General features: G+C 42.8%; 1 protein-coding gene across 1 annotated transcript; it reads right to left on the bottom strand.

The window, feature by feature from the left end:
* Positions 1 to 44,105: 44,105 nt before the first annotated feature.
* Positions 44,106 to 134,481, bottom strand: CHUK (component of inhibitor of nuclear factor kappa B kinase complex). Its single transcript, XM_073596755.1, has 21 exons — positions 134,287 to 134,481; positions 126,966 to 127,060; positions 125,190 to 125,304; positions 121,936 to 122,005; positions 106,627 to 106,715; positions 105,238 to 105,327; positions 100,574 to 100,698; positions 97,266 to 97,373; positions 90,332 to 90,467; positions 90,013 to 90,207; positions 76,285 to 76,387; positions 75,183 to 75,306; positions 74,694 to 74,845; positions 72,605 to 72,666; positions 71,188 to 71,297; positions 68,741 to 68,790; positions 68,548 to 68,644; positions 64,262 to 64,409; positions 48,456 to 48,586; positions 48,130 to 48,229; positions 44,106 to 46,713 (listed from the first exon to the last, which is right to left on the bottom strand). Exons 1-21 carry the CDS (start codon positions 134,389 to 134,391, stop codon positions 46,684 to 46,686), a joined length of 2,235 nt encoding a protein of 744 aa, XP_073452856.1. The 5' UTR covers positions 134,392 to 134,481; the 3' UTR covers positions 44,106 to 46,683.
* Between the last annotated feature and the right edge of the window lie 9,698 nt (positions 134,482 to 144,179).

The following is a 144,179-nucleotide window of genomic DNA, read 5'->3' as shown; positions in this document are numbered from 1 at the left end:
ATATTCTATTAGATCTTTTCATGTGACAACACTGAGGAAATGACACTTTGCTACAATGTAAAGTAGTGAGTGTACAGCTTGTGTAACAGTGTAAATTTACTGTCCCCTCAAAATAATTCAACACACAGCCATTAATGTCTAAACCGCTGGCAACAAAAGTGAGTACACCCCTAAGTGAAAATGTCAAAATTGGGCCCAAAGTGTCAATATTTTGTGTGGCCACCAGTAGCGTTGCTAGGGGGTGGCTTTTGGGGCTATAGCCCCGAATCTGGGGCCCATAGCCCCGAGTCTATGCAGGAGTCCCCAAGGGGAGGAGAGACTCTCTGGGGACCCTGATGTAAGTGGGGGGCTCTCTGGGGACCCTGATGCTAAGGGGGAGGCTCTCTGGGGACATTGATTTTAAGGGGGGGGCTCTCTGAGGACCCTGATGTAAGGGGAAGGCTCTCTGGGGACCCTGATGTAAGGGGGGCTCTCTGGGGACCCTGATGTAAGGGGGGGGTCTTTAGGGACCCTAATGTAAGGGGGCCTCTCTGGGGACCCTGATGTAAGGGGTGCTCTCTGAGGTAAGGGGGGGCTCTCAGGGAACCCTGATGTAAGGGGATCTCTCGGGACCCTGATGTAAAGTGGGTCTCTCTGGGGACCCTGATGTAAAGGGGGGGCTCTCTGGGGACCCTGATGTAAAGGGGGAGCTCTCAGGGGACCCTGATATAAGTGGGGGGCTCTCTGGGGTCCCTGATGTAAGTGGGGGGATCTCTGTGGACCCTGATGTAAGTGGGGGGCTCTCTGTGGATATATACACACACACACACACGTATATTGCTGTATATACATGTGTATGCCCACCCAAGTGTATGACTTTCTTTACTACACTGCCATAGGCTCTAGCCCCAGTTCTTTTTTAGACCTAGCAACGCCCCTGGTGGCCACCATTATTTTCCAACACTGCCTTAACCCTCCTGGGCATGGAGTTCACCAGAGCTTCACAGGTTGCCACTGGAGTCCTCCTCCACTTCTTCTTGACGACATTACGGAGCTGGTGAATGTTAGAGACCTTGCGCTCCTACACCTTCTGTTTGAGGATGCCCCACAGATGCTCAATAGGGTTTAGGCCTGGAGACATGCTGTATGGTCTTGGCCACTGTGCTGCAGCTTAGTTTCAGGGTGTTGGCAATCTTCTTATAGCCTAGGCCATCTTTATGTAGAGCAACAATTCTTTTTTTCAGTTCCTCAGAGAGTGCTTTGCCATAAGGTGCCATGTTGAACTTCCAGTGACCAGTATGCGATAGTGAGAGCGATAACACCAAATTTAACACACCTGCTCCCCATTCACACCTGAGACCTTGTAACACTAATGAGTCACATGACACCGGCGAGGGAAAGTGGCTAAGTGGGCCCAATTTGGACATTTTCACTTAGGGGTGTACTCACTTTTGTTGCCAGCGGTTTAGGCATTAATAGCTGTGTGCTGAGTTATTTTGAGGGGACATCAAATTTACACTTTTATACAAGCTGTACACTCACTACTTTACATTGTAGCAAAGTGTCATTTCTTCAGTGTTGTCACATGAAAAGAGATAATAAAATATTTACAAAAATGTGAGGGGTGTACTTACTTTTGTGAGATACTGTATATATATATATATATATATATATATATATATATATATATATATTGTATCTTTTATTTTTCCTTGCACACAAATGGGCATTCTTTTCTAAATGAATATTCTCCACGTTCACTCAGCTAAGAGAAAATTTTCTTGCAAAGTGCAAATTCTGTTGTAAAGTGAACAGCCTAATAAGGCGTACACATGGTCGGACTTTATTCGGACATTCCGACAACAAAATCCTAGGATTTTTTCCAACGGATGTTGGCTCAAACTTGTCTTGCATACACACGGTCACACAAAGTTGTCGGAAAATCCGATCGTTCTAAACGCGGTGACGTAAAACACATATGTCTGGACTATAAACGGGGCAGTGGCCAATAGCTTTCATCTCTTTATTTATTCTGAGCATGCGTGGCACTTTGTCCATCGGATTTGTGTACACACGATCGGAATTTCCGACAACGGATTTTGTTGTCGGAAAATTTTATCTCCTGCTCTCCAACTTTGTGTGTCGGAAAATCCGAGGGAAAATGTCCAATAGAGCCCACACACGGTCGGAATTTCCGACAACACGCTCCGATTGGACATTTTCCATCGGAAAATCCGACCATGTGTACGGGGCATATTAGCCTTTGATAAATTTACCCCATAGTGTGTCTCTTTTGCGATAAAAACTATCTTTCTGTTCACAAAATTGACATTTCGCCGCAAGTTTCACTTTAGAGTGGTTGTAAAACTCAGACATGAAATATGAATCAAGCATATCTCTCTATAGTGTGTACTTGTCTCAATTAAGAGCACCAAGTGTCATTTCTGTCTGCTGCTTCATTCCTCTGTTATCAGTATGAATCACTTCTGACAAGTTTTCCTGACACCAAGAGAAAAAAAGGTGACAGGAGAGGGATCTCCAGCAGATTGACAGCCTCAGCTCTGTTCCTGTGCTGGGTGGAGGGAGGTGTGTCTCTTCCCTCCAATAAGCTCTCAGAGCTCTCCTCACGGAGCTCTGCAGAGTGTAATTTCAGCTCTCCACTAATTTTTTTTTTTTTTCTGAACTCTCAGACAAGCTTATAAATTCAGCACTTTGAATGGATGTAGATAAAGAGATAAGCAACTACAACTTATGTAGGAGGATTTGTTTCATCTCTGTGTATCACCTGCGAGTAGTCCCTTCACTGGGTATATGTAAAGGTTTAAAACTACTTTAAGTACATTTATACATAAGAACTGACCTCATACATTAGTTGTCTAATTATTAGTATTTTCATATGGTTTATTTGTGCAAATGGTGAATGTAATATTCAAGCTGTGACACTTGCAGGTTGCAATTGCAATTTATGTGCTGGTAAATTACCTTATGTACAAATGCACCCCATAAGGATGGCTCAATTGTTGCTATTTGCTTTGCCAGGCTTCACAACACTACCCTCAACCACAACAATGCTTCTTTTCAGATGCGTCCCCTCTGAGAGACCTTTCCCCCACTGGTAGACTGGAGGCTCTTTAGAGGGTTATATACATGAGCAAATGTCATGTACTTCTGGGTGCATTAGCTTGTATTTTGGTTCCATTTGGGATATTTTTTCTGACTTCCTTCACAGTTACTATTGACTTGCATTAGATATAAATTTGACTTGACTGCTTCTAACTGTTTTTGCATTCCCATTGACTTGTATGGGAAGAAAAGCTGTTCTGAAACAAACATAAAAGAACCCAAAGGGCCAGTCCATGCAAACTGATATTTGCATTTTTGCCAGATGCTGGCAGGGTAAATCTCCCCCCATGCTTATTTTTTTTCTAGTAAGCTATAAATCATGGCTTACACTGGGTTATTGCTGCCCTGCAGTGCCAGGACAAGGTCATCCATCCCAGGGCAAAAATGCTAAACTGCGCCCCCCCAATTCATGATGTGCAAGTTTAGGGGATCCTACGCCCAGTAGTCACTTGCTTGTCAAAATCACTACTCCTGTCTGCCTTGCAACAGAAGGAAGGCGCCCCCATACCTGCAGTAAACTCTCCCGCCCACCCCTTGCCCCGGCCCTGCTTCCCTGTATGATGGCACTGATTGACCCAGTGGTATCAGAATGAGTCACATGAGCGTGTGACGTCCGCACGAGGGAGGAGCCCAGCGTCAGCTCTGGCGGAGGTGCAGAGACAGAGCGCCCGGAGGTCTCGCCGTGTGAGAGACCGCTGAGCACGGACCGGGCTAGGTGTAGCGGCCGCTTCCTGGGCTAGTTCGCCTGGCCTCCCATCCCCCCCTCCCCCCGCTCCCCCACCGCTGAGGAGACGGAGGGAGACGGCATCCGCGGACCCCCTCCCCCTGGTATGGAGGAACATAATCTGAGCTCCACACATCCAAGCAGCATTTCTAGCAGATGGTTTCCTCAGAGACTGACACCGTGAAGGATTCAGAAGCAGGGAATCCTAAACCAGGCTGAGGTAGGGAAACAATGCATCTGCTTAAACTCTGAACCGCATGTATTACAACTGAAAAACTGTGGATATAAGAAACAAAGTTCTGAAAGGATGTATAATTAACAACATAACCCCGGTTACTAAAACCCAGCATTCACAGCTTGTTTACTGACAATCGCCTGACTTATGAACTGTGTTTTCTCTCATGGACACAAGTGCAGAGTATCTGCAGGAAATAGAGGAAAACTAGAGGATATTTGATTCTTCCAACATGACTGTGTACTGAAAACTTCCTCCCATGGGCGGTAAAAAGTAGGCCAAAAGCTTGCTCTCTATTTTATTTTTACTTTTTCACATTGACTTTGTGTTGTGAATAAAACCCTATAGGTCTTCCCTTTCTCCCTTTTTGGAGGAGGGGAGGCGTGGAGGGGGTGGGGATAAGAGGGGAGGAGGGAGGTAGCAAAGAAGAGGAAAGGGAAAGGTAAAAAACGCTCAGCAGCCATAGCAGAGGAGTAAATGAACCTTCCTTAAATACAACATCCCCTGTGAATCCCGCCAAAGCCGGCTGTGAGGGAGACCATCTTTTTATGGACTATATACTGGCTGGACGTTTTGTGCCTTGAGCTTTGCAGACGGCACTGGTGGCGAGGTGCATTTCCCCCCCACCTCCACTCTTTTCTCCCCCCTCTTGACCATCACACCTGGACTGTTCCATCACTCATTCATACAGTGAGGGTACACTACAGTACAACCTTAGCCCCTTGAGGGGATAATAGGCCCAGGGTAAATAGGCTTGAGCAAGGGGTAGCAGTAAACGGCAGCAAGAGGTGAAATTATGAGAGGCCGCTCAACGCGAATAACTGAACCCCAGAATACCAGAGATAGCCTCAATACCAGCTCCATCCAAAGATATTTAAAAGAAGCAAGTACCAAAAGTCCAGGTATGGAGACAAAACAACTAGGGTCAAAAGATAAAAAGAAAGAGCAACAGAAGCAAAAAGGGGCTCAGGGAGACAAAGTCCGTGAAGAATTGGATTTGGAGGGGGCATCGGTCTGGAGCTCGGCAGAAGAACAAAGGATAATGGCGCTTGTACCAAGTAAAATAGATCTTATAGAAATGTTCACTAAGTTAGAAAATGTGATAAAAACTGAAATATCCAATGTCCGGGCAGACATGGGTCACCTCCTGCGTCGAGTGGAGGAGGTGGAGGAGGTTTCAGGGCGTCACGCCAAACAAATCTCCGAATTAAAAGAGCGACTCAACAAACTGCGGATCGAAAACCGTAATATGGTATTTCGATTGGAAGAACAGGAGAATCAAAGTCGGCGACAAAACCTACGCATTAGGTCAATCCCAGAGCAACAAGGTGAGGACCTAGGGGAAAAGATGAGGAAAATCTTTAATCCTATAATGGGAAAGCGAAAAGAAGAGCCTATCTTGATAGACCGGGTACACAGAGTAAGAAGGCCTCCTCATGCAAAACAAGACTCTCCTAGAGACGTGATCGTTAAATTCCACCAATACGAAGATAAGGAGAAAATATGGAAGAATTTGAAGGGCGCCCCCCCCATAATGTTCGAAGACAAAGAGCTACAAATATTTTCCGATCTTTCTGCAGGAACTCTCGCTCGTAGAAGACAGATGAGACCAATCTTGGAGCAGCTAAGGAAAGCAAATCTTAAATACAGTTGGGGGTTCCCAACTTCCCTGATCGTCCTAAAAAACGGTAGACCAAGCAGGATGAGATATTTGGAAGAGGCACGGGACTTCTGTGACAGCCTGGGCATTCCCATCCCAGATATGTCTCAGGTCAAAATAGATTGAGAGACTCAGAGGACTAAAATACTAAAATGTCTTGATCTGTTGTTGGTGTGGTGGAGGGGGGGGGGGGGCGAGATAGTGGAGAGGAATTTTTTTTTTTTTCTCTTCTCCCGGTCGGCCTCCCCCCTCCCCCCCCCCCCCCTCCCCTGGCCTTTTCCCCCTCTCCCTTCTGGATTGGCGCGGGAGGGGGGGGAGGGCCTTGAGCTTTAAACTAAAATATGGGCTGTGGTGGTGCCGGGGGGTGTTGTAGCTTGCTGTCCTTGGGGGGATGTGGGGGGGGTGGGGGGGGTGGAGGTTCAGGGGCGGTCCCACCGTATTAAGGAGCCAAGATACCTCTCATACATTCTCTTCCTTCGGGAGGGAGTGTAGACGCTAGAGCTCTCGCTGGAGCTTCACCCTGAGGAGGGAGTTCTGAAGATTGGAACGGGCGAAGCTCCAATCTGGGGGACTCAGGGTGATAATTTCACCATGGGTGGGAGGTGGGGGGGTGTTGGTGGGGTGGGAGGGGTGAGGGTACCGCAGGACGTGCTAGGAATAAGGGAGGATTCTATAGATGAGCCAACCTCCAGATATGCTAGAAATTAAATTTATTTCATACAACGTGAAAGACCTAAACTCACCCTGTAAAAGACATAAAATTTTAAAAGAGCTGGAACGACTAAGGGGGGATGTAATCTTTCTACAAGAGACTCATCTGACCCTTGACACTAGAGTTAGGCTTTTCTCAGCCAGGTTCCCGCAGTGGTTCTATGGGGACTCCCCCGATAGGGGGTCGAGGGGAGTCGCCATCGGGCTTTCAAAGGACATAAACTTCTCCCTAAGAGAAAGATTGGCAGACCCTGATGGCCGCTTTATTTTTTTAAAAGGCAAACTTGGTCCTAAACTGGTCACCCTAGTAAACGTCTATTGCCCCAACAGGAAACCTACGGTCTTTCTGGGCCAGATTTTGAAAAAACTGTCTGAGTTCGGAGAGGGCGAGGTGATCTTGGGAGGGGATTTAAACTTTTGTTTGGACCCGGAACTGGATGGTACGTCCCGTGCTCAGGGGACAGGGAAGGTGTCACTCAGGGCCATTAGGCGTAAGCTACATCAAAGTCAGTTAATGGATGTCTGGAGGCTCCAGCATCCCAATGAGAGGGACTACACGTTCTTCTCCCCTGTGCACGGGACCTACTCTAGGCTAGATTATTTTCTTATAGATCATAACCTGCTAGATTGAATAAAAGAAACAAAAATAGAAGTAACGACCCTATCAGACCACTCCCCGATTGTGTTGCAGATTAGAATCCCAGATGGGCAAGGGCGTCCTTACTCATGGAAACTGAACGAGGATCTATTGAGAGATCCCGAGATTGTGGAGAGACTTCAAGAAGAAGTAGACTTTTTCTTTAAAGCAAACGACACGGGGGATGTATCACCAGCTTTATTATGGGACACACATAAAGCTTATATAAGGGGTATCCTAATCTCAATAGGTGCAGGTCTGAAAAAAAAGAATAGAGAAGCTAGAGGAAAATTGATAGAGGAAATCTTTTCCTTGGAACAAGCACATAAAAAAGCTAAGGGCCGTGATCTAGATAGTTACCATGCACTGGTCGCCAAGAGGGAGGAGTTAAGAGACACGATGGACCTAGAGGCCAAGAGAGCTATAAACGCCATAACTAGGAACAACTACTTCTGGGCCAACAAGCCCAGTAAACACCTGGCCAGGATAATCAGGAAAAAAAAAAGCAGGAACTTCGTGGAGAAAATACTTAGCAAAGAAGGGGCAGTAAGAGTGACGAATAGTGCCATAGCAGACGAATTTCAAAAGTATTACAGGGATTTATATTCGATAGGGCATCGGGGAGTAGAAGATTCATCCCGCTCAGACAGGAGTAAGGAATTCCTGAAGGAGGCAGGACTAAGGGGTCTGTCAGCAGAAGACAGGGAACTATTGGATAAACCTTTGGTAGAAGAAGAAATCTTGGCAGCATTAAGGGAGTCTCCGAAGGGGAAAAGTCCAGGCCCGGACGGTTTCACCACTCTCTACCTAGAGAAAATGAAACATATCCTGGTCCCGAGGCTTTGCCACTTTTGGAATGGCCTTGGAACAGGAGGTGATCTGACAATAGAGGCCTTGACTGCTACAATTACACTTATTCAGAAGGAAGGGAAGGACGTCAGATTGTGTTCTAGTTATAGACCAATCTCCCTTCTGAACGCAGACATCAAACTCTATGCAAAAGTCTTAGCAAATAGGCTTAAAGAGAAAATGACAAATCTTGTGCACCCGGACCAGGCAGGCTTTGTTAAAGGGAGACAGTGTAGGGACAATGGGGTTAGGGCTGTGCTCCTATCAGAAGTATGTAAACAAGGTGGACCCCCAGCTCTATTCCTGTCAATCGATGCTGAAAAAGCTTTTGACAGGGTAGACTGGGGGTTCATGATGAACACTTTAGAGGCCCTAGGGCTTGGTCAGAGGTTTGTCTCTTGGGTCAGGGCCCTATATAGTAACCCGGCAGGGATGGTGAGAGTAAATGGGACTACTTCTAAGCCCTTCAGGATGCTCAATGGAACAAGACAGGGTTGTCCCCTGTCCCCTCTCTTGTTCGTCCTGACCCTTGAACCGCTACTGTCTACCATCCGCAAAAGTGTGGACTGTGGAGGAGTAAGGGTCGGAACGGAGGAGCACAAACTAGCGGCTTTCGCTGACGATATCGTGTTCTTTGTTACCAACCCTAGAATAACCCTTCCCAATTTACTTCACATTATTGGAAAATACGGAGAAGTTTCGAATTTCAAAGTTAATTCCAGCAAATCAGAATGTTTAAACATAAATATAAACAAGCAAGAAGAATGTCACTTAGCTGCAGTTTTTCCCTTCCCTTGGAAAGAGGAGATGGATTATCTAGGGATTAAATTGGCCAACTCCTTCAACAGAATATTCGTAAAAATTTTTTTACCTATGCTAGATGATACCAGACGAGAAGCGAGACGACTCCAGACCAGACCTCTTTCGTGGTTTGGGCGAGTCAACGCGATAAAAATGAGTCTACCACCCAAGATCCTGTTCAAATTTCAAATGCTGCCCATCCCTTTACCCGGGTATTTTTTTAAGGCCCTTAGGAGGCTAATAAGTGGGGCAGTATGGGGGGGTAAAAAACCACGCATCGCCTATACAGTTCTTAGCAGGGGGAAGAAAAAAGGGGGAATAGCTCTACCTGACTTTAGCAGATATTATAGCGCTGTAGTGCTATCTAGGATCACGGAATGGAACAAAAAAGACACAGATAAACGTTGGGTTCACATAGAACACTTTTTGAGTGACACAAATTTAGGACAGGCACTTTGGAATCCCCCAAAATTTAGACCACTGAGCACTCACACATCACAATTAACGCAAAACACATTTAAACATTGGGATAGGATACACTGTAAGAACAAATGGTCATATAATTCACCACTGATACACATGAAAGATAATATTTTTTTTTGAGCCAGGGAGGAGGGAGGTGGGAGGGAGCTGGTTGAAGGGTGATATGGTACAATTGAAACACTTCCTACACAAGGGGCAAATCCGCACATTTTCAGAACTAAGTACAGAATCTAATCTCTGGGTAATGAACAGATGGAGGTTTCTTCAGCTCTCCCATTTCATAGAGAGACTTCCTAAACCACTTAGGAGTATGGAAGAACTTAGACCATTTGAGCAGCTCTGCATAAAGGAACAGACAGGAAGGGCAATAACGCAAATTTACAGGATCTTGGGAATTGAGGAGGAACTGGAGATACCCCCCTATATCAAAAAGTGGGAACAGGAATTGGGGTCTCAATGTAGCGAAGCTGGGATAGAAAAGATCTTGAAGATGGCCCATTATGTAGCAATAGACACCAGAAGAACAGAAAGCCATTTTAAATGCCTTGCGAGATGGTACGCCACACCAGATAGGGTTAGTAAAATGGATGGGACTAAACCAAACACCTGCTGGAGAGGATGCCAAGTTTTAGGAACAATGGCCCATATCTGGTGGGGGTGCCCCGTTATAAAAACCTTCTGGGAAAAAGTACTAAGGTTAATAAAAGTCATTACTGGAATAGCATTAGATGAGGACCCATGGGTCTGTCTTTTCCACAAAACTTCGGACTCGGTAAAAAACTATAAGTCCTCCCTAGTCCCTATTATGCTGGATGAAGCCAAGAGACAGATATCCTTGAACTGGACGAATGTCTCGAGGCCCAGCACGCGAGACTGGCTGATCAGTCTCAACGAAATATATAACATCGAAAAACTAGACAGGGGAGGAGTCGAACCTAAAGAAGAAGAGCAACCAGGGAAATGGGCCGCCTGGACCAAGTTCAAAGGGACTTGGGATTATCTGAAGGAGATTGTTGATTTACCATAATTAAATGTATATGGACTCATGTTCCACTAGACTAGCACGGTCCTGAGGGGGGGGGGGGGGATGGGGGAGGGAGGGACGGGGGGTAGGAGGGGACACAGGGTTTTGTGTTATAAATTTTATAGAGGTTATGTTTGAAGACATCTCCCTGCAAGGAAATGTATTGTTATTTATACAAAACGATAAATAAAGAATTAAAAAAAAAAAAAAAAAAAAAAAGAATGAGTCACATGCTCCTTAAAATTTGTAAGAACTAAATATTCCGTTCAGTTTGTGGCACTGAATATAGAGGCGTGAGCGTGAAGGAAAAATAGGTACAGTATACCCTGGGATGGGGTTGGGAAATTACAGCAAACCTTCTTGTTTGGCAAATCTTTGTTGAGTTGTCCAAAAAAATCTTCTGGTGTATAATCAGAATATTTCAAACATTGGTGATTACCCCATCAAAGAATGAACTTTATATTCTTTATACATTGCAGCTCTAAAATAGTGTCAACCAATAAAAAATATAAAAAATATAAGAGAGGAACAAACCTCAATCATATCATCCCACCACTATGCGTGATTTCAAACAATGAATTTTATGAATAAATGATTTTACACATACCCTGAAACACTTGTAAAGTGCTAAACAAGTACACACAAATGGTGAGACAGTGATAAAAACAAGTGTACACAATAAAATAATAAGAAATTGAAAAAGAAAGATAGGATGTCCATATGGTAAAGAAGTCAACAATCTTCACAAAAACAGTTCTTCTCTGTGTACTGAACTTTATATGCATAATTAGTTCACTAAAGGTATAGGCTAGTTGTTCATACCTGTCAGAAACCATGAATCAGACTGAGACAGAAGTATAGTTAAATCACACTTGTTTAATAATAATAAAAAAAAGGTAAACGTAGTGAAAACATAGCCAGAGTTCAGGAACCGGAACGGATAGTCATACAAGTCAAAACATCAGGGAGCCAGAGAACAGCGTAGTAGAACAGCAAGCAGGATCTGGAGCCTGAAGAAATGTCAGCCAAGCAAGTCTTTAACAGGAACACAGGAGAGCGTCTCTAGAGATGTGACCAAGGCAAGGCAGAGATCATCTGGACTGGACGGCTTAAGTAGGCAGGACTGACGAGCAGGATATCATCAATAGGTGAGTCACTGTGGAGAGATAGGAGCTGGCAATTAGCCGACAGCTGAGCAGCCAGCTCAGAGAAGGAAGGGCTGAGCCCAGCCCTGACAATACCACCCAGAAATCTCTTTTCCTAATACTTTCTCAGGATGTTAAAATGGTACTTTAGGTAATTATTATGCATTTAGATGATTATCATTAATCATGTTTTAATTACTACTTATTTAAAAGAGAAGTATTGGATTTTTTTTTAAAGAATCATACTTACCTAGGTGGATGCAGCATCGGACCAATGCTGCATCTGTCCCCTGCCAGCTCTAAGACTGAGAACCGAGTGATCAAACACCTTTGATCGTTCGGTTCTCACAGGCTATATTAGAAAAAAAGCTGATGACTGCCAGTCAGTACAAAATCCAGAGCATGTACACCGCACAAATACACCATAAACTTACATCTTGCAGGTAGTATAATAATCTCAAGAAAATAAAAAGGTTTGTCCACTAAAATGCACAGATGTATGTCTTGTTTATATTGTAATTTTTTTACACACATTGCCGCATTGTTCAGTGTAGATCATTTTAAACTGGTCAAGTTCATACCAGCAATCTGCATTGAGTGGCTTTGTGGGAAGAAAAAAAATTCTATAATTTTGGTGAGCTGCCCCACATTTTCCCATTCAAGAAAGTCAAATAGGTTCTATTAAAGTGCTACTACACCCAGAAGCCTGCATTCACTATAACTGGTCTCCCACAGTACACTGAACATGCAAATGCAATTATTTTAGTAAATATAAACTGCTAACTACCCTTTCTCATCACCAGTATATAGTTGTGACTTCTATCAGTGTCTGGTTAAAGCTTGAAGGAGGAGCTTTCATTCTCCTCTGACTGTCCTATGAGGCTGCAGGATCCCTGACCCTCTGTCTGGACAGTGCTGATTGGCCCTATGCTGATCACATGCACCTTCCCAAAAAAAAAAAAAAACTCTCTAGCAATACACACCAAACTGAGCATGTACAGAGTGCTCCTAAAGCACATATTGGAGACTGTTGAAAGGGGGGAGGATCAGAGAAGTCAGGATCAAACAGCCTTTTTACACAACGCAGAGGATTAACCCCTTAGATTCCACAGTGAGTATAACAAGCATGCTTTACTGTATATACAGACTGATATTAATGTTGTGGGTTTAGTAACACTTTAAGATCTGTGTAAAAACATGTCTAAAATATAGATTGTGGGCTCCATTGTGCAACAGGAACTGATGCATAGCGCTCAGTGATCTCTTTGTAATACTGCATAGTCTCAGAATTTCATAAATGTGTACAATTAATTTTAAAAATGTATGCATCAGATATGACCACAAGAAATCGGTTACATTTCACTTCTGCTTTATACAGCATTCACAGGTACTTGGCTGTCTCCCCTTATTTTTAAATGTTTCATCTTTTGTCATCAGTTTTTTTTATGCAAAGCTACAAGTATTGTAAATGTACTATCTCTCTCTCTCTCTCTCTCTCTCTCTCTCTCTCTCTATAGATATATATGTATATAGATCAATTTTTTTTTTTTTTTTTATATTAGCAAACAAAAATAGAAAAAATAGCCATGTATCCAGATCTCCAGCTTGAAGATGAATGCAAAGTTTGAAAAGTGAAGTAGTTGATCACATATGTGGCCCTTTCTGTGCACAGCACCTTACAAGCAGTTCTTTTAGTTGTAGAATGGAGTTTGGAGTGGAGGATCTTAGTCATATATCACATAGTCGTAGACAGCTCCCACTACTATTCTTGTAGGCTTCCCTGCAACCCTGCATTGCAGTTTACAAAAGACTGGGGAGGGATCTCAGAGACTGGAATTCAAACACAAACCACAAGAGATTAGAAAGTTACAGCCAACTTCCTAATATGGGAGAAGACATTCCTGTGGCAGGGAGGAAGTGGAGTTTGGCAATCAGCAAAGTCAAAGTCTTCCAACTATAGTGATGTACAACTTTTTTTTTCTTTAGTTATTTGTTATGTTAAAATGTTACATTCAGTACCCATTCGATTTTAATACCCTTTAGAAATATCCAATGCAATTATTTTAAAAAATGATGGAGCTGAGCACCCCATTCCTTCATTTATATCAATCAATAAAAGGGCACTAATGTGATAACTTTCAATGAAAAAAAAAATCATTAGTGTGTGTGTTACTATGTCAGCCACTGATGCAATATTGTTTATTATAAAGACTGACTAAGGCTCCGTTAACACTTGTGCGACTTGTCATGCAACTTTGCATGACAAGTAGTTCCCCATGTTTTCCAATGATAACCATTTATTCATGTGTGACTTAAAGTCGCAGCGACTTCAGAGTAGTTCATGCACTACTTTGGTCTGACTTTCATGCAACTAGAGGGCCATAGACTTCAATGTTAATCCCCAAAAGTTGCATGAAAGTCGTACCTGAACGTTATACAATGCAACAGTTGTCCATTATCACTGGTTAAAGCCAAAGTCATATTCAAGGTGCACCCATCAAAAGTTGCATCAAAGTTGCACCCCGGCGCAGCTTTGGAGTCACACAAGTGTAAATGGAGCCTTAAGGCAGAAGAAGATATTTTCCTGTAATAAAACACTTTATCATAGCTCCCAACTGTCCCTGCTTTCCAGGGACTGTCCCTGATTTGGAGCAATGTCCCTCTGTCCCTCTTTCCTCCTCATTTGTCCCTCATTTTGGTCTGATCTATAAAGTTGTATATAAAATACACTTTTTATCTATCAAAAAGTGTTTTCCAGCGCTAAACCTTTCATCTGATTTATAAATTGCTGCATTTGTAAATTCCAAAAGCCAATATAAAGGAATAGTAGTGGTAAAAAAAAAGCACCTATGGGTTTAACCAATCTTGTTTTTTTGTACAATTCTCCTTTGAGGGGGCGTGGCAAGGGGTGTGTCCTATACCTGCATACTTTTGCTGATAGGTGTCCCTCATTCCCATATCATAAAGTTGGGAGGTATGCTTTCTTCTCACTTTTTGTCATGGAGACAACAGGAAATAGAAAGGGATCTATCTTAAGCATGGTTAAACCTCGTTTGGCTGTAATTCACTTATAGATCACAGAAGTGCAGTTCATTCTGCACTCCTGTGACCTGTTTTTAGCTGATAGCGGGCTTTAGCCACTCAGCCGGGCTGTGGAAAGACCCCGACTTTACAGTCAGGATCCATCCAGATGCTTGGACCGGCAGCTGGCTCAGCATTTGAAGCTGCATTTAAAGCTGTGCCTCTGGGGGACAGAGCCAGCTGCTCCCATCCCCTCCACAGCCCAGCAGTCCAGTGAGCACTGGAGGGGCAGAGCAGAGAGGCGGTAACTAACAGTCACCGCTCTCTGCTCAGAGTGGGAGGGGGGGAACTGAGTGATCAGCTCACCGCAGCAACTTCTTCCCTACACTCCAGAGGTATTAACTTCATCAAGACTAATGCAGGGTCCATAGTCTTGCACTGGAAGTGATCAGGGGGAGCTGGAGGAGCGAAGGATCAGATAAAAAGACTAAAGAGTAACTCCACTTTTGTTGAGAAAAAAGCATTCCCCTCTGAGTGATCTATGTACATTGCAAGAATTTTAACAAACTTTGTTGCAGATTTCTATCTTATGTTATTCTGGAGACATAGCTGTTTGTCTGTATCCATGTGCAAAGTGAATCTGTATGGGAGTGGTTTTGTAATTATCAATCAGATGCTGCACCTGCAGGGCTCTAATGAGAAAATGGCAAGGTCTGCATCTCTTAAGCTGTGGTTTATTTTGAGAGTATCTCACCAAAATTTAGATTTTTGTTTCAGGGGATGCACAAAATGTATTTTGTATATTAGTGCAGACTTCTGGGAAAATCAGTAAGCTAATCACACGAGCAGGAAATTACATACCTGGGGGGTGCTCTGTGCACCATCTGTGTACCGAATGCCACCAGGTAGCCATATTGCTTTGCATTTTAAAGAGAATAACAGAGGCTGCAGGAAAGGTAATTTTTAACCACTTGCCGACCACCCGCTGCAGATGTACTGCGGCAAGGTGGTTCGGCTGCGCAAACCGCTGTACCGGTATGGGGATTTGTGAACTAGCTTTCGTGGGCGCGCGCGCTCAGATTGCCCAACGGGGAGCCAATCAGCCAGTCTGGCAGACTTGATGTCCGTCGGCCGCCCGCGTTCCTTCCCTGCAGAGACAGAACTGCCGAAGTAAACAAGGCAGATCTCCGTTCTGTCAGGGAATGACACTGAGATCTATCTTTCTGCTAAGCAGGAAGACGGATCTGTGTATTTTCCCAGTCACACAGTCCCCTATACAGTTAGAAAACACAAACAGGGAACACATTTAACCCCCTGATCGCCCCTGATGTTAATCCCTTTCCTGCCAGTGTCATTAGTACAATGTCAGTGCATATTTTTAGCACTGATCACTGTAATAATGTCACTGGTTCCCAAAAAAGTGTCAAAAATGTCAGTTAGGTGTCTGATCTGTCTGCCTCAATGTCGCAGCCCCGCTAAAAATCACCGATCGCCACCATTACTAGTTAAAAAAAATAAAACAAAATAAAAATGCCATAAAACTATCCCCTACTTTGTAGACGCTATAACTTTTGCTCAAACTAATCAATATACGCTTATTGGGATTTTATTACCAAAAATATGTAGAAGAATACATATTGGCCTGAACTGATGAATACATTTTTTTTGGATATGTATTATAGCAGAAAGTAAAAAATATAGTTTTTTTTTTAAATTGGCGGTATTTTTGTTTATAGCACAAAAAATAAAAACCGCAGAGGTGATTAAATACCACCGAATTAAATCTCTATTTGTGGGAAAAAAAGGATGTAAATTTTGTTTGAGCACAGTGTCGCACGACCGCGCAATTGTCAGTTTAAGTAACCCAGTGCTGTATCGCAAAAAATGGCCTGGTCATTAAGGGGATAAATCCTTCTGGGGCTGAAGTGGTTAATAACATTCAATTACAATATGTCTTGTGTCGCAATTCTGTATGATATATATTTTTTTTTTTTTTGCATATTTTTTTCCCATGAAAGTGGAGTTACCCTTCAAGTACTTCTCCTCTTCCCTAGACTAAACAAGAAGTCATCCGCTGCAGTGCAGGTATAGCCCAACTGCAAAGAATCATTTTCAAATTTCCGAGGGTTGGGTATTAGGCCTCATGCCCACGGATGTTTTTACAGCCGCTTTTATGAGCGTTTTTTGCAGCTTAAAAATGCCTCTCCATGTTAGCCTATGGCCTCATGCCCACCATGGCGTTTTTGAGCTGTAAATGGCATAGGCCAGGACCAGGGCGTTCTGAGGCACAGCGCTAGAGCTGTAAAAACGCCAAACGCAAAATAAACATGCTGCATTGCCGTTTTTGCGCATTTTTGAACTCCGGCGTGTTTTTTATATTTCTGTAGCGTTGTGGGTAATTTGGGAATGTAATATCGCCAAGAGATGTATTTTTTCTTAAAAAAAAACGATACTTAACGCTAACGCGCATAAACGCTAATGCAAAACGTGGTAAAAATTGCATTTTTAACACCACTTTTTCCAGGCGTTGGTACTAGCTTTACAGCTCGTTTTTAAAAACGTCCGTGGGCATGAGGCCTTAAAGTGTATTTGGGCTTTTGCAGCCAAATTCGGATAACACCTACTTTATAATTGTTACATGTTCTCATTCACAAAGCATAACTTAAACAAAAAAAAAGTAAAAATTGCTGCTTTGCTTTTTACCCATTATTACATTTTACCCCTAAACTGAATTTTCCTGTGGAATGCAAAGACTGTCTGTACTGTGCTGGCAAATCTTCATTATCAGTTGCGAACTAGATTTAAACACTCTCTTAACAAAGAGTTAAATGTTTAGAAGATGGGCTTCTCTATTGTATAATGAGGAGTATCTCAGTGTGTCCCTAGTCTGTGTGGGGACAGAGACACTGTGGGACTGTTCAGAACTGGTTGCAGTTACCTGTGAGACGTTTACCCACAGGAACATCTAAAAAAAAAAAAAGGAATATTGAAAAAATAGGGATGCTTTGTGAATGGGAACATATAACAAACATATAGTGGGGTTTCCTCAAATTTGACTGCAAAAGTAGAAGTATACTACTATTGACAGCTGGCACCTTAACAGGTGTCTCCATTGGAATCCCCTCTACTAATCCCTCTATCCCCTCTACTCCTGTTCTGGTGAGAGCTGTCAAATGGAAGATTTCCTTTCACTTTCTGTCTCAATGACAGTGGTCATCACCCCACAAAGTGAGGATATATATACTACAGAGACACAACAACAACAAAAAAAAGAAAAAAATGTTAGAGCTTCTTAACCTTCCCTAATCTATTCAAAACTAAATTCTGGCTGGAGTTCCACTTTAGGAGCCCAAAGCTTACAGCACTCGCGGTAGTATATTTCTCATTTTTTTAAAAGAAGATCATTGTGTGCTATATTATCTAGATGCTAAAATATCAAAACCCCTGCCCAGTCATCAATGTAACAGGTGTAATATGCTTTATATGAAACCCATGCTGCCAACATCAGAGTTTGTGGCAACTGCTCCAGTATGTTAGCTGGGTCAGCACATTATTCTGATAACTGCAGAAGAGTCTTACTATAATGTCACTCACAATAGTGCCAGGATATTTATTATCTTCCTGCTGGCAGTTTCTGACTGATCATTACTAGCTGACATTCAAACATAGACTGAGTTATTGTAGCTATTGTCATTGAAGCTGGTATATCATTCCTATGGAAGAGCTCATTCTTGCTGTGTCGTATTTGCGTTATGTTTTATGTACAAAGATGTAAATTCTTCCTCTAATTCCGTTTTTTTAAAGTGGTTGTAAACCCTTTTGTCTTACTTTTATCTATAGGTAAGCCTAGAATAAGGCTTACCTATAGATAGTGGAAATATTTCCTAAACGTGTGCCGTTTAGGAGATATTTCACTTGTAGTGTGCTGATGTCATCATCGGCCCATGCGCTGTGAAGAAACGGGCCACCGTGCCATTTCTTCCCCCGGCGTATGCCGTGACTGACAGCTCCCGCGCGCATGCGCGGGAGTGACGTCACGTGGCTCCGGCCAGTCACAGAGCCGGAGTCCGCGACCCTGGAAGGAAGAGGGGCGAAGATGGACGCGGCCTGCTCAGGGGACAGCGCGGGCTTCGTTTGCAGGTAAGTGTCATATAATGGGCTAGTATGCGATGCATACTAGCCCATTATGCTTTTAATTTGCAGGCCTTGCGGGGAGCAAAAGAGGAAGTAAAACCCATCAAGTTACTTCCGCTTTAATAAATGACTGGAAAAACAGTGCCTGTTCATTGAATGGTGGATTTAAACTATGATACCTGATCATCACCGCAATATGAACTTGTTAGACATCTCACTATTATATCATGGGCATTAAAGTATTACAAAACACAGGACCCTGCTTTCACTACATCTGTACACAGAACATGGAAATTATATTAGTAAATATAAACTGCTAAATACCTTTTCCCATCATCGGTACACAGCAGTCTTCTGACTTCTTCCAGTGTCTGGCCGTGGCCAAGTACTGGTTAAAGCTCGTAGGAGGGGTTTCCATTCACCTCTGACTGTTCTATGAAGCTGCAGGACCCCTGACCCTCTGTCTCGACAGTGCCGATTGGCCCTGTACTGATCACATGCACTCCCAAGAAAAAAAAAAAAATCTCTAGCAATACACACCAAACTGAGCAAGTGCAGCTTGTCCCCTAGACTCTGTTCTATCAGGAGATAGATTGGGGATGTTGGAAGAAGGTGAGGATCAGAGAAGGCAGGATCAAACAGCCTATTTACACAATGCAGAGGATTAACCCCTTATGTTCTACAGTGAGTATAACAAGCATGCTTTACTGCATATACAGACTGATTTTTACTGTTGTGGGTTCAGTAAAACTTTAATAATACATTGCTCTATCTCCCCTTTGAAGTTATTATTATACAGGTTTCATATAGCGCCAACAGTTTGTGCAACGCTTAACAAAATAAATTATAACAGTTTCCACTTTTCTGGGTAGGCTTCCCATAAGATTTTGGAGTGTGTCTGTAGGAATTTATGCCAAAAGAGCATTTGTATGTCAGGTACTGATGTTGGACAAGCATACCTGACTTGCAATGGGAATTGGATTGGTTCAATAGCTCTGTGCAGGTATTTCAGTTCCTCCACACTAAACTCATCAATGTCTTTATGGATCTGGCTTTGTGCGCCTGAATATGTCAAAGCATACTGTTTTTTTTTTTTAAATGTATAACTCATATCTCTATATTTCTGCTGGTGAAGGCAAGAAAATACAAAAGAAAAAAAGCTATGATGTTTTTTGCTACATGTTTTGTTCATTACACATGGTTTCCATGTTATTGTGTACAGTGCATGTTGTATTGCGTCTGTTCAGTTTTAGGTCTGGGCTGTGTTTGCCGTAACAGAGGAAAAGAATGTCTGGTCTCTTGCTGAAGAACATAAATTGTTTATCAGATAATAGCCATGATGTGCTTTATATAGTGTGCTGTAAGAACAGTTCTTGCATGATGTACAGCATCATACGTCTGTGAACTGTGATGGCTAAAGGCATGTAGCATTCAACTACACCACAGGCCCATAACCTGAAATTCTGTATATAGCCTTACAGAACAGACAGTGCACAGTCCACATGGGCTTTGTTGTTGCACAAAATACAGTTCTGTATTCCCCCACTCAGCAACTACTCCTTATATTAAGCAATACAATAGACTTTGTGGGACTTTACATGTACCTTCTAGGGTTAAACAAATACTAGACCAACTGATTAAAAATTGAACAAAGCTTCATTTAAGGTTACACATAAATTCTTAAAGGACACAATTTGTTTAAAAACAATGTTACAAACTGGTTGTCCAGGGTATTGATATACTGGCTAAAAAGGTCCAGTTAGAGTGGCCACTCTGACCAGACCTTTTTAGTCAGGATATCAATGCGCTGGAAACCAGTGTTATAACATTGTTTTTAAACAAATTGTGTCCTTTAAGAATTTGTGTGTAACCTTAAAGCGGGGGTTCACTCACACCGCCAAAAAAAAAAAATATTAAAAGCCAGCAGCTACAAATACTGCAGCTGCTGACTTTTAATACATGGCCACTTACCTGTCCCAGGGTCCAGCGATGTCGGCAGGGGAAGCCGAGAACCCGCTCGGTTCTCGGCAGCTGCCGCCGCCATCCTAGGTGAGGGAATCAGGAAGTGAAGCGTTGCGGCTTCACTTCCCGGTTCCCTACTGCGCATGTGCGAGTCGCGCTGCGCATCCCTAGTGGTCCCCGCTCTCTCCTGGGAGCTGTGTGTTCCCAGCAGACAGCGCGGTCGGGACGGGAAGAGGCATAGACTCCCATGGGAGTCTATGCCGGAAGTAGGTGCAAATACCTGTCTTAGACAGGTATCTGCACCCCCCTCCCCCCTGAAAGGTGCCAAATGTGACACCGGAGGGGGGGAGGATTCCGAAAAGCGGAAGTTCCATTTTTGTGTGGAACTCCGCTTTAAATAAAGCTTTGTTCAATTTTTAATCAGTTGGTCTAGTATTTGGTTTCTCATGAGTTAGAAGTCTTTGCATCTCATCCCATGAATCTGGCTTTGGTTTTAATGCTACATGAGCAACATAGGACATATGTTTGGCTGGGATGGCTTTATTGCTTCTGGTGGATTTCCTGATTGAAACCTCTTGTGGCCTGGCTTCTTTTTCTTCTTCTTTTTTTTTTTTTTTGTAAATTATTCTTATTGAATTTAAAAATTAAGGTATACAAAACAAAGCCTATTGGGCATACCCAGGCTTAAAGCGGAGTTCCGCCTGAAAAAATAAAATAAAAGGGTGCCAGAGCACTTCCAAATGCACTTGTAGTGCAAAGTGGATTTGCCTTTAGTAAATAACTCCCATAGTGTAGTATACCTGGAGTAATGATTTATGAAAGTGAGAAAATATCTCTTCTTTCTGGAGCCAATTTTTGCATTACATTGCAAGGATCTGAATGAATTAAGTCCAGAGGTTTCTTAGCTCTGCTGTTACTCTGCTTTGGAAAGGAATTTTCCTTTTTTTCTATTTTTTTCCACTTGCATAGTTATTCTCAGGTAATTTCTATATTATGTCAGGACTTCTGTGCCTAAGTCATCTGTGCCATGTGTGAATGCAGATTAAATGTTTTTCCTCCTTGGCAGTATTAACCACCTCATAATACATTTCATCTGTAATTGTAGCCTTTGCAAGTTAGATATCCCCTTTTGTGATGGCACAACTGTCATCTTGAAAGGTCACTACATTGCCTTGTTTTGTGAGCTTCTTCACTGACAAAAAATTATTTTTAAGAGCAGGGACATAGAAGACATTTTTCACAGGTATCTTTCTAGTGACACTCTGGGAAATAGGACAGTAAAGAAAACTGTAACAAAATGTCGCACACTCCACTTGAGTGCTTTCATCATACACCGCTTCCTCCCAGTCTGAATCTAGATATCAGATATTCCAACCGCTCACATGCACAAAACAAGACGACACTTGTTTAGTTGCTAAACATGGACTCCTATATTAGAACCAAAATTACAAGTCTTTATATACAGTAAAAGAGGAGGTCCCCCCTCCTGCTCATATTACTCTAACAATACAACTGTAACCAGACACCTAATTAACATAAGCTAGTTTACTAAATCATTTACCCAGACTAGGTGACTCAGAGACAAGACCTTTAGGACAGACTTGTGGTCACCGAGCTTCACACAGTAGTATAAACACAGGACACCTTCTCACAATAGCAGGAGCTAATTACAATTAACAATACAAACACTGATCTCCCCCCCTCCTCAGCCTAGTAGGCAACAAACTATAGTAGAAGTAGACTGTCTGGCTCCTACCCAGTTCTAGAGGCCAATGTGATCAGCTCTCTCAACTAACATGCTGAGTTCAGAATCAAACAAACCAAGAATAGTCTTTACATATATCCTAGGAGATATTGTGGATAAATATGACTGTGCCCTGCTCAGCGTGTGTAAAGCAATCCCCTCCCAGTCATCATTTCCAATATGGCATACACAGGGTTCCCAAAGTCTGTGTGTCCTGGGGGGACCCGAATCCAAAGTAACACCACCTCAAGGGTTCCCAGGCATACAGCTCACAAAGCTCACCATTCCCCTAAATGCCAGGGCCCATAATCGGTAGGCAAGAGGCTGGGATTCAGTCCTCTCCAAAAGCCTCTGTCCCGGGTGAGTCTGTCACATTTCTCCCCCATGAAAAGTTGACTAACAAGGTCCCAGACCTCCACCTGGTCTGGACATGCATTAGTCAGGCAGAGTGAACTCACATAGTCTGTCCGCATGAACTCCTTTCTTGGCTGCAAGGAATAGTTGGGAATAGTTGACCTCAGTAGGTGTGGGGCAGAGGTCATTGACTCTCTGTCCGGCTGTCACGCTTCAGCTGGGTGGTGTTTACCATTCCATGGCTTGGCCTGTTGCTGGGCAGAGCGGCCCACTGCCCCAGTTCCCTGAAGCTGAGAAGAAACTGAGGTTACTAGGCAGAGGCCAGCGGCGCTCTGCCCTGTTGCCAGCGATTCAGCTGGGAGTAGCAGCTTTACTACATCAGCTTGTCACTGGAGAGAGGGGCCGACTGCCCGGGTTCCCTGGATCTTCACAGTTGTTGCCGGTGCTGGGCAGAGGTTGGTAGCACTCTGCACTTCAGCTGGGGACTCCACATCCTCTGCTCCAGCTAACCGTTGGGGCAGTAGGCTGGATACCTCCACTCCCAAACAGTGTAGCTGCCATTGGGGAGGTGAGTTGGCTGCTTCCTGTTCCATTCCCTCATCTGGCTGTTGAGATGACATGTTTCTGGTACTGTCTCCCAGGTGCACGGATCTTTGCTGGTGAGGAAAGACAGCTTCCTCCACTCTGGCCAACTGTTGGGGAGGGACAACAAACACCTCCTCTCCCTTCTCCCCCTGTATCTGCTGCTGGGAAGTGATTGCCACCTTCTCAGCCCGAGCCTCCGAAACTGCCACAGGTGTGGGGCAGAGGTCTTGGACCCTCTGTCCGGTGACCAGCACTTCAGCTGGGGAAGTTCCTTGTAACTCCACAGATACTGCTGTTGGTGCTGGGCAGAGCACAGTGAACTTTGGCCCTAATACCAGCTCTTCTGCTGGAGGCTCATTAGGTTGTTTTTCCTCAGTAGAAAAGTCTATCAAATCCCCTGTCTCTGCAACTGGTGTCTGGGGATAGAGCTTCACCATCTCCTGTCCGTGGAACCCAGAAGATGCTATCAGTGCTGGGCAGAGGTTAGCAGAGCTCTGCCCTGTTGTCAGCACTTCAGCTTTGGTGATGGCAATCTCCAGATTTTCCACTGCCGATTCTCTGGCATGCTGCTGGACAGGCACATTCCTCCATCCAACCTTGTCTTGTGCAGAAACAGGTTCGTCAAGGTCAGTCAGCACTTGCTGCATCCGCCATAAGACCACCATGTCCATAGCTGCGGGGGCAGGTGGGCAAAGCACACTGTTACTATGCCACCTTGCCAACTCTTCAGCCAGGATTTCCGAGCTGTCTGCTGGTATTTCCTGATAGTCCCAGGCAAAGGGAGCCCCACCCTGCTGCTGAGCAGAGTCTAGCAGCTGTCTGTAGGCGATCTCCAGCTCCCATTCCTGAACGGACAGAAACTCCAAATCTTCCTGTAAGGGGTTGATGATTGAAATAAAGAAAAAACGCTTTCTCAGAATCTTAAGTCCTATTCTGGGTTTTGTAGAGCTTTAAATGGAACAAAGCCTCCATTCCTAGGTCCATCCATGTCTTATCTGATAGTCAGACCTCATCATTAATCTTAGCTGTGCAGAAGCCTTTATATATGTGTAGCACTACTCATGAAAAGGCTGCTGTAGATTACACAGGTTCTTTCCCAAACAGTGCTGAGGCAACCAGGCACACAGCAATAATCCATTCACTCTGTCTAGAGAATGTATTTTTGTAATTTATTACTGAAGAAACTTGTAACAACTTGCAGAGGACACTTCTCTATCAGAGGTAGTAGTACAAGGTTGTAGGGTGGGACAGTCTGAATTCTTGCAGCTGAGAACCATAAGACAGTTTGCAGCACTAATATGCTCCATGCACAGTAGCTTAAAAATAGCTGCTTCTACAGGAGTTTTGTGTTCTGCCCGTAGAAGCTACTCAATGTTATCCTATGTGGCCATGCAGATTAGGACAATTACAGGCATATTTTGAGCTCAAGGTTTAGAGGCAGAAGAAAACCCTTCTGGTTGGCATTTTTGATTGGAGCTTTCTGGCAGAAAAAACGCAAAACTCTCGTAAACGTGTCTAAACTTTGTGCAAAAAACGCTCTATATGAAGGGAACTGGCATTTTTTTAAGCTCAGTGTGCATGGAGCCATAGGCAGATTGGAACAGTTCAAGCATCCACAGCCTTAGACCATGAATAAACTGCAGCACAGAAATTAGGGTCTACTCACAGATCCCACGGGTAAAGAACAATTTCACGGGCTCTGTCTATAGTGTAACCCGGGCTCTATTTTATGTAAAACATAGCAAAGAAAATGGGAAAAGGTGCCACACTACAAAGCCATATGCTGTGAATTGATATCCACTTTATTGGCCATGCTCACTTTTTGGCTACATGCACAACTTTCTTTCAGGCATTTTGTTCTAATTACCTTCAGTATGGCCTAAACAACCAGTATGTTTAGGCCAACTGACACCAATGATAGAACTGATTTGTGCACTTACAATACATTTACATTATGTTGTATATTATATAATCCTGATCAAGTTGCTTATTATCTCAACAATTGCTGATTGCTAAGATCTCCCCAACAGTTTTAATAAAGTTCTCTTCTGGGTACGGAAGCTCAGCAGAGCTGTTGTTGCTCTGTCCAGAGTTTCCCTGCAGCAATAGATCACTTTTTATTAAAAAAATAATTCCCTCCGTGGACTCATCCTGAGGTCCCAACAATAATTTTGGATGATCTGCATGACATCTGCGTTTACAGCACAAGCATCCAATGGTCACAGAAGGGAATGTCATTTAGGTTTTTAGCAATCTCAAATCTGTGAAAAAGTCATCACCGTGCCAATTTGTGCCCTCACCAACCAAAACCTGATCTTATTCCAAAGTTATCTAACAGTTTATACAAACCGTTTTTTTACCCTGTGTTTTTCCAATGTATAATCAACATACCTCAAGCTTTACCATTCTGTTACTCACCACAGAAATAACATGTGTGATAATATTTTAATCACCAGACTTTGATGGTCATATTTTATGGTAAATATCTGGGGTATCAAAATTACGTAAATGTTATTTTGGGAAAAATTACAGCAAATTTTTCACTTTTTCTTTCCAAAAAGCCCCAATCATTAAAAAATACATTTTGCAATCATGCAAACAAATTGAAACCCTTTCTGTTCCAAAAAAATCTTTATACAATATGTTAGGTAAGGCCACACATGCTAAAAAGTATATTATTTTTATTATTATTATAATACAGGATTTATATAGCGCCAACATTTTGCACACCACTTTACAATGATAAGGGAGACAGTGGAGTAACAATAAAATTCAATATAAGAGGGTTAAGAGGGCCCTGCTCCTGAGAGCTTACAATTTAATAGGGAGGGTGTGAAACAAAAGGTAATAACAGTGAGCAACGAGTTAATGGGGAAAATAAAATATGTAGTTGTTACCTGAAGACAGAATAGGCTTCCCTGAACAGATGCTTTTAAGGATTGTCTAAAATTGGACAGGGTAGGAGGAAGCTGGACTGATTGGGGTAGAGAGTTCCAGAGGATGGGAGAGGCTCTGAGAGAAGGAGACAGGGGAGCTAAAGAGCAGAAGGTCTTTGGAGGAGCAGAGAGAACAGTTTATGTTAAGACAGGTTTGGTGATGTAGCTTGGGGCAGAGTTGTACTGTAAATGGCTTTGTAAAATGTTGCTTCCGGTCCCTGGCAGTGGCACCTGCACCTGGAGGTTTTCCACGACCTATGACACAGGTAAAGGATGATAAAAAACAAACTGAGTGGTTTTGTCTCCATGTACAGGGATCCTCTAGTGGAAGCAGGGAATGCTCTGGTGGCTCTGTGGGATCAGCACACTCTAATTTATTCCTTTCCTCCTTCATCTGCTTTTCAGGATTGAAATGGAGAGTATTCTGTCAATCCTCATTGCTCTGGACTGGCCCAGGTGGATGTGGTATGTTGACCTGGTAAGACTACTGGCAGGTGCTTCATGGGCTTTTCCAGATTGCCAGGATCTTTTGTCTCAAGGACTGATTTCCCATCCTGGGGGAGAGAAAAGGGGGAAGCGCCACCTAGGTGCAGAGATTAAAAAGCTTTTAATAGCGCAGGATAAATGACACTTACAGGATAGAAGTTAGTTCTGGCTCATAAGTCCAAGGATGGGGAAGATGTATAGTCTTTCTGCTTCCATAGGGATGTGATCATCACTCTCCAGGCTGTATGGGTGGATGGATGTTGGATGTCCTCAGCGTCCTGTGGCCACCAGGAAACAGGAACCATCAACCAGTGTGAAATGCAGCCCGGGCGGCCGTAAGTGACGTCACCAAAACGAGATGGGGCAGGGCTGAATGTGAGAGGTTGTGTGGAGAGAATAGGCTACGCGCTCGGAGCTCCAGCTCCTTCTACAGGCCTCACAGAACGCTGAGGACATTCAACATCCATCCACCCATACAGCCTGGAGAGTGATGATCACATCCCTATGGATGCAGAAAGACTATACATCTTCCCCATCCTTGGACTTATGGGCCAGAATTAACTTCTATCCTGTAAGTGTCATTTATCTTGCGCTATTAAAAGCTTTTTAATCTCTGCACCTAGGTGGCGCTTCCTACTTTTCTCTCCCCCTTCTTGTTTGTAAAGAGCTGGCTATACTCTGAGGACAGCTGCCATCTACCACAACCCCTGGTTATACACTCACATCCATATGTGCATTCATTCATCGGAATACCCTTCTATGTGTGTTTTAACATTTAATTATTTTAATACCATTTTTTGGATCCAGCCGCATTTTTGCGCCAGTTACAATTGTATATTGTATTTCTGATTTACTATCCTGCTTCTCAGTCATGCTGTTTTTCTAAAAAAAAAACGTTTAATGCCAGCAATGGTTTGTTTATACTCTGCTGTCAACGGGGAATCCCACTGACAGCTGATGAGTCATTGGTCGTTAAGGATGCAGCGGCTGGCAGGCCACCCCCACTCCTCAACAACCAGCTATTCTTCACAATGAATTTGATATTTTTGAATCCATTGTGAAAATTTTGAATCTTGCCGAAAACAACCTAAACAAAACAAATTTTGTTACGAATGTGACAAAACTAAATTAGTAACTTAACGAATCAATCTGAAACAAAACACATTTTTTGGTTCTGTACATGTCTATTTAATGGTACACACACCTCCATTTTGACATCACCATACACCAAAACTGAAAATACTCTACCCCTTGTAAAGTTATTAAGGGTAACACATCCCAACAACATTTAGGGAGAAGAGGGCAAAGAGGAGGAAGGGGCTTATTCACATGGGTAAGCCCATCCAAAGAGAAAAAGAGGACTTTTAATGACACCTGGTTATTTGAATTGATCAAAGAATTTATAAACATATATTGTTTCAAAATAAAATATTTTTATTCTTCACATCATTTTTTCTTAAATTCTTTGAAGAGTTACATTCTATTTGTACATTCATTATATGTCCAAATGCCTCTACCCTTGTATGATGTTATTTGCTATATACATATATCAGTCTTGATTTCTTACATTTAGTTTGGCTTTTGGAAAATTAGTCTTGCCATCTAGAGTAGACTGCAAGTTGTAGCTGGATGCATTTCACAGAGAATCGGCTACTTCAAGCAGCAATAAGACTATACACCCAAGATATACAATAGAAATTAGCATATGTACATAGTGGGGTAGATTTACTAAAACTGGTGCACTCAGAATCTGGTGGAACTGCGCATTGTAGCCAGTCAGCTTCTAACTTTAGCTTGCTCAATTAGGCTTTGGCAATAAAACTTGGATACTGATTGGTTTCTATGCAGAGTTGCACCAGATTTTGCACTCTCCAGCTTTAGTAAATAAAACTGCTCCCAAGACCCCTGCTTGTACTTTCTGTGTGGCCCACTGTCTCACAATGTAGCCCTGGTGGGGCAATCCCAGGGGCCTCGACCAGGTGCATGTTTGCAGCGAAGAAATCCCGTCCACTGGGGTTAAGGTCATCATCCCTTGCAGGGGGGTCTGAAAAAGCTGGTACTTAGACTGTGCTTCCTGGATATGCCTGCTTCAGATGGCACTGTAAAACACACACTTTCTGCTGATTAGAGGACTCTAGCTCTGACTTAGCAGGGGACGTGTCAAACCTCTGCAGAGACCACTGCATTTACACAGAGAGCAAGAGTCCTTCTCTGCAGCATGCTGGCAGAAAACTAGCTTTTTTTTCACCATTGCATGAAATGTAACTGCGCGGATACAACAGTGCTTATACAATATTACCACTAAAACGGTGCCGTTTAGACCTGCACTGAGTCATTCCAGCAGTGTATTTTTGGGTTTAGCTCCGCCGCTTCGTCTCCCGGGATCGGCGTGCTTTCCAAGCCTCGATTTGGTATGGGTTAGGACAGGAAGTGACGTCGGCGATTACCCAGAAGCCTCTACACGTTTCGCATACATTCATGCATCATCAGGAAGCCGGTCTAAAGGCATCTAAATTGTGAGTGCACATTTTATACATTTTGGATGTTTACCTTATTGGTTAAAATAAATTTTATAAAAGCATGTTGCACAATGATGGATGTTTACTTCTTAAGAGATATCAAGATTGACATGGAGATATGAGGAGTAACTAGTGGCAACCTAGTTAGAGAAACGCCAGGAAAGTGGAGTGGTTATCCCAATATGAACCAAAGGCAAAGTTTTTTCTAGGTTCTGATGAGTGCCCATTTCAGAAGGTGGTGGTGATACACGAAGTGGTGAAAAGGCTTTTTAAAGAGCACGGATGTGAATTTGTGCACATTATGCACATGGGATTTAAATGATAAAATTGTGAAGTGTAAATTATAAACAAATATATACCGCGCTGTCTCAAAGAAAAAAACAAAACAAAAAAAAAACAAAAAAAACTAAAGCAGCCAGCACAGCAGTGGATAAAGTTGCAAAAATTACAAATTGGGTGAAATGTGCAGCACTTATGTGATCATGTAAACCATAACAAATAATATGAGTACAAAAAACGTGAATAATAAATGATGTGCTCAAAAATATTCCAAGCAGTCCTCTATTATGACATATCCTTCCGACGCGTTTCGACTTAGAAGTTATCATCTGACGACGACTTCTAAGTCGAAACGCGTCGGAAGGATATGCTAAAAGCTCTTCTTTTATACAAGAGCTTGATTTTACTGCTGACACGTGAGTGTATTTCCTTTGCTTTTTATGTATTAAAATTTCCATACAGAGTTACACTATATGCCTTCCTCTTTCTTTTAATGATGGGGCTGACTGCCTATATCTACTGAGTCCATCCATACCTTACACTTGTTCGGAGGTCCATCTGGAGGTCATATCTGGATAGAGCATCTGATCCCCTTGGTATATTATACCACAAAGCTTGATTGACTCACTAGGTGTACACCTATTTGAGTTCAATCCCTCTGGTAAGCAGCTTCTGGTGTCTTTGGTGGTGGACCTACTATTAACTGTTATTACACCATACATATTTGAAGTTAAAGACTGTCACTATATTATATCCACATGTGGTTGAGGATTATCATCACACATGATTGAAGCTTGTCACTGACTTTTTTCTTCTTTTTTGGACATCACACGTCCAAGTTCCTTTGTTTATAGACATCACATGTCATAATAGAGGACTGCTTGGAGTATTTTTGAGCACATCATTTATTATTCACGTTTTTTGTACTCATATTATTTGTTATGGTTTACATGATCACAGAAGCGCTTAAAATTGTGAAGTGGACTTTGGGGATCATTGTAAAAAATCCATGTCCTGGGGTTTTGACATTTTGCACTTGATAATTTGCACTATAGATTGGTATATTGTTATTTTGCACATTACAGTCACTTAGCTTTGATGTTTGTGCACATTTTGCAGACACCGTTTTAGTGGTAATATTGTTTAAGCACTGTTGTATCAGCGCAGTTACATTTCATGCAATATTCATTTCCCCCTTACCTATGGTATAGGATTTTTAACTACAGCAGATCATATTTTAATTTAGAATATTATATTTATTTATAGTTTTGCGCAGGTGACACACTTTCACTCAGGTTCCCATATCGCCTTTACACAAATTTACAGCAGCTGCAGATTGAAAAGGAAAGGTAATTTTTAATAACATTAAATTACAATATGGCTTTTGTAGCAATTGTATATGTTATATTATTTTTTTTTTGCTATATTTTTTCATGAAAGTGGAGCTACCCTTCCTTTAAAATAAATATTCTGTTGAGTTTTAACGTGGTAGTAAATCATTACTTATTCAAAATTTACGATCACTTTGAAGAATATGTAAACCCAACATTTCATATTCCTGATACACTATATTGTCAAAAGTATTGGGACACCTGCCTTTACACACACGATCTTTAATGGCGTCTTAGCCCGTAAGGTCCGATATTAAGTTGGCCCACCCTTTGCCATTATAACAGCTTCAACTCCTCTGGGAAAGCTGTCCACAAGGTTTAGGAGTGTGTCTATGGGAATGTTGGAACATTCTTCCAGAAGTCCATTTGTGAGGTCAGGCACTGATGTGGACGAGAAGGCCTGGTTCGCAGTCTCCACTCTAATTCATCCCAAAGGTGTGTTTATGGACCTTGCTTTGTGCACGGGTGCGCAGTCATGTTGGGATAGGAAGTGGCCATCCCCAGACTGAAATTGTCCAAAATGTCTTGGTATGCTGACACCTTAAGAGTTCCCTTCACTTGGAACTATGGGGCCAAGCCCAACCCCCTCCACCAAATGATTTGAACCAGTGCACAAAGCAAAGTCCATAAAGACATGGATGAGCGAGTTTGGGGTGGAGGAACATGACTGGCCTGCACCCCAAACCCATAGAACACCTTTGGGATGAATAAGAGCAGAGACTGTGAGCCAGGCCTTCTCGTCCAACATCAGTGCCTGACCTCACAAGTGCGCTTCTGGAAGAATGATGAAACATTCCCATAGACACTCCTAAACCTTGTGGATAGCCTTCCCAGAAGAGTTGAAACAGTTATAGCTGCAAAGGGAGGGCCAACTCAGTATTGAATCCTATTGCTAGGTTACTAGCATGTGATAAAAAATTATCGCTGCTTGAAAATTCAACCAGATATAAAATTCTATCAAAGCGGCACTCCTGTCAAGATGAACGTATTAACTTGCTAGCATATGCATATAAACTTACACGATCAATAAATACAAAATATGAAATCAACTAACAAAATGGCAGAATAATGAAATAGTAGAGTGGATAATATAAAAAGTACAGTCCGTGATGAGTCTAATCAGTGGACCTAAGGGAATCCGCTGGCGAGTGCACCCCTCACCACAATCCTCCACAGTGTGCTCTACACACCCCGCTGGGGTTTAAACTCACCGGAATGATGATTTAATCAGGCCTCAAACATCCACGATATCCTGCCCCATACACAGATTCGATCACACTAAAAAGTCGGGATGGAGATATAATCTAATCCCAAACGTCCACGATATCTTGCCGCATACCCGGAAAGCCTCAAGGGATCTTATGGTTGTCACAAGAACAGGAATAGAAGGGAAATCTTCCAATGGGGACACTAGTTCTGGTGAAATGTTGGATTTCCTCCCACGTCCTGTTTGGGCTATGGGCCTTATTCCTCACCCCCCTGGCTGCCTGCTCCTCTCCTCCTGCTCAAGAACTGGAGTTTAGATGTGCAATTAATGTCCTGACGTACAATGTGAGTCCACTGGATCTGCATTATAAGTGATGATGTCAGTGGGGGGGGCGGCCACACAACCTGTGAGCACCTTCAGGGGACTGCTTGTCGGGTGGGTAGGAAAACTTGCTAAGTGTGTGCTCTCCTCCTGTCGGTGCTCGCACTGTATGAGACTCTCCAATGGTGTCTGCTCAGCCCTTCAATGGTTCATCTGCTCTCCATGACACAGATAAGAAGTTGCTGTTGATTTTCCAGTTAGAGATGCTCCCGCTTCTTGTTCCTGCAGCCAGGCAAAAGTGATCCTTCCAGCTCATTGTGATGGCAGAAAGGCTGGGATGCCATTTAAGTTTATGTGCGTGTAAAGGCAGGCGTCTCAATACTTTTGGCAATATAGTATATGTGCCTGCTGTACCATGTACTTGTATGAAAGAGTATCCGGTTCTCTTTGTATTGCTTGGTGTGAAATACCTGGTTTTCCTGCCAGTTCCTCTGCTTTCCCATCAAAAACTGACCACACTTGGCATGAAAGCACAGCATGGTCAGTTTTCTGGTTGTGTGGAAAACTCAGCCTGCTCTCATCCAATGATCAGGCTTGTCCTGACATGCCCCCTTTCCCCCTCTGCACAGCCAATCACCGGGAAATTCAGTGTGATGCTGCTTCTCCTCCCCTAGCTCTCTGAGCTGCTATTGCAGCTAAGAACAGAGGGTGTGTGACCACTTAAAAAAAAAAAAAGCGTAAAAAAAGGTATTTATGTTTTTTTATATATATACACAAATGTTTTGTCGTTCAGTTTTATTTTAAACTGAATGAATTGTTTTACAAGGTGAGAGTTCACATATACTTTAAGTCCCTTATAAAGCTGAGAACAGAGGTCATGTGATCGCTTATAAACAGAGTTAAAGGCAGGGCTTTTTTTCTCAGAGAAAAGGTGCAGGAACTCAACCATGCCCGCCAAACACACATACCTGCCAAATGGCATCAAATAGTAGCTCTTCCCTCTGCATACAACCCCCTCTCTCCACTGCCCTCATCTTCTCCCCCTCCTTAAAAGCTCTACCATCTGTCATATGTCTTACCTTTGTTGCAATATTAAGCTGAAGCACCTATCTGGCTGTAGTACCTCCCAGCATACTATACTATACTACAGTCACTTTCAAGGGAGATCATGCAGTAGGAGCATCAACAACTGGTCACCAGGGGAAAAAATGGAGACCACAGAGGGTGCAGTCTACCACACACCCTCTCCTGCCCATGACTGCACTGAACCCTGGGCACCTGTTTTGTATCTCCCTCGTCACCGTCTGGCACTCAGTGGGATCTGCGCAGGAGATCTGACCTGTGGGAGCTACTGGGAGATAAGCTATCACTTGTAAACGCAGAAGCTGGACTTCAGTGTTACCAAGTGATAGTGGTGAGCAGGGAGCAGAAGATCTGAGCCAGAGGTGGTGGAACTGAGTTCCCCCTAGTTCCTGCTGAAAAAAAGCCCTGGTTAAAGGAGACGTACAGCTTGAGCTAGTTTGGCTGTACTTCTCCTATGGCTCACAGGAGTGCAGTTCGTTTTGCACTCCTGTAACCCGTTTTCAGCAGAGAGCGGGCTGAAGCCTGCTCTCTGCTGACATCACAGAAGTCGGTCCAGGCACCGCGTCATTACGACCACAGAGTTGGGATCTGCCAGATCCCTGGACCGACACCCGGCTCAGGCTCTTAGCGAGCCGCTGAGAGCCTGAGCTGACAGCCCCCTCAACACCTCAGTGCTCCAACGAGCCAGGAGGGGGCAAACTAGAGAGCTATGACTGACAGTCTCCATCTCTCTGCTCAGGGAGCTGTGAGAACTGAGTGACCGCAGGTGTTCGATCGCTCGGTTCTCAGTGGAGAGGCGCCGGAGGACAGATGCAGCATCAAGCCGATGCTGCACCCACCTAGATAAGTATAAATTTGCAAAAAAGCCCTACCCCATACTTCTCTTTTAGGCTGGGTTCACAGTATCTTCGCATGTGGCTCACAGCAGGGGTCCTGGTTCACCGTTTCAGGTCGGATTTCAGCCCGAATTTTTGGCTGAATTCGGACCTGAAACGGACCAAAAGATGCACAGGACTCCTGTGCAAATTCGCACCAGAGCCACAGCGGAGATATGTGAACCGGCTCCATAGAGCGCAGGTCAAAATCTCCTCCTATTGCGAATTGGGTGCGGGGAACAGCCTTAAAAGTATTTATAATATATATAATATATATTCACACAGTTTGCTTTGCATTTCTATTTGAAAATGAATAGGTTTCACATATACCGTATTTATCGGCGTATAACACGCACTTTTTTCCCCTTAAAATCAGGGGAAAATCGTGGGTGCGTGTTATACGCCGATCCCCGCTACTTTGTGATCTATCGGAGCGCCGTGATCGCCGCCGACATTCACATAGCGTGTATTTTTAAATATGGCGCCGCGGAGTTCGGAGGGACTCGGCGGCGCTCGTTCAGCCGAGAACACAGTGACTGGGCGGAGCCGAGATACACATAGCCGAGGGTTCTCAGCGCCGTTCACAGTCCCGCCATTGAACCTGTGTTATGTCCATCATAGGGACTGGGCGTGACTGTGAACGGCGCCGAGAAGAGCCAAGAACCCTCGGCTATGTGTATCTCGGCTCCACCCAGTCACTGTGTTCTCGGCGGCGCTCGTTCAGCTGAACGAGCGCCGCCGAGTCCCTCCGAACTCCGCGGCGCCATATTTAAAAATACAAACTAAACTTGTGTATGTTGGCGGCGATCATAAAATGTACACTGGGGACAAGGCTGCACTGACCACTGGGGACAAGGCTGCACTGGGGCAAAGCTGCACTGACAATTCTGCACTGGGGCAAAGCTGCACTGACAAGGCTGCAGATGGACACGATAACGCTGCATTGATGGGCATTTAAATGTAAGTTTTTTTTCCTTAAACTTCCCTCCTAAAAGTTTTTTCCCTTAAAATTCCCTCCTAAACTTGGGGTGCGTGTTATACGCCGGCGCGTGTTATACGCCGATAAATACGGTACTTTAATAGTACTTGAACTTTAAGAACAGCTTCAGTCTTTCCTGTGTGTATTGTGATTCAGCAATATTCTTCAGGAAGAAAAGTATTGTGTTCACTCTAGAGATGAAGGTAATGGTAATCCACTTTGCTCTTCAGAACTTCCCATAGAAGTTAAACCGCCATGCAGAGCAACCATTAGAGGAAATTGCTCTCATGAGATGGCTGTTCATTAGGCATCTCCCACCATGTTTAACAGTTGGCAACACACATCAAAGGAAGAAGTCATTGGCTAAGGTGAAATATGACTCATCAGACAGCTGCTGAGTCCAAGCTTTTCACTCCCTATAATAGGCTGTCTGCTAGCCCTGGATACAAGTGGTTTCTGAATGGAGGACCAGCCGAACTGTGGCCCGGGGGATGGATGCAGCCCTTTGCTTGCTTTTACCTGGCCCTTGGGGCATTATTTCATTCACTGTGGGGCACTATTTCATTCACTGACACCAACAAGGGCCATAGTTCCCCCCAATGACACAAGATGGGGCACAGTTCCTCCCAATGACACAAGATGGGGTACAGTTCCTCCCAATGACACAAGATGGGGCACAGTTCCTCCCAATGACACCAAAGATGGGGCACAATTCCTCCCAATGACATCAACAGTGGTTGAACTAGATGGACATGTGCCTTTTTTCAACCAGACTAACTATGTAATGGGGCCCAATGACACCAATGATGGGGCACAATTCCTTTCATTGACATGGGGCATTGTTTACCCCAACTGATGCTGGGACTTTTTCTACTCCCAACGGCCACAGTCCGGTCCCCCTAAAGTCTGAAGGACAGTAAACTGGCCCTTTGTATAGAAAGTTTGGAGACCCCTGCCCTAGAACACAATGCAACTAACATATTTTATTATATCATCTAAGGCTTTTCTTACAGGGATAAAGCCTATTTGATCCTTGGTCTTCATGAGTATTATACCACACAGTAATGTGACCACCCGGGACATTCTCAGCTGCAACGTGAAGGCAGTTACTGTGGACAGGTGTAGAAAACATGCTGGGTCAAAGGACAAGGGTTAGGAATTTTGGGAGAGGGAACTTAAATTATTTTATGAGAACAAAGTATGTATATTTAGGTACAAAGTTCAGTACACATAGAAGATGGATGCTTTGGTCTCAAAGAGATTTAAACTATGACATGTTTTCTGCCATGAATCTGAAATGACAGACAACTGATACAGATTGATCATAGATCATCCAGGGCAGCTAAATTAAGAAAGTGTTACTTTCTGGTTTAGATCTTAAAATATGACACGTACCCTGGCCTGCTCTGCAACTTTGGAATTATGGGATGATACATTTATATTTATAAAAGAAAGCAACTCATTTACAAAATGGCCTCCTTACTGAATTCAAACTAAGCAGTTTAGCATTTACAATGAGATGATATTTAAAGCAACAGCAGGTGCAAAGGATGTTAATCTTTAACCGTTTTTCCTATATTTTAAATGATACTGGTAAACATTAATCTTTATGGTCCTCAATTTATTAGCAAATGTATGTCATCATATAATAAAACTGAAAAATTACGTTTTTTAAGTGTAAGTATAGCCAAAAGGTTTTTCTGTTTTTAGTTTTGATCGAGTAGAAAAGGATTAAAATCAAAAAAAATTTTAATGTGCTTCTTTGGGAAGATTTCCCTTCATTTCTTGCCCCAGATATGCAACAGTAAGTGAGAAGAAATCTCCACAAAGTAAAATTCTTCTTTAAGATAGTTGTCGCTGAAACAGGAAGATTTGCCATTACTTCTTGTTCTGGTGACAATGCTAAAATGTCACTTTTTGTCTCAATGACAATAGTCACCAGAACAAACCTAGCAAAGCCACAGACAACAATAAAAAATTGACAGGGGCTCCAACCTCTTCCTACACTATTTATAAAAGCCGCAAGTAAGTAACTGTTAATTTTCTGATCTGTATTTACCCCTTGCCGACCAGCTGCCATTTTACTGCGGCAGGTCGGCACGATCCCGCGAGCCGACGTAGATCGGGATAGCAGGCGTGCCCGCTGCACAGTGCGGGTGCCGATGCTCACGATGACCACTGGCCAAGAGCGATCGTGGGCATGAGAGGCAGAACAGGAAAGTGTTTGTGTAAACACACAAATCCCTGTTCTGTGAGGAGAGGCGTGACAGATCGTGAGTTCCTATTAGCTAGGAACCACGACGTGTCACTTCCTCTAGGTCAGTCTCCTCCCCCTACAGTAAGAAACACAAACAGGGAACACAGGTAACCCCTTGATCGCCTCCTAGTGTTAACCCCTTCCCTGCCAGTGACATTTTTACAGTAATCCGTGCATTTTTATAGCACTGATCGCTGTATAAATGCCAATGGTCCCAAAAAGGTGTCAAAAGTGTCCGATGTATCCGCCATAATGTCGCAGTCTCAATAAAAATCACAGATTGCCATTACTAGTAAAAAAAAAAAAAAAAATAATAATAATAAAAATGCTATAAATCCATCCCCTATTTTGTAGATGCTATAACTTTTGTGCAAACCAACAATATACGCTTATTGCGATTTTTTTACCAAAAATATGTAGAAGAATACATATAAGCCTAAACTGAGAAAAAAATTTAGCTTTTTTAAAAAAATAAAATAAAAATGGGGATATTTATTATAGCAAAAAGTACAAAATATTGCGTTTTTTTCAAAATTGACGCTATTCTTTTGTTTAGAGCGCAAAACATAAAAACCGCAGAGGCTATCAAATACTACCAAAAGAAAGCTCTATTTGTGGGAAAAAAGGACGTCAATTTTGTTTGGGTGCAACGCCGCACGACCGCGCAATTGTCAGTTAAAGTGACGCAGTGCCCAATTGCAAAAAATGGCCCGGTCATTCAGCAGCCAAATCTTCCGGGGCTGAAGTGGTTAAATAAGTCTCAGGTATTACCCTACATTCACACCTATGTGTTTTTTAGTTTTGCTGCATTTTTTGGAAAGGGTCAGGGACTTTTTTTCCCGCAGCAGATTGCATTTTGTGCGTAATAGCCTTCAATGGAGTTGCACCACTTTCAATGTTTTGTTTTGCTTTTTTTTTTTCTCTCCTTAACACACTGAGAATAACTGGTTGCTAAGGAGCAGGCCGGGAAGCCGGCTGCTGCATCCTTAACCAATAAGTTATTAGCTGTCAGCGGAGTTCCACACTGATAGCTGAATGTAAAAAAAAGAATTGCCGACAAGAAAAAAAAAAAAATTGGGAAAAGAATTGGCGTGGCCGCCCCCTAAATCCATACCAGGCCCTTTGGGGCGTGGGCCCTCCTCCTCCTTAACCATACCAGGCCACATGCCCTCAACATGGGGGAGGGGGTGCTTTGAGGCAGGGGGCGCTCTGCCCCCCCCCCACAGCACCTTGTCCCTATGTTAATGGAGACAAGGGTCTCTTCCCCCCCATGTGAATGAGTATTGGGTATGCTGAGTCTGTGATATCACAAGGGGGCCCCACCATTTACCTATTTAAGAATGGGCAGCCGGCAGTTAGCCTTTGACGAGTGCAGAGCTTCTTTTTTTTTTTTGGGGGGGGTCCGGCAGTGCGGCGGGCTGCGTGATAGACAATGGATCTACATGGGAGGACATTATTAAAAATAAAAAATCAAAGGAATTATCAAAAACAGTTTTTTTCTTTCTTATTAACACTTTTTGGGTGAATGAGTAGGGGTACAATGTACCACATATTCTTTCATATAGGGGGGGACAGGATTGGGGGGCTTCCAGATTCCGATAAGCCCCCCACCAACAAACCCCCACAGCCCAGGGTTGTGGGGAAGAGGCCCTTGTCCCCATCAACATGGGACAAGGTGCTTTGGGGTGGGGCAGACCTGCAAATCTATTTATGAATGCTAGCAGCATAAGAATTAAAAATAATCAGTGTTGATTGGGAGAGTGAAGTTCCACTATAAACACCTAAGTGAAGGAAAGGCCGATTCCACAATAGCCAATTAAAACACACATTTTGCTTTGATAACTAGTCCCTTATGCCCAAAACCCAGCTAAAATGTTTGTATTTGTTGAGTTTTTTTTATTCACTTTTTATTCCCATTGGGAAATTCCTTTCAATTACTGTCCAGGTGACAAAGAAGACAGAACATGAAGGGAATCCTCTCAAAGGATTAACAGGTGGCTTTTAAAACCCGAGCAATGTTCCAACCAAAAAATATTTTGGTCCGAGTTGACATTCAATGGAAATTGAATGGAAAGTAACAGCAACTATTTATATACACATATCTGGCATTGAGTGGCTCCCTAGGTGCATTAGCACTCGATTCAGATAAACCAGTGCTTTAAAAGGGTAACTTTACTTTTGTGAGAAAAAAATATCAAATAAGAAAAAATAGAGCATAGACACTGCGACACAAGTCATATTGTAATTGAATGTTATTAAAAATTACCTTTCCTTTTCAATCTGCAGCTCTGTAATTTTCTGTAAAATGCAAGGCAATATGGCTATCTGGCGGTATACAAATGGTATACAGAATGCCCCCTAGCAATATAATTTCCTGCGTCTGTGATTGGCTTACTGATTTTCCCAGAAGTCTGCACTAAGATACAAATCGGATATCAAGCATCACCTGTCATTTTTGGTAACATATGGTAAGAATGACAGCTACAGCACGGCTCGATAACTCTGGGAGACAGTACTATGATGTCCTCACAGACTCGCGCTTCCACGCGGCCCGCTGGGGCGCACACACGGGAGTATCCGTGAGCATCCGTGCATGGATGGCAGGGATGGCATCACGGATCACAGTAAATGGGTGCTGACAGCGGCCATTTACCACGTGATCACTCCGTCAAATGACAGAGCGATCACTTATAAACAAACCGGCGTCTTGTATCCTCTCTCCCCTCTCTGTACCAATCGGTACAGTGTGAGCGGAGAGAGATCGGGTGCAGCAGCGCTTTGGGCTGGATTTGTAGTGCCCACAGCGCTGCTCTGTGCCCATTGCAGGACTCATCCCATCCATCCATGCTCAGCCCCATCCATACTCACAGCCATCCCATCCACCCCCATCCATACTCAGCAATACCCAGCCATTCTCAGCAATACCCAGCCATACTAAGCCATACCCAGCCATCCCTATTCATGCTCATCCATGCTACTACAGTGCCCATCAGTGCCACTACAGTGCCCATCAGTGTCTAAAAAAAGTGTAATAGGTAGTCAAATTAGATTTGACATTTATGCCACTAGAACACCTTATGGTGTGATATGTGTTAGAAACATTGTATAAATGGACAACTTTGTGTAAAAAAAAAAAAAAGCGTTTTCATTTTCTTTCCACTTTTTCCAAAAACTTGTAGAAAAAAAATGACATGTTCAAAAGACTCATTATGCCTCATAGATTATATGTTGGGGTATTCTCTTTCCAAAATGGGGTAATTTTTGGGGCATTTCCATTGTCCTGGTGCTCCAGGGCCTTCAAAAGTGCAAGAGGTGGTCAAGAAATTATATGTGTAATTAATGTCCCTAGAACGCCTGATGGTGCTCTCTGCATGTTGGGCCTCTGTATGTGGCCAGGCTGTGTAAAAGTCTCACACATGTGGTATCGCCATACTCAGGAGTAGTAAAAATCTTGATTTTGCAAAGAATTGTGGGAAAAAATTACAACTTCAAAAAACTCACCATGCCTCCTAATAAATACCTTGGAATGTCTACTTTCTAAAAAGGGGTTATTTAGGGGGGTATTTGTACTTTCCTGGCTTGTTAGGCTCTCAAGTAATGAGATCGGTCGTTAGTACATCAGGTGTGATCAATTTTCGGAGATTGGCACCATAGCTTGTGGACTCTAACTTTCACACATACCAAAAAATATACACAGATTTGAGTTATTTTTTTTACCAAAGATACGTAAGCAGTATAAATTTTGGCCAAAATTTATGAAGAAAAATTACTAAATTTGCTACATTTTATAACAGAAACAAAGAAAAATGCATTTGTTTTTACCAAATTTTCGGTCTTTTCTTTTATAGCGCAAAAAATAAAAATCCCAGCTGTGATTAAATACCACCAAAAGAAATAGCTCTATTTGTGTGAAAAAGGGACAAAAATTTCATCTGGGTACAGTGTTGCATGACTGAGTAATTGTCATTCAAAATGTGACAAAGATAAATCATTTCAGAACTTTTTCCACCTTTAATGTGGCCTATAAACCGTACAACTCAGTTGAAAAACAAACTGAAATCTTTTGGGGGGGGGGGGGGGGGGGGGAGTAAAACTAAAAAAACTAAAATAATGTGGCTGCATAAGTGTACACCCTCTTATAACTGGGGATGTAGCGGTGTTCAGAATTAAGCGATTACATTCAAACTAATGTTAAATAGGAGTCAGTACACATCTGCCATCAATTAACCACTTCGGCCCCGGAAAGAATTTACCCCAGAGCATTTTTTGTGCTTTGGCACTGCGTCGCTTTAGCTGGCAATTGAGCGGTCATGAGACGTTGTACCCAAACAAAATTTAGGTCCTTTTTTTCCCACAAATAGAGCTTTCTTTTGGTGGTATTTGATCACGTCTGCAGTTTTTATTTTTTGCGCTATACACAAAAAGAGACAGACAATTTTGAAAAAAAAAAAGCAACATTTTTAACTTTTTGCTATAATAAATATCCCCAAAAAATATATATAAAAAACTAATTTCTTCCTCAGTTTAGGCCAATATCGGCATCTCCCCGTTCTGCCTCTCCTCACCGCAATAGCAGGTCGCCGGCGAACATCAAGTGCGCCTGCTAGGCAGCAAATTCAAAGGGACGTACGCCCTTTTGCCTGCCCGTGCCATTCTGCCAACATATACATGGCATGCAGCGGCCGGCAAGTGGTTAAACTGCCTCTGATTAACCCCCAATTAAGTTCAGCTGTTCTAGTAGGTCTTTCCTGAAATTTTCTTAGTCGCATACTACAGCAAAAGCCATGGTCTGCAGAGAGCTTCCAAAGCATCAGAGGGATCTCATTGTTAAAAGTTATCAGTCAGGAGAAGAGTACAAAATAATTTCCAAGGCATTAGATATACCATGGAACACAGTGAAGACAGTCATCAAGTGGAGAAAATATGGCACAACAGTGACATTACCAAGAACTGGATGTCCCTCCAAAATTGATGAAAAGATGAGAGGAAAACTGGTCAGGGAGGCTGCCAAGAGGCCTAAAGCAACTTTAAAGGAGCTGCAGGAATATCTGGCAAGTACTGGCTGTGTGGTACATGTGTGGGCTATGATGGAGAGTGTCAAGACACAAGCTTTTTCTTATGAAGAAAAACATCCAAGCCTGGCTAAATTTTGCAAAATCACATCTGAATTCTCCCAAAAGCATGTGGGAAGATGTGTTATGGTCTGATGAAACCAAGTTTGAACTTTTTGGCCATAATTCCAAAAGATATGTTTGCCGCAAAAGAACACTATACCCACAGTGAAGCTTGGTGGTGGCAGCATCATGGTTTGGGGCTGTTTTTCTTCAGCTGGAACAGGGGTAAAGGGAATTATGAACAGTTCCAAATACCAGTCAATACTGGTACAAAACATTCAGGCTTCTGCTAGAAAGCTGAAAGAGAAACTTCATCTTTTAGCTTGACAGCGACCCAAAGCCTACATCCAAATCAACAAAGGAATGGCTTTGCCAGAAGAAGATTAAAGTTTTGGAATGGCCCAGCCAGAGCCCAGATCTGAATCCGATTAAAAATCTGTGTGGTGATCTGAAGAGGGCTGTGCACAGGAGATGCCCTCGTAATCTGCCAGATTTGGAGTGTTTTTGCAAAGAAGAGTGGGCAAATATTGCCAAGTCAAGATGTGCCATGCTGATAGACTCATACCCCAAAAGACTGAGTGCTGTAATAAAATCAAAATGTGCTTCAACAAAGTATTAGTTTAAAGGTGTGCACACTAATAAAACCATATTATTTTATTTTTTTATTTTTACTTCCCTCCACCTAAAAGATTTCAGTTTGTTGTTCAACTGAGTTGTACAGTTTATAGGTCACATTAAAAGGTGGAAAAAGTTCTGAAATTATTTATCTTTGTCCCTTTTTTTACATCACAGAAACCGGAAATTTTAACAGGGGTGTGTAGACTTTTTATATCCACTGTATTTTGATATTGGCTTGGTCTTTATGATGAAATTTAGTTTCAGAACAAAATTTTACTGATGGTTTTACAGGTGGAAAACATTCAACTAATTAAGCAATTTCTTTCTGGCAACCGAGTACACCAGAGCTTATTTAGGCTCCATTCACACTAGCGCTTTTTTTGATGCATTTTGCAGAAATGCACGGGAATTTTTTAACATGTGTTCCTATGGAACATGTTCACATCAATGCCTTTTTGTTTCTCTGCATTTTTGGAAAGGGTCGGGAACTTTTTTTCATGCAAAAAGCAGCGTTTTGCATGTAATGGATTTCAATGGACAAGCATCAAAAACGCAAGTGCAGCGTTTTTGCAGCGTTTTTGGTGCGTTTTTGCCGTTTTTTTTTTTTATTTTTTTTTAAGACTGTAAAAAAAAATGTAAAAAAAAAAAACGCAAAAACGCAAAACGCAAATCGCGGCAAAAACGCAGCAAAAACGCTGCTCAAAAACGTGGCAAGCATGAAAAAAAAAACCTCCAAAAACGCTCAAAAGCAACATGCATAGGTGTGAATCGAGCCTTAGAGCTTGGATTTCAAAGTAAAAGTGAAAAACTCTACAATATTTACAGGGTTCTTCTTTAGTCAAATGAAACAAGAAAAGCAATAGAAAAAGTTAAATTTTCCTGGTTATTTATTTAAATATAATGATATTGTACAAGAGTGAAGTTAAAGGACATGAATCATTTCTCAGTTACAGAAATAGTTTTGAAAGAATTGAAAATACATTAAAACTTAAATATACAGACATTCACGAGATTGGAAAGACAAATCTACAAGCCTACAGTTGATTCGGAAGCCATGTGTCCTGGGTTTCCTCTTAGAGGAAGTAAAAATATTGCACTTATAAGAACAGTCTTCCATAAAATTGAAACTTTAGAAACTTAAAATTACAACCTGCTAGTTACAGTCCTCAGATACAATCAAATAAGGAGGGTAAAGAAAAACAAACAGTCATAAGAAACTTATGGAAGCTGCCACTGCCCTCCTTATGACAATCCTAGGTGCCTGGCTGTCATGCTGACATTTTTGCATTATTACGTTGACTCTGACCCAGAAAAAAGTATTCTGATACAGATTTATGACTTTACTAGACTTTGCAGAGCTCTATATTAGCTCCAGGTCAATAATTTACTGAACCAAGAAGGTCAGAATAGGAACCAGGCAACTATGTTTAGGTAAGTCAGCAATTGCAGCCCCTATCTTTCTTTCATGACAAGTTCACTTAAATGTTTTATTCCTGTCCGTTGTCCAGGGAGCAGCGAGTCTATTTAAAATACGCTGTGATGTACAGTGCATCAGGAAAGTATTCACAGTGCTTCACTTTTTACATTTTGTTATGTTACAGCCTTAATCCAAAATGGATTAAATTCATTATTTTCCTCAAAATTCTACAAACAATACCCCATAATGACAACATGAACGAAGTTTGTTTGAAATCTTTGCAAATTGTTAAAAAATAAAAAATCCCACGCACATAAGTATTCACAGCCTTTGCCATGACACCCAAAATTGAGCTCAGGTGCATCCTGTTTCCACTGATCATCCTTAAGAGCCCTTTCACATTGGGGCCGCCCGTGCATTAGCTTGTTTTAGTGGCGCTTTACCACTGTTTGAGCGGCGTTTTTCGGCCACCAGCGGGGCGCTTTTAACCCCTGCTAGTGGCCGAAGGGGTTAAAAACGCCATTGTTGCGGCGATTCCGAAGCACTCTTCAGGCGCTTCGGAAGCGCTGTCCATTCATTGCAATGGGCAGGGGCATTTTAGCGCTCCCAAACCACCCCAAAGATGCTGCTTGCAGGACTTTCTAATGTCCCTCAAGCGCACCTCCCAGTGTGAAAGCACTCGGGCTTTCACATTTAGGCAGCATGGGAGGCAGTTTTCACGTGCTATTTCTAGCACTAAAACGCCTGAAAACTACCTCAGTGTGAAAGGGGTTTAAGATGTTTCAACAACTTGACTGGAGTCCACCTGTTTTAAATTCAGTTGATTGGACATGATTTGGAAAGGCACACACCTGTCTATATAAGGTCCCACAACTAACAGTGCATGTCAGAGCACAAACCAAGCCATGAAGTCCAAGGAATTGTCTGTTGACCTTCGAGACAGGATTGTATGGAGGCACAGATCTGGAGAAGGGTACAGAAACATTTCTGCAGCATTGCAGGTCCCAATAAACACAGTGGCCTTTATCATCCATAAATAGAAGAAATTTGGAACCACCAGGACTAGAGCGGGCCGCCCAACCAAACTGAGTGGGGACGAAGAACTTTAGTCAGGGAGGTGACCAAGAACCCAATGGTCACTCTGACAGAGCTACAGCTTTTCTCTGTGGAAAGAGGAGAACCTTCCAGAAGAACAACCATCTATCTTTGCAGAACTCCACCAATCAGGCCTGTATGGAAAAGTGGCCATATGGAAACCACTCCTCAGTAAAAGGCACATGACACTCCGCCTGGAGTCTGTCAAAAGGCACCTAAAGAACTCTTTGATCTGAATGGCAACCATCATGTCTGGAGGAAACCAGATACCGCTCATCACCTGGCAAATACTGTACTATCCATACAGTGAAGCATGGTGGTGGCAGCATCATGCTGTGGGGATGTTTTTCAGGAAGTGGGAAACTAGTCAGGATTGAGGGAAAGATGCAGCAATGTACAGAGACATCCTTGATGAAAACCTGCTCCAGAGTGCTCTGGACCTCAGACTGTATTGAGCAAAGGCTGTGAATACTTATTGTACATGTGTATTTTTTGTTTTTATTTTTAATAAATTTGCAAAGATTTCAAACAAACTTCTATCACATTGTCATTATGGGGTATTGTTTGTAGAATTTTGAGGAAAATAATGAATTTAATCCATTTTGGAATAAGGTTGTTCATAACAAAATGTGGAAAAAGTGAAGCGCTGTGAATACTTTCCGGATGCACTGTACTTCAGGGTCAAGACATAAGATATACCACTATTTTCAACCTAGATGTATGTTAGATACATTTTTTTTTTTTTAGGAAAACTGATATATTTGTGGTGATACAAGCAATGCTTTGTGTGCACTACTTATTTCTGAAATCATAGTAAGGATTTTTCATGGCAACATTCGACAATTACATATTACTGCATTACCAGTCTTGTTATAACAGATGCTGCAGCGTGTAAATGAGGAGTGAATGGTTGTCTTTGGGGTACAGCTCAACACTTACTGTTGGAGCCAGCTCCAATCCAGGCTCTAAGCAGAAAAAGAGATGTTAGCTTATTTTCACCATATTTTAGTAAAGTACAGCAAAATTACACAAATAAAATACTATGGCTAGTGCAAGGAATATAATGAATTTGTAGACTATGTCCTTGCCATTTAATAACAATGTTAAAGTGTTATTCTAGACATATTCTAAGGCTAAATCTACTCCCACCCCCAGTCTAAGACAATTCTAGCTACCCTGTAAAAGAAAAGATTCCTATACTTGCCCATTCTTAAGCCACTCCTGTCACATGATCAGCTTCAGAGTAGAGGAGAGACAGCCGACAACGGCTGCTGCATAGTAAGCCTATGGGTGACATCATTGCCCAGGCTCTGCAGCCACTCTCTCGGCCTCGCCACTACACTGAAGCCAGCGCTGGGACCTGACAATGTGACTGGACCGCCTTCAGAATAGGAAACATAGACATCTTTTCTTTTACAGGGTCGATAGAATATTCTTAGAATGGGGGTGGGAGTAGATTTAGCTTTAGTTAAAATTACACAGGAATTCCATTTTAAAGCCTAACTTCCAAGCCCAGCAAAAATACTGTTAAATTCAAAATGGTTCCCTGCAAGATGTCCTGAGTCTTTCAGACTGAATGACACGCAGTGTCACTCAACCCAGAATACTAAAACAAGTCTGAGTGCGAGGAGTCAGGGCCTTGTCATCACACCAGCATTACTCGCTGCATCATCCAGGGTCACCTAAGACTGGGAGAAGCCTGAGGAGGACCCAGCACAGCATGTGACCAAACAGAAGGACATCAGGAAAAAAAAAAGATAAAAAAAAAAAAAAAAAAAAAGATCCTGAAGGGTGGGGGTAGAGTTCGGAGTTAGACTTTCATGGATAAGTTCACCTTTTAACAAAAAAATAATAAATGCAACTTTTTTGCAGTTAAAAAACATTTGCACTTACTATTTTTTGTTTTAGGAGCTTGGAAAGCATTACACCATGCAGGTCTCCAGCAGACTGTCAGCGTGAGCTCATATGGGCAAGCAGACAGCTCATATGGGCAAGCAGATTAACATTGACAGGAAGACTCAATGAACTACCAAAGTGCTTAACAGCGCTGTGGTAGTTCATTGAGAACTACAAGCAGACAGCCACAAAGGCTTTCAGTAGTTGTAGTCCATTCATTCACAGAACACTGGGAACGAATGAGGCGGCTGAGGGGGCAGAGCATTTTCTTTAGCTTGTGGCAGCTGCCAAAACATGTGATGGGGGGAGGGGGGGGGCCCACATGGGACGGTATATTTGCAACATATTACACCCTAATATGGGTGTAACATGTAACAGGTTAAAACAGGTGAATGTATCCTTTAATGCAAAGAAAGAGAAACCAGAGACTGATACAGAGGTTGAACTACTACTTCTAGTAACAAAAAGCCAAAAGAAAAACTCACCACTAAACTGTTCTCCTTTTCTTTTGTGCTTTCCATAATCAGGGTACTCAGCTGTTTCTGGTAGAACAGATTCTCATCTATGGCATGCTTAAATGCTTCCCTAAAAAGAATATTACACTTGCATTTTAAATTATGTTTAAAAAGCAAAACTATGCATAGCCAATGTAAAGCAGACAACAATGAAGCATACTGTAAAAGGCAAAAGCTACCCATTCATTTTTAGTATCTTGCCACGCTACCATCAATCTGCTATATATTAGACAAGGAAAATGGGCAACTCAGCAAATGAAAGGCTGAAGAGGTGACTGCATTTTATTAGTACATACCTGTTCCTCTCTTTTGGAAGAAGCATAGAAGCGAGAGCTTGAGGAGAGTTCGAGTCTGACCAACCCGATGGACGAGGACTAGCGGAATTCTCTAAACTAGCAGGTCCCAAAGAACGTGCAGAGCTTTGTGTCTGCACAAAAATAAAGAAAACAATGCATGTTTTAAATATCAAACTTCATACTTTATTTTACCATCCAGCATTACATTTTCAGGTCAAACAGTATGCATTACAAGCAAATTCTACCCCCAAAGCCTATTAAAGAGTCTGTAATTGTGATCCCATTTTAAGATACTAATTGCCTGGCTATCACTTGATGCTAAGCGTTGAGTCACTAACCGTAAACAAGCATCCCCAAAAAAAGTACTAAAGCCACTGGATCAGCATCAGAATCAACATCAGCATCCAAACACATTATTCTTTCAGGATAGGTGGTAAAAACAAAACACGTACAGCTGATAAGCTTCAAAAAAATGTTTGTCTAGTAAATTTACAGCATGGTTCCCAATAAATTGTACTAAATCAGTTTTTAGTTTTAGATCAGTTACAGTGAAGTTCCATGGCTGGCAGGCAGGTTGTACCAAGAAAATATGCTCAAATTGTGTTTTATCCTGCACAACACTTTCAGAAAGTTAGAAGCTAGACAAAGCCCCACTTAATATTAAGAGCTATGGCTATGTATAAGAAAGGTATGGATTTATATACATGTAAAAATATAAGTGCAGCGCTTCAAAAGCAAATAAAAAAATAATGCATATGTGAATATAGCATATAATATCTAAAAAAGTGCAGATATGAAAAAATGGTTGTAATTACAGCGCGATACTGATTATGCATGTGACCAACATAATACAAAAAAGCATAAATTGTATTATAAAGTGCAATAGCATATAAAGTACCAAAAGTTAAATCATTCAACCGTGAAAAGTTCATTAAATGGCTGGAGTTTAATGAAAAAGATCCCACGTGAGATATAGAGCCTGGATCAAATGCGTGACCGCGTGATACCTGTCACAGTGAGGTAAAAGGCTTACCAGAAAGCCAGCGACCACCCTTATTCATGCCACGCTCTCACGCGCTGCGTGATTGCAAAGGATCTGCTCTGATCTGACCATTGCCCGGTGTATGTGGAGGCTTCTGGTGGGAGACGCACAGGACATCCTTCAATGGGATCATTGATCCAATAAGCGCTTTGTGACCCCTCTGAATAAGGGTGGCCGCTGGCTTTCCAGGAAAGCCTTTTCTCTCACTGTGATGACGGGTATCACGCGGTCAAGCATTTGATCCAGGCTCTATATATCACGTGGGATCTTTTCCATGAAACTCCAGCCATTTAGTTAACTTTTCACTGTTGAATGATTTATCTTTTGGCACTATATATGCTATTGCACTTTATAATACAATGTATGCTTTTTTGTATTATGTTGGTCACATGCATAATCAGTATCACACAGTAATTACAACAATTTTTTCACATCTGCACTTTTTAGATATTATATGCTATATTCACATATGCATTATTTTTGATTTACTTTTGAAGAGCTGCACTTTATATTTTTACATTTAGTGCTCAATATCTGGGTTATGGTGCTCAGCTGCTGTTTTGTTTGATTCCTTCTGAGCATGGATATTATTTTACACATATTCATGGATTATATACAGGTGCATCTCATAAAATTAGAATATCAAAACTTTAATTTATTTCAGCAATTCAATTCAAAAGTGAAACTCATATGTTTTATATAGATGCACTACACACACAGAAAGATATATTTTAAGCATTTTATGCTTTTAATTTGGATGATTATGGCTTACAGCTAGTGAAAACCCAAAATTCAGTATCTCAGAAAAGTAGAATATTACATAACACAAATAAAAAAAGGTATTTTAATACAGAAATGTTGGCTTACTAAAAAGTATGCCCATGTACAGTTTAGTATGCACTTAATATTTGGTTGGGGCTCCTTTTGCATTAATTACTGCATCAATGCTGTGTGGCATGGAGGCGAACAGCCTGTGGTACTGCTGAGGTGTTATGGAAGCCCAGGTTACTTTGATAGCGGCCTTCAGCTTATCTGCATTGTTGGGTCTGGTGTCTCTCATCTTCCTCTGGACAATACCCCACAGATTCTCTACGGGGTTTAGGTCAGGCGAGTTTGCTGGCCAATCAAGTACAGTGATACCATGATCATTAAACCAGGTATTGGTACTTTTGGCAGTGTGGGCAGGTGCCAAGTCCTGCTGGAAAATGAAATCAGCATTTCCATAAAGCTGGTCAGCAGAGGGAAGCATGAAGTGCTCTAGAATTTCCCGGTAGAGAGCTGACTTTGGACTTGATAAAACACAGCGTGCCAACTAGGGATCGACCGATTATCAGTGTGACCGATATTCACTTTTTTAGAAGTATCGGTAGAAAAACTGACCGATATTATCGATATTGCTTCAAGGGTTTTTACCGGGGTGATGCATGCATCACCCAGGTACTGTTCTTTAGAGAGCTCAGCAGCCGCTTGGCTGTTAGTACAAGCAGCGAGAGGGGACACCCCCCCTCGCCTGGGCTCTCCCGTCCCACTGGGAGGCCCGAGCAACCAGTGGCATATCTACCAGCTGGCCGAAGACCTGAACAAAACCGATGCTTTGTTCGGGTCTCAAATCTAGTAATCCGGAAGCGACGTCATGACATCACCTCCCAGATTACTGTACTGGCATCTTAAAGGCACCAGTTTTAAAAAAATAAAGTATTCAGAAACGCCAATGTTGAAGTTTTGAATACTTTGAAGTGCAGAGGAGGGGTTTGGGGGTCTTATAGACCCCCGATCTCTACATAAAGAGTACCTGTCTCTGCTTATTACTATCACAGGGGATGTTTACTTTCCTTGTGACAGCAATAACAGTGATACAAAAAAAAATGTAACATGACAGTGTAAATTTTTTTTTTTAAATGTACAATATATCAGCAAAAAATATTGGCTATCGGCAGGAGACGTGGCCGAAATATCGGTATCGCATTGGCACCGGAAAAACAATATTGGTCAAACCCTAGTACCAACACCAGCAGATGACATGGCTCCCCAAATCATCACTGACTATGGAAACTTCACACTGGACCTCATGCAACTTGGACTCTGTGCCTCTCCACTCTTCCTCCAGACTCTGGGACCTTGATTTCCAAATGAAATGCAAAATTTTCCACAGTCAGTTATGATTTGGGGATGTCATCTGCTGGTGTTGGTCCACTATGTTTTATCAAGTCCAAAGCAAATTCTAGATCACTTCACGCCCATCTCTGCTGACCAGCTGTATGGAGATGCTGATATCAATTTCCAGCAGGACTTGGCACCTGCCCACACTGCCAAAAGTACCAATACCTGGTTTAATGATCATGGTATCATTGTGCTTGATTGGCCAGCAAACTCCCCTAACCTAAACCCCATAGAGAATTTGTGGGGTATTGTCAAGGGGAAGAGGAGAGAGACACTAGACCCAACAATGCAGACGAGCTGAAGGCCACTATCAAAACAACCTGGGCTTCCATAACACCTCAGCAGTGCCACAGGCTGATCGGCTCTATGCCAAGCAACATTGGTGCAGTAATTCATGCAAAAGTAGCCCCCACCAAGTATTGAGTGGCCACTATACTGTACATGGACATACATGTATTAAAAATCCTTTTTTCTTGGTCTTATGTAATATTCAAATTTTCTGATATACTGAATTTCAGGTTTTCACTAGCTGTAAGCCATAATCATCAAAATTAAAAGAAAGAAATGCTTAAAATATATCTTTCTGTGAGTAGTGAATCTATATAAAATATATGAGTTTCACTCATTGAATTGAATTACGGATATAAATTAACTTTTTAATGATAGTCTAATTTTTAGATACACCTACATACTGGCTGTCATAATTTCTGATAATTATTGATGGCTTATACATAAATACAATCACCAGAGATGCTATATACAGCAAATACTCCTCTATTCAGAAAGCTCAGTACACAAGCTCATCTCGTGTCAGCCGTTGCCTATTTTCTTAAAAAGCAACAGCTGCATTAAAAAGTGCTATTTATGCCAGGAAAAACAGATTCCTTTCTTCTGAACACTCATACACAGCCAAACAAAAGCCCAAAGTGAAACTCAGTCATGATACCCACAGACTTCCCAACAGAGAAGTACTGCAACGCTTTCTATGATCTTGTGCTTTGCGGTATTAAGAGAAATGCTGAACAGCAGGCTTGCCTAAATTCGCTAATCAACATATCAAAATCTGGCTTTTTGGGAAGTAAAGCAGGCCATAGAAGAGTCAAAAAACGGAAAATAATTCACATGGATTGAGCCTTCAATTGTTTTGACTTTGTAAAAAAACAAAACAAAAAACAGCATGTTGAATTAGGCACTTTTGATTGCGGCACAAAAAACGTCTCAGCTGGCACACTAATGATGCAAAAAAAAACATGATTCGATAATCGGCACAAATTTTGCTTGTTTTTTTTTATTTGTCTATGGCCTGCTTTAGGCAGGAGATCATTTTACTTAAATTATAAATGAGAGCATTTGGAAAGAAAAAGGGATGTGTTTGAAGGAATGGGTGTTAAATGGTGATTCCCTGATGATATAGCGTACACAAATATTAATAAAAACAGACGTTTATTAAGGTATATAGAAAACAGTACATACACATATAAAGAAAATGGCCTAACACATAAGCCCATATAAGGCTAAAATCAACACATATAACTATAGCATAATATAAAAAGGTGTTTGTATGCTTGTGCTTGTATTTGGAGCGCACTTCCGGGTTAGCAGCCATCTTGGATGACACGACCGGAAATACGACACGCTGTGTTTGTATACGGACGTGGCGAGTTATGCACCCGCCCCTCCCTTTTGGTGTGTAGATGGCAGCATGTATCTGGTGGCCTCGAGATGGGCATTGCATGTCTATGGGACTGGTTTGGGTTTGGAGCGTTTTCTGGCCACGATGATAGGTAGGTGGGGGTCAGTTTTTGGATTTCCTTTGTCAGTGTAGAGAGCTCCTGCCCAACACCCTACAGACCGCCCCCTTCCGGTTCCCTATAAGAGAGGCAGGCTGGTTTTGGGATTTTCTAGACTGGAGTGCAGGTTCCTCTAGAGACCCAGATTTTTGCTGCTGTGTGTACCCTGTATGTAGGATATACCCCCATTTTTCATCTAGACACATGAGATTTTTTATAATCTACGTTTTGATCCTCAATTTGGCAAATTGATTCCATTTTTGGTAAGCAGCTATTATTAGAATTTTGTTTTGATTTATGTGTGGTAGCTTATAGCTGTTTTTTGGGGAGTAATATATCCTGGCTGTTTGACCCACTAGATGTTATAGACCTGGGACAGTGATTGTATAACCAAAGAATCTTTTTTTGGCTATTGAATGATCCCCCCATATCCAAGTGGGTCTTATATATACACATCTATATTGTGACACGGTATGTGTCTCTATGAAATACACAGTTATCATCTCAGTGATATATAAATGTATGGTTATCTAAATAGAGTCCTTTATTTTTGCCATTTAAGATGTGAGAGATTTTAGGAAGGGCCGTTGGTCTCAATTGGGGGCCTTCCAAGATGGCTTCTCACTGGTCTCCCCTTAGTGTGAACATGCCAGACTATTGAAGGTACATTTATTGTTGTATTGGTTATTTTTCTAACTTTTTCCTGTCACTTTAGTTTATTATACGTGTATATTTTCTTAAAAAATGTTTTATTTTATTTGTTTCATCTTCCCCCTCCCTTACCTTTGTGCCTCCACCTCTAGGTGGTTGCGAATTATGTAATAAATATATATATATATATATTATATATATATATATATATATATATATATATATATATATATATATATATATATATATATATATATATGTTTTTGGATTATTTTAAATATTGTCTATTTGTATACAGCATATAGGTGTGGCACCAGATGTTCTGGGCTTATGTGTTAGCCCTTTTTCGTTATGTATGTGTATATGTACTGTGTTCTATATACCTCAATAAACATCTGTTTTTATTAAGATTTGTGTACGCTATATAATCAGGGAATCACCATTTAACACCCATTCCTTCAAAACACATCCCTTTTTCTTTCCAAATATTTATCAATTAGGGCTGGTGTTCCCTGATAGCATGTAAGCTGTTTAAATAATAGGATTTTTTAAAAACAGCTTACCTGTAAAATCCTTTTCTTTCGAAGGACATCACGGGACACAGAGCCACAGTAATTACTGATGGGTTATATAGGTATCACTGGTGATTGGACACTGGCACACCCTATCAGGAAGTTCAACCCCCTATATAATCCCTCCTCCTTGCAGGGATACCTCAGTTTTGTAGCCAAGCAATATAGTGTATTAGAAGAGGGGCGGGACCTCTGTGTCCCGTGATGTCCTTCGAAAGAAAAGGATTTTACAGGTAAGCTGTTTTAAAAAATCCTATTTTCTTTCTCGAACATCACGGGACACAGAGCCACAGTAATTACTGATGGGATGTCCCAGAGCAATGCTACCTGAGGGGGGGGAACCACGACCAAGTAGGGTGCAATCAGACCTGAGGACCCTGTACCGCTGCCTGCAGCACACTACGCCCAAAGGCGATATCCTCATGCCTTCTCACATCCACCTGATAGAATCTGGTGAATGTATGAACTGAAGACCAGGTTGCGGCCTTGCAGATTTGAACCATAGAGGCCTGGTGATGCACTGCCCAAGAAGCACCAATAGCCCTTGTGGAATGTGCCCTGATCTGAAACGGAGGAATCTTCTGTTTCAAACCGTAAGCTTGAATGATCAACTGTCAAATCCATTTAGAAATGGTAGCTTTTGACGCTGCCTGTCCTCTATTGGGACCCTCTGGCAGCACAAACAAAACATCCGTCTTGCGGATCTGAGCAGTTGCCCCTAGATAGGCCTTAACTGCTCTTACTACATCCAACGAATGTAGAGATCTCTCTTCCGGAGAACAGGGATCTGGAAAAAAGGAAGGTAGAACAATGTCTTGGTTTAAATGAAAATCAGAAACCACCTTCGGTAAAAAACTAGGATGAGGGCGTAGTACCACTCTATCCTTGTGTATAATCAAATAAGGCTCCTTACAGGAAAGAGCTGCTAATTCTGATACTCTTCTAGCAGAAGAGATGGCCACCAGAAAAATTAATTTCCTTGTCAACAAGACCAAAGGAATCTGACTTATTGGTTCAAAAGGCTGTTTCTGTAACACAGCCAGGACCAAGTTCAAGTCCCAGGGGTTTAGGGGCGCTTTAACCGGAGGATTAAGACGCATCACCCCCTGCATAAAGTTTCGGACCAAAGAATGCGAAGCAAGTGGCTGCTGAAATAATACTGATAAAGCAGAGACCTGGCCCTTGATGGTACTCAAGGCCAGCTTCATCTCTAATCCCATCTGTAGAAAATGAAGGATTCTACCTATGACATATTTCCTGGGATGCCAACCTCTGGATTCACACCAGGTTATAGAAGCCTTCCAGACTCTATGATAAATCATCCTGGAGGCTGGCTTCCTTGCATTAATCAAGGTAGATATGACAGGACCTGAGAGCCCATGACTCTTCAGAACGTGGGTCTCAATAGCCAAACCGTCAAATTTAGCGTTTGTAAGGCAGGATGGAACACTGGACCTTGAGATAACAGGTCTGGGCGTACCGGTAGGGTCCACGGGGAACCTACCGTCATCCTTACTATTTCTGCATACCAAGTCCTTCTGGGCCAAGCGGGGGCCACCAGAAGTACCGACTTCCTTTCCTGCCTGATCCTGCGAAGGAGTCGTGGTAGTAGCAGAATAGGCGGGAATGCGTAAATCAGTGAAAACCGATGCCACGGAATCACCAACGCATCCGTCCCGCATGCAAGAGGATCTTTTGTCCTTGCCACAAATCTGTCTATCTTTTTGTTGAATCGGGATGCAAAGAGATCTACATCTGGAACCCCCCATCTTTGGCATATGGCCCAAAAGACGTCGGGATGCAGAGACCATTCCCCTGGAAGTAACTGCTGGCGACTTAGATAGTCCGCCTGCCAATTCTCTATTCCCGGGATGAAAACTGCCGATATGCATGGCACATGCATCTCTGCCCAGACTAAGATCTGGTTCACCTCTTTTTGAGCAGCTCGGCTCCGGGTACCTCCCTGATGATTGACATAAGCCACTGCTGTGGCATTGTCGGACTGGATCCTGACCGGACAACCCTGTAGCCTGATAGTCCAGGCCTTTAGAGCTAGATGTATCGCCCGGATCTCCAGAATGTTGATGGGTAAGGTCCTCTCTGTCTTGGACCATACCCCTTGGACCGCAGCCTGTTCCAGAACTGCTCCCCAACCTGACAGACTGGCATCTGTTGTTACCACCGTCCAGGTAACCGGTAGAAAGGATTTCCCCTTCTGCAGGTTTTCGGGTATGAGCCACCAATTGAGGCTCTGACGCACCGCATGCGACAGGTGCATCGGAAAGTCTAATGCCTGAACCTTCTTGTTCCATGTCGACAGAATACTGTGTTGCAGCATTCTTGAGTGAAACTGAGCATAGGGAACTGCTTCGAATGAAGACACCATCTTCCCTAGTAGCCTCATACAAAGGCGGACTGAGGGACCCTTCTTGGTCCTTACTGTCAGAATCAGCTCTCTCAAAGCAGTGATCTTTGCCTGGGGTAGAAATATTTTCTCCTGGCTTGTATCTATAATCAGACCTAAATACTCCAGTCTTCTTACTGGTTTTAGGAAAGACTTTTCTAAGTTGAGGATCCAACCCAGGTGTTCTAGATACCTGACCGTGGTCCTCAAGTTTCCATTCAAAGAGGCTACCGACCGGTCTATCAAGAGCAGGTCGTCTAGGTATGCTATGACAGCTATACCCTGAGCCCTTAATCTGGCCAGAGGAGGAGCCAAGATCTTTGTGAACACTCGAGGTGCAGTGGCTATCCCGAAAGGCAGAGCCACAAACTGGAAATGGCGCCCTCCTACCTCGAAGCGCAGAAACTTCTGATGAGCAGGAAAAATGGGCACATGCAGATATGCATCTCTGATGTCTATTGATGCCAGAAATTCTCCTCCCTGCAGGGTGGGAACTACTGTTCGAATTGATTCCATGCGGAAGGACTGAATCCTTAGGAATCGGTTCAGATCCCTTAAGTCCAGAATGGGCCTGACATCCCCATTTGGCTTTTGGACCGTAAAAAGGTTGGAATAGAAGCCCAATCCCTGGTCCTTTGCGGGAACTATCATAATGACCTCCTGCGACAAAAGTCGCTCTAACGCTAGAAGGAGCGACTGCTTCTTCTCTGGGTCTCTGGGAACATTTGATCTGAGGAACCGAGGAGAGGGGAATTCCTGAAACTCCAGCTTGTACCCTAAGGTTACCGTGGAGATTACCCATCTGTCCTGGAAGTCCTCCTGCCAGAGCTCTGAGAACTGTCGCAGTCTTCCCCCCACTCGAGTGAGCGGGGGCGCCCCCTCATGCAGAGGTCTTAGTGTTTTGCCTAGTAGGCTTCTTTCCCCAGGACTTCTTTTGTCCCTGGGGTTGACTCTTGTCTCTGGACCCCGATGGAGGCGGCCGTCGAGACTGCCTGGAGGCTGAAGCCCCCGGCGCTGGGGAAAGAGTCCGCTTGAAAGAGGGACGCTTACTCTTCTTCTTGACAGGTAAGAGAGTGCTTTTCCCACAAGAGATTCTCTTGATATAGTTATCCAAGTCCTCTCCAAACAACCTTGCACCACGAAATGGAAACGCAGCCAGTAGCTTCTTACATGGTGCTTCGGCTGACCAATTTTTCAACCATAGGATTCTACGTATATGCACCAACCCCAGTGAAAGACGGGAGGTTTGCACGATAGAATCTCTAATGGCGTCAACCACAAAGCATAAGGCCGCTGGAAGGTTAGCAAACCCCTGGGCCTGCTGTTCAGGTAATACTTTGATGACCTGCTTAACATGGTCTCCTAAGTATTGACAGACTCCAATCGCTGCTACTGCAGGTTGGGCCACTGATCCTGCTAAGGAGAAAACATCCTTCAATAGGGATTCCATCCTTTTATCTACAGGATCCCTGAGCATCTGAGCATTGTCTACAGGACAAATCAGGCTATTATTTACGGAGGAAATGGCGGCATCAATAGCCGGTATTCCCCACATTTTAATAAACTTTTCTTCCATCGGATAAAGTGTTGAAAACTTTCTCGGCGGAAAAAAACGTTTGTCTGGGTGATCCCACTCAGAATAAATGAGCTTTTCAAGTAAAGTATGAACAGGAAAAGCATGTGCTGCTTGGAAAGGTTTCAGTGACCCCAAAGCAGAAAAGGATTCTTTAGCAGTTTCAGGTATGGGCAACTTAAATGTGGAGCGGACCAATCCAGTGAGGATCTGCACTAAGACTTTCTCCTCTTGGGAAGTCGCAGAGGGTCCCTCTCCACCTGATTCCTCCGAAGAGGAATCATCCGTCCCATCCTGAACCTCTGAAAGGTATTCATCTCCTTTATCCCAGAGCTCCTCTGTCTGAGGGTCTTGGGGAACAGAGGAAAGCCTAGTGCGTTTTCTTCCACTGAGTGAAGACGTAATCACGGCCATTAATCTTTCCTCTAGACCATTAATGGTTGAGAAAAAAACCTCTTGTGTAATATATACAGGGGCTGAAGTGCCAGAAGCAGGTGTAGCCCCTGACCCCGATGGCTCTCCCTGGCTAGCCGTCCCTGGCCCATCTTTAGGGGGGGAGGATGCTGCCGACAGGGGGCCCTCAGAACCTGAACGAGATCCCCTAGTGTCTCTGGTTCCTGGGGTGCTTGAACCTCTTCTACCCATAGTGCAAAGCAACAAGGTGTGAGGTATACAAATGAACACTGCCCGCTGAGCGATGTAGTCTGGCTAAAAGCCTTGCTACCCAATGCTCAGTCTGGTGTTACTTCAGTAAATGCTGCCTAGGAGAATGCCTGTGTCCCACCTTACATGCGACCGTCAGCTCTGTGTCTCTCAGAAGGCTGAGTGCACCTGTACAGAGTGCCTTTAATAGCCTGCAGCTGGCCTGAGTGGGAGTCTAAGCACCTGTGCTGACGTCCCGCCCCCTCCTCTACCGCCCCCCCGAGTTTTGAAAAAAACGAGCGCTTCCCGCGCTGGCCGACTCTCCTGTCATGCTTCTGGAGAAAGGCTGGGGATGGGGGGGGGGGGAGGGAGAGAGGCTGGTAACAAGATCTGCCTGAACGGCTATCTTCAGAGATGGTGGCCATTAGGCCGCAGAGCCCGGGTGGTATAACCACTTTCTAGACCCCTGTGGCCCCTCTCTAGCCTGGGGGGGAACATTCAAACATGAGAAATCCCCCTTTCCATCTTACCTGTTTGCAGCCTGCTTGAGACGCTGGGACATAATCAGCGATGAAAACACCTGAGACAGACAGTCAGCATGTGCAGGTTTGTGCTCTTGGCAGCCCCCGGTGGTCACAATAGGCATAGCATGCATTTACCTTAAAGGAGAAAAGCCACTAGAACTCAAAAATTCTGTGGAATCTCCTCTTACCTTATCCAGCCGCAGGGTGCTGTTTACACAGACCCAATCTTCACCTCTCACGGTGGGCTCCGTCTGAAAAAAACGTCAGAGACTGGGGCCCCCTACGAATAGGGGGATCCAACAGTTCTGGGACCGTAAAGCACCTCGCCAGAAATTAGGAAGTTTAAAGCCATTTTCTGATCTGCGGGGTCCAGCTCTCTAAAAAGAGAAGCATTACGGGTAAAACCTCGTTTCTTCGGACACGAGGCCCGGGTACCATTCAATTCGGCCATTAAAAGACACTTTGAATGGATCCGGTTCGCCTGGCTTGCCCCAGTATAGGATCTTAGGATATTCCCTTTGGAGCTCAGCACAGGACATCTTTACACGTCCATCACCTAAGACACTGGCGTAAAAACTGAGGTATCCCTGCAAGGGGGAGGGATTATATAGGGGGTTGAACTTCCTGATAGGGTGTGCCAGTGTCCAATCACCAGTGATACCTATATAACCCATCAGTAATTACTGTGGCTCTGTGTCCCGTGATGTTCGAGAAAGAAATATCTTTACAATATCCTATTAATGAGAGCACCAGCTGGAAATTACAAGTAAACTTAAAGCATGACTAAAGTCTGCAGAATACTCACTGCCATTCCAACGATATGACAGTTGTACGGTTGGCGCTATATAAATCCTGTATAATAATAATCTCTCGTCGGCTGCTGACATCTTCTACCTGGGTTTCTTCTGGATGCTATGTTTTCAGCCTATCGGTTGGCTGGTGGGAATGACGCAACTCCTGTGCATGCGCACGGCACCATGCTGAGAATGCATGCTAAGCTGAGCATGCGCAGCTCAGTGTACAGTCAACAGAAACTTGCGAACAGGCAATTGCAGAAGTGACATAGCATATTATTGCAGAAAGGACATAGCATCAATGTTGATCTGAATTAGAGCCCATCTGTGGTTAAGCCTTTTCTTGGAATATAGCTGAATACGTAGTGCTACATGGGACTCTCCATGGTTGATCACTTTGATGTAGTTCCTCATACCTACTTATGGACTTTCCATGGATTCCTGGCTGAACCACCCATCCTTCAATTATGTTTTTGTCGTCATTGTTTGTACACGGACTATGATGACAGTTCTATTTTGTACTTGATTTTGTTACCCTTTAACGTCCTATTGTTTTTTTTAAATCCTAACAAAAAGATTGAAACATAAAAGGACATAGCATGTTTCTTCTGCAATTAAAAGTTGTCTGCTCACATTTTAGTTTCACTTTAAAGTGGTTGTAAAGTCAGAAGGTTTTTTTTTTACCTTAATGCATTAAGATAAAAATCCTTCTGTGGGCAGCAGTCCCCTTCAGCCCCTCTAATACTTACCTGAGCCCCCTTTCTCTCTAGTGATGTAGAATTGCCTCGGCTGCCCGGGACCCTCCCTTCTCATTGGCTGAAACGGCAGCGCGGCACCACTGGCTCCGCACTACTATCAATAAAAGTCAGTGAGCCAATCAGGAGAGAGAGGGGGGGCGGGGGCCAAACCACAGTTCCATGTCTGAATGGACACACAGAGCAGAGTCTCGGCTCGGGTGCCGCCATAGCAAGTTGCTTTCTGTGGGGGCACTTGGCAGGGGGGAGGGGCCAAGAACACAGAAGAGGGACCCAAAAAGAGGAGGATCTGGGCTGCTCTATGCAAATCCATTACACAGAGTAGTTAAGTATGACATGTTTGTTATTTTTAAAGAAAACAAAAAATAGGATTTTTATAACAGCTTACCTGTAAAAAACTTCTCTTGGAGTACATCATGGGACACAAAGGCTAATAATTTAATGGGTATATAGGCACCTTCAGGTGATGGGCACTGGTATACCCAATCCAGGAAGTTTGCTCCCTATATAACCCCTCCTCCTTCCAGGAGTACCTCAGTTTTTGTAGCAAAGCAATATACTTAAACCCCAAAAGAGGGGAGGGACCTCTGTGTCCCATGATGTACTCCAAGAAAAGGATTTTACAGGTAAGCTGTTATAAAAATCCTATTTTCTTTATCGTACATCATGGGACATGTGACGCACTGCCCAAGAAGCACTAACCGCCCTGGTAGAGTGCGCTTTGACTTGGAAAGGGGGAATCTTGCCCCTTAAATTATAAGTCTGAATTATAACTTGCCGAATCCACTTAGCGACAGTGGATTTCGACTCTACCTGTCCTTTCTTAGGACCCTCTGGCAGAATAAATAAGACATCAGTCTTTCTAATCTGAGCAGTTGTCTTTAAATATATTTTCACTGCTCTCACCACAACAAGACAATGTAGTGACTTCTCTTTCCTGGAAGATGGTTTTGGAAAAAATGATGGCAGGACAATATCTTGGTTCAGGTGAAAACCTGAGACCACTTTTGGCAAAAAGTCTGAACGAGGGCGTAACACCACTCTGTCCTCATGAATAATCAAGTATGGCACTTTACAGGAAAGAGCAGCCAATTCCGAAACCCTCCTTGCTGAGGATATAGCAACCAAGAACACCAGCTTCCTTGTCAGAAGGACTAAGGGAATATGATGTATCGGTTCAAATGGTTGTTTTTGTAACACTGACAAAACTAAGTTCAAGTCCCAAGGGTTCAAAGGAGGTTTGACTGGCGGATTAAGCCCCATCACCCCTTGCATAAAACCCCGGACTAAAGAATGTGTAGCAAGCGGTCTTTGAAATAAGACTGATAAGGCTGAGACTTGGCCTTTAATAGTACTCAAGGCCAATTTCATCTTTACCCCTAATTGTAGAAAGACAAGAATTCTGCCTATGATATATCTCCGAGGGTGCCAACCCTTGGATTCACACCAGGAAACATAAGCCCTCCAGACTCTATAATATATAGTTCTGGAAGCTGGCTTCCTTGCATTAATCAGGGAAGAGATAACGGACCCGGAAAGCCCACGTTTCTTCAGAATGTGGGTTTCAATAGCCAAGCTGTTAAATTTAGAGACTGTAAGGTAGGATGGAATATCGGCCCCTGTGAGAGTAGGTCTGGCTGTAGTGGGAGGTACCATGGACCCTCCACTGCCATCTTTACGATTTCTACATACCATGACCTTCTGGGCCATGCTGGTGCTACCAAAATTACCGGCTTTCTTTCCAGCTTGGTTCTGCAAAGAAGTCGAGGCAGCAATTGAATAGGAAGAAATGCATACATCAGTGAAAACTGATCCCACGGGGTCACCAACGCATCTGTTCCGCAGGCAAGTTGATCCTTTGTTCTGGACAAAAAGTTGACTAGCTTCATGTTGAATCTGGATGCTAGAAGATCTACGTCCAGAGTCCCCCATCTTTGGCAAATAGCCCAACATATGTCGGGGTAAAGAGACCATTGCTGGCGGCTCAAGTAGTCCGCCTGCCAATTCTCTACTCCCAGAATGAAGATTGCCGATAGGCACGGAACATTCCTTTCTGCCCAAGTTAGAATATGGTTCACACCTCTCTGCGCTGAGAGACTCTTGGTGCCCCCTTGGTGATTGATATAGGCCACAGCTGAGGCATTGTCGGATTGGATCCGGTTCAGTCTGATTGGATAAAAGAGAGGCATTACAGGCAAAACCTTGTGCTTTGGATACGAGGCCCAGGTACCATCCACTTTGGCCTCAGTGGCACTTTGGATGGATCTGGTCTATGGAGGCTATTTAAATCCAGTATGGATCCCTCCTGGAGCTCCTCAGAGCACATCTTCACTCGTGACCATCACCTTAGACACTGGCTAAAAAACTGAGGTACTCCTGGAAGGAGGAGGGGTTATATAGGGAGTGAACTTCCTGGATAGGGTATACCAGTGTCCATCACCTGAAGGTGCCTATATACCCATTAAGTTATTAACTTAGGCTCTGTGTCCCATGATGTACGATAAAGAAATTAGACTTTAGTATTACTTTAAGTTTAACTACATAGTGGTTTCTTATTTCTCTTGATGACTTCAAAACTGAGGTGTCAACACTCTTAGCCTTCATGCTATGCAAGATCACATGATAAAAAATAATATTACTGTTAGATTTTTCATTTGTCTTAAGTTATGGAAAACACAGGATGTAGGGGAACTCCAAAACTCCAAGGTGGACAGGAACAGAAACACAAACTATAATAGGCTGATATCACCACTGAAGAAACCAAGGCTTAAGAAGCCCAATACTCTACACTAAATAAGTGAAATTTCACTTATACAACTTCATTACCAAAATAGAGTACTTAGGTCAGCTTGTAACATCCATTCACTAAACAGTAATATAAAAAGGCAAAAATACTCACACATGCAATTTTCAGGAGATGCCAGATTTCACGTTGACGTTTGGCCTGCATCTGCATCAGGGAACTATCAGCTTCCTTAATGTTATTTATGGTCATCTCGATCTGGGGCAGCAGTTCAATAATTTTCTGCTTACAACCCAATAGTCGGCTAAGGGCAGACATATTTTTTTTTTAGTAAAGGGGAAAAAAACAAAACAAAAAAAACAGCAACTAAATCTGCATTATAAGACCTAGCAAATATGGGCTTTGGCTTGGAAAAGAACAGTGTGTGCAGAAAACTTTTGCAAAGCTTTCAGCCAGCTTCAGTTTTTGTGATACCTTCAAAGCATAATTTAGCTACAGCTTGGGAGGTAATACACAGATTTTAAAGGGATTGCTCACTGTCACTTTAAACAAGCTTCTGACAGGCTTCATTAAGCTTCAGCACTATCTCAAGTATGTGAACAGCCTATTAGTAGTTTGCCTAAACAGACAGTCAGGACTCCCCCCTTAAAGCGGTAGTAAACTAAAAATGAATGTAGGCACTACCTGTTATATCAATCTGCCTTTTAAATAAACCTCCTCGTTGCTCAATACTTTTTTTTTTTTTTTAGCTGATTTTGTTTTCCCTCTCTCCCATCCAAAGCCGGCACCATTTTTATTGTTCTCTTCCGCATCTGTGCACTGTAAAACTTTCAAATTTTCTTGTTGTATGGCCGTAATCTCACGCATATGCATTGAGTGATAACCAAGCCTCATTTTTGATCTGGAATTATAATGGCAACAGAGACTGATATTTACACCCTCTTGTGACAAGTTGCATGGGGTGTTTTCGGGAAGCTGTGCACGGGGCTGTACTCTCGCGGGATTGCAGTGTCACAGAGAGTAGATGATGAAGGCACGGCATCTCCTGGAATGGAGAGACGACCCATACAGCATACCGTGAATATTTGCAAATATGTGCATGCACCGGGGACATCATTATGTCTATCCTATCTGGACTGTAACAGAATGGCACAGGTTAGACAAAATGTGAATAGAGTACCATATTCATTGATTCGTAATGCTCTCTATGCTGATCCCCGCTGAGAAGGCCGATGACGGGTCCGTGAGACACAGCCCCGCTGTTCTCCATGGGCTGGTCGGATAGAAACGGACAGGCGGTCCGATTTGATCCGCCGGACGCATTGGGAATGAATCCCCCATCCGTCTGTTTTTTGGCGGACAGGATCAGATCAGATGCTGGTGGGTGTCAGTGGACACATGTCCACTGACACCCATTGCTCCCTAGAGAAGAATGGCTGGTCCGATCAGGTCCACCTGAAAAACTGACAGGCAGAACTGATCAGAAAGCTCATGTGAAACCAGCCTAATGCCCCGTACACATGGTTGGACATTCTGACAACAAAATCCACGTTTTTTTTCCGACGGATGTTGGCTCAAACTTGTCTTGCATACACATGGTCACACAAATCTTGTCGGAAATTCCGAACATCCAAAACGTGGTGACGTACAACACGTATGACAAGCCGAGAAAAATGAAGTTCAATAGCCAGTGCCGCTCTTCTGCTTGATTCCGAGCACGTGTGGAACTTTGTACACACGATCGGAATTTATGACAACGGATTTTGTTGTCGTAAAATATTTTGTGTGACGGAAATTCCGATGGAAAATGTCCGATGGAGCCTACACACGGTCGGAATTTCCGGCAACAAGCTCCCATCGAACATTTTCAGACGGAAAATCAGACTGTGTGTACGGGGCATAAGGGTTCTAATGCAGCAAAGTAATTCTATTGAGTTTACGACCACTTTAGGATCTGTGCAAAAAAAAATAAAAAATTGGAGCTAAATTTTGCTTTAATCCTTTTTCTACCAGGCCCTGCACTCCATTTTGACCTTAAGTGGCCAGACCATTTTAGCAATTTTTCAATTTTTAGAATGTTTTACTTATCGCTTTCAGAGTTTGTAAGCACAGGACTGGTAGAATAAAACAATGATGCAATTGATTTTGTATGCACGGCGATAGTTGCATTAGTGTTTATCGAAGGTATTTTTGATATTTAGTCCACTAAAACCATTATGACACAAATGCAACAAAATTCCTACTAAATCTAAAAGACGAGGGATGGGGAGGTTTAAGTCTAAGTCCACACCCATGCGCTGCGGTAACGCACAGGCTGTGATGCATGATTTTATCCACATTGATGTGAGCTGCGCTGGAGTAGCCCATTTATTTAAACAGAAATCACACCAAGAGGGTGCATGCACCTTTTTTTCAATATAATAAGCAGCTAACATGCACTATGGTTTTAGCAGGGTCCACTGGGGTGCCATTAACAATCAGTGGCAAAGCAGCGCTCAAAAAGCATCTCGCATTTTCATGCGCTGTGGCAACGAACACAATGTTTTGAATGAGTATATAATCTGCCCCTGAATGCAGAGATTTCTATCTTATGTAAACAATAGTAACCTGAATGTGTGAATCATGCTATTCAAAATCAGTAACTCATAAATGTTCTATAAACACAAATAAATTCATGTATGTCATCATCAGTGTAAATGGGGCCTTAGAACTTCAGATTTTCTTTTTTTTTTCCTTGTTTGTATCTCTAATGAGGCAATTTCCACTCGCCTTCTACCAGACCAGGAAGGGATTGGAAATCTCTCTGAAGCCGTTCATAGATGGTTCCAGTTGAACCAGCGAGATTCAAACCATGTGTGGGCAGGCTGTATTTACCCAAGTTGATCGATCAACTTGGGTACAGTCAGTCTGACGGACTTTACATGCAATTATTCCTAGCAGCTGTTATAGCCGCTTGCATTAAACACTGTGTTCTCCCAGCGGGGACGGCTTCCCCTGCCTCCCTGCTGGGAGAACACACTGGCTCAGCGGGAGGGATTCTCCTGTCAATACTGCCGAGGTTGCAGTAAAGAAGTTCGCTCCGTCTATGGATGGCCTTAGATACAGACAAAAAACAAAACAAAAAAAACACACAATTTTAGAGGGTTCCAGCTCCCACTTCCTCCCAGGGCACTACGGCGCCAGAAGTAAGTTCACTTCTCCCCCTCCCTCTCGGCAATCATCTGGGACACGTCACAGGTTCCAGATGATTGCCCGGCCAGTCACAGCGTGCAGCTCTGCTTATGCATGCGCAGTGCGTGCCCGGCTGTGAAGCCACAGCCAGGCGCCCACAGTGACAAAACCGGCGCCGCTGAGAGGAGGGGGAGACGAGCGGGGCTTCGTTCCCCAACATCGCTGGACCCTGGGACAGGTAAGTTACCGCTTATTATAAGTCAGCAGCTGTAGTATTTTGCAGGAACTTGCTTTAAGCAACATTTACCAGTTGATGTCCACCCCATAGCAGTTTTAATGCTACAGGCCAGCAGCTGTGTGCCGGATCACGTATATATCCGGCTGTTCCGTGTAGCGGGCGCGAATGTGCGCTGGCTTGCTCCTGCTGTGATTATACACAGCGGGAGCCGATAAGCGGGTACTGCGGACTTGATGTCCGCCGGCACTCGCCGATCATTCGGTACAGGGGCAGAACGGCAGTCTGCCTATATAAAACAAAGCAGATTGCCGTTGCCAGTAGGGAATGCATGGATCCTGTGTTCCTGCAAAGCAGGGACAAGGATCCATGTCTTCCCCTAGTAAAAGCACCTCCCACACAGTACTAAAACACAGGCTAAGCACACAGTTAATCCTTTGATCCGCCTGATGTTAACTCCTTCCCAGCCAGTGTCATTAGTACAGTGCCAGTGCATATTTTAAGCACCAATCACTGTATTGCTGTCACTGGTTCCCAAAAAAGTGTGTGTCCGATTTGCCCACCGCAATATCGTAGTCACACTATAAGTCGCTGATCGCCGCCATTACTAGTGAAAAAAAATAAAAATAAAAAATTCCATAAATATATTCCATAGCTTGTAGACGATATAATTTTTGGAAACCAATATATGCTTTTTGGGCTTTTTTTTAACCAAAAATATGTAGCAGAATACATATTGGCCTAAATTGATAAAGAAATTAGATTTTTTACATTTTTTTTATTGGATATGTTTTATAGCAGAAAAATTGTGGGTCTTTTTTTGTTTATAGTGCAAAAAAGAAAAACTGCAGCGGTGATCACATACCACCGAAAGAAAGCTCTATTTGGGGGGGGGGGGGGGGGGGGACAAAAACGTTATTTGGGTACAGCATCACACAACCACGCAATGAAGTGCCATATTGCAAAAAATGGCCTAGTCATTAAGGGGGGGGGGGGGGGGGGTAAAATCTTCCAGAGCTGAAATGGTTAAGCTTACCTCAAATGTCCAAATAGCTCCTTTAAAACTTTATCCTGGCCCTGTACGGTCAACACAATGGTTCTCACCATTTCGGTACTATCACTGTAAGCATTATCTTAAAAGAAATGGATTGCCAGCATTAGATAAAATATCAACATCTTGTTAAAAAAAATAAAAAAAATGTATCTACACAGATATCACAATCACACACCTGGAGGCCGAGGCTTTAACTGCTTGTATAAGTCGATAGCCTTCTGCTCCCTGGGAGAAAATATATTATACATCACAATCTACTCAGACACTTAACAAGAGTTAGAAAAACATGAGAGCACAGGTATAGTTCAGCAATGATAACCTTCCTAGAAGTCGATTTCCTGTGTAACATGCAACTAGTAGAGGGGATAACAAAGACGTAGTAACAGAGGAGGAGCAGTTGCACTTCAAAGAGTTCAAGACAGACTGTAGATTAGAGTCAGACTACTGAAATCTATTCTCTGTGTAACCTGCAGCAACTAAAGTGGCAAATAGAGAGAATTAGTAACTGAGAAGTAAGAGGAAAAGTGTTTGGCCTGTTTCACACGGGCTTCAGCTTGTATAAGAGCACCATGAATGGTGAGCTTTTGGCAAGCTTCAAGCAGCTTTCTCTAAGCCTTTAAATTGCCCTCCAACTCCTGTTTGAAAATGTTATACACAGATCTTAATGGGAGTGCTGGCTGTCACGTTAAACAAGCTGTTAGTAGGCTTCAGCAGGCTTTCATAACATGCCTCAAGTAGTGCTGAAGCCTGCTAGCAGCCTGTTTAAAGTGACAATCAGCACTCCCATTAAGACTGATCAGTGTACCCCCTGCTGCTGGAACCATGTGATCGCTGTGACCAATCACAGCAGATCACATGACAATTGTAAACAATGAATTGCTTCAATTCATGCCATTCGTTATGTACAATTGTGTTGCTAGCTGTGATTGGTCACAGTGATCACATGGTACAGGCAGGGCCAATCTCAGCCCATCTGTACCATGTGATTATCTGTGGCCAATCACAGCTAATCACAACAATCCACACTGAATGAATCTATTTCATTCAGTAAAAATGCTTGCTTATAACAGTAAAATTCACTGCTATAAGCAATCAGAGTGAAAAAAAATCCTGATTACCTCCCCAGAGTAGTACAGTGATACTATGGTATTGTATTGCTCTGGTCAACGTATGTGTGAATAAAAAAAAAAAAAAAAAAAGTAATTTTAATTTTTTTTGTTGTTGTTACATACCGTCACCAGTCAGCGTCCCTGATCACTGCCACATCTGTTATATGATGACGCTGTACTGCACTGGTGACAGTATGTTAAAAAAATAAAAATAAAAAACACAAATTTTTTTTACATTTATTAATTTTCAAAAAATTAGTGACAAAAATTACAACTTAAAAAAACTTGTCATGCCTCTTACTAAATACCTTCCAAAAAAGAGTCATTTGGGGGGTATTACTGTACTGTTCTAGCATTTCCGTGCCTCAAGAAATGAGGCTGTCAGTACATCAGGATTGATCAATTTTCAGATATATTCCATAGTTTGTGAACTTTCCTAAAGACTAAATAATAATAAGATTTTGGTTATTTTCACAAAAGATATGTGGCAGAATACATTTTGGCCTAAATTTATGAAGAAAGATTATTTATTTGTAAAAGTTTATGACAGAAACAAAGAAAACTTCTTTTTTTTTCTAACTTTTCAGTCTTTAGCAAAAATTAGAAACCACCAAAAGAAAGCTCTGTGTGAAAATAATGATACAAATTTTATTTAGGCACAGTGTTGCATGAACGTGCAATTGCCATTTAAAGTGTGACAGCGCTGAAAGCTGAACATTGTCCTGGGCAGGAAGGGGGTGAGAGCGTCCAGTACTGAAGTGGTTAAACAAGCGGTTAGGAGTGCTGAAACCTGCTAGCAGCTTGTTTAAAGTACCAATCAGCACTCCCATTAAAGGAGTTGTAAAGTTTTTCACCCTAATGCATTCTATTTTATTTTTTTCCCAAATAATATGTCTTATTTACTTCATAACTCTCAGATTTCAATTCACATTACACATTTTAGTCAGCTCTGTAAGTATTGGTATTTTACCACTACCAGTGCTTTATTATTACTGTTCGTGTCATCACCCCTCAAAATAACGCCAGCTTCAGGGCGGTGATACTTGAGGGGGGTCTATAACTATCTATGGGGGAGAAAAGGAAAACTTTTCCAGGTAAGGTGGTGACAAAAATAACACTTCTTAGGATAAAATAACATTTTGTGAAAAAAACAGGGTTTTAGAACAAAAAAAAAATAAAGATTACACATCTTGGTGACATTAAGGTCGGTGAATTGAACATTTTTAGAAGATAATTATCAGGAGGTAAAATAAGTTATGTTGTTATAATAAATAATTACTCTTAGTCAGTCAAGCCTTTTAGGTTAGGGAAGTTTTGTGAGTTAGAAGTTTAAACGCTATTCTCTGTGTAACCTACAGCTAGCAGAGGGAAAAATAGAGAGAAGTGGCTGCACTGAGTAGTGGTGCCAGTGGGTTCTGTGGTAAGTCACAAAAAAATAAATAGTGGTGAAATCTAACCAAGCAACAAAAAGGCATACATACAAACAAGCAAAAACTGCTCAATGTGAACTTACAGGAGCTCCATGACATCGCCTTGTCTACGTGCATAAGGGCTCCTCTGTAGTTCAACTATCTCAGTGTGGAGTCCCATTATTTGGTCATCCAGAAAGGAAATTTGTCCAGCCTGTGAGTTCAGAGCAATACAATAGAATATTTACAATTTACAAAGAAGAGATATAGACACAAAGTTGAATCTGGCCATTGACATGAAGTTATCTCAGGTTTATGCCAGTGGACACTTGCCAGCCAACCGTTCTCAGGGAAACAACCTTTGCTAACTAGACCGGTGTGTCTGGTGAAACATACAGGTTTAGGACCATGTAGGCATACAGGTGCCTCTGCGTAGACAGGTCATGTCTGCACTACTGCGTTCCTTTGTATGTCTATGGTCACCTTTAAAAGAGAAGTTCAGGTTTTGTCTTTTGTTTTTCAAGGATCATACTTACCTAGGTGCATGCAGCATCAGTCTGATGCTGCATCTGTCCCCATACGGCTCTTAGACTGATAACAAACACCACTAATTGCTTGGCTCTCACAGCTTCGTGAGCGGACAATTGGTGACTGTCAGTCACCACTGACTGCTCTGACCCCTAACCTGGGCTGGGCTGTGGAGGGGGCGGGAGTGGCTGGCTCAGCCTCTCAGCGGCTCGTTGAGAGGCTAAGCCAGGTGCTGGTCTGGGCTTCTGGGAGGATCCCGACCAGACGATCTTTTCCCAGCCTGGACCGGCTCTGTGACTTCAGACCGCTGTCTGCTAAAAACTTGGTGTGTATTGCAAGAGAGTTTTTTTTTTCTTGGGAGAGTGCATGTGATCAGCACAGGGACGATCATCAGCACAGGGACAATCAGCACTGTCCAGACAGAGGATCAGGGAAGAATGAAAATGCCTCCTACAAGCTTTACTAGGAACTGATACAAGTCACAAGGCTGCTATATACTGCTGATGAGAAAAAGTATTTATCCGTTTGTTATTACTAAATAATTCAATTTCCATGTTCTGTGTATTGTGTGTTAGACCAGATATAGTGAATGCAGGATCTGGGTTTAGTAACGCTTTAAAGATTTGAGTTGACAGTTTGGATGTAAAAAATGGCAACAAAAGCTAAAGTGTCATACTCAATCCCTTCTTTAGAACGAACAAATGGGAAGAAATCAAGGGGAAAGCAGAGAGTGGCAGGAAACTGAAAAATATTTTATATACAGCTTTCCCTTGACACCTAGCGGGTTTGCTCCAAAGCAGCACCAAATCCAAAAAGCAATGACAGGCAAAACAATCCAGATAATATTCCCTAATTAGGTAAGATTTTTAACATACTGAAATATCAGCTTTTGGTGGATAGGACAAATTGCCATACCTCACCTATATACAAATAAACATCTTCAGAAAAACGTTATTCGTTTATGAGGGACAGCCTAGTTGGTTCAAATATTACCTTCGCACATCCTACCGCTCGATCCTCCATCTCCTTCCAAGCTCTCAGCATCTTCTCTGAAGCTGCCAAGTAGAGAAAAGGTTCATTAGTCTTTTGGCCTAATGGCTAAAAAAAACAATCTGCTCTAAAGTCTGTAATGCTTTTCAGATTACTGCAAAAAGGTGTGAGAATCTTTTAGATCAGTCAAGCTGACAGGCAACTGAAAAATATGTCACTGAGGCACTGGTAAGGAAAGTATTAACTTGGGTTGGGAGGGCCCTTTACAAATGCACTGTCGCTTTTCCCTGCATGGGCAAGTTGACTTTGTCTGTTTAGGAATGCCCAGCAATAAGTGAAAACTATAGGTGAACTGCTAATGAAAGCAAGGAAACACTGCAAAATAGGCAAATTAAAGTCATAAAGTCCACACATTTTAACCCAATGCGTGTTCTACGTAATCCACTGCAACCAGGTTACAGAAATCTATTACCATGCATGGAGGGTGTATTTGCTTCCTACAATCTGAGCCATTAGGTCTTCTCTCTCTGACAGATCATCAATCTAAATCAGACTTCCAAAAAAAGGTTTAAAGTGGAATTCCAGCCTATCAATAACTATGCTTTAAAATGCCTGCCGCCATCCCCCCCCCCCCCCCCCCCCCCCAACATCCCATCTTGCTTAGCCTGTGTAAAAAGATGTGAGTTCTTACCTATTTTTAATCCAGTGCAGTCAGATCACGTGATCCCCCGTGTTAGTGACTGGAAACTGCGGGGGAGAGGAGGAAGCGCTTAACAGCTGGGAATTGCGGGAGCCATGACTTCACCTCATAGGCTCCCATATCCCAGCCATTGTTGGCGTTCCCTCCTCTCTCCTGCAGCTGCCGCTCACTGACAGATTGGAGCCGGAGCTGCAAGGTCACATGACCGAACTGAAGTGGACTAAAACTAGGTGAGTATACTGATGTTATTTTACGAAGGTTAGGAATTGATAGGTAACATTGGGGGATGGAACATTTTTGGCATAGCTAGTGTAATGCTGAATACAAACGGTCCAGAAAATGTTTGGTTCAGCAGTAACCGGTCGACTTTCGGCCCGTGTGTACAGCTCCCTGTCCGACAGAGTCTGATCAGCGCTGGCAGCCAATGGCAGCCCTGTCAGAACACAATAGCACAGCAGGGGAGATCGTTGTACTAACATTGCTTGTGTTAGTACAGCGATCTGTCAGTTTTTTTTCATTTAGCCTGCTGGGTTGAACAAAAAATAACTTAGTGTGTACCAGGCTTTGGGCTGGAATTTTACTTTAAATCTAGAGGCAGAGAAGATTCTTAGTACAGTCATTTCATAGAGAGATGGTTTATAGATGGATAATATAACAAAACATATAATATTTAAACCACTAGGGCATTTTGCGTGGTAAATGGCTTCAAGATAGCCTTTGTCAGGAAGCTACAGGTGGCTTTGTAAGAGACAGCGTTGTGTGCTGGGAGAGAGCTCTCCAGTCTAAGTGTCAAAAGATTGAGGAGCATGTGTACAGCTGAATAGACTGTCTGTTCTTTTAACAGAAAGAACACAGAGCTGGCACCTCTGTGGATTTGTACTTCCGCTTATCGTGTTCCTCCCCCCCTCCGGTGTCACATTTGGCACCTTTAAGGGGAAGCAGATACCTGTCTAATACAGTTATTTGCCCCCACTTCCGACGATCTACGCCATGTCCGGGCCCCTTCTCCATCCCCCCACTGTCTTCTGGGAGACACACAGATCCCAGAAGACAGCAGGGACTAGTCAGGACGCGCAGTGCGACTTGTGCATGTGCAGTAGGGAACCAGGCTGTGAACTTCCTGATTCCCTTACTGAAGATGGCGGCACCTCCACCCGGGAGCCGAGGGACGGGTCAGCAATGTGGGCGCCCTGGAAAGGCAAGTGTCCTTATTTTAAATATCAGCAGCTGCAGTATTTGTAGCTGCTGACTTTTAATTTTTTTTTTTTTTTTTTTTTTTTCGGAGGAACTGCTTTAAGCAAATAAGAAGTGAAATATATAGAGCTCCACCTGGTGGTTAAGCTATAAACAGCTCTACATGCATGGCAACGTGGTTAGTGAAGATGCACTCACAGATTCCATAGGCCATTTGGTCACTGTAGCGCTCCAAATCAATCTCAATGCTTTTCTTGAAAAACTGCAGCTTGGCGTCTAATTGTTGAGAGGCTGATACCATTGTATTCTTCATCTTTGTGAGGTTGGTATTGTAGCGGAGTAGACTAAGCCTAACAAAAAAAAAAAAAAAAAGAAGAGGTGAGGACAATTAAAGGAATGGTAAAACCAAACTGGTCAGCCATTTTAAACTTTTAAGAGAAAAAATTGCCTAACAGCAAATGCCACAGAAAAGCCTAATCTGTGTGCCCCTCTGATCTTGGTTTTACTTTATTACTAATTGTGTGCAAAAACAAAAACTTTTTTTTCTTTGTTTTGCATAAAGCAGGGAGGCTTTTTGCGGTCTGTATCTTTGGTTGGGAGATTCACCCCTATATTTAATCTTGTCAATCATATTTTTTGACTACCTGTATAGCCTGCTCTAGATAGAAATGGATGCTGAATACTTACATTGCTGCTCTTTGCCCCTGAAAAAGGCGGCTATAGTCTTCCTTCAGCCCAGACACATAGTGAACAGCCTCTGCCCATACCTTGCGCAGCTGTAGTAAGGGAAGCTGAACTTTGCTGTCCTGTACTATATAAAAATGAAAAACATTTGTTTTGTTTTTTTATGTGTGATCAATGCTCATGGTTAAACAGGCACAAAATAGATTAAAGCACTAAAAAAATCAATAAAAAAAATCAATGTAAAGATTACAGTATCACCCAAAAAGCTTAAATTGTAAATAAAGTAAAAAAATAAAAATAAATTAAAAATTACATATATGTTTTAAGTTTCAATTCTGAATTATCTCTTTGTAGCCACCTGTTTAGATACATTGATTGCAGAGACTACAGGTGTAAGTGGCGAATAATGAGCCAAGTGAGAGAACACATTCCCGACTCCTTTACATGAGTATGTTCCTCCCTGCTGGCCACTGGATGGTGCAAAACTTTACCTGCCTTGATTAGTTGCTTGATTACTGTTTCAGACGCAGGTCTGATAGTATGCAATCAAGCAACTACTAGGTAAAAAAATAGCTAAAATCGACACCATCCAGTGGCTAGCTCACCCCCTTAGAACAGGGTTCATCAAGCAGGGTTCCATGAAACCCTAGGGTTCTTTCAGAGGTTGCTAGGGGTTCCTTGAGCAATTGAGCAATTCCTTGCCTCTCAGAAAATTCCCACTGACGCCAATGATCATGAGTTGTAGATATAGGAGTTTTTAGCAGGGGTCCTTTAAAACCAGAAAGTTATTTCAAGGGTCCCCCTCCCCCATTTATCTCTAGCTATCGTGACAAAGCTAATGATTTGAAGTTGAAATCCAGTCCAAATGCTTTTGGATAAAGTGGGAAAGGATTCAAGCCTCTACCAGGACTCCATTGGGCTCTTTCTACGTTGGAAAGTTCCCATCATGTTCCTTTCCAAGTCACAAAACGGTCACCAGCACAGAAGGGGAGAAGAAATCACCCCAATGAAGTACAGAAGTAAAGTATAACCCTGTCTTTCCCTATGCTAGAACTAAACTAAAAAGACTTTGACTGGGGCTGTAAGGCACCATATATTAACTTACCAATATAATTAACACATTCTGAAAGGTTTCTTGGTTGAAAGGGTCCATCGTAAGCAGTCTTGCTCTTATCAAACAAATATACCATGTAACTGTCCCAACCTCTCTGTGTAGGAAATGAGAAAAAAAAAAAACAGGACATAATTAATATGTTTAAAACTCTTATTCTTCTACATATAAGATAAAAAAAAATAATGTCTTCTTTAAAAGTACAGAACGTAGTAACACTACTAAGAATAATCTGCAGCTCACAAGACCCTCATTATCAAACAGGATAGGTCAACATTATCTTCTTACAAAAATAGCGCAGCCTCTCTAAACACCAGATGTGACATTTCAGAAGCTAGAGAAGAAATGTACATCCTGTGATCCAGTCGTACAACTTGTGAGGGAAAAATGAATGGTAGCTAAGAGGCAATGTCTGACCTATACACATACTATTTAGGAAAGGGACAGTTTGCAGCGACAAACCTCTATCTTTCTCTCTGCTACATAGTGAAACAGGTGGCATTTACTGGATAATTACCTTTACATAACCTTTTAAAACGACAAAACCACTACTACACTCTAAGAAGTTCAGAAATTATTGCTTAAACAATAAAAAGCATACAGTAAACTAGAATTATACAAAGTGAAGCGTTCCAATGTAACACAATGAAAATGATAAAAGAAAAGAAGAGTGAACCATTTTGAAGGAAACCTACTGTAAGTCCAGCCTTGTTAAATAAAGTGTGCAGGAGTTAATTTACAGCACTTTAGTTTGTGTCTTTCAAAAGATATTTGCCTTCAGCCTTAAAGTGCAAATCCACTGTTAGTGAACCTCGTTTCTTTTTTCATTACTCCCTACTAGCAACATGCAGTATCTCACAAAAGCGAGTACATCCCTCACATTTTTGTAAATATTTTATTATATCTTTTCATGTGACAACACTGAAGAAAATACACTTTGCTACAATGTAAAGTAGTGAGTGTACAGCTTGTATAAATGTAAATTTGATGTACCCTCAAAATAACAACACACAGCCATTAATGGCTAAACCACTGGCAACAAAAGTGAGTACACCCCTAAGTGATAATGTCCAAATTGGGCCCAATTAGCCATGGCCCCTCCCCGGTGTCATGTGACTTGTTAGTGTTAGGTCTCAGGTGTGAATGGGGAACGGGTGTGTTAAATTTGGTGTTATCGCTCTCACTCTATCATATCGGTCACTGGAAGTTAAACATGGCAACTCATGGCAAAGAACTCTCTGAGGATCTGAAAAAAGAATTGTTGCTCTACATAAAGATGGCCTAGGCTATAAGAAGATTGCCAAGACCCTGAAACTGAGCTGCAGCATGGTGGCCAAGACCATGCAGTGGTTTAACAGGACAGATTCCACTCAGAACAGGCCTCACCATGGTCGACCAAAAAAGTTGAGTGCACATGCTCAGCGTCATATCCAGAGGTTGTCTTTGGGAAATATACGTATGAGTGCTGCCAGCATTGCTGTAGAGGTTGAAGGGGTGGGGGGTCAGCCTGTCAGTGCTCAGACCATATGCCGCACATTGCATCAAATTGGTCTGCATGGCTGTCATCCCGGAAGGAAGCCTCTTCTAAAGATGATGCACAAAAAAGGCCACAAACAGTTTGCTGAAGACAAGCAGACTAAGGACATGGATTACTGGAACCATGTCCTGCCATCTGCTGAGACCAAGATAAACTTATTTAGTTCAGATGGTGCCAAGCGTGTGTGGCGGCAACCAGGTGAGGAGTACAAAGACAAGTGTGTCTTGCCTACAGTCAAGCATGGTGGTGGGAGTGTCATGGTCTGGGGCTGCATGAGTGCTGCCGGCAGTGGGGAGCTACAGTTTATTGAGGGAACCATGAATGTCAACATGTACGGTGGCATACTAAAGCAGAGCATTATCCCCTCCCTTCAGGGACTGGGCCGCAGGGCAGTATTCCAACATGATAATGACCCCAAACACACCCCCAAGACAACCATTGCCTTGCTAAAGAAGCTGAGGGTAAAGGTGATGGACTGGCAAGCATGTCTCCAGACCTGAACGCTATTAAGCATCTATGGGGCATCCTCAAACAGAAGGTGGAGGAGAGCAAGGTCTTCAACATCCACCAGCTCCATGATGTCGTCATGGAGGAGTGGAAGAGGACTCCAGTGGCAACCTGTGAAGCTCTGGTGATCTCCATGCCCAAGAGGCTGAGCTGGGACAAGGGATCGGCATGAGGGGAGGCTGCCCTTGGGCGCAGTTGTATACTGCAGGGATGGGGGTGCTGCCATTCTGACAGCGGCATCACTACTCCCTACTCCTGTCAGCCAAGCGCTGGGATCAGTGAGAGCAGTAGAGAGCCAGGAGGCTGTGCTCTCTATCTCCTCTCTGCCACAGGGGTCTCCCACTATGCACAGCCTCAGTTTTTGCGATGACTCCCCCTTTTAAAAAAATTCCTCCTATTGACAAGCAGATGACTGCTGGGGGTAGGACCCCCTAAGCTCGCATATAATGGTGGGGGGAGGGCACAGTTTGGAATCTTTGCCCTGGGCGCTGGATGACCTTGTCCCGGCACTGCCAAGAGGGTTAAGGCAGTGTTGGAAGATATTGGTGGCCACACAAAATATTGACACTTTGGGCCGTACTCACTCGTCGCCAGCAGTTTAGACATTAATGGCTGTGGAGATATTTTGAGGGGACAGCAAATTTACACTATTATACAAGCTGTACACTCAATAATTTACATTGTAGCAAAGTGTCATTTCTTCAGTATTGTCACTTGAAAAGATAATAAAATATTTACAAAAATGTGAGTGGTGTATCCATAGCGGACCAGAACAACAAACACGCTGCCAGTCCACTGCATGAGAAGGGCACAGTGAGTACCCCATTACAGACAGCACCCTCTCCAGCTTCCACAGAATCTTTATTAGGAAGATCAGTGAGAGGCATCAATCTGACTCATATGGATGATCTCTTAGCCAGCCCAGAGTCATGGGGGCAGGAAACCCACAACAATCCCCCCATTCTACATGATATCCCTTCTATGATGGCAGCTTTCTCTCAAATGCTAGCCAGGGGACTATCGCAGACAGCAGCACAGATCACCGCCTCGATCCACACTGAACTCCAACATATTGGGGCAAGGATAGAATTCATGGAAAAGAAAACTGACCAAACAGTCGCTAAAGTTAACCAGACCTCTTCCAGAATCCAGGACCTTACTGATCAATTAGAAGCAGCTATATCTAAAATTGACGACTTGGAAAACAGGTCGGGATGCTACAAATTCAGAATCTGTGGCCTCCCCGAGTCAGTTAAAGAACTGCATCCAACAATCCGAGCGTTCAACAAGGACTTAATCCCTGACATCCCAGAGCACCGACTGGAGCTGGACAGATCACATAGGGCCCTACAACCAGTATGATCGGATGGCCTTCCTCTGGACATTATAGTCAAACTGCACTTCTATGAGGTAAAAGAGAAAGTGATGAAATCACCTCGTAACTCTGAACAGCTTCTCATTTTGGAGCACCCAGTACAGATCTTTGCGGATCTCTCAACATACACAATCCAAAAGCAGCGCTCTTTAAAACATTTGCTGCAAGTTTTGGCTCAAAAAGAAATCGCACATAGATGGGCCTTTCCTTTACGCCTGAACGTTTCTTACCGGAATAAGGCCTACAACTTATCATTTATGGAGGGCAAGAGATTGCTCTTACACCTTGGCTGATCACCCAGGAACTCCCACAACTTCCCTCCTACAGAGGGGCATCTTCTTCCAAACGACCATCCCCACCAAGCCCCCTGACTCTAATTTGGCAGAAACAACAACTCAAGAGGTCAAAGGACTTTCACTCGCCATGATGACGACTTCCGGACCGAAGAGGCTGCCCATCCTCTTAGATCCCTCGATCTGATCTTTGGAAACACATCCACTCACTGTGACGGTTATCACACTTTATTTAGATTTTTGACTGGTTAGGTTACTAATCCCCCAGGAGGCCCTCCTTGGTCAACTGGAATGGATAGGTTTGCACCGTTTTTCTGAATTCTGCTAGTTCGTTAATAAGGAAAAATGAGGGGAATAACTGCGCTACAGTGAAATACATAAACAATAACAATTATAGCTGCAATTCATCTATGTAACACAAACACAGTGAAATTAAATAAGAAAAAAAGGGGGTTGAATCGCGTTAAAACAGATTGGTGATCATACACATCATCACCAAACCAAATATTTAGAACTAAGAGAAGAGTTCCCCTTTAGTGTATACATAATATACAAAACACATGTCAAATGAATAATCAATCCAAAAATAAAATGTTCAAAGTGATAATAAAAAGTCCACGTATAAAAAATAAATCATCCAAGTGACATGAAAGTATCTTAAAAAAGTTCCAAAAAACATAAAAATTCTTGCTGTGAGAAGAAAAAAGCGTGCTTGCTCCACCACCGTGAAATCAGACTGGCCGCTTACCAGAAACTCATGATCCCCCGTTACAGAGGATCAGAGAAAGCGGTTTGTTAATACTGCTTCGAACCACGACCAATGGATCAGAGACCTTATACCGAGATGGGACATCAAAGACTGCAGGGTCAGGCTAAAGATGTTCACACTGACAGGTACTCAGACATCAGCCCACAGCATTGCAGATACGGTCATAGAAGGAAAAAAAGGCTCCATATAGTGTAAAATCATTGACTTTATTGGATAAGTAAAAAGTTAAACTCACATGTTAGTAGACAATAGTAGGCATGTAGTGTAGTCTGGAGCGCCGGCCGGAAGCTCACAGACAGCCCGTCCTACTGGAAACAACAGCAGCAATGTGAGGTGATGAGAACACGTCGCTCTGCCCTTTTTTCAATGTGGTTTATACTTATCAATACCCACAAACAGGGTATTGGAGGGGTCCCTATTATGTACCTGGTCGTAGTGTCTGGACACAGGGTGCTTGTCATAGCCTCTCTTAATATTCCCTATATGTTCGTAGACGAACCCGCAATGCCCTTTTGGTCCTCCCCACATACTGAAGCCCACAGGGGCACTGTAAGTGATAGACCACCCCTACCGAGGTTCATGTAATAAATAAGAATGGATGCTTGTTCATCAAAGGTAGTAATGTCTGAGCAATTTCGTCTCAGACGTAAAAATTGGCCCTGGGGGATAGCTCTGAGCCAAGGCTCGTGGTGACAACTATCCACCGGGATGTAAGAGTTCCTGTCGGTCACCTTGAAGTGAGTTGATGTCACAAAATGGTCCTCCACTATCTGGATCTTCAGATCCAGAAAGTGGATAGTGTCACGACTGGCCTCAAAATTGAACCTAATACCCCTGTTATTATCGTTTAGAGATGTCATGAAGTTCTGTAGCTCCGATTCATAACCATCCCACAGGAGGACGTCGTCAATGTATCTGGCCCACAGGAGCACCTCCGATCTCCTGGGTGCATCAACGACGTCCTCCTCCCACTTGGCCATGAAAAGGTTGGCCAAGCTCGGAGCATATTTTGCCCCCATGGCCACACCCCGATCTTGGTGGTAAAACTGGTTCTCAAGTTATGGCTAGCGGCATAATGCAAAAGTTCCATGATGAAATTAATTTGTACAGGAGGTAAGCCAGAGTCACGGGTGAGAAACAGCTCCACCGCTTGGAAACCCAGGTGGTGAGGGATAATAGTGTACAATGAAGACACATCGGCCGTCACCATCCAAAGTCCCTCCTTAAGGGAAATGTTGGAAAGCAAATTAATCACATGTTTAGTGTCCTTGATAAATGAAGGTATCCTAGAGACCAAAGGTTGCAAAAAAATGGTCGATATATTTGCCCACCCGGGACGTGATAGAATCTATCCCACTCACAATGGGACGTCCCGGGGGCAAACCGGATCCTTATGGAACTTCGGGAGGTAGTAAATGACCGGAGTGCGAGGTGCACTGGGTACCAGAAATCATCCTTCCTTGTAATTTAATATACCTCTCTGGAAACCAACCTCTACGATAGATTCAAGCTCCTTTTTATATCTGACAAGAGGGTCTCTTTGTAAAACCGTGTAAGTCTCGGTGTCATCAACCAACCGATGCATTTCCCTCTGATAGTCACAACGATCTAGGATTACAATCCCCCCACCCTTGTCAGCTGGTCTAATGACAAGGGATTTGTTGTGACAAAGGGATTCCAATCCAACTTGTAGATCCTTATGCAAATTCTTGACCCTGATCTGCTCAAGGTCGCGGAGGACAACATCCCTAAATACCCGAATGGCCGGAGCCACGGTGTCAGGAGGATTGAAAAGAGAGGCATTAGAGAGGTTGGAATGTTGGTATTCTCCTCTCATTACATTACCCACCCCATTCATAGGGTTAGATAACATATAACATTTAATGTGCAACTTTCGAGTGAATTTGTGCACATCCATAAAAGGTTTGAAACTTGCTCAAGCTCCTAGGTGGAGCAAATTTCAAACCTTTATCCAACAGTTTCTTCTCGGGATCAGTTAGAGTTTGTTTAGATAAATTGAAAATGCCAGTTCCTAGGTCCTTTTTCTTTTTGGATGCCTGGACCCGCCTCCCCCCTCTGACTCCTCTTTTCGTTCTACGGGGCGTTTGGCTGTCCGTGAATCCCTGGGAAAACCCCAATTTTGATTGTTTCTGCCATCGGCGGGACCAGGGTATTGTGGTGGACCAGAATAGGTACAATCCCGTCGGGAATCTACAGGATAATGAGTACTCCGGTTCCTCATAGGGTAATTCTGTCTGTAACCATCGGTATTATTTCTCCGGTGTCTGGGGGTATCCAGGTCGGACAGAGGATAGAACCGATTTTGCAACGGGACCAAATTTGCATAACCATCAGAAGAGGGACCATAAGGGAGCTGGTTGGGTCTCATATTGTAATTAAGAGGGTTAGGACTCCATGATGAGCTTCCCCAATTAGTAGGGGGATATCATATGGTTGTGCATGATGACCAGGGTTTGAATCCCCATAGTAATCATATCTAGAATTCCCCGGTAGTCCCCTAGAGGGAGTACCCCCAGGGCCATGACTCAATCTATCTCTATGACCTTTAGATTTTTTCCCCATGGCGATAGGACGGAAATCCCTCCTGGGTGTGTGCCGAGTCGCTTGTCTCTCCTGAGGTAGAACAGGTGTACCACTGGGAGGAACAGGATCTTGTGATTGTGTGTCCATCCTCCTGTTTTCTTCCTCAATTGAGGCAAGTTTTTTTTGCCAGATAAACACAAACCCAGACTGGTAATCTTGCTTGTCTCTGGTATATTTCTTTCTCTTTTTGGCTTTTTGATCCCTATCTTCCTTCTCCAATATTTTTAAGAGACCCTTGGAGTGTTCCTTATATTCTTCACTATTAATATGAGGGGCTAGTTGGTCCTTAAGAGTCTTGATCTCCCCATCCAGACGAAAGAGTTTATCTCTCTTTCTCTGAATGAGGAAACGTAGAAGGCCAATTCCTGAGTCATTGAAATGTTTGAACCAACCCTCCAAGTCTGGGTCACCCTTCTGAGGGGGGACCTCCCATCGCAGACTTCTCGGGACCATGGCCTCCCTGATGTACGTTTCAAGGAAGGCAATGTCCCACTGGGTATGTGTCTCCGATGTTGTCAGATTTTTCAGTCTCATAAAGAGACCACTAATTCCTGAGTCTAAAGATAATAGGGTAGAATCAAAAACACCTGAAGTGTCTACCACTCTTTTTGCCCGGAATTCGAAAATATACATACTGGTATGAGCCAGTCGCCAAGCTGCAATTAATGTGTTCAAAACGTGATAAGAAAAATGAGGGGAATAACTGTGCTACAGTGAAATACTGTTCATAAACAATAACAATTATAGCTGCGATTCATCTATGTAACACAAACACAGTGAAATTAAACAAGAAAAAAAGGGGGTTGAATTGCGCTAAAACAGATTGGTGATCATACACATCATCACCAAACCAAATAAGGCATATGTTCTCGTCACCTCCCATTGCTGCTGTTGTTTCCAGTAGGACGGGCTGTCTGTGAGCTTCCGGCCAGCGCTCCAGACTACACTACATGCCTACTATTGTCTACTAACATGTGAGTTTAACTTTTTACTTATTCAATAAAGTCAATGATTTTACACTATATGGAGCCTTTTTTTCCTTCTATGACTGTATCTGCAATGCTGTGGGCTGATGTCCGAGTACCTGTCAGTGTGAACCTCTTTAGCCTGACCCTGCAGTCTTTGATGTCCCATTTCGGTATAAGGTCTCTGATCCATTGGTCGTGGTTCGAAGCAGTATTAACAAACAGCTTTCTCTGATCCTCTGTAACGGGGGATCACGAGTTTCTGGTAAGCGGTCAGTCTGATTTCACGGTGGTGGAGCAAGCACGTTTTTTTTCTTCTCACAGCAAGAATTTATGTTTTTTGGAACTTTTTTAAGATACTTTCATATCACTTGGGTGATTTATTTTTTATACATGGACTTTTTATTATCACGTTGAACATTTTATTTTTGGATTGATTATTCATTTGACATGTGTTTTGTATATTATGTATACACTAAAGGGGAGCTCTTCACTTAGCTCTAAATATTTGGTTTGGTGATGATGTGTATGATCACCAATCTGTTTTAGCGCGATTCAACCCCCTTTTTTTCTTAGTTTGTTAATTGCTCACCCATATGTTAAGCTTTAGAAAAGAACTGATATCTTAATTGCAGCACAACTGCCACTGGTTTTGATTGGGGAAAGAATCAGCACTATCCTACACGGTTTATCCTGCAGCTTTCCCCAGCGCAAAGATTCTCTCTGGACTCTGATATTTTCCCTCCACAGGTTATAGGGCAGGCCCTCGGGGATGCATTCTGTTGGCGGATGCCCCCATGTTTGCATCTCAATTCATGGGCTTGCACGCTGTTAGTGGGGGGGGGGGGGGGGGGGGGGGGCAGTAGTGCAGTCCCTCAGGTACGGTGGATATAAGTTACAAAAAGCAAAGCTCTGTTATCATTAAATTTGTAGGTTTTTTCCAAGGTGGGGTGACTGGTGAGGTCCCAATGTGCCTTCATCTGTTTTCGAGAAGTATTTAACCCCTCTCGGAGACAGATTTCTTCCCCCCGGTTTAGGTGGAAGTTTCTTTTTGTAGGGTTTGGCTTGAGAAGTGGCCGGTCCCTTCTCAATCTGAAAGGGTTTTGGGCTGAAATGTTTAATATGCTTTTTATTGATGCATTCTCTATTTTCTTCTCCTCCTCCTTTGCTAATGCCCTTCCAATGTTTTCCTGGAGCTCCTTCTACTCCAATGGACAAGAACGAGACATCTCAGCATCTAGAAAGACTTCATTCTATGGGGACCCTTTTCTGCTTGTGGTGAGATGTTTACCTTCCTTTGAGCTCTCCCCCTCTCTGATCCAAGGCTAAGGTTGCATCATGTAATTTGAATTTGCAGATATCTTCCCATAACGTTCAAGGAATTAACTCCCCTGTTAAACGCTGGAAAATTTTACAGTTTAATCATACCCAAAAAGCAGACGTCTTGCTATTACAAGGGTCACACTTCCCAGCCTCGTACAACCCCTCCTTTATTCACAAGAGATTCCCACAATTTTTTCTAGGGGATACGGAAAACAAAACAAGAGGGTTGACAATTTGTTTTGCTAAACACCATTTTTCTCCCACCAAGACTATTAGAGATCCTGAGGGACGCTACTTGCTGGTATCAGGTACATTAGATGGGGAGACCTATACATTAGTTTCATACTATGCACCAAATAAAGGCCAAGGGAGATTTTTCGAAGATATGATGCACACATTAAGACCTTATCTGACAGGCATGGTTGTTCTAAGGGGAGATACAAATCTGCCATTTGATCTCTCCTTAGATAAGTCCAACCTAGGAACCCCAAAATCCAAACGACCCCCCCCAGACAGAGCTCCATAGTTGCACAGTTGTTGCGTCTTAATAGCTTGGTAGACATTTGGAGGGAAATGAACTCCCATGTCAAGAACTATACACATTTCTCTGTGCTGTACCGCACCCATTCCAGGATAGATCGCATCTTCCTACAATCCACAGCGATCCCCTCTGTGCTCTCCTCCAAAATTCTGGACACCTCTCTTTCTGATCACTCAATAGTGATGCTAACCTTAAATTGCTCATCAAGGGTCAAAGGCCTCTTCATATTGAGCCTTAATGAAGCACTCCTGAGCAACGCTGTACACTGCACAATATTTGAGGGGACCCTAAGGGAAAATTTCACCGAAAATGACAATAAGGAAGTCTCCCCGGGAACATTATGGGCAGCTCGTAAGACGGTAATGAGAGGGAAACTTATCCAGATCTCTTCACAACTCAAGTGTGAACAAAATGCTGAAATACTAAAGATGTCAGAAAGATTCCTCGTTCTCAGCAAACACCACAAAAATAATCCTACCACTGACAATTTGACCCGACTAGATGCGGCTCGTATTAAAACTAAACTTAGCACTGACCATTTCTGCCGAGAAACATTTAAGATGGACCGGCACTAGATTTTACACTCAAAAAGATAAGGTAGGATCTAAACTGGCAACCAAAATCAGCCGTAACCGCCCCTAAAATCAGCACTAAGACTGGCGATCTTACTCAGAACCCCTTGAAGATCATGGATGCTTTTCATTTCTTCTATTCCAGACTAATGACAAACCACCTGACAAGCCCTCTAGAATGGAGACATTCCTCCGCAATATACCCTTACCTAAAATAATACACATGCATCAAGAACTGCTAGATAAACCCTTCACTACAGAAGAGATACTTGAGGTCATTAAATCGCAGAAGGCAGCCTCCGCCCCGGGGTCCGATGGTTTCTCGGTCATTTATTATAAAAAATTTGGCCACATCCTCTTCCCCTTCTTAGCCCGCTTCTTTAACTCTCTTCGAGATGGAGCCTCACTGGATAATGCACTAAATTCTGCCAACGTCTCTGTCATACCTAACCAGGTAAAGATGCAAGTGACCTCAGTAACTATCGCCCAATTTCCCTTATTAACAACTACCTTAAAATTATGACAAAAATCCTTGCAGTTAGGCTTTCAAGCTTTATAGCGAAGTATATACATAAAGATCAGGTGGGCTTCATCTCGGGAAGACAGGGTCCTGACCAGTCTAGGAGAGCAATAGACCTAATTTCCCTACTACACTACCGCTGGGATAAGGGGGCCCCACAGGATGGCCTTTTGCTATCCATTGATCTCCAAAAAGCTTTTCACTCCGTGTCCTGGTCATACCTTTTTGAAATTGTAGAGAGATGGGGCTTTGGCTCTGAATTTCTGAAGACTATGCATCTGCTGTATTCGAAACCTAGAGCTCAAATACATATTATGGGTCACTACATAGAGGCTTTTAATATACAAAAAGGAACTAGACAGGGCTGTCCCCTCTCTCCCCTGGTCTTTGCCATTACCATAGAAACATTAGCGTTAGCCATTAGATCTCACCCTGATATAAGGGGAAGTAACATGCGGTTCTGAAGAACACAAATGTGCACTCTTCACAGATGACATGCTGCTATTTCTCACATCACCTCTGATATCAACCCCAAATGTCCTTCGACGACTCAAGGACTTCGGTACTATTTCAGGACTTACAGTCAACATATCTAAATCTGTAGCGTTAAATGTGTTGGTCCCACCCAGACTATTAGATCAACTTAAACAACACTTTCCATTTCCTTGGGCCACTGACTTGATTCCTTATTTAGGTATCAAGTTAACAAACAATCTAGCCAACCTATACTCCGCTAATTACCCTCACATGTATCGAAAGTTAGAAGAGGACGTTAAAGCATGGGAGCAGTGTGGGCTATAATGGTTGGACGGACTCAACGCGAATAAGATGACATTATTACCACGCCTGTTATATCTTCCGTTCCCTCCCTATACCCATCCCAAAATTATCTTTAGATTCGGTTTCAGTCTAACATCATTAACTTTGTTTGGGGGAAAGGTGGGAATCGCTTCTCCAAAGAAATTATTTTCCGCCTTAAAAAACAGGGAGATCTAGGTCTTCCCAATTTGTGGTGGTACTACCAGGCTGCACAATTGAACGAATTTTTATGGTCTATTCCAGGGGTCCTAAACCTGATTGGGTTTCCCTGGAAAGACAGGCAGTTCCCCATCACACTCTGGATTATCTCCTATGAAGATCTTCCAAACAGAGACCAACCGTCCTAGCGTCTTCTCTTTCTCACTCCCTAGCACATGTGATAAGCTTCACAAACAAACTAAACTGATTTCTACCATGAGACCCCTCTCCCATGCAGGCCAATTTGATGCAGTGTGCGGCGAATGTTCTGAGCATTGACAGGCTGACCCCCACCCCTTCAACCTCTGCAGCAATGCTGGCAGCACTCATACATCTATTTTCCAAAAACTACCTCTGGATATGGCGGTGAGCATGGGCACTCAACTTCTTTGGTGGATCATGGCGAGGCCTGTTCTGAGTGGAACCTATCCTGTTAAACCGCTGTATGGTCTTGGCCACCATCCTGCAGCTCAGTTTCAGGGTCTTGGCAATCTTCTTATAGCCTGGGCCATCTTTATGTAGAGCAACAATTCTTTTTTTTCAGATCCTCAGAGAGTTCTTTGCCATAAGGTGCCATATTAAAAACTTCCAGTGACCAGTATGAGACAGAGCAATAACACAAAATTTAACACACCTGCTCCCCATTCACACCTGAGACCTTGTAACACTAATGAGTCACATGACACTGGCGAGGGAAAGTGGCTAAGTGGGCCCAATTTTGACATTTTCACTTAGGGGTGTACTCACTTTTGTTGCCAGCGGTTTAGACATTAATGGCTGTGTGATGAGTTAATTTGAGGGGACAGCAAATTTACACTGTTATACAAGCTGTACACTCACTACTTTACATTGTAGCAAAGTGTCATTTCTTCAGTGTTTTCACATGAAAAGATATAATAAAATATTTACAAAACTGTGAGGGGTGTTCTCACTTTTGTGAGATACTGTATATATGCCCCTGCAGAGGCATTTTCGGATTAAACCTACAACTGGTTTGTCCCCACATACAGAGCAAGGCGTACTGGCCCAAAGTTCCAAGATTTTGATGGGCAGTATTTTCTCCTGTGAAGACCAAGTCCACTATAACCACCTTCAAACCAACTGGAGAAGCTGGCATCAGTGGTTATTATCTTCCCAATCCCTTCTTCAGATTTCAAATCATCAACCACCAATTTTAGCTCTGCCACACCCCAGAAACAGAGCCCTTTGGCAATTTAACTCCTGGATCTTCATTTATACTAACCCGTCAGAGGCTCCCTACCACGATCGGAGATGCGGTTAGTCAGAATGACACACCACACCACTGAGCGCCGTGCTGTGCGCCCCCACAGGCGCGCGCTGGCTTGTTATCCTGGAAGAGGTCATATGACGTCCAGACAGGATAACGAAACCACCGCCCGGCCGTCATTCTGCTATAGACTGGGCGGGAACTGGTTAAAGATCTTTAAAGTTGGGTCCTGCTCTTCCTGAGCATGTGCACCAAGATCTCCATTAATTCCAAAGGAATATCTATAAGCTGGAGGAGTAATGCAGATATTCCATTGGACTGAATAGAGAATGCAATGAGCAGGACCTGACGGTGAAGATGTTTAAGACCTGCGGAACAGGGACAGGTAAGTGTGTTGTTTGTCAGGGGTGAGGAGAGAGGGCATCAGAGCCCATTACAAGTGGAGCCCAACATAAAGTATTGCGAACTTACCACTCCATCTATCACACACTGGGAGGCAGGCTTTCTGGGGTCAAGAGACACCCCCATTTCAAGCAGCAACTCTTGATTGCAGGTACTAATTCCAGTCTCTTTTTCAATGTTAGACTGAAGAGTGTGTAGACTTTCCTCGGGTTGTAGGCGGAAAGAGATGATCTTAGCAGATGTCATGTTCAAAATGTGTACAATCTGTAGATGGGATATAGAAGAATGAAAATGAAAATGCAACCCCAGTAGCGTTGCAAATAGTTGACTACTGTAGCTAGATTTAATTTCAGGTCCGTTACACACAAAAAAAACAAGCTCAATGTACCTTTAAGTTCAGAATGTGTTCCATTAACACAAAACAACGAGGGCGACCAGAGTGCTCATCAATTCCACCTCCACGATGCTGAGGGTCCCAGTTTAGTACAAGCTGTAACCATGTCTCCATGTGCTCCACCATGATGCTTCCAAAACAAAGTAAAAAAAGGTAAAAAAAAAAAAAATCTATTTCCTCATTAGAGCATGCAGAAGATTCACAGAACCTACAGCGATTGTAAAGGTGTTTTTTTTTAATAACAAACATGTTATACTTACCGGCTCTGTGCAATGTACAGAGCAGCCCCAAACCTTCTCTTTTGGGGTCCTCTGCTAGCACTCTTGGCTCCTCCTCCCTTCCAGTCACTTGCTATGGGGGCTATCGTGCAGGCTCTTTCCTGAGCAGAGGTGTGTGTGTCTATTGGCACACATAGCACGGCTCAGCCCTGACCCCTGAGCCTGCCAATGGTTCCCGCTGCTACCTCTGAGTCGTATGAGGAGAGGGAAAGAGTAAGAGCAGTGCTGCTGCTCTCAGGCAAAGCATTGGATCAATATCAGGCTCAGGTAAGTATTTGGGGGGGAGAAGATCATGGAAGGTTTTTTTCCTTAATGCAGAGAATATATGGGTACCTTAAGGTAACAGGCAATGAACAGATCATCTGTGTCTGTTCTTCTTTGCCCCTATACACCAAACTAATCAAACTATTTGTTCTGTTTTAAAAGTTTTGTGTTCCCTATGATTGTAGTGAAAAGATAGTTCTTCCTGTCTCAGTAGAGCAAAAGGACTGCTGTAAATAAGAAACAGTAAATTTCAAGCGTCTCTCAATCAATCAATGTGACTGACAATGAAAATGATTTTATTAATGCTTGGGACAAAAAAAAAAAAAAATAGCTTAGGGTGCGACACTGAAACTGAAGCAAACCTTTATTTTGTCAAATCATGGCAAAGCAACAGGTTTGATGAATAGGAGGGAGCCTTCTATGCTCTCCTCTGCCACCATGATTGCCTCCTGGAGCCTCCACACAATTGTGGCGTTAGGCAAAATTAGATTAGAGCTACACAGGGATAAGGACTGTCCCCAGACTCCACGTCACGGCATTCAGGACTTGTAATTGGTTGTATTGTGGATTGACATGGGAGAAACTGGGAGTGTGTTCCAGAGCCTGCATTCAATACGGCAGTGGAGAACAAATAAAAAATAAGTATATGTGACCTTTTTTCTCTAAAGCAAACCAGTTACCGGTAGTTTTGCCTAAGTAGACATAGTACAGGAAAGCAGCTCTCAGAACACGGTATGTAGGCTGCAACCAATGTCCTCTTCTTCTCACTTGTAGTCATTCAATGCAGAGCAATGGCTTTAAGTGGATGTAAACCCGAATTTTTTTATTTTTTATTTTTTTATGTCATAATATAGAGTATAAGATTTCCAATCATTTGAGCCCAGTCTTGCCACAAAGAGTTAATAAATCTCTGAGCAATCCTCTTTTATTGTTCAGTGAGATAAATCTTGACAAACAGAGAAAAACTTTGTCAAATACTCCCCCTTGCTGTGAGTGACAGGTGATTTACATATCTCGTGCACTAGCCTAAGACACAGGCATTATTTTTTAATTCCCTCCCGCTCCTTTCTTCTGCTGCTCTGCCAGGATTGGATGTTCCACACCTCAGCATAATTTGGCATGCTGAAGTCATGTGGTTACTTTCCTGTCTTTTCACTGGATGTTAGAGATCATAGCAGAAGTTCAGTGTAAGAAATACACAGGAGAAAATGCATATTGACAAGGGGAGTGTAGAGGTGGGCGGGGAGTCTACTGACATCATGACTCCACCCACCGAGCTCCAGACAACAGACCCACCCATGGAATATGCAATTTTTCGGCTCTCATAACAGACAGAGGGGAGACATTTGACAGGTAAAGATACATGCAGGAGGTGTGTATATCCTTATAGATAACCCCTATGGCAGTAGTTTAGAAAGGATGACATTGGGTTTACATCCACTTTAAACACTTTGAGCCACTGATACAGAGAAAGGATCATTGGCTCTCCCTTAACTCACTTGCTGTACTCTTGCCCCGGGTCAGTAACTTTTGAAGTCAGACACACAGGCAAAGTTGTATTCTGAAAAAAAGGCAAAAACTGCAGCTTGTATATTTCTGTCCATAAATACTTCTTTCAGCCATCTGGCTGCCAATAAAGAGTATTGTGCATCATAGCTTTCCCTCTTCTAGATTGCAAGGTATGAAAGGAGTAGCAATCCAGGGGTAAAGAAGCAAGTTAACAGCTGCTGATCGCATTACATTTTATATAAAACCTACTTCAATCCTGTAGTGGATTTAGAAAACTAGGTCAAGTAGAACACAGCAAATCCAAAAAAACATCCAGTCATTCACTTAGACGAGATCTCTGATAACAAAAAAATAAAAATAAATAAATAAAGGACTTTGATTAAAGTGGATTTCTGGGCTTATACTAACTAATCTTTAAACTCATCTCACCCCCCCCCCCCCCCAACATCTGTACTAACTAACCTGTGGAAAAAAAATGCATATACAGATGCATCCCATAAAATTAGAATATCATCAAAAAGTTAATTTATTTCAGTAATTCAATTCAAATTTGTGAAAACCCAAAATTCTGTATTTCAGAAAATTAGATTATTACAGAAGACTAATTAAAAAAATAAATAAATAAAATAAAAAAAGTATTTTTAATACAGAAATGTTGGCTTACTGAAAAGTATGTCCATGTACAGTATAGTAAGCGCTCAATACCTGGTCAGGGCTCAGTTTGCATGAATTACTGCATCAATGCAGCGTGGCATGGAAGTGATCAGCCTGTGGCACTGCTGAGGTGTTATGGAAGCCCAGGTTGCTTTGATAGCGGTCTTCAGCTCATCTACATTGTTGAGTCTGATCTCTCATCTTCCTCTTGATAATACCCCACAGATTATCTAGGTTTAGGTCAGGCTAGTGTACTGTTTGATGTTACATGTTCCACCCCAAGTACGGATGTAACATGTTCCAAAAGGTGAACTCATCTTTTAAGGTCAGTGTTCATGATTCAACAATAAGAAAGACACTGGGCAAAATTGGAATCCATGGGAGAGTTCCAAGGCGAAAGCCACTGCTGATCAAAAAGTACACAAATCCGATAGGGCCATGCCACAGCATCCCAAAACAGGCCATTCACGCTTGAAAACCCTGCAATGTGGCTGAATTAAAAGAATTCTGCAAAGAAGAGTGGACAGAAATTCTTCCACAGCGAAGTGAAAAACTCACTGCCAGTTATCACAAACACTTGATTGCACTTGTTTCTGCCAAGGGTGGCACAGCCAGTTATTAGGTTTACGGGGCAATTACTTTTTTACATACGGCCAGGCAGGTTTGGACAGCTTTTTTCCCCTAATAAATTAAATCGTCATTTAAAAACTGCATTTTGTATTTACTCGGGTTATCTTTGTGCAAAATTTAAATTTATTTGATGATCTGAATCATTTAAAGCGGAGTATACTGTAGCTGCTGACTTTTAATATTAGGACACTTACCTGTCCCGGAATCGAGCAATGTCGGTACCCCAGCCGAGGTTTCCATTGGCTCTCGGATGCTGCCGCCGCCATTGTCTGTAAGGGAAACAAGCTTTGCGGCTTCACAGCCAGTTCCCTACTGGGCATGCGCGAAGCGGGCTGCACCGAATGGTACGACGGCGGGGGAAGGAGGCCGAACTTTTGAGTAATTTCGGAGCGGCTAGATCTCTGGAGAGAGGGGACAGGTACCTGTCAAACACAGGTGACCGCTCCCCCTCCCCCCCTCCCAAAAGATGCCACGCCATTTTTTTCCCCCTGATTTTTTATTGCCAGCAATTCATTTTTTTTACATTCAACTGTCAGCAGGGAAACAGCTGATGACTCATCAGTTGTTAAAAATGAGGAGGCTGGCTTCCCAGGCCCGCTCCTTAAAAGTGTTTGTAACCTTACACTATGATTCACTCCCAGCCCCGCTCATTTAAGCACCCATAATGCACTGTATGAGTGTTTGTCAAAAACAAAGCCTCTAAATCCCTTTTTTAATGTATCTTCAGGTTGGTCACGTGACTCCCGGCTGCTCTAATACTCCGACCTATGGGCAACAACAGGAGGGAACGAGATCTCTCTTTGACGTCAGCCAGGGAGGTCACATGACCACCGTGCTGGCCACTCAGCCCCTCCCACTATAGCCCTTAGATAGGGGAGGAGAGTCATGTGAGCAGCCAGAAGATACATGAAAAAAGGTATTTACAGATTTCGCTTTCAACAAGCACTTGCACAGTGCATTATGGCTGCTTAAGAGAGAAGGGCTGGCAGTGAATTTTTTAAAAGCTTAGTTTACTACTAACAGCAGTAGGAGGGGGAGTCAGAGACAGCTCACACAGACGCAGGAGCTGACAGAGGGAGGGGGGGGGGGTGTACAGAGGAGAGCTGTGGATAACAGAGGCACGTAAACTGACCATGATATCAGTGCTCAGCAGCCATGATAAACCGTTGTCACTTTACAAAGGGGAGGGCAGAACCAGGCAGGATCAGCCAGGCTTTTTTATAGCAGGACAGGTTAGGTTTTTAGGGTTACAAACACTTTAACAACCAGCTATACACAGTTTGTTAAGGTAAAGAAAAAAAAAAAAAAAAAGAAAAACCCATGTAAAAACGCAACACTTGCGTTTTTGGTGCATGTCCATTGAAGTCGCAATCTGCTATGGGAAAAAAGTCCCTGACCCTTTCCAAAATCCCACAGGCTGAAAAACGCATATATGCGAACGTGTATTATAGGAAACCAGGTTAAATGGACTGTAGTGCATTTCTGCAAACTGTAAAATGCACTAAAAACGCATAGGTGTGAACTTAGGGTGAAAGACAAAGCCTGATCCAATTTTTTTTTTTTTTATAAACTGCAGCTCTATAAAGCTACACTATCTTTCCCCATTTGTACATCTATAGGGACAAAAATGGAGGGTGGGGTTCTCTTTACTTGTGTTTCCAGCCTCAAATCAGAACTTCAGTATGGAGTCAATCATGTTGTAAGTCGGCCAAAACTTCTGGCATCTGCTGAACATATGATGTTACATGTTGCCAGTGTTATACCAAAATCTTCGCAGCTGTATGGAGCCAGCCAGGATTCCCACCAGAAACTGAGGATGTTCAACATGAACAGCAAACAAGATCAGGGGCTGCCATAGCCATAGACACAGACAGCAAGGCTCAGCCCCGCCTCGCCCCCTTCCTTGTCATAGGATTTGATTGACAGCAGCAGGAGCCAATGGCTCCCACTGCTATCAATCTCCCCTGTGAGGAGGGAGAGAGCTACTGCTCTTGAGCACAGCACTGGATCAAGATCAAGTATAAAAGGGTTAAAAAAGCGGGGGGGGTCTGGACAAATTAATGCAGAACATGCATTAGGGTAAAAAACCTTCTGCCTTTAAAACCACTTTAAAAATCATTCTAAGCACTAAAGCACTTGTAAAAGGAAAGGTTAGGTTTTCCTTTTCTGGGTATGATCATCGAACCCATTTTATGTTTCCGTCTTCAATAAAAATATATGTATAGCAGTTGGAAAGGGTTAAAGCCTCTTTCAGTTTAGCATGTGTGTGTGTGTCACTAGAGAGTTTTCCCTTGAGGTCCTGTCCTGGAGACGCAACAGAAATGAGAGTCTCTCCTCTAAGTACAGGGAATTCCCCTCTTAGACAGTTGTTAATGGAACAGGTGTCCTCTTTGAAAAATTACCCTCGCCTCCTAAATTGATTGTAAAGTCAGAAGGTTTTTTTATCTTAATGCATTCTATAAAAAATCTTCTGTGTGCAGCAGTCCCCTAATACTTACCTGAGGTCCCTTTCTGTCCAGCGATGTCCACAATTGTCTCAGCCGTCCGAGATTCTGCCTACTGATTGGCTGAGACACAGCAGCGGCGCCATTGGCTCCCACTGCTGTCAAAGTCAGCTAGCCAATCAGGAGAGAAAAAGAGGGGGCAGGGCGGGGCTGGGTCCGGGGGTCCATGTCTGAATGGACACAGGGTGCTGTGACTCGGTTTGGGTGCCCCATAGCAAGCTGCTTGCTGTGGGGGCACTTAACAGGAGGGAGAGGTCAAAAGCACAGACGAGGGTCCCGAGAAGAGGGCCAGGCTGCTTTGTGCAAATCCACTGCAACAGAGCAGGTAAGAAAAACATGTTTGTTATTTTTATAGGAAAAAAAAAAAACGAGACTTTACAATCACTTTAAGCCTGGTACACACTGCAGTTTTTTTTTCGTGCAACCTCGTGGGGTTAGTCCGGTGATCTCCCCCGCGCCAAAACACTCCGATCAGCCATTGGCTGAGAGTGTTGATCAGGAGTCAGTCGGCTGCTGGCTTTCCAGCATGCATGTCCTACAGAAGCCGGCTGAAGGACAGACCGACACACACATGGGCAGAATGTTGGCCAGTAATTTTTGTACCGGCAAATGTCTCCCGACATTCTGCCTGTGTGTACGGGGCTTTACTCTGGTGACAACCCTAATATTTAGGGGTTTGAATCAACCCTGAGGGTACACAAACAGCAATAACACTTGATAGTGGTTACAAAATAACCTGCACCTCTTTAGCAGCCTACAAGCATTAGAGTCTAGACCATGGCCAGCTATGCAGACCTGATCTGGCCACGAAATGGGCATTCTTAGAAAACTCTGTTTGCACATGGCACACTTGCAACGTTTAAGCTTAAAGAAGAGGATGGGGTATGGCGCTAGGGGAAATGTCATAAGGCATGAAAAAATAACGATATACCAGAAAAATCCTTCCATCATTTAAGGAGGCTTGGCCAGAGGCATGCTTTCAGATGTACAACTGTTCCCAGATCCAACCATAAATGATCAGATTTTGAAAAGCTTAACATATAGTTTCAGCCATATATAATGAAAAAGTTAACTAGCGTTCCAAAATACCTGCATAAGTTATTGGGCTGTGGCAAATGAATGCTGAACCTAATTTCACCTGACATCTCCTCATAAGCATAGATGTGCTTAGGATCCTTCTTCTTGATCTTTTCATGCCTAGTACAAGACAAATGAAGTTGTATATTAGACAGTGAGATAGTGAGATATAAAAAGTCTAGCCTGTTAAAATGTCAGGTTTCTGTGTGTAAAAAAAAAAAATGGGACAAAGATAAATCATTTACACCTTTAATGTGACCTATAAACTGTACAATTCAGTTGTACAACAAACTGAAATCTTTTAGGTGGAGGGAAATAAAAATTAAAATAATATGGTTACATAAGTGTGCACACCCTTAAACTAATACTTTGTTGAAGCACCTTTTGATTTTATTACAGCACTCAGTCTTTTTGAGTATGAGTCTATCAGCATATTGCCCACTCTTCTTTGTAAAAACACTCCAAATCTGTCAGATTGCGAGGACATCTCCTGTGCACAGCCCTCTTCAGATCACCCCACAGATCGGATTCAGGTCCAGGCTCTGGCTGGGCCATTCCAAAACTTGAATCTTCTTCTGGTGAAGCCATTCCTTTGTTGATTTTGGGTGTATGCTTTGGGTCGTTGTCAAGCTGAAAGATGACGTTCCTCTTCATGTTCATCTTTCTAACAGAAGCATAAAGGTTTTGTGCCAATATTGACTGGTATTTGGAACCGTTCATCATTCCCTCTACCTTGACTAAGGCCCCTGTTACAGCTGAAGAAAAACAGGCCACAAAGCATGATGCTGACACCACCATGCTTCACTGTGGGTATGGTGTTCTTTTGGTGATGTGCAGTGTTTTCACGCCAAACATATCTTCGGGAATTATGGCCAAAAAGTTCAACCTTCGTTTCATTAGAAGATAACACATTTTCCAACATGCTTTTGGGAGACTTCAGATGTGTTTTTGCAAAATTTAGCTATGCTTGGATGTTTTTCTTCATAAGAAAAGGCTTCCGTCTTGCCACTCTACCCCATAGCCCAGATATATGAAGAATATGAGAGATTGTTGTCACATGTACCACACAGCCAGTACTTGCCAGATATTCCTGCAGCTCCTTTAATGTAGCTTTAGGCCTCTTGGCAGCCTCCCTGACCAGTTTTCTTCTTGTCTTTTCATACATTTTGGAGGAACGTCCAGTTCTTGGTAATGTCACTGTTGTTCCATTTTTTTCTCCACTTGATGCTGACTGTCTTCGTGGTGTTCCATGGTATATATAATGCCTTGGAAATTCTTTTTTACCCTGACTGATACCTTTTAAAGCGGAGGTCTGCCCACTGCTGAAAAAAATGAAAAAACAAGCAGCTACACATACTGCAGCTGCTGGCATTTAATAATAGGACACTTACCTGTCCTGGAGTCCAGCGATGTCGGCACCGCAGCTGATGTTTCCATCAGCCGTCGGGTGCTGCCGCTGCCAATGCAGCCTTATGGCTTCATGCCGGGAACCCTACTGTGCATGCGCGAGGGTCCACTCCTCTCTCCTACTGGCCTGAGCCAAGTCATGAGTCAATATCCATGGCTATGGCTCCTGGAAGCGGAAGTGTGCCCCCTCCCCCCGAAAGGTGCCAATTGTGGCACCAGAGGGGGGAGGAAACATACAAACAACTTTTGGGTGGAACTCCACTTTAACAAGGAGATCCCTCTTATACTTTGGAAGCTCTCTGCGGACCATAGCTTTTGCTGTAGGATGTGACTAAGAAAATGACAAAAAAGACCTACTAGAACAGCTGAACTTTATCTGGGGTTAATCAGAGGCACTTCAAATGATGGCAGGTGTGTATTGACTCCTATTTAACATGAGTATGAATGTGATTGCTTATTTCTGAACCCAGCTACATCCTAATTTTTTTTACATCACAGAAACCTGACATTTAAAACAGGGGTGTGTAGTCTTTTTATATCCACTGTATATGAGACTACGCAGAACATTCAATACAGTGGCAAAGCCAGGCTATAAGACAGCTCTACATTCGCTCACAGTCAGAAGAGAGTATAGCACCTGCACTCTGATTACAGAGCTAAATATGCAATGAAAATGCTTCTATAACTAAAAGTTTTAGAGAAACTATATAAAAAATGACAGGGACAAGATAATAAAAATGAAATTCCACTTCTGTTAAACATGTGAGGCCCAAAATGATATGACATCTTTCCAGAGAACAAGCTGCCTCAAGCAGAAAAAAAAAAATCTATTAAATGCATATGGGAGCAGTTTTATCTGCCAAATGATTGTGATTTCTGGCCAAAGACCATGCTGCACAATCCTCTCTGGCAGTCCTTGTACTGCAGCATAACTTGTGCTGTTCTGCCCCCCCCCACCCCTCAAATTATTTTAATGCAAGCTTTGTAAGTACCAATGAAAATGGAGCAGTACTTACACTGTAAAAAAAGATGCATTAATGAACACAGAGTCTTCTATATCTGCCAGGAGTTCAGCTGTGACGAGCATTACTTCTATTGGCGATGGACGTTCTATGCGTTAAGGTGAAAAACCTTCTGTGCTGCAGAATCCCCCGCTGGCCCCCTTATTCTTACCTGAGCCCGATCCGATCCAGCGATGTGCACAAGAGCAGCGGCTCTCGCCACTGTCTCTCTCCTCCCTGGACAGATTTATAGCAGCTGGAGTCATTAGCTGTGCCCCCATGGAAAGCGCTGTTTTGTGGGGGCACTTGTCAAAGAAGAGGAGCCTGGAGCGCCGACTGGGAACCCCAGAAGAGGTTCGGGGCTGCTCTGTGAAAAAACATTACTCGGGGCAGGTGAGTATAGCATTGTAATAGAAAAAATTAAGCTAAAGGCCCCTTTCAGATGGGACTGATCCCTGCTCAGCAGGAGGATGACAAGTCTGTGTCTGCTCTGCTATGCAGAGCGGACACAGACACAGCACGCTGTTCTCTATGGGGCGATCGACAGAAATGGACTGCCTGTCCCTTTCTATCTGACTGTCATCCGATCTGATAGATGGATGGGGATTCATTCTGTTGTTAGCGGACAGCATCGGATGCCATTGGGTGTCAGCGGACACATGTCCGCTGACATCCGCCACTCCATCAAGATCTATGGAAGGTCCAATCGGGGCCATCTGAAAAACTGACAGTTGGACGCGATCGGTCCGTCAGTGTCAAAGGGGCCATAATGTCACTTTAAATTTTCCTTTTGATTGTCCAGGTCGAATTTACTGACACTGACCCACTGTGACCTTGGCAACCTAAGTTCAGCTCAATTGTAGAAAAACAATAATACCTCTACAGCAAAGAAAATTTCAGCAGAGTACTCACCAAGTGAAAGGCTGCATGTTATGTAGAAATGGCCTGAAACCAGCTATACATTCAAAAACCATTGTACCAAAGCTCCAGTAATCCACTGTGACACTGTATGGCTTGTTTTCAAACAGTTCTGGGGCCTACAGTTAAAGGAAAAGACATAACAGATATAAAATTACTTAAGGATAAATTACAACAGTTTTTCTACCTTTCCTAAATATAATGTCTTGATATGGGCATCAAAGTGCTGTCTCTCAATATACCAAAGTGAAGACCTGGAAACGCTTATACATGACATACCAATTCAAGATCTGATCTGATTTTTTTATACATTTTGTATACAAAAATATCCAGCCCTTTCCCAATGAAAGCATTAGTGCTGTCACTTGTCTGCAGAGAGAGCTGGAGTTTACAATAAGGTTTCATGCAGACTGGGCTTTTAGTCCCTGTGCCTCAGATTCTGACATTTTTGTTCTGGCGGAAGGTGCAGGTGAAATGTCTAGCCCTGCTGCCAGCAGCCTGTGAAAGTCTATGAGAAGCTGAACAATGAAGCAGCTGGACGGGGAGGAACACTGTACAGAGGGGTACTAACGTTTAGAACTTAAACACAGGAATCAACGCCCAGAGCGAAATAAATCTGTAATACGGGCATTCATTCCTGGATGTATATGGCCCTAAATATTATTTTACTCGTTTTGTTTTCCAAAGCCAAAGCTGGGGAGAGAATCCTGTGAGTGATCAGACTCTCCCCATCCACAGATCGTTTTACAAGCAGTTTGATCTATGCAGGCACTTTTCTCAATGGAGGAGAAGGCAGGAGGGGCAAGTCCTTGTCCCAAAGCCGGTAAACATCACAGTGCCAAAAAGTTCAAAAGCAAGAAGAGGACAGAGCAGCCCTGCAGGGAAAATTTCTACAGAATCCAATATCCTGAACATCCTGGGACATTTAATACAGATAAGTAATGTAACTAAAGGTGTAGAGCAAACAAAAATGTTTAAAGTGGTTCTAAAGGCTCAAAGTTTTTTACCTTCATGCATTCTATGCATGAAGGTAAAAACCTCTGTGCCTGTGTTACTCTGTAACTTTTGTGAGTATATCTGCTTTTTTTTTTTTAATTATCTGGTTTTAGTATACTACTCTATGGTGTTTTGTTCTTTCTCCTAACCACTATTACTTTGAGGTGCTGGCTTTAAATAACCTGTGAAGGACTGTGAAGGCATTGAAGTCAGTGGTATCCTGAGTGGTGGCCCCCCAATTGGATGATTTCAGCACTGTTGATCTCATTTGGATATCATTACTCTTTGGTAAAGGAATTGGCACACTTGTAAAGTAGTTTGGGATTTTTACACGTGGACTTTCATCATTTTCAAGATTTGACATTTGGACTTTTATATATTTCTTTTTAAAGTTCACTTCTTTGTTATGCATAAGTGAATTACAGTGCCTTGAAAAAGTATTCATACCCCTTGAAATTTTCCACATTTTGTCATATTACAACCAAAACGTAAACTTATTTTATTGGGATTTTATGTGATAGACCAACACAAAAGTGGCACATAGTTGTGAAGTGGAAGAAAAATAATAAATGGTTTTTCAAATTTTTACAAATGAATATCTGAAAAGTGTGGCGTGCATTTGTATTCAGCCCGAGTCAATACTTTGTAGAACCACCTTTCGCTGCAATTACAGCTGCAAGTCTTTTTGGGTATGTCTCTACCAGCTTTGCACATCCAGAGAGTGAATTCTTTGCTCATTCCAAACAGCAATTTTCAAGTCTTGCCAGTAGGGTTGTCCCGATACCACTTTTTTAGGACCGAGTACAAGTACCGATACTTTTTTTCAAGTACTCGCCGATACCGATTACCGATACTTTTTTTTAAATGTCACGTGACAGTGTTTTTTTTTTTTAACAGTGCTTTCTTTTTTTGTGGGGTGGGGGGGTAGGGAGGGGGTGAACGGTGTATGTGTGTGTGTTTTTTTTTTTATTTATTTATTTATTTATTTACAATTTTTATTTTTTTAAATAATATTTTTTTTATACTTTATTGCAATATGTGTTTTTTTTTTTTATCAGCCCTGTTGGGGGGCTTTGGTGAAATATCAGGGGTTTTAACAGACCTCTGATATCTCCCCCTTGAGACAGAGAAAGAGACAGAGGATAGAGATTCCCCAGTCCCTTTCTCTGCAGCCTCAGCTGCACTGAGAATGAATGGAGAGAAGACAGCGGCTCCTCTCCATTCATAAACTGAGACATCGTAATCACAGAAGATTACAATGTTTCAGTTATGTGAATGGACAGAGTCAGCTGACTCTGTCTATTCACAAAGCAAGGAGGAGGAGGACAGCGGAACGGAGGGGGACAGAAAACGAGAGGGGATCGGAGGTGACAGTCACAGCGGAGAGGCACAGAGAAGGAGAGGGGATCGGAGGGGACAGTCACAGCGGAGAGGCACAGAGGAGGAGAGGGGATCAGAGGTGACAGTCACAGAGGAGAGGCACAGAGGAGGAGAGGGGATCGGAGGGGACAGTCACAGCGGAGAGGCACAGAGGAGGAGAGGGGATCGGAGGTGACAGTCACAGCGGAGAGGCACAGAGGAGGAGAGGGGATCGGAGGGGACAGTCACAGCGGAGAGGCACAGAAAAGGAGAGGGGAATGGAGGGGGACAGCGGAGAGGGACAGAGGAAAGGAGGGGACATGGAGGAGGATGCAGTGACAGTCAGCGGTGAGCGATCACCGCTGTGTCACTAAAGCAGCTGAAAGCCGGCGGGGGGGAGAATCTTGTAACTCCCCCACCGCCGATCACAGCTGTCCTCCAGGTATCGGGTGAAGCATCGGGAGCATTTGCCCGAGTACAAGTACTTGGGCAAATGCTCGGTATCGGTGCCGATACCGATACTAGTATCGGTATCGGGACAACCCTACTTGCCAGTCACAAATTTGATTTAGATCTGGAATTTGACTTCTAACACATGAATATGCTTTGATCTAAACCATTCCATTGTAGCTCTGGCTGTATGTTTAGGGTCGTTGTCCTGCTGGAAGGTGAACCTCCACCCCAATCTCAAGTCTTTTGCAGACGCTAACAGGTTTTCTTCTAAGATTGCCCTGTCCCTGCTGAAGAAAAGCATCCCCACAACATGATGCTGCCACCACCATATTTCACAGTGGGGTTGGTGTGTTCAGGGTGATGTCCAGTGTTAGTTTTCATCCACACATAGTATTTTGCTTTTAGGCTAAAAAGTTCACTTTTGGTCTCATCTGACCAGAGCACCTTCTTCCACGTTTGCTGTGTCCCCCATATGGCTTCTCGCAAACTGCAAACATGACTTCTTATAGCTTTCTTTCAACAATGGCTTTCTTCTTGCCACTCTTCCATAAAGGCCAGATTTGTGGAGTGCACAACTAATAGTTGTCCTGTGGATAGATTCTCCCACCTGAGCTGTGGATCTCTGTAGCTCCTCCAGCGTTACTATGGGCCTCTTTGGCTGCTCTCCTTGCCTGGCCTGTCAGTTAAGGTGGACAACCATGTCTTGATAGGTTTGAAGTTGTGCCATACCCTTTCCATTTTCAGATGATGGATTGAACAGTGCTCCGTGAGATGCTCAAAGATTGGGATATTTGTTTATAACCTAACCCTGTTTTAAACTTCTCTACAACTTTATCTCTGACCTGTCTGGTGTGTTCCCTGGCCTTCATGATGCTGTTTGTTCACTAAGGTTCTCTAACAAACCTCTGAGGGCTTCACAGAACAGCTATATTAATACAGAGATTAAATTACATACAGGTGGACTTTAGGTGACTTATGAAGGCAACTGGTTTCACTAGATTTTAGCTGGTATTAGAGTAAAGAGGGCTGAATACAAATGTACACCACACTTTTCAGATATTTATTTGTAACAATTATTTACCACTTTCTGTTGGTCTATCACATAAAATCCCAATAAAATACATTTACGTTTTTGTTTCTAACATGACAAAATGTGGAAAATTTCAAGAGGTATGAATACTTTTTCAAGGCACTGTATATGATATGGGGCTGTTATTTCACCATATATGTGATGCACATTGTTCATTATGGTTTAATAGGAGTTGACTTTATCCCCTACTGAAAGTGCTTATGACATTTAGCAGCCAGTATGGAAGAGTGAAGTGTGGGACAGAGTGAAGCCATCCAAGCTTTGCTCAAAACTGGCATAATGGAAAGCCTCGGCTTTAGGGATGCTGGTCTGGAACTAAACTATACAATCCAGGAGCCACTTATCTTTCTAGACACTACAGTTTAGCTTTAACAAAACATGGATGCATAGTTAGAAGAGATGGTTAAAAATGGAGCTTCTAAAAAAACAGAATAAAAAAAAAAAAAAAAAAAAAGCTTCGGAGAAATGAGAAACTTCATAACAATGCACCTTTAAATCTACATGACAAACTGCAGTCCGCTACATAACAATTATGACAGTTTATATACGTCCTAGCAAGTAAAAGGGAACTATTAAGTATGTACAGGGCATATTATCTGAATGCCTTCAGAGATCTCAAATTATATAATGGCGCCAAATAAAATTTTTCTATCCCCATCAAAATGTATTATGAACAGCTGGGTACCACGCACAGGAATACTTCTGTAGACTAGGATCATTAATGCTAGTTATTAATTAAACAGAACAAATGTATACATACCAAATACTGTAAGGTCCCAACAAACGATGTACATAGGCTTCCTTGATCTAGATCTTTGGCATATCCCAAGTCTATAATTTTATGCACAGTCTAAAAGCATAAGTAATGAGAACAATTTATAGATGTTGCAATGTCAACCCATTTTTATTGAAAAAAAAGCTTAAATGAAATACAATTTAAAAAAAAATAAAATATATAGAAATAGTCCAGAACGCATCACCAGTAAAAAGCTTATTTATACTCTAAAACAGAGTTTCTCAACCTTTTTACTAGGGGTCGACCGATTATCTGAGTCGATATTCACAATTTTTCAAATAATCAGTATCGGTCAGAAACTTACCAATAATGGTAAGACCTCCCATTGTTCCCAAGTGGTGCTCGCTGCAGTTTCTGCCAATCTCCTCCTCTAGATACAATTTAAAGCAGGGGTCCCCAACCCCCGAGCTGCGGCACCTCTGCAGCTGGGCCACAAAGGCTGCTCTGTCAGCGGTGTGGCAGGCAGCAGAGAGATGACATCATCTCTTACTGCCCGCCTCGCATCACCACTGTTCCGCCCCTACAGCAGGGCCGCGAAAACTGCTCTTCACAAAGTTGCAGCTAAGGGCGAGCAGACAGATAGTTACGTCATCTCTCACCGCCGCGCCCCCCCCCCCCCCCCCCCCCTGTGGAAGTTTACCTGCTCAGACAACCCTGGGGAGATGCTGCCAGAAGGAGTGTAAGTAGTGACAAGCTGCATATGGGTGGCAGATGACACGCTGCATATGAGTGGCAGGTGACAGTGGCAAGCTGCATCTGGGTGGCAGGTGATAGTGGCAAGTATCATCATTCTCTTTATCGAAGTATCATTATTACAAATTATCAGCTATTGGCCTAAAAGGCGGCTGATAATCGGTATCAGCCCTGAAAAAACAATATCCGTCTATCCCTACTTTTTACCATTGAGGAACCCCTGGCAAAAAGTCTGAGATCTCGGGGAACCCCTGAAATAATTTTCATATCTACAGCTCACGGAACATTGATGTGATTGATCAGTGAGCTGTTGACATAACAAAAATTTTTAGAAATAGCAATAAATAGAATATTAAAACTGACCTATTTAATGTGAAACTTGTGCTTGCTTTGCTTTTCTTCTTTTTTTTTTTTTTTTGCACAGATGTTGAATTCTGGGTGCAACTTGAGATAAACAGTGTACAGGGGATCAGGCGAACACAGTACAAAGGGGGGTACACTACGTGGGAGGAGGGAACATTACGTGAGAGCAGGGCACATTGTGGGGTACACACCTGGACACATTGCCTAACCACAGAACAGTTGGCCATCTAAATAGGCCCAGGCACAGCAAGCCAAATCATACAATCATAGTTTCCATATAGTCTATTCTCATCTCACCTTCCCATTACAGTCCTGTAGCACAATATTTTCTGGTTTCAAGTCTCTGTGTATAATACGATTTGAATGCAGATACTGAATACCAGCACCTAAAAGCAGAAGATATTTAAAAAGAATTTTGAAAATATGCGCAAGTACAATCATTTGTTTCCCAGGAAAGATATTTTCTAACACAACAAAATGTACATAAAAAAAACAAAGAATTATATACATATATTTTTTGTTACAGTTATTCTGGTTGAAAAAAAAAAAAAAGACAAGTTCATCTAGTTCAACTAACATAGAAAAAAAAACAAAAAAACACACAAATAGAAAACCTCCATAGATACAATCCTATACTCACAGTTGATCCAGAGGAAGGCAAAAAAAACCCCAATAAAGCATGATCCAATTTGCTCCAGCGGGGAATAAAATTTCTTCCTGATCCCTTAATAGGCAATCGGATATTCCCTGGATCAACTTTACCTATAAATATTAGTATCTAGTTATATTATGTGCATTTAGGAAAGAATCCAGGTCTTTTTTTAACCACTTAAGCCCCGGACAATTTGGCTAGCCAAAGACTAGAGCACTTTGGCACTGCGTCGATTTAACTGACAAGTGCACGTCGTGCGACGTGGCTCCCAAGCAAAATTGACGTCCTTTTATTCCCACAAATAGAGCTTTCTTTTGGTGGTATTTGATCAACTCTGCGGTTTTTATTTTTTAGGCTATAAACAAAAAAAGCAACAATTTTGAAAAAAAAAACGCATTATTTTTTACTTTTTGCCATAAGAAATATCCCCAAGAAAACATTTTTTTTCCTCAGTTTAGGCCGATACGTTTTTTTCTACATATTTTTGGTAAAAATTTTTTTATTTTGGGACCATTCACATTTATACAGTGATCAGTGCAATTAAAAATGCATTGATTACTGTGTAAATGTGACTGGCAGTGAAGGGGTTAACCACTAGGTGGCGCTGTAGGGGTTAAGTGTGGCCTAGGGAGTGATTCTAACTGTGGGGGGGATGGTCTGTGTGTGATACGACACTGATTACAGGGAGCGGTGATCAGTGACGGTGTCACTAGGCAGAATGGGGAAATGCTTGTTTACATTAGCATTTTCCCGTTCTTCCTCTCCGTGAGACGATCACGGGTATCCTCGCGGACATCGACATCACGCTCATGGAGCTCCCGGCAGGCATGTGCGCGCCCGCAAGCTGCTTCTTAAAGGGCAACGTACAGGTACGAGATTCTGCCTGTACGTGCCCTTCTGCCGCAGTATATCTGCGTGAGGCGGTCGAGAAGGCGTTAAAACAAATCTACAGAGTTGGCCAATATTTTTTACATTTTGCTATAATAAATATCCCCCCCAAAAAAAAAAAAAAATTATATATATTATATATATATATATATATATATATATATATATATATATATATATATATATATATATATATATATGAATTTTTTTTTTTTTTTTTAACCAAAAATATGTAGAAGAATACATATTGGCCTAAACTGTGGAAGAAATTAGTTTTTCTTTATATAAAAACTAATTTCTTCCACTGTTTAGGCCAATATGTATTCTTCTACATATTTTTGTTTAAAAAAAAAAAAAAATTCGTAATAAGATTATAAGCGCAAAAGTTATCGTGTCTACAAAATTTAGATTTATGGCATTATTATTATTAGTAATGGCGGCGATCTGCGATTTTTATCGTGACTGCGACATTGACATCAGACACTTTTGAAACTATTTTGGGACCATTGGCATTTATACAGTGATCAGTGTTATAAAAATGCACTAATTACTGTGTAAATGTCACTGGCAGGGAAGGGGTTAAACACGAGGGGGCGATCAAGGGGTTAGTTGTGTTCCCTCAGCATTTTCTAACTGTAGGGGGGATGGGCTCACTAGAACATGACAGAGATCAATGCTCCCGATCAATGGGAGCAGAAGATCCGATTACTGGGAGCAGTAGATCCCTGTCATGTTGCTAGGCAGAACAGGGAAATGCCTTGTTTACATAGGCATCTCTCCGTTCTGCCTCTCTGTGCCACGATCGCGGGTCACTGGCAGACATCGAGTCCGCAGGACCCGCGGGCACGCTCCGGTGGCATATGCGCACCCGCTAGCCGAGGATGACGCAGCAACGTACGGGTACGTCGTTTTGCGCACCCGTGCCACTTTGCCGTGAGCCGGTCGGCAAGTGGTTAATCTCCTCTTCTCAAGAGAGAATGACTTCAGTTCCTTTAATCTTTCCTCATAGCTGAGCTCCTCCATGCCTCTTATCAGTCTGGTTGTCCTTCTCTGCACTTTCTCAAGTTCCCCGATATCCTTTTTGTGAAATGGTACCCAAAACTAAACTGCATATTCCACATGAGGTCTTACTAATGATTTGTACAGGGGCAAAATTATGTCTCTCTCTCTCTGCTGTCTATACCTCTCAATGCAAGAAAGGATTTTGCTTGCTCTGGAAACCACAGCTTGGCATTGCGTGCTATTACTAAGCTTATGATCTAAAAGAACACCCAGATCCTTCTCCGCCATTGATTTCCCCAGTCGTACTCCCCCTAGTATGAATGGTGCATGCATATTCTTAGCCCCCAAGTGCATAACTTTACATTTATCAACATTAAACCTCATTTAGCGTTGCTCAATTAAACAGTGCATTGAGGTTGGCTTGTAAGTTGGAGACATCCTGTAAGGACGTTATTCCACTGCATAGCTTAGCGTCATCTGCAAAGACTGAAATTGTACTTTTAATCCCAGCCCCTAGATCAGGGGTGCCCAACCAGTGGCCCGAGGGCCACACGTGGTCCGTGGAGCCCTCGGATGTGGCCGTGACCTCCTTCTCTGGGATGGCGAATTGGCAAGCCCAGATCGTGGGTTGTGGAACCGCCATCCCAGAGCATCTGTGTTGTTAATGAAGCCAGCAGTATAGAAAGCAAGCGGCTGTGGAGCAGAGCTGTATAAGCTGATGCTTCCTGTATTGCGTAAGGTCCTATCACAGGCGGAGTGATACCAAAGGCACTCTGCCTGGGACAGCAACAGCCGGCAATACCTAACTGGAAGACTGTTATTAAAGGTCAATTTATTACTAAAATTGCAGTGTATGTATGAGCATATCTGCGCAGGGGTTACTGGGCTGCTTTGAAACTGATCCGCAGGTGCAGTGCACTTTCAGGTTACCTGCACTGATGCATAGACTTCTCTTATTACCTGCGGGTTTGGTGAGCTTTCAGAAAGTGCACCACACCTGCAGGATATAATAGAAGTCTATGGCAAAGTGTAGCTAACCCGCAGGAAAGACACAGGTGCACTGCGCTGCATTAGTGTGAAAACAGTCTTTGGTCCCTTTCACACAATCGGTCTGACCCAATCGAACCCTCCATTCACCTCTTTGAAACGGCAGATATAAACAGATTTGTGTCCATATACACCCGCCTACCTCCAATCTGATCCGCTAAAAAAAAAAAAAAAAAAAAAAAAAAAACAGAAGGCGATCAATCCCCTTCCATCTGGGCGGATCGGAGGACCCATAGAGTAGAGTGGGCTGTGGCCGTGTTCGCTTTGCATATGCAGAGTAGACACAGACCTGTCACCTGCCTGCTCTGCTCATTATGGCCCGCGATCGGTTACCAAGTCGCTAAAGTGGCCCTCGCTCTTCAAAAAGGTTGGCCACCCCTGCCCTAGATCATTTATAAATATATTAAAAAGTAAGGGTCCCTACACTGAACCTTGGGGTATACCACTAACAACACAGTATTATATATGTGTGTGTGTGTTTGGAAAAAAAAAAAAAAAATAGCTTAGCGGGTCTAAAAATAAAAATGCAGTTCTGTCCCAACACACCAACTCCATCCAACCCATTTCCTGTGAGTACAGGACATCAGATACCACCCCCCCGGGGGCACAGCACTCCTGGACAGAGCAGTACTCACATCTCAATGACCAGGAATAGGAACAGCACGTAGCTGCTGCCAAAGAAGAGGAGGGCCTTGTGTCATCCCTGGTAAGGCCAGAAGACAGCAGGATTTAAGGTATGCATCAATTGTTTTTTTGTATTTTAAAGTGCCAGGAACCAAAGTAAGGGAGGGGGAAATCAAAGCAGTATTAAACCCAAAAGCAAATATTTCTTATATTGCAGCCTACCAATTCTTACATGTGCTCCAGGAGGTTTTACCCCCTACATGACCAGGCCATTTTTTGCTTTTCAGCACTGTGCTATTTTAACTGAAAATTACATTGTCATGCAACACTGTACGCAAATAAAATTTATACCAAATTTTTTTTCACACAAATAGAGCTTTCTTTTGGTGGTATTAGATCACCACTGGGTTTTTTATTTTTGGCTATAAAAATGAAAAAAGACAGAAAACTTTGAGAAAAAAAAAAAACCACAATACTTTCTACTTTTTGTTCTAAAACATATCCAATAAAATCAAATTTTGTCATGAATTTAGACCAAAATGTATTCTGCTTCTGTTAGACTTACCGGTAACGGTATTTCCATGAGACTTCCAGGACAGCTACTTGAGAGATGATTGGCTCCGCCTTCTACAGGAAACACAAACCAGAAACAATGTAAAAGGCCCCTCCCTCTCCAATGAGCCCTCAGTTGTTTGAAGATCAAGTAAACCGTAAACCTCCACCAAAAGTGTACTCTGCAGAGGAATAACAGGATCTCACTAAACCACCACCACCAGGTTAAATAAGGAGACCAGTGAATAAAGAATTGGGTGGGAATATAGACGCTGTTCTGGAAGATTCATGGAAATACCGTTGCCGTTAAGTCTAACAGGGGTTTTCCGCCTTCATCTTCCAGGGCAGCTACGTGAGAGGATAAGCAAGATTCCTTTCCTTCCAAATGAGGTCCTGGCTGGAGAGCATTTGGACTCTATAATGCTTGATGAATGCATGAGAGGAGAACCAGACAGCAGCTTTGGATATATCTTTCCATGAAGCTCCTGCTCTTTCTGCCCATGATGCGGCCAGAGATCTATTAGAGTGAGCTCTAACTCTGGTAGGAGGGGTCTGACCTGACGACCTGTATGCTTCACAAATAGCTTCTCTAATCCATCTGGCAATGGAACCCCTGGATGGTTTGGTCCCTTCTTTGGCCACTAAATGAAATTAGAAGTTGGGAGGATTTCCTAAACTCACTAGACACTTCTAAATAACGTAGAATACATATTTATCACATCCAAAAAAACTAAATCTTTCCTCCTCTGAATTAATGGGGAGGAACAGAAACTAGGAAGCACTACTTCTGTGAAAATTGGACAAGACTTTGAGTAAGTACAAAGGATCAGGTCTAATCACTACCCCGTCGTCTAAAATTCGTAAAAAAGGGTCTTTACAAGAGAGGGACTCCAAATCAGAAATCCTTCCCCCAAAGTTATGGCCAAAAGAAAGTCAAACTTTAAAGTAATCAATTTTAAAGAGGACTAATTTAATGGTATAAAAGGGAGCTCTTGTAAGAGCATTCAATACGAACGATAGATCCCAGGGTGGAATCTGTCTAATTACTTTGGGCATAAATCTAGCTCTTGCTGAGATGAACCTTTTAATCAAAGGATCCTCAGCTAATCTTCTTTCCTTGAACAGAGACAGGGCAGCAACCTGAACCCTAAGGGTGCTGACAGAAAGCCCTTTTTCCACCCCCTTCTGTAAAAAATCCAGTACACAGGGGATAGAAAAGGAGTCCACTCCTGCATTCTTCTGCCAGAAAACAAGTCTTCCAAACTTTACCATAAATCTTTCTTGTGACTAACTTACAGCTGCCTAGAATAATGTCAGAATAGTGTCAGTAACTAACTGAACATCCTCTTAGCTGTAGGATGCGCCGCTCAGCCTCCAAGCCATCAAATGGTAAGTTTGAGGGTTTGGATGGAGTACTGGCCCTTGACAGAGAAGGTCCCTTCGATCCGGCAGGGACCAGGGGGGTTCTATCGACAGTGCTCTCAGTGCGGAGCACCAACTCCTCCTGGACCACCAAGGGGCAATCAGGATTAGCTCTGCTTGTTCTTGAACAATCTTCCGGACTACTAGAGGCAACAGTGGAGATGACAGGACTGCATATGCTAGAGTGAAATTCCAAAAGGAAAGAGAGCGCATCTGTCCCTAAAGACCCCGTCTTTCTTTCTAGGGAGAAAAAAGCTGGTAGCTCTGTTGAGACTGGATGCAAAAAGATCCACTTTGGGCACACCCCATTTTACAATGATCTCTTAGAAAGTCTCTTGGTTCAGTTCCCAATTGCTGCAGCTGATACTTACTCTGCTTAAATAATCTGCTAGGACATTTGCAGTCCCACTCATTTGAACCGCCCTGATCGAAGAAACATTGTTTTCCACCCAGGTTAGCATTTGCTGGCTTAATACTAGAAGACTGTTTGAGCGAGTGCCCCCCTGCTTGTTGAGGTATGCCACGGTTGTGGCATTGTATGAAAAAATGAACAGGTCCTTCGCATAGACCCTCTCCTCTTCCAGAGCTACCAAAGCCATTCCCACTGCTAAAAGCGCTCTGAAATTTGATGACTGGACTGCCTCCTATGGCAGCCAGGCTCCCTGGGCTTGCCAGTCCTCTGAGTGAGCTCCCCACCTCAAAAGGCTGGCATGTGTGGTCATTTTTATTGGAGAACATTGTGCCCAGGCCTTCCCTCCCTACAGAAGTTTGGATTGCTCCCACAAGGACAGATTGAGGGAATCGTCTCCTGGAAGCTATATGAGCTGATTCAAGGAGCCTTTTCTGCGATCCCAATAATGCACTGGAAAACGCCTGAAGAGGCCTAGAATGTAAATGGGCCCAAGGCACTCCCAGGATCGCTGCAGTCATTAAGCCCGATAACTGTATAATTTGACGAAGGGAGGCCTGCGGGAGCAACCCAAAATTCCGCACGGAGAGGAGGATCTTTGAAATTTTTTCCCCCGGCAGAAAAATCTTTTGGGCGACTGTGTCTATCAGGTAACCCAAAAAGGGAAGGTTCTGGGAGGGAACCAGAAAAGACTTCTGCAAATTGACCTTCCAGCCCAATTTTTGAAAAGTCTGCAAAACCAACTGCAAATTCTAAAAATGTTCTCTTCCTCCCAGGCAAAGATCAAAAAAAGTCCAGGTACAGAAGATTGTGATCTTCTGTATTCGAAAAAAGGCCATGACTTCGGCCATGATTTTTGTGAAAATTCTCGGGCTGCCGAGAAACCAAAAGGAAGGGTCTTGAACTGCCAATGTTGTGGACCGTCCTCCAAGAGGATCGCAAACCTCAGGAATCTCTGAAGATTCTGGCAGATTGGTACATGAAGGTAAGCATCCTGAAGATCCAGGATTCTCATGAACACCTCTGGTAACAACAGATTTCTGACTGAGTAAATGCTTTCCATGCGGAATCATCTGTAAACTAAGAATCTGTTCAGAATGCTTAGATTGATAACCATCCGAAACCCTCCAGACGCCTTCTTTACCAGAAGAATGAGAATAAAACCTTTGAAAGTTTTTCCTCGGGTGACTGAGGAGCACTCCCCCTACCTTAAAACTCCAGCTTTGATGTCCAGCACGGCAACCGAGTGAGGAGGAGGAATTGAATCCAGAGATCTGGAGACCGGATCCAGAGACCCAGTGTGCCTGCTCACATCCGAGACACGTGAGAATCGTGGGTGAGCTAGGGGCTTGGCGGCTGTTAGCGGAGACGCTGCCCGAGATACGGAGGCAGGCAAGCGACCACGAGTGCTCAGAGGTACTCAGAAACACTTGGCAAGCCCTGTGGTGTTTGGGTGGGACTCAGAGGAGTGTGAAGGAAACAGCGCCCGCCACAAATGCTCAGCGCAAGGGAGTCGGCTGGATTACCTGGATGGCAGCGCTGACCAGAGACGGAGCCAAGTAGCCCTAGAATAGGTAAGGACGGAGCTAGTTAGAGCCCCCCTGAAAATGCACAAATACGTGACATGGTAACAAAATCATCAATAGGAATAAGGACTATATCAGAGTATGCTCCAGTTACAATGACGTTGAGGTTTGCTGGGCCCCATGAGGGGAGCGTGTGTTGCGTTTGTTAAAATATGATTTTTTTTTTTTAAATTATTCAGACATAACATTACATGGGACAATATTACAATATTAGTTGGTCACAGAAATCAGATTACTGTCAGGTTTTGGCTTGAGTAGATATTTCTCAAACAAATGCTGTTGGATACAATGGGAACGTAGATACTGATTGTATTCAATTGACAGTTTGAATAGGCTATTGTCTCTATAGCTACAGTAAACAGGTAAGAAAGGGTCTCCCAAACTGAAAGAATGACTGTTAGTCGGGTTGTCATGGAAAACAAATTTGTAATCATTGTCAACAAATAAAAGGAGCAGTAGAGACTGATAGTGGAAGCCCACTCAACATGGATCAACACCGAAGGACACTCGAATCTTTATCAGCGAACAAGAAGGTGCCTGATCTCCAGGAGCAATGGAGATCACAAACTCAGTAACTGGAGCGAAGTAACTTTTAAGTATATTTCTACTGTTACAGACCATAGGCTGTTTATTTGCTAGGCATTTTGCTTGTTATAGATCTGTCAGTCTTGTATTGTATTCCTGATATTGTAATAGTTTTTTATGTACAGCATCTTTGTATCATAAAAGCACATTTACACACTGCAGAGGTTTCAGCTTCTTTGCTTATACCACAAAGTAACCTTGCTAGATAGACGCAAGCAAAACAGAGGGGCCCTGGAGACTAAACGAGGATCTAATTCAAGATAAAGAGGTAGAAGGGAAAATAAGAGAATTAATCAATACTTTCAGTTAAACAGAACCCCAGATGTATCAGAGGCTACGAAATGGGAGGCACATAAGGAATATGTTAGAGGATTTTTAATATCCATGGAAGCCAGGAAAAAGGAAAGAACAAATAACATTAAGAGGTTAGTGAAAGAGATATACGAGTTAGAACAGATGCATAAAAAGAAATTAGATAGAGAGACCCACCATGCCCCGGTATCAAAAGGGAAAATCTGAAAGACCTCATGAAACAAGAGAAAAGACAAGCATTTAGCAGAGTGGCCAAAGATAGATATAAATGGGGGAACAAACCAGGCAAATACCTAGCAAGAAAATTAAAAAGTAAAAAAATAAAAAAATTATATAGAAAAAATGAAGAATGAAAAAGGAGACACAGTATATAAACATCAGACATGGCCAAGACATTCCATAGTTATTACAGTGCTCTTTACTCCTTAAGGCAAAAGGGGACACAGGAAGAAGAGTTAAAGAGAAAACAAAAAATGAAAGAATACCTGAGAGAAGCAAAATTACCAAAAGTATCAATAGAAAAACTATTAGTTTTAGAGGAGCCAATAACACAAGGGGAAATTAGTCTAGCGATAAAAAGTACAGTGAAAGGGAAAAGCCCAGGTCCAGATGGATACACAATCTTATATTATAAAAAATGTAAAGTGCAATTAGTACCAAAATTAGAAATATATATGGATGCACTGGGAAAGGGAGAAGAGATGAGATGGGAATCTATATTAGCATACATCACAGTAATACTTAAAGTGGAAAAAGACGCAACTCTGTGCTCCAGCTTTAGACCAATAGTGTTACTAAATAGTAATACAAAATTGTATGCAAAGATCTTGGCTACAAGGCTAAAGGAGTTGATGCCTGAACGGATCCATATGGACCAGACAGGTTTTATACCAGGGAGGGAAGTTAAGGACAATGAAATAAGAACATTACTGATGTTACATGAAGCAGGAGGTGGAAAATCCCCAGCTCTATTCCTGTCAATAGATGCAGAAAAGGCTGTTGACAGAGTAGACTGGGGATTCGTAATGGAAACACTGCAGAACCTGGGAGTAGGACCCAGGATGACTCAAAGGATCCGAATCCTTTATCACCGCCCTTCAGCTGCCGTGAAGATCAATGGGAGTCTGTCACCCCCATTTGAAATGTTCAATGGAACTAGACAGGGATGCCAATTTTGCCTCTCTTGTTTGTACGGTCATTGGAACCATTATTGGCTACTATTCGTGGAAGTATAGATATTGGGGGGGAGTAAATAGAACATAAAAGTAGCAGCATACGCCGATGACGTGCTGTTTTACATAACTAGACCAAGAACGGCATTACCGAATTTAATAAAAGAATTTGATTTGAAAAATATGGAGAGCTGTCAAACTTAAAGATAAACCCGTAAAATCAGAAATCTTAAATATAAGTCTGAGTAAAGAAGAAGAACTTGCGCTACAGGAAGAATTTCCTTTTATATGGGGGAAAACGGATTTAAAATATCTAGGGATAAAAATAACCCCCTGATTGGGAGATCTATATCAGACAAATTTTATCCCTTTATTAAATCAGAAATTAAAAAAAATAGCATCACGCCCATTGGCATCGATTGGATGGATAAATATGCTAAAGATGCCAATACTCCCGGAAATCATGTACAAATTCCAAATGCTCCCAATAGCCTTACCACACACTTTTTTTTTGGAGTAGTCAAAAAAATGTTCTCAAAGTATATATGGCAAAACAAGAAACCAAGAATACAATTATCAAAACTTAGTAAAGAAAAAGCACATGGGGGGTTAGCTGCACCAGGTATTAAAAGGTATTATAAGGCGATAGTATTGGCACGAATGATTGAGTGGACAAATCTAAAAAGTGAAAAAAGTTGGGTTAAAATAGAAAATACACTTAGTTGGGGACAGCTACATAGGAGTATGTGGGTTCCACCTAAATATAGGACATTAGGAGTGAATACACACAAATTGACGAGTAATGTTTTTAGGATATGGGATTTATTTCACAGACAGGTAAAATGGGAATATAATTCACCTCTGATACCACTAGATGGGACAAAGTTTTTTCAACCAGGGAATGGGACATAGTTTGGAAATTGGATAAATAATGCACAATTGAAAAATATTACAAAAAAGGAGAAAATACAAACATTTCAGGAGTTAAAGCATAAGAGAGATTTGATGGATTTGAATGAACGGAGGTACTTTCAGTTAAAACATTTTGTGTCAACTTTACCGCAACCAATTAGGTCGGAGGAGAATTTAATAGAAAGAATACGTAAATTACAAACGAAACAAAATCACAATATATCACAAATATATAAAATACTCACAGCACTGGAGGGGCAGGGAATGCCCCCATTATTGAAAAATGGGAAAAAAAGTTGGGATCACAATTAAAAGAGCAACATAAATGTAAAGTATTGAGAGCAGCATATAGGTTTTGTGGGGGACATAAATACAATTGAATTATAAATGCCTATCTAGATGGTACATAACTCTTGTACAGGCCAAAAATACCAACCACAGAAAACTCCACTCTGTTGGAGAGGATGTGGCCAAAGGGCCCAAAGATGAGGGATTTTGGCAGGAGGCAAGAACATACATAAAAGAGATCACAGGATTTGAGATTCTAGATGACCCTTGGTGTTGCTTATTCCACAATATAAAATATGGAAAAAAAAAATCACAATATAAAAGACACAATATTACTGTATTTAATAAATGCTGCCAAAGGCATGATACCAATAAAAGGGCAAGATAAAGAAAGACCTATAACAAGGGAATGGTTTAATAGGATTGAGTATACATATAAAATGAAATACCTGAGCAGTAGGGAGGAAGAGCTGGTAGGAAGATTTGAAAATATTTGGGAAAGTTGGACTAGTTTTGGGACTACAAGGAAATACTTAGAAGTGTGGGTAGAGAAACGAGCAAGAGAAGGGGAGAGTCGAAGAGGGAATAGGGGAGCGGGGGGAGAAAGTGAAGACAAAATGGGGATGGGGAAGGGTTTGGGATTTAATTGTCTGTGATAAATTGTTTGTTAAATGTTATGGTATATGGAAAAAAAGAAAGATTATTAAATTAAAAAAAAAAAAAAAAGATTTTTTTATGATCTCTGCCCATCCTTTGACGAAATGGGTCAGCCTGCCTCCTACCCCCGAACTGGCGTCGGGAGTTCTTGTCAGGGGCTGAAAGAGCAAAGAGTGCCCCCCCCCCTTTAGTTTTGTCTTTGTTAAACGACCACTTTTTCTTGGTCTGTTGACCACCCGTTTTAAAATTAGCCTTATTCTGGAAGCTACAAAAAGGCTTCTTACTCTGAAAGTGGTGGGCCAGCTGATAAAAAAAAATTAAAAGTCAGCAGCTACAAACACTGTAGCTGCTGACTTTTAATAAGCACACTTACCTGTCCAGGTTGCCCGCGATGTCGGCCGCCCGAGGCCGACCCGTCCCTCCGCTCTCGGGTCCTGGCGCCACCATTCGAACGAAGGGAAACAGGCAGTGGAGCCTTGCGGCTTCACTGCCCGTTTCCTACTGCGCGAGTCGCGCAGCGCTTTGTGAATGGGGCGCGCTGTGTTGTGGGACATACACAGTTCCCAGGACACACACCACCCCATTCCCCGAAGAAAATGCGAGGAGGAGAAGACTGAAGATCACCGTGGTGTAGGAAGTGGCAGATTAGGACGATCTGCCTAGCAACAGCCATTTCTGGTAAGTTTAATTTTTTCTTTTTTTTTCTCCAAATTTTTAGGAACATTTTCATATAATTTTTTTTTTTTTTTTTACAGTGGCCCTCCACTTTACTCTGAAGCTTAGTCCTCCGAGACGGGAAACGCTTACTCTTTTCTGAGGAACGCGCTAGTACTTCCTCTTAGGCAGAAACGAATAAAAGCTTGCCTTCAAAGGGAATACCGCAAAGTTTATTTTTGGAAGTAAGATCCCTCTCCCAGGCTTTTAATCAGATAGCTTGTCTTGTGCAATTAACCAGTGCTGACGTTCTTGCCACTGACCTAACTGAATCTGCTGCTGCGTCAGCCAGAAATGGCACCGATTTGGCAATTAGGAGGAGAGATTCCCTGACCTCCTCCACCGGAGTGTTGGAGAAAAGAAGGTCATCTAGTCTATGGACCCACACATCCAGATTCCTAGCGACACAAGGCATCTCAGGCTTTACGCAGCAGAGAGCCAGCTTTCCTGTCCATCTGATCCTTAAGCACACCAGAATCTTCAAATGAGAGATCTGATTTTTTAGACACCTGTGACATAGGAGCATCTAATCTAGGACATTTGGAAAATGTCTGAGGGGGCAATTGCCCCGTTGCCCCCCAATGGATCCGCCCCTGAGCTGACCGAGCTAACAGTCTCTTCGATCTCTGCCGCGGTTTCCTCGTCAGATGTAGATTCTGAATTCTCTCCCTCTTTTCCAGGTCAGAAACAGCCCGTGAACTCACGGTCTCTAACACTAAAGGAGGCAGAGATTTAGCCAGGATTGAAGGGACCTGGGTCATCGTCACAGATTTTGAAGTGGAAGGACCTAACCCTGCTAATCTATCATTAAAGGACTGAAAAGATGAAACCACCTCTTTCATAGAAATCACCAATTCCTTTAAGGAAGCAACAGAATCAGCCCCTGCCACTGAAGAAATACAACTATCACATAATAGTTTTCTACAGCCATCAGGAAGCCTAGATCTACAGTTCCCACATTTTCTCTTAACAGGCTTGTCAACCTAGGAGAAAGCAAAGAGCAAAAAAGGAATATAAGGACACTTTTCACTAAAAGCGATTAAACATACACAGACCCCCGGCTGTAATGGCTCTTAATCCTTAAGAGAGGCACTTACCTTGGGGGCAGTTTTGGACCCAGATGCAGCCGCTGCGTCAGCTTGAGAGGGTGCTCCATCCTCAAGGCTGTCCTCAGTATCCATACTCTAATGGGAGAGGACTTGAGACAGGCAGGAGAGCGACACTGCACATGCTGACCGCCGTCCTCAGAGCTACTTCTATAGCAGGGAATACCCAGCAGTGTAACACACTGAACAGATCCTTTTTAAAAGAATCAACACCCAGAAGTGCATCGCGCCACTTCCGGAGCCATCTTGCTGCATCGCCGGAAGTATGTCATCCGATGCCATTTTGGTAGAGCGAAACACGAGGAAGGTGCTCCACTACCCGCCCTCGCACCCTGCAAGACACCGGACAAAACCGCTGGGGAGTGGAAGTCGCCATAGCCCAGGAAACAAAGGCAAGTAACCACCATGTAAACAGGGGGGCCCTTTTCAGCCTGCACATGCAGAGAATACTGCACACACAGCCACAACCAGCCTGAGTATAACCAAAAAAGGGGGTCCGCTACCACAGTAATCAGACCTAAAGAACATAAACATTACGATTCCTGGAGGTTCCGTACTCCTGGAGGTCTAGAAACACAAAACAACTGAGGGTCAGAGGACAGGGAGGGGCCTTTTAAATTGTGTCTGGTTTGTGTTTCCTGTAGAAGGTGGAGCCAATTATCTCTCAAGTAGCTGTCCTGGAAGATGAAGGGGGAAAAATTAGTGTATATTAATTGGTTTGTGTGAAAGTTATAGCGTCTACAAACTATGATATATATATCATACTGTCAGCAGTGCAGTACAGCGTCATCATGACTGGTGTGATGCTGATCAGGGACAATGACTGGTGGTAGTATGTAAAATAAATAATGATAATTAAATATTTTTTCTTATTACATTTTTTACATTTTTAACATCAGGGATTTTTTGGGTTCACAACGGCTGTGAATACTAATGATCTGTGACTGGCTGCAGCTAATCACTTAGTATAGGGTGCTGTGATTGGCCCAGGTACCATGAGATGTGGTCCAATCACAGCATCACTATAGGAAACACAGCTGTTATGAATGAAAATCATTCATAACGGCTTTGTTGACATAGCGTTCACATGATCCCCCCCCGGCCAGGATCCGCAATACACCTCTGGACACAGAGGTCGCAGGAGCGGTGCACTGCACTACGCTAAACAGGCTGGATGATGTACATGTAAATCATACAGCCTGCCCATGCCGCCCACGCGTCTGCCAACAGTAAATGTACTGTGGGCGGGTGGCAAGTGGTTAAAATGATCAGCTTTTATTGATGTAAAACCTTTTTCCCAAAAGGAAAAATACTGTTTGCTGTAACTGATTGTAAAGTATGAGCTGTAGTTTGGTTTCAATTTGTTACTGTATTTAAATCTGCTAGTACATCTAACACTCTCCCATAGACTGACAATGCTACTGTCCAAATCTGCCCCCCCGTGCTTCTTCATCCAGAGTGGTGTCTGTATAATACAGGAGGTTTGTTGCTCGCCAAATCACCAGGGAAAAACGGAAAAAAAAAATCATGAAAAAAAAATTACCATAGACACTACATATAATGATTGGTAAGCTGCAATATATTACAATTTTGGTTGTGGGCTTAATACCAGTTTAAAAACACGGGCTTTAAGAGATTTATGACCAAAAAACACCAATGTTCTAAAGGTGTTACATACCTATATCACTTATTATGTTCAAAACTTGGCTTTCCTTCAACCCACAGCAGTTTTCAGGTTTGCTTAAAAGCTGGAAAAGAACAAACATAAGCAGAACTGAGTAATGCATTCTTACTCAATTAAACATAACATACTATCAGTCCCCTTTCACATGGGGTGGATCCTGTTCCAATCAGCAGAGGATCAGCTCATAGATTCCCTGCTGATGGGAGCAGAGTGTGTGGATGACACATCAGTTTCTGCAAAGCGCACATAGACAGTCTGCTCTGCTCTATGGGCGGCCCGGAGTAAACGGACTCTGTCTGTTTGCACCTGACTACCTCCAATCTGGAGGTAGTCCTCTTCCATTCTGTTCAGCGGACCCGGAGCTAGACAGGTGTAAACGGACACAAGTCTGTTTACACCTGCCTGTCCATGGGGATGAAAATTGACAGGCAGACCTGATCAAAACGCCCATATGAAAGGGGCCTCAAATATTATCAGTAACTTATTTTGTAGAGTCCCCTTCTCCCAGAGCTCTGCATAGCCTTAGGGCTTTTGACAACCGGCTTTGGTCAATGCCAATGGTTTGACATTAGTTTGAGAACCTTCTGGGATCATTCAGAATTCATTGACAGGTGCATTTGACCTCCTTCTGACCTATATTTGACCTGCTTCATGCAGGTTTTACCCAGACATGTATTTATGTGCAAAACCCATCTCACATAAGCAAAAGCTCATCAACACAGACCCTTATGCTTGTCTTTCACTGATCCAGCGAGAGATCACTGATAAGGCAGGTTGTCAAAATCTTCTGAGCTCAGTCCAAGTATTTACAGTGCACTCTTTTCAATCCTATGGAAAGTTCAGACTCTGTACAAGCTACAATATACATTCTGGGGAACCGTATAATTTACAGTTTGTGTACATTTTTTTAAGTATGTGCAAGAATAAACATTGCATAAACATTTGTCTTACTTTAACTTGGAAAATATAGCAAGGGGAGCTCTAGGCACTCATTCTCTTATTTATCAGGCTAACATGTATGCACATTTTTTCAGTATGTTTGCTATGATGCCTTTTCTTAAGGAAATAATTTATTTGTGGCTCCGTTTCAAAGTTACATAAACTTGAGGTCATGCCAGTAGAATTAATTCCTGTTGCTGGGTGACAACGCTAAGCAATTTCCTCACAATTGGCAGCAGTTTTGTCAATCCGACACACTCCTTCAGTTGGTTGTCAGACTACCTGTGAGGTCTGAGCATGCCTCCTGAAGAACTGATAGGCAGCCCAGTGGTCAAATTAAGATTTGGATATGACAAGCTGACAGTGCTGCTGCTAATTGAAAGGCTGAGTCTTAGGGCTGTTAGCCTGAAACAGAAAGTGCAGTTACTGGCAGGATCTCTAGGTAAGAATCTTGTCAACAGAGTCACAAAAACGACTTGCTCTAGACAACTGTATGCAATGAGGCAGGATGCCAAACATACTGAAAAATAGATATAGGGTTTACATACACTTTAACGGCTTTGCTGAAAACAAAATCTTGTTTACTAAGCTCAACAGATGCTTTGATAATCCACACAGATGAATGAGTTGGAGAGGCCCCCTTCCACATTATTCTCTATGCCCCAGTGCAGACCTTCAATCAGCAGAAATAGACTTAAAGCGGTTGTAAAGTTTGGAAAAAAAAAAAAAGATTTACCCCTGCAAGGCAATGTTATAATGTGCTAGTATGCATTGCATGCATACTAGCACATTATGAGCAACTTGCCTTAAACGAAGCCCTCCAGGGGTGGCCTGTCACCGCTGACCGGGTTTCCATCTTCACCTGGTCTTCCTTCAAGGTACGTGGGCTCCGGCTGTCTGACTGGCAAAGCCGTGATGACATTACTCCCGCACATGGCATGGGTGTCACAGCTTATGGCACACAGCTCTGAAGAATCTCTGTTTTTTAGTAACATATTTTATTAAAAAAATCAGAAGTTGAAAAACTTCTGAAATTTTACAGTTTTCACTTGTGCTAAAAAATGAGACTATGATGGAGGCTCTAGTCCCATCTGCAACAAAACAGGTGTATATATTTTACAGTCACGTCATTTTCAAAGGTCAACTCCTTCAAAGCTCAACCAGTTGGACAAATATCAAAAAAAAATGTAAATTAGTGCGCTGTCATAGAAAATCATATGAAATACAGTGAATGAATAAAATAAAAATTGAAATCAGTATGGAAAAACAAGCTGCAACTTCCTGTGAGATACACATATTATTCAACAACTTTCAATACTAAGTTGCGCTATAATTTCCATACAAAAGTAAATCTGTGCAATATAAATTGATTGTGCTAAACTCCCATAAAGTGAATATCGTGAAATAAAATTGATCAATTAACACACTATAAATAGTCCATTCAGTTGATGATAGCTCTCCGATGTGAAATTGACACACAATACACACAGGAATTGTGATGAGAAAAGATGCAACTTCCACCTCTACACACACTGCCGCTTACCGACTCCTATTGATCTCCTATTACAGGAGATCACACACGCTTTTGGCTTAATACCCAGCCCGGACCTTTAAGATATGAAGCAATGGTCTCAACGTCTTCTCAGATGTTATCATTCAAAGGTGCATATTGCCAGATGGTTCCCATGAGAAAATAAAAACTTCCATAGTATAAAATCTTTTGGTGGTTTTAATAAAAAAAAAGTATTGCACTTACAATTAGACAAACAAAATAATGCAATATAAACTCAGAGCCGACCGGCTCTCTATTGCAGCCCGGATTTTGTACTGCATTATTTTGTTCGTCCAATTGTAAGTGCAATACTTTTTATTTATTAAAACCACCAAAAGATTTTATACTATGAACGTTTTTATTTTCTCATGGGGACCATCTGGCAATATGCACCTTTGAATGATAACATCTGAGAAGACGTTGAGACTATTGCTTCATATCTTAAAGGCTCAGGCTGGGATCAATAGGAGTCGGTAAGCGGCAGTGTGTGTAGAGGTGGAAGTTGCATCTTTTCTCATCATAATTCCTGGAGACCTATCATCAATTAAATGGACTATTTATAGTGTGTTAATTGAACGATTTTATTTCACGATATTCACTTTATGGGAGTTTAGCACAGTCAATTTATATTGCACAGATTCACTTTATATGGAAATGATAGCACAACTTAGTATTGAAAGCTGGACAAATAGGTTTCATCTTAGACCAACATCAGCAATTAACTCAGAAACTCCTTGAAAATCAACGTAGCACTCACTTTACGTAGATCCCCTCCAGAGCAGTACTCCATTGCCAAGTGTGGCACAGCATTCACCATGAAGTCCATTTCAGGTGGCACATCACAAGCTTTAACAACATTCGGATGGGTTAATCTGTGTAGAAAAATTTTGCTTAAAAAGGTAAGAAACAAAGTAGTAAAACTGTCAACAAACTGCTACCATGTGAAATGGTGGAAATGTGTGGCACATTTCTGTCCTTTGTAACAGAAATGTATACATAGTCTCATTTTTTTTCTTTAAGAATAATATGTTATACTTACCTGCTCTGCGCAGTGGTTTTGCACAGAGCAGCCTGGATCCTCCTCTTCTCATATTCCTCGCCAGAGCTCCTGGCCCCTCCCTCCTGTCCAGTGCACCCGAGCCAAGCCACAGCTCCATGTATCCATTCAGACATGGAGCCGCTGTTTGACTCTGCCCCCTCTCTCTCCTGATTGGCTAACTGACTTTGAAAGCAGCAGGAGCCAATGGTTCCGCTGCTGTGTCTCAGCCAATCAGGAGGGAAAGTTCCAGACGGCCAAGGCACTGATGCACATCGCTGGATAAGGATGGGCTCAGGTAAGTATTTGGGGGGCTGTTACACACAGAAGGCCTTTTATCTTAATGCATAGAATACATCAAGATAAAAAACCTTCTGTCTTTACAACCACTTTAACAATAAACAATGGGTGCTTTTTTGGACAAGGTTGCATCTAATTACAGTTTAAAAAAATATTAGAGATTTCAGGAACTGATGGTTACAGCTAAATTTTATGAAAACATTAAATGAGAATTGTGACGGGAGTCACTTTGGGCAAAGGGGCTTGTGGAACCCAGCTTACCTTAGAGAGCTCTGAAAAACCCATTTTCCAGCTCCCCCGGCCCCTTTTATGTGTAAGTAACCCTGTGTCTATTTGGGGCCCAGGGTGACCGAGAACCCCAGGTGGGTCTGTCCTAACCAGACTCCCAGTACAAACACACCAGACTAAGCATTTCATTTTACCCTGGTTATCCTGGGTTCTATATGTGTGGTTTGTGTTGAAAAAATGAAGGGGTTCTTTTACTCGGGACAGTAATATCTCTGAACAATACCCCCCGAGAAATGTATGAAGATAAAGAATTCCACCTTTCAGACTGCTAGAATATTGTAGGAGTCTCATAGACCATTGCTAGATAGTTTGAGGTTGGGTGGGGGTTTCTATGTGTTTATTGTTAAGTGGCTGTATCCCATTGTTGTATTGTTTCTATCTGCCTTGGGAGCAACCTATTATGGGATGTAGATGTGGATTAGCTGCTAGAGGGGAAAGGGGAATTTTTCCTGCAGCCCTTCCTAAAGGCTGTGTGTCTCGTTACTGAATGTACAGTAGTTTACCCCGCCCTGTGTCATTATTCAAAGAAGGGGGGATTGTCCCCAGAGTGTATATCTCTTTGTGCCGTGTTTGAATAAACAGTCCTATGTTTTTTACCACCCTACACTGATGTCTCGACAAGTGACTGGGTGGGCTAAGGGATCTTGGATCGTGCTGGTAACGGGCAAGGGAAGCTTTTACAGTAGACATACCCCTCTTGAGTACGAGAGTCCGTCACAGAATGTGTTCCCATGACTACAAAACAGTTTTCCAAGTTGCTATTTGGGCTGGTAAGCATCTGTGCCTGCCACTCCTCTAAAAAACGATCCATGCTGGAGACAATATGTCCTGAATAATTCCATTCAGAGTTATGTGAGATGCAGCTAAAATTTACCTTCTAGTAAAAAAAAAGTGTAACAAATTAAAAACCTTTTCATTATCTGTATCTCCTGACACCATCTCTCCTTGTTCTTCAAACTCAGCTCCAGGCGGCATGATTTGATTGCTTTCAACTCTCCAGTTTCCTGTAAATCAATTAAGAAAATGATGAGTTTTATGTCATTTGTTTATAAAACACGCCAGATTCTGGCGTGCGTCTCACTGCTCGAATGGACACGATGTCACATGCGGCCCACGGGAATAGAAATGGTAATCCAACCTCTATGCATTTCGCTGTATAGCGTCATCAGGAAGTTCCTGATGACGCTATACAGCGAAACGCATAGAGACGCACTCCGGAATCTGGTGAGACAGATGGTGCCTTTGTCTATACCATTTAGCGGTAGTGCGGTGGATAGTATATCCTGTTATATACGTTTATGCCGGTCGAGCTGGTGCCGGTCTGGGCACCCTGACATGTAAGCACAGGGTTGGCACCTTTTATATTTTAAGAATTATTTATGGTTTTACTTAAGCTTAATTTCAGATTGTGTCATCAGATTACCCTGAATGTTTTTACTTTTCCATAATACAAAGGCTGATCTCCTCTATTCATATGGGCCAATCTCCTCTATTCATATGGGCCAGTGTCTCAACCTCATTGTTATCGACTATTTCACAAGTTCCTGAAGGCAAAAAAAATACACATTTCATTATCTATTCCTTTGAAAACCTTATCTTCGCAAAAAAATATTCTAATATTGAAATATAAAAAATACAGCGCACTATAATTTATGTTTATAAGCTAACACGTCAGGATAAGGATCCTTGTTAATTATAATCAACAATAACAGTCACAAGGTTGAAAATAAAGAGCTTCATCCCTGCTATAAAGTTCTGTGAATGGTGAATAAAATGTTTGTACAGCATATTGATTTATTAAGTGTTCTTGCATAGCAAGACCACTTACTGTTATCTCACATATATATTATTCTTATTATTATAGCCAAATTTACCACCCTAACTCCTCCCACAGTTTTTACACTACATAGACAAGTAATATACCGAAACGTGCGGATTGTTCCCGAATGGTGTGCTATTACTTTGTGGAACGTTTCGCCGAATGGTTCATGAAATATCGTCGTTTTTGCGGCGAAATTGGTCCCATAGGAATGAATGGGGAAACTAGAGTGGGAGATGACAAAAGCTGAAAAATCAGAACATGATTTCTAAACTGCCGCCACTCCCTCATTTTCAAGCCCACCTACACAAATCTTATATCAAAACGTTCAGCTATCCCTGCTGCCACTAAACATGTCCACGGCTAAGCCATAGTCCTGATAGTTTTCACAATATGACCATTTGTTTGTAACTCACGCCGTCCATTGACATTCATTGAAACTACACTCTAGCCCCCTCCAAATTTGAAGGGCAATTTCTAAACTGCGACTGTGCCTTCATTTTTAATATTTCACAGACATACTATACAGCAAAATCTAGGTCTGGGTCTTGTGATTCTCACAATATAAAGATCTTCGCTGTAGGATGTATAGTTTTTAAAATACGGCCATTTGTTTAGAGGTCATTTCAGGAAATTTTAGCCATTAATCAGTGTACTGTGTGTGTTTTGTTGCCATGGTTACCAAAGCTTCTGTTATACACAGGGGGGAAGGTGGCTGGAGCATCTCAGCTGATTACAGAGCCCGGGGGAGGGGACAGACACACCATGTACTGATTTATAATAGAGGAATATGATGGGGCAGTTTTGATGGGGTAATTCTGATGGGGCAGTTTTGATGAAGTAGTATTTGGGAAGCATAAACAGGGCATGAGCGTTGCTAGGAAACAGTGGTTGTAAACACAAGATGCTGAGACACTCCAAATGCATGTGACTTCATCTGCTAGACTTGATAATGCTTGTAGACTCCTCCCACAGTTTTTACACTACAGAGACAAGTAATATACCGAAACGAGCGGATTGTTCCCGATTGGTGTGTTATTACTTTGTGGAATGTTTTGCCGAATGGTCCACGAAATGACGTTTTTGCGGCGAAATTGGTCCCATAGGAATGAATGGCGAAATGTTCAAAACTAGAGTGGGAAGTGACAAAAGCTGACAACCCCATGATCAGCCAAAACATTATGACCACCCCATGATCAGCCAAAACATTATGACCACCCCATGTAAAAAAAATAATATTTTTGGAAAAAAAAAAAAATTTTTGAAAAAAGTAAAAAAATAATTTTTGAAAAAAAAAAATATTTTTGAAAAAAAAATATATTTGAAAAAAAAAAAATTATTTTTGAAATAAAAAAATTCATTTTTGAAAAAAAAAATTACCTTTGAAAAAAAAAATTACTTTTGAAAAAAAAAAATCATTTTTGAAGAAAAAAAAATCATTTTTGATTAAAAAAAATTCATTTTTGAAAAAAAAAATTACTTTTGAAAAAAATGTTCAGCTCTTTCAGCGAATGATGGAACTTTTTTACTACTATTTATACTTTTTAAAATATTAAGCTTTTTAACACTTTTCACAGTTACTCAAGCCACTCCACCCCACCCAGTTACTCCGCCCACTCCAGTTGTAGAGGCAAGAACACTTTCACAATTTCCCCAGAAATTGTACCTTTTCTAGTATTAAGTGTTCTTGCATAGCAAGACAACTTACTGTTATCTCACATATATATTATTCTTATTATTATAGCCAAATTTACCACCCTAACTCCTCCCACAGTTTTTACACTACATAGACAAGTAATATACCGAAACGTGCGGATTGTTCCCGAATGGTGTGCTATTACTTTGTGGAACGTTTCGCGGAATGGTTCACAAAATATCGTCATTTTTGCGGGGAAATTGGTCCCATAGGAATGAATGGGGAAACTAGAGTGGGAGATGACAAAAGCTGGAAAATCAGAACATGATTTCTAAACTGCCGCCACTCCCTCATTTTCAAGCCCACCTACACAAATCTTATATCAAAACGTTCAGCTATCCCTGCTGCCACTAAACATGTCCACGGCTAAGCCATAGTCCTGATAGTTTTCACAATATGACCATTTGTTTGCAACTCACGCCGTCCATTGACATTCATTGAAACTACACTCTAGCCCCCTCCAAATTTGAAGGGCAATTTCTAAACTGCGACTGTGCCTTCATTTTTAATATTTCAGAGACATACTATACATCAAAATCTAGGTCTGGGTCTTGTGATTCTCACAATATAAAGATCTTCGCTGTAGGATGTATAGTTTTTAAAATACGGCCATTTGTTTAGAGGTCATTTCAGGAAATTTTAGCCATTAATCAGAGTGTACTGTTAGTGTTTGTTTTGTTGCCATGGTTACCAAAGCTTCTGTTATACACAGGGGGGGAGGTGGCTGGAGCATCTCAGCTGATTACAGAGCCCGGGGGAGGGGACAGACACACCATGTACTGATTTATAATAGAGGAATATGATGGGGCAGTTTTGATGGGGTAATTCTGATGGGGCAGTTTTGATGAAGCAGTATTTGGGAAGCATAAACAGGGCATGAGCGTTGCTAGGAAACAGTGGTTGTAAACACAAGATGCTGAGACACTCCAAATGCATGTGACTTCATCTGCTAGACTTGATAATGCTTGTAGACTCCTCCCACAGTTTTCACACTACAGAGACAAATAATATACCGAAACGAGCGGATTGTTCCCGATTGGTGTGTTATTACTTTGTGGAATGTTTTGCCGAATGGTCCACGAAATGACGTTTTTGCGGCGAAATTGGTCCCATAGGAATGAATGGCGAAATGTTCAAAACTAGAGTGGGAAGTGACAAAAGCTGACAACCCCATGATCAGCCAAAACATTATGACCACCCCATGATCAGCCAAAACATTATGACCGCCCCATGTAAAAAAAAAAATATTTTTGAAAAAAAAAAGTAATTTTTGAAAAAAGTAAAAAAATAATTTTTGAAAAAAAAAAAAATCATTTTTGAAAAAAAAAATATATATTTTTGAAAAAAAAATATTTTTGAAAAAAAAAAAAATTATTTTTGAAAAAAAAAAAATTATTTTTGAAAAAAAAAAATATTTTTGAAAAAAAATTACTTTAAAAAAAAAAATTATTTTTGAAAAAAAAATATATTTGAAAAAAAAAATATTTTTGAAAAAAAAAAATTATTTTTGAAAAAAAAATTACTTTAAAAAAAATAATAATTTCGAAAAAAAAATTATTTTTGAAATAAAAAAATTCATTTTTGAAAAAAAAAATTACCTTTGAAAAAAAAAATTACTTTTGAAAAAAAAAATCATTTTTGAAGAAAAAAAAATCATTTTTGATTAAAAAAAATTCATTTTTGAAAAAAAAAATTACTTTTGAAAAAAATGTTCAGCTCTTTCAGCGAATGATGGAACTCTTTTACTACTATTTATACTTTTTAAAATATTAAGCTTTTTAACACTTTTCACAGTTACTCAAGCCACTCCACCCCACCCAGTTACTCCGCCCACTCCAGTTGTAGAGGCAAGAACACTTTCACAATTTCCCCAGAAATTGTACCTTTTCTAGTCCATTATGATCTTTGACTGGTGGTTGAGAGCCTTAGCACTACACAATTACAGATGACAGAAAAGAGACTCTGGGCTCCATTCACCATAGATCGCATGCGGTATTAAGGTGATCTGACACATTTTTCCCAAATATCGCATGTGATTCTGAAAATGTCAATTCACTATCCCTTTGTGCAGTATTTACGTTAAAAAAACACCCTGTAAATACTGCATAAAAAGGTGTAAAAGTCAATTCACTGCAATAGTCAAGGAATATGTTTTATTTTAGTTGGTTGTTAAGGAGCCGGCAGTCGCCAGCATCCTTAAAGTGGTTGTAACCCAAAAAAATAAAAATAAACAAAGAGATCCTGTTCCCTTTTAGCAGGTTAAACAGTACAGTGCTTGTGCTGTCTAATATGCCCCTTTCTAGGCTTTAAAAAACCTGGCTGATCCTGCCTGTTCCTGTTTCCCCTTTGCTGTCCTGACCATGGCTTCCCTGACCTGACGTGACACGCCACCTCTCTCCCTTCCCTCAACTGGGATATGTCACCTCGCTCCCTACCCTGACCAAGGATATGCCAACCACTCTACCTACCCTGACCCAGGATGTCACCTCTCTATATACCCTGACCCAGGATATGTCACCTCTCTCCATATCCTGACCAAGGATATGTCACCTCTCTCCATACCCTGACCAAGGATATGTCACCTCTCTCCATACCCTGACCAAGGATATGTCACCTCTTCCCCAACCCTGACCCAGGATATTTCACATCTTCCCCAACCCTGACCCAGGATATGTTGTCGTCTTCCCTACAATAACCCGTGATATAGGACACCCCTTCCTCCCTACCTCGACCCCGGATATGTTGCCTTCCTCCCTACCTTGACCCACGATTTCTCAGCTCCCTCCTACTGTGATTCATGATAGGTCACCTACCTCCATTCATTCCCTGACCTGTGATATGTCATCTCTATTCTACCTTGACCCTCGCTATGTCAACTTTATCCTACCCTGACTTGAAATATGTCACCTCCCTTCCTACCTGGATCCAGGAAATATGTTACCCCACTCCTGACCCTGGGATATGTCAACTCCTTCCTACTCTGGCCCGTAATAGGTCTCCTCCCTTCCTACTCTGATCCAAGATACACGTCATCCCCCTCCCTACCTTGGGATATATCCCTTCTCTCCCTACCCTGACCCTGGGATGTCACCTCCCTCCCTACCCTGATCCCGACAAATGTCACCTCTCTCCAAACCCTGACCTAGGATATGTCACCTCTCTCCCTACCCTGACGAAGGACATGTCACCTCTCTCCCTACCCTGATCTGGGATATGTCACCTCTCTCCCGACCCTGACCCGGGATATGTCACCTCTCTCTCTACCCTGCTCCCAGGATATGTCACCTCTCTCCCTACCCTGACCTGGGATATGTTGACTCTCTCTCTACCCTGCTCCTAGGATATGTCACCACTCTCTCTACCCTGCTCCCAGGATATGTCACCTCTCTCCAGACCCTGACCTGGGATAAGTCACCTCTCGCCCTACCCAGCTCCTGGGATATGTCACCTCTCTCCCTACCCTGACCCAGGATGTCTCCTCTCTCCCTACCCTGACCTGGGATATGTGACATCTCGCTCTACCCTGACCCACGATATGTCACCTCTCCCTCCCCACCCTGACCAAAAATATGTCACCTCTCCTTCCCTAACCTGACTCCTGGTATGTCACTTCTCTCTATACCTTGACTCAGGATATGTCAACTCTCTCCCCATCCTGACCCAGAATATGTCATCTTTATCCTACCCTGATCCCAGGATATGTCACCTGCCTCCTTACCCTGAGCTTGGGATAAGTCACCTCCCTACCCTAAACCCCGGATATGTCACCTCCCTGCCTACCATGAACCCAGGATATGTTATCTCCCCCCTGTCCTGACCCAAGATATGTCACTTCTCTCCCTACCTTGCCCTGGGATATGTCACCTCTCTCTTAACCTGACCTGGGATATGTCACCTCTCTCTTAACCTGGGATATGTCACCTCTCCCCTACCCTGACCTCAGGATATGTCACCCCCCCCTCCCTAAACTGACCCTGGATATGTTACCTCCCTGCCTACCCTGACCCAGGATATGTCACCTCCTTCCCTACCCAGACCCAGGATATGACACCACCCTCCTGGCGACAGGGTAGGAGAGAGGTGACATAACCTAGGTCAGAGTGGGAGAGAGGTAACAGGAGGGTGGTGGCATATCCTGGGTCAGGGTAGGCAGAGAGGTGACATATAGGAAGTGATATATCCCCTCTCTCCTACGCTGTCTGGGGATATGTCACCTCTCTCCCTACCCTGACCCGGGATATGTCACCTTGTTCCAGACTCACTATCAGTGATAACGAAAGCTGATTTTTATCAATTCTTGCTGCTTAAAACTGCATTGCCTTTCATGTTATAGGCACTGGCAATTATTAATGGCATTGTTACAGTGCAAGCTCTAAGGAGCAAGGCCCTCTGATTCCTACTGTATTAAAGTGTAAAATTTGTACTGTCTACCCTCAAGTTGTAAAGCGCTGCATAAACTGTTGACGCTATATAAATCCTGTATAATAATAATTGTACGTTATACTGTCTCATTTTAGTTCAGTAATCTTTACATAAAATATATAAGGAAATGCGTTTTCATTTATTCAAAACTACAGAAAATTGCTTTGTAAAACGCCATGTAATGGTAGGCACATCTTTGGAATAAGTAGGGAATCCCCGGGGCTCCATGGCTGAGACACGACCACAAGGTTCTCAGACTACAGCCCCTCCCCGCCCCCCTGACACACACATACCCTGTTCTGGAACAGACACACATTCCCAAAGCCTCCAGTGCCCAGCCTGTCCTTCATTTCCCATGGCCCGCACACAATTCCTTGCTGGATCGGGGGCTTCTCCATGATGTACCACAGATATCAACTTCCGGAAACTTCCGCATCCACTGGACCCCTTTCCGGTCACCTGTTAGCTCACCTTACCCTCCTACGGAAACTGCTAAAAACACCCCACCCCATTGGCTGTAGTCGTGTCACGTGGGTGCTCGCTGCGTATCAAGACTCGTTCTCAGTTTTGCATTCTTTTCCGGGAAGCTTCGCTTATGGTATGTGAGCAAAGCGTGTGACGTATTGCCATTGGGTTGCAGAAGGAGAAGGAAGGAGTAATGGTGAGCTGAGGGTGTGTTCCTTGGTATGGTGTGTGCTCGGTGTTGTCTGTGTCAGCGTGCAATGAGGGAGGTGGTGGGGTGTTCTGGGGAGGGGGAAGGGTTATACCATTAGGTGGGGCATCTCGTCCAGCAGAATCTCTGACGTCTGTCTGTGGGGTGATATTTCAGTCAGTTCATGTCCCCCACTGTCTGCTTTCCTGACCTCGACCTTATTCACCTCACCAGCAGATGTAATATTCTAGAATGACGCTTCTCTAGGTGTTCCTATAGTAACAGAAGATGGCTGCTGGTGGGAAGTAGAGGAGGCACAGCAGGAGGGAGTCTTGTATTCTGTGTGAGGGGATAATGGCAGATGTCTGCTAGGCCAGTGACAGTTCTTCAATGTGATGGAGACAACTGACAATGGGGACACCACATGTCCCCCCCACTATTATGATTGGATAGGAGAAGATCAGCGGCAGACCTATGAGGTCATCTCACATTCCGCTTTTTGAGAACAACAACAAATATTAATTTTCACAGTCTGCTGCTTCAGTGTTTTTAGATCTTTTTGTCAGATGCTTCTATGGTATACTGAAGTATAATTACAAGCATTTCATAAGTGTCATAGGCTTTTATTGACAATTACATGAAGTTTATGCAAAGTCAAAATTTGCAGTGTTGACCCTTCTATTTCAAGATCTCTGCAATTCTCCCTGGCATGTTGTCCATCAACTTCTGGGCCACATCCTGACTGATGTGGCAGCCCATTCTTGCTTAATCAATGCTTGGAGTTTGTCAGAATTTGTGGGGTTTTTTTTTGTTTTGTTTTGTTTACCCACCTCTTGAGGATTGACCACAAGTTCTCAGTGGGATTAAGGTCTGCGGAGTTTCCTGGCCAAAATTTCCATGTTTTGTTCCCCAAGCCACTTAGTTATCACTTTTGCCTTATGGCAATGTGCTCCATCATGCTGGAAAAGGCATTGTTCATCATCAAACTGTTTTTGTAAGGTTGGGAGAAGTTGCTCTCGGAGGATGGTTTTTGTACTATTCTTCAGAACATTTGTGTTCTTAGACAAAACTGTGAGTGAGCCCACTCCCTTGGCTGAGAAGCAACCCCACACATGAATAGTCTCAGGATGCTTTACACTTGGCAAGACATAGGACTGATGGTAGCGCTGACCTCCGGACAAGGTTTTTTCCGGATGCCCCAAACAATCAGGGGATTTATCAGAGAAAATGACTTCCCCAATTCTCAGCAGTCCAATCCCTGTACCTTTTGCAGAATATCAGTCTGTCCCGGATGTTTTTCCTGGAGAGAAGTGGCTTATTTGCTGCTCTTCTTGACACCAGGCTATGCTCCAAAAGTCTTTGCCTCACTGTGCTTGCAGATGTACTCACACCTGCCTGCTGCCATTCCCGAGCAAGCTCTGCACTGGTGGTGCCCCAATCCCGCAGCTGAATCAACTGTAGGAGATGATCCTGCCACTTTCTTGGGTGCCCTAAAGCCCACAATCCATACCAGACCCTTATCCGAGCAGCCCTTTAGGTCCACCCCATTGTGACATCCCCATATGACATCACTGGGTGGCCACACTTTATGGCTATATAAGAAATGGCGCACACACTGGAGCTAACACAACAGCTGGAGCTAGCTTTGGGAGAAGAACTGGCTTTAGAACCAGAGGAGAAAGGCAGTGGAGGGAGAACAACCAGAAGAAGACCTCACCAGAGGGAGAAGGACCGGAGGGAGAAGACATATTGGAGCTACGACGGGGACATTCTTCACTTTTAATAAAGGACTTTGTCAAAAACTGTTTTAATTTATTTTTGACACTTTTTTTTTTTTTTTTTGTGAATAAGAAGGGGGTACAATGTACTCCCTACTTATTTACATAGGGGATAGGGTCAGGATCTGGGGGCCTCCTTGTTAAAGGCGGCTTCCAGATTCTGATAAGCCCCCCTCCGCCCCCAGACCCCCCACAACCATCGCCCAGGGTTGTCCAGAAGAGGGCCTTGTTCCAATCAACATGGGGGCAAGGTGCATGTCCCCATGCCACAAAAGGAGCATCTGACATGTCAGTGATTCTCTCGTTAACACAGATGCCAGTGTTGATGAGGACAAGGCTGGAAATCGCTCTTTAATGCTGACACTCACACCCACCCATGTTGAGGGCATGTGGCCTGGTATGGCTCAGGAGGGGTGGGTGGTGGCTCACTTGCACCACCCTCCAATCTGAGTGCTGCTGTATTGGGGAGGGAAGGGAGTTAAACTTGCACACTAAGCCATGTTCAGATACTTGCACTAGTCTAGTGATATTAAAGCCAAAAAAGAAAAACAGCATATGGAAGCCATACACACTTTGATTTTATTGTATTTTTTTAATTGGATCAATCTGTGATTTATTCAAAACAATTGGATCCACAAATAGTTGAATGGCCATAACTTCCATTCCGAATGATTTAGATTTGATTTACAGTTAGTTCAAACAGGTCAGGGTGGAAAATTATCAATCGCCTTCCATTAAATAGCATTCCTGAGATATCTTGTTCATGAATACAGTCATAATGTGATCACTTAGATCAGCCCTCAAATTTCAGTGTGGGCTGCCTGGGAGTGGGGGGGATGGGGGAGCACCACCGGCAGGCTGGGTTGAATGGGAGCTCTTCTCCCAGTGATCGCCCAGAGAAAGAGGAGAGAGAGAGAGCCGGCCGGATCATCAGAGCGCAGAAACACTTGCTGTCAAGTACAGCCCTGCCTCCTGGCCCGGGTACTTTGATAGACAGAACACCCGTCCAATCCCGGGATGTGTGATATAAATCAAAGTCCCCGGGCCAGGAGGCAGGGCTGTATGTGACGGCGAGCATGGGGAACACACGGTAATTTAAATGAAAGTTGTTACAGCGATGTTCCTTGGCGCTCTGATTCAGCCAGCAATCCTCTTCCCCGGCACAGGTGAGGCTGCATTGTTGGGCACAGGTGAGGCTGCATTGTTGGGCACAGGTGAGGCTGCATTGTTGGGCACAGGTGAGGCTGCATTGTTGGGCACAGGTGAGGCTGCATTGTTGGGCACAGGTGAGGCTGCATTGTTGGGCACAGGTGAGGCTGCATTGTTGGGCACAGGTGAGGCTGCATTGTTGTAAATTGTGAGGAAAAAACAATCAGCGCCAAAAACAATATGCGTTGCAAATAAAAATAAAACAGTAAATAATAAAGTGATATGTGAAAGTAATAATCTCAATTATAAACATGCACAGCTGCCAAACATTTCAATAGTAATAAATGTAGCGCTGTGAATATAAATAAACAACACAAATTCTAATCTCAATGCTCTCTAAATAATCAGTAGTCCGTTCAAAAAAATAAAAAGTGAATCAAACTCTTCTTATGCTCAGTGTCTCCACACAATTCCACCACTGTGATTATTCGTCCTCAAAAGGAGTGCAACAACCACCAGTAAAATTGTGTGCTCACCTCCCAGATGAATCCAAAAACGCATAAGCGGATCTCCCCACGAGTCCTTTGCTCTCTTTTCCTCTTCCCAATCAATGGTGGATACTCCAAATAGCTCTTTCTTAATGGTAACTCAGCACACTTGCAGCCAAAGAAAACAAATCACCTCCCAGCTTTGCTCAAGGTTTCATGAGTTCAGGACATCCAAATTAACAAGTATAGAGACCATAGTGTACTCTGTATACCAGTTTATTCCAAGCCCCCAAATAGATAAGTTCCACTTACAAGATAAAACATCTATAATTCACATATAAACCTCCAGAGTAGCGCCGCCAAGTACACACTCAGTCACTATCGGCTCCTCCCTTTTAGAAGCGTATTGGCCAATCATAGGCCTTCCTCAGTAGATGGGTGGGCCGATTCCTCTAAGCTAATTTATAGTGTATTGTCGCTATAGCAACCATCAGGGCATCGCTATGGCTCAGTCAGCAGCGCGGAAAGGACCTCCAACAGTCTGTGTCTCCCAGACACACATCTGAGACAGGGAAGCGTGTCTCTCCTACTGCAGTCCTTCATCTTGCAGTTAGGATGATATAAATCCCTCTGCCCCCGCCCAGCAATCTCCGGTGTGCAATGTATTGCACATTTAGCATTACTAAGCACAAAAACACCACCGCTGCTGACATACTAAAATAATAATCATATATTAATTACATTTATACGAGAACTGGAACATGAAAATATTTAGTTAAAATTATTTTTACTGCAAAGCTTTATTAATATAAAAATTAAATAAATGAAATAAAATAAAATTGCAAAAGGCTGCACTGATGGGCACTGGTAAAGTTGTTGTTAATATTTTTATATTTCAATTCTGCATAAAACATTTTAAGTGTCATTAAATGAGAGAATTTATGAGGGCGTGTTTAGGGGCAGGGTAGGGGTTGGGTGGGGCAACTGGTGGCGAGTAACCCTTGAGGCCTGGCTAATAGCTCAGGACTTGAAACTTTGAGCCCTGACCTAGATTATTAGACAGCATGGTGGAAAAGGGTGTGATGTTTAACATTCCATCATGAATTACGACCTCCTCCCTCTCAAAGAAATCCATCATTTAGTGAAGCATGTATGACAACCATTAAATGTGGTGGGTGCATTCGTTTTCATTGTTTAGGCTTTTCTTTATTGTACATCACGGGATACAGAGCCACAGTAATTACTGTATGGGTTATATGGACACTGGCCTACCCTAGACAGGAAGTTTAGCTCCCTATATAACCCCTCCCCTTACTGGGAGTAACTCCGTTTTTTCGCCAGTGTCTTAGGTGTTGGTCATGAGTAAAGATATGCAATGCTGAGCTCCACTGGAATATTCCTTTGCTGGGGCAAACTATGCAACCGGATCCATTCAAAGTGTGTTTTAGGCTGAATTGAATGGTACCCGGGCCTTGTGTCGGAAGAAACAAGGTTTTGCCTGTAACGCTGCTCTTTTTTTTTTAGAGAGCTGGACCCCGGGATCCAGTGCTTGGTTTTTTCAGCCATATTCCCTGGTGGGCTGCTTTACGGGTCCAAGGGCGTGGAACCCCCGATTAAAAAGGGGCCCCAGTTCTTGAAGGTTTTTTTAAACGGAGCCCACCATGAGTGGTGAAGATTGTCTGTCTGGTTTACCACAGAACCCTGCAGCTGGATAAGGTAAGTGGAGATTCCTAAGGAATTTTCTAATTCTCTCCAGGAGGCAGAGGGAGCGCGGACCAGTCGGCGGTATGCCGCGCCGCCAATAATGGCGGTTCTCTCCAAGCAGCTCTCTGCCTCTCATCCACCCCAGCCCCCCCCCCCCCCACATGCCGATCTGGTCGGATCAGAGCCCCGCTCGCGCAGTAAAGCAGTCTTTTTTGAAAAGAGTGAGGAGGGGGGGGGGGGGGGAGTCGGAGGGGGCCGGGCTTAGTGCGGCGTTGACGTGCTTCAACGTTCACAACGCAGGGGCTATGCAGGCTATAAGTACACCTTTTTCAGGTGCATTCAGCTGATGGAGGGACACATAGCAGATGGGGGCATGTGAGTGTTGGTGGCACAGGCATTCCCAGGGCATGTTTACTTAAGCATCAGGCTGAGCCTTGATAGCAGCGGCAGTTGATGAACTATTTGCTCAGCAGTGGGTGCATTTTCTGGTAGTACCTCTGCATTTGTGCTTAGCACTATGGGGGGGGGGGTACAAATACCCCAAAAAACAGGGGCTCAAAGGGATCTCTCTCAGGCTCTAAGGACACTCCCTCTGTAATGCCATCCCCCCTGAAAGGCCTAGGGAGGGGGGACCGATGATAGAAATTCGTTGCAACAAGTGGAGTTACAGGTGGGGGATGTTATCAATACCTGTTACTACTTTTTGCTTCCAACACTATTCCCCAGTGTCCCCCCACCCACTATAGTCCATTACTTACCCCTCTTGTCCGAGCAGTGACTTGAGTGTAAAGTGTGGGGTCAAGGTTACTATGGGGGTTTATCCGGGGAGAGTTTCCATCTAACATAAGTGACCTCAAGTTGAGAGGGCATCAGGAGGCACCATTAGCAGGGAAGTACAACCAGGGGATACAGCAAAAAACGCACTCATGATGAGGTATTAATGATCATATGTGGATGCATATAGTCTCACCACTGCAAATGTCGTTAGGTTTCACTTGTTTGCTCCAGTGAAGTGAAGTGAAGCGGGATCTGCGCCTGCCCCTCTGTGGTCTCGGCGAGCAGGCTCTCCTCTGGTTTGTTCCGCCTGGGCGGGGAGTGAAGCGTGGCATCACCTGGAGCCAATTTGGTACCTCCTATTGGATCTGTTTCAAGAAAAGCGAACCATGCATGGAGTTCTGAAGGTGAACGTAAGGTGAAGGACTGAGATTGCTTTTTAAAAGTCACCGATATGGGGAAGCCCCATCTATAGGTAATGCCCGAATGCTGGGCAATTTCCAGTACAGGCTTCAGCATCGCTCTTCTTTTGTAAGGTGGCTCTTGAAAGATCCGGCAGAATCTGAATGACAGCCCCAGCAAATTCAGTTTCTCTTACCTCCCAAGCCTTACGGAGGATGATTTCCTTAAGAACATATTGGTGAACTCGGCAGATCACATCCCTCGGACGATGCGGGTCTGCAGATCGCGGTCCCAGAGCTCTGTGGATGCGATCGAAAGACATGGTGGCTGGGAAGTTGTCCCCTGCTACATTCCTGAAGATGGCTAATGTGGTGGCTGCCAGGTCCTCAGTCCCTGTGGCTTCAGGTAAGCCCCTGAGTGGCAGGTTGTTTCTCCTGCTGCGATCCTCAATTTCTTCCAGGTGCAGCTGCTGATTGAGCATCGCTGTTTCCTGTGCGGCTTGAGTGTCTTCTACTTGTTTTAGTCTCCTCTCCAGGGCCGTCACCGTGGCTTCCCCTGCACCCATCCGTTCCATCAGGGAGGTAATGTCTGTGCGTACTGCTGCAATATCTTTGCGATGGGAAGCCTCCAATCTGCTGGCCAGAGAGTCCATGTCTGCTCTTGTCAGCAGGGCTTGCAGTAGCGCCCTCAGCTCTGCCTCTGCCCGTGAGCAGCGTGGGATGCGGGTACACCGATTCCTGAGAATCTAGTTGAAATACCGACGGTGTAACGGGGTTCCTCTCCAGAGTGTGTGAGGCCATAAGCGGTGTCTGTGAGTCGCTTAGTAGTGAACTCACATGTCCACTGTGTCTCGTGGTGTCCGCCATCATAGGACTCAGAGATGATTCCCTGGAGCTGGGGAAATATTTGTGGATTTCTCCGCTCGCTCAAGTCCTTGGAAGTGGCTGTCTTTGGGTTTTTCCTCTCCGCTTCCCAGCAGAGTACATGCCGTTTTTTTCTGATATGTTAGACTGAAATTAGGGCTGTCCTTACTCGTCCATGTCCAGACCACGCCCCCATGCCACACTTTTCACATATTTATTTGTAAACAAAATTTTGAAAACTATTTTATCATTTTCCTTCTACTTCACAATTATGTGCCACTTTGTGCCGGTCTATCACATAAAAACACAATAAAATACATTTTATGTTTTTGTTTGTAACATGACAAAATGTGGACCATTTCTTGTACAAAGGGTTTTATTAAGATTCAGTTCAACGTAACAATACATTGATGGTCATATCATGGAACAATAAAAAAAAACTTCAAAAGAAACTAAACTAAACCGTATGGATATGTTCAAGTCCTTGAAGTTCCAGGAATATATAACATGTAAGATATATTGATTATTGGAATTTTAGAACACGCTGCACTGGATGTGAGTAAAAACAGTCTCTCAGAGTCTGTAGCGGTTACTGTATATGACCATATAGTCAGAAAATATATTTTATATTTATATACTATATATAAATGTCCAAAAATAAATATATATATTTTTTTTAACCATATAACCATCACACTCAGGCTTATGCCTGGTGGCCCAAGGGGCTAAAGAGGAAAAAATAAGGAGGAAGACGAAGAAAAGAGAAGTAGTAGAGTAGGAGTATAGAAAAGAGAAAATGAATAAAGGCGGTACGAAGAATAGAGTCCCCGGTTGGGGGGGTAGAGACATATTAAATTGAAAAGAGCGCTGGATCCCATATTCACAATAAGAATACGTGAATTGGGATGTATTGATAAATATGACAGAACCCTCAAGGCAGAGGAATGTGAAAACCCAGGTTAGATCATTTTACCTCATAGTAGAGCATAGATGCCAAGACCTATAGGAGTACACTATATGTAAGGGACTGCGAACAGGGCATGAGGCCAGCAAGGGACAGGTCTATATGGGCATGGCCAAGGCACACTCCCCCAATGTCACGCTACGTGCATATGGGGAGGGAGGCACCAAAACCAACCCCCTCATGCTGCACGCTGATGGATAGAGACCTCCCACGCAATGGTGCCCTAGGACGCAGCGCCGTGGTGGAATGGGCATGACGCCGAGGTGCAGCATATTGGTGTCTTCCAAGCCAAATGTGGAACATTTTAAGGGGTATGAATACTTTTTCAAGGCACTGTATATGGCTGAATTAAAATGGCTACAAGTGACACCATTTTGGAAAGCAAACACCCCAACGTATAATCTGAGGCATAATGAGTCTTGTGAACGGTTCATTTTTTTTTTTTTTTTTTTTCCAGAAGTTTTTGGAAAATGTGGGAAAAAAAATGAGAACAATTTTATTATTTTTTTTTTTTTTTTTTTTACACAAAGTTGTCCATTTCTAAGATATTTCCAACACATAGCATGTACATAGCAAAAATTACACCCCAAAATATATTCTGCTTCTCCTCTTGCGTATGGCGATACCACGTGTGTGAGACTTTACACAGCCTGGCCACATACAGAGGCCCAACAATGAAGTAGCACATTCAGGCGTTCTAAGAGCATAAATTACACGTCTAATTTCCTTACAAGCTATCACATTTTTGAAGGCCCTTCATATTTCTAAAACATAGCATGAACATACCAAGAATTGCACCCTAAAATACATTCTGCTGAGCAAAGGGTAAACAAAAGATTACCTGTGGTTTTAGTAGTGCAGTTGTCCACAGGAGGAGAGCCCTGATCCAGGCAGCAGGCAGGGACATGGTCAGCGACAGTGAATGGAATTGTCCAGGCAGCAGGCAGGAATATTGTCCATAGTCATTACAGGCAGGGATACTGTCTATATACAGTCCAGGGTCAGTGCAAAAGAGACATTGCCAGCAGTGCCAAAATATTGGTCCTGGTAGTAAGCAGGAACATGGTCCAAGTAGCAGGCCAGGAAAGAATGGGGAACAGGGGTAGAGGCTTCTCCCACCCAAATCTCTTTTGAAGCCTCCAAGTCTCCAGACCCTAATCCGGCAATGAGAAAACTAAAAAAATTTTTTTTTTTCATCCAGAAAAACAATTCTGGAGCCCCTCACATATGTGAGACCCCTGTATTCCCACTAGCATAGGGTAAAAGATCAGTCCAAGAGGCAGGCAAAAAACATGGTCAAACTGTCCAGGGTCTGTTCCAGAGCAGGCAGAGGTAGGTACAGTTTAGGGTTAGGCAGAAACGTGGTCGTATAACAGGCCAGGGTCAGTTCTGGAGAAGGCAGAGGTATGTTT

This window comes from Aquarana catesbeiana, linkage group LG08, assembly GCF_042186555.1.
Source record: "Aquarana catesbeiana isolate 2022-GZ linkage group LG08, ASM4218655v1, whole genome shotgun sequence".
NCBI lineage: Eukaryota > Metazoa > Chordata > Amphibia > Anura > Ranidae > Aquarana > Aquarana catesbeiana.
The sequence above is the reverse complement of the archived record's forward strand: the minus strand, read 5'-3'. Positions and strand labels throughout refer to the sequence as shown.

Bases quoted from the DNA above. Each gene is read 5' to 3' on its own strand.
- CHUK (XM_073596755.1), bottom strand. From the start codon at position 134,391: ATGGAGAAGCCCCCGATCCAGCAAGGAATTGTGTGCGGGCCATGGGAA. The intron at 74,846-75,182 runs GTAAGTATTCAG...TTTTTTTGTTAG, and splicing joins CAGGGGCAAAGAGCAGCAAT to GCTTAGTCTACTCCGCTACA. The intron at 68,645-68,740 runs GTGTGTGATTGT...ATTTCTTTTAAG, and splicing joins GTTAAAGCCTCGGCCTCCAG to ATAATGCTTACAGTGATAGT.